Below are 144,179 nucleotides of genomic sequence, written 5' to 3'. Positions count from 1 at the left end.
GAGACTTTGACTTTCACTTCACGCATAATTTGTGAATGAACACACTTACGTGTACTAGTTGCAGTCGCGATCATGAAGCTGTTTTTGCACCGTAATAAAGTAATCAATCAGAGAACAGGAGAAAGTGCATTACCTCCATCATTTTAATATAGCATATTAGTAAAATAATAAAATTATAGTATAATATTGAGAGTAAATTTTAAGCTATTTCGCGGCCCACCGGTTGAGAATCCCTGCCTTTCATAATGCATCATAGCAGACTAATAATGTACATGCAAAAACATATCCACATAATCTTACCTTCCATTTAGCTTTTGCAAAGTTTTTCTCGATTTGAGCACAAACGCCATCTTTGATGTTCTTGTCTGAGGCAGCATTTCCAGATATCCTAAAAAGTACAAAAATATAAACACATTTTGTAAATAAAACAGCCAATGCTTCTATTTATTGTACTTGAAAAGTCTCCTTACCACTCATGATTGATGGCTTCCTGTGCGGTCAGTCGTTGGTCCTGGTCCACGTCCATTAAACAAGCGACTAAGCTTTTTGCTGCAAAGCAAATGGTTACAGATTTGATAAGAATCTCATAGATATATTCCACCACAGAGATTTTATTATATCTTACCTGAATCTGAAATGTCGTCCCAGTAGGGTGAATCAAACTCATAGTCTCCAGACAGAATTTTCCGGAACAAGTTCTTATCATGATTGTCATAATCATCATCATCCGTCTCATCATAAAAAGGTGGGTTTCCAGACAGTCTGTCAAAAATTATAATATTTCCAAAAGTCTTGCAGGCTTACTTAGACTAATACATTATATAGTAAATAAATGTTTGTATTTAGGGAGAGAATTAGAAACAGGAAATTATATGAACTTACAAATTGATGATGATCTAAGACAGGAAATGAATTGTACATGTAACTCCCACGATGACTTCAAAACACATGGGTTCTACATCTCAACAAAATGTCTTTTGACAGACAATGAAATGAACACGTTGAGCCACATTATGCAATGAATCAAGTGTACAGATGACGATGATATGAACTCACAGGATGTACATGATCACCCCGATGGCCCAGCAGTCCACCGGTCTGCCATATCTCTGCCTGCCGACCACCTCTGGAGCTGTAACATACAGAAAGAAAAAGCCTGAATCATGATAATTCTTTCAACATGATAATAGGTCAAGAATGAATAAAAAGGTTGAAAAAATATAGTATAAAACTTATTTTTGTTTATCTGAAAAACTCAAGTTGAGTAGCATGGCTATAAAGGTAACTAAAACTTTAAAAATAAAACTATTTTTTGTAAGCTGAAATCAAACAAATGTTAAAGAGTCACAAAACACCAAAACACATTTTCTGAGAAATGAACAGTCAAATATGTGTCCCACATTGCTAAAAACACTATTAGGACACATACATTTAGCTAACAAGTGGAAATTGGTTGTTTAGGGCAAATTTGTTCTTCAGGTTAAAAAAGATATTTTGAAGCTCCGTCACGTTGATGAGGTCACTGTGTAAATTCCAGCATGGAATGGTACAGACATTAGCTGTCTGTACCGGCCAATACAAAGTGATGTTTTATGCACATCTGTTCATTAATTCATGAGAAAGACTTGTTTTAAAGTACTGGCACTCTTGCTCCTTATATTAATATAATCACTGAAGGGTTCATAATTATGTTTCAGTGTATTACGGTACTGTAGTGATGACGTCATGTTGTTTACGTGCTTAACTTTACCACGTTATACTGTTGTTGTACGGAAGTGTTACCGTCTCGTGTTCATGCTGTACAAAGAGAGCATGTGAAAGTGAGTAATGAAAAGACGCTGATAAAACGATTCGTTCTGTCTAGTGCTTGAGCTACGCACTCCAAGTCCAACAACTTGGTTCAAACCAATCAGTGCGCTTTATTGTGAATGAGGTGCATTTTCATTAATATGCATGACATAGCTTCAAAGACTCTTTTACTTATTACAGTGTTGTGAGAGACGCCATGTTGTGTTACCATCCATAATTTAAACAAGTAGTAGAAGAATTGTTCAGAGACATGGCTCATCAGTGTTGTGTTTATAAATGTGCCGCAACAAAGGTTTTGTTTCCATTTCCCCCGATGACAATACAGCTCGCGTGTGGACCTATGCTGTTAGATTACAGTGGTCTGCTAACACACGACAAAAATATTTGTAAGGAACATTATTTTACCCAAGAGCATTGCAAATCTGGAAATGGTGAAATCTGCATTTGCCACCAAACCTGCCGAGATTTGTCTCTCATAATTCGAAAGACTGGGGGTGGGGGTGTCTAGGTGTCAGGCGCGTGGTGTCTGAATAACATAACTAAGTAACTTTGCTATGCCCTGGGTTGCGATCAGATACTATACCAAAGTCTGCGATCCGGGGGTGTTATAGACTGTACCAAAAAGCTGAGGAAGAGAGGGGTGGGGGAGTAAAATTACACGAGTTCTCTAAGAGAAATAACAAAAGGGGAGGGTGGCGGGAGATGGGTCTGAAATAGGGGAAACTTTCGGGAAAAATTAGATTGTTTGCAGGTCTGTTTGTCTTATTTTAAAAAAGATGTGGTTCCAGTTTAAGTTGATTGTCCCATCTCTACGAATTTGGTGAGTGTTTGATCAATGTTCTTTGTTCATGTTTATTCAGAGACTTAGTTAGTTAGTTAGTTAGTATCGTCTATCAGAAATAAAATGATTTAGTAAGTAAGATTACAAGAATATCACTGCAACATTATGGACTGAAAATCCTCCACTTTCACACAGCTCTCAGATCTGCTGTAAATGCTCCTCTCCGAATCATTGTCTATCTTCCCTGCGTCTGTGTTTGTGTTGCCACTGTAAAACTCGGCTGTAGTGCACGTAATGAAACTCTCCTTTTCATGCAAACTCTTCCATCTTTTGCCACTCAACATTCCCACCTAAATATAGCTGGACTCACCCACTTTCCTGACTTCTTTCAAACTAGAAGTGTAAAAACAGCCTACTGAGACAGGGGGGTTTCATGGTCCTTTAACTGAATATTCCATACAAGACTAAATTAAAACTCTTTTTCAACATTTTAATTCAGAAATAAAATCTATGAAAAATTATAACTATAAAAACTTATTTAAAAGAAATAGTTTAAAAACTACATCATTTCCACATCACTTACCCTTAAATATTATAATGATAGTATTATATGTATATGATTAATCATAATTCATAACATAGGGTTGTGAATCAATACATCTAAGTAGCACCTTATGTACTTTTGCTTACCAAGGTACTCGGGTGTGCCACATGGTTCTTTGATGAGACCGTTTTCCAGTTTGGCCAAATGAAAATCGCTGATTACAATTTTGGAGTTCTTCAGACGGTTGTAGTAGACCAGATTTTCCAGCTGAGAAGATAAAGTCATCAAAAAAGTGAACTTCAAAATATTAAAAACTCCAAAATATTCTGAACAGTAAAAAATAAATGATGTTATATTTCATCATATGAAGAGAAGCAACAACATTCTGCTTAACTTCTCATTTAATGTTCCACTAAATAATGGAATGATCATGACTTAGAAGATAAAGATGAGAGAATCTTTCTTTTGTCATGAAATAAGCAGCCTGTGTCTGAAAAAATTTCCAGTGCAATACATAGTGGTGGCCATTAGATGGAAGTAACGTCACCTTCAAGTTTCTGTGAACGATGCGGAGAGAGTGCAGGTACGCCACAGCCTCAAGAACCTGCCGGATAACATTACTAGTATCACGCTCTGAGTAGTAGCCCTGGTCCAGGATCCAGTCGAACACCTCCCTTCCTGTAGCCCTAAAGCAAAACAAACATTCAGGTCAGTTGGCATTTCTGTGTGGAGTTTGCATGTTCTCCCCGTGTTTGCGTGGTTTTCCTCCAGGTGCTTTGGTTTCCCTCACCAGTCCAAAGGCATGTTCTATAGGTGAATTGGCTAAGCTAAATTGTCCGTAGTGTATGTGTGTGAATGAGAGTGTATGAGTGATTCCCATTGACGGGCAGCAGCTCTAAGGGCATTCGCTGCTTAAAACAAATGGTGGATAAGTTGGCAGTTCATTTCGCTGTGGCAACCCCTGATTAATAAAAGAACTAAGCTGAAAAGAAAATGAATGAATGAATAAATATAAACATGAGGTTAAATAAAAATAAGGCATGAAGTTTTACCAATGTCTTCTCATTTATTCTAAATAAGTACCTTCTTGACATTTAACAGTGTAGTTTTGTGTTTAGTCAACAAAGAATACAGCATCCCAGTTGACTCCACCTACCCCATCTTCCCCCTCCCTTTGTGAATGACCAAGTGACCGATATTGTCTTTCTACGTAAGCCTCCACCATGATCATGTGACACAATTAACCACACTGTAAAAAGTACACACAAGTACTCCTTCATGTTGTCTTAACACAAATCAATTAAGTTAACTTGCTTTGAATTGTTTTTTTTTATTACAAATTAAGTTGATGGAACATAAAACAAGTAATTTATCCAACAAAAACCCTCAAAAATTGTGTTGATTCAAATCATTACAAATAATTAGTTTGACCAAGCAGCAAAAATATATTTTGGAGTGCATGTCTACTACACATATGTAGTTTAGCAGAGAAATTAAAAATCTGTCAATGTTTTATGCACTTTTAAAGTCCATGTTTGCGAGCGCACATTGTTATTATTATTGTTAAACCTCAACAACTTCTGGTTCACGCTGACTTTAAACCACAGTTTTTTTTATTATAGAGAAAATAAAGTTCCCTCAACTAATATTGGCACACTTGTTAAATAGGAGCAAAGAAGCCTATAAAAGTCTTAATTGTTTAATCTGTTGATATTTTCTTCAAAATATTAACAGAAATAACGGAAGACAGTTCAAGACAATTAAGTTGTTTTTGGGATAAGAGTAAAGGCCTTTTTCTTGTTATTTCAAGGATGAAACAACTCTGGTCTCCAAAACTGGTTGTGAGAATGGAGATATCTGCTTATTTATGATGAAATTGTTTAAAACACTTTGAATGGTAGCCATTCCATGCGAGAAGGCCGCGCAGCTGCTGAATCTAATCTGTCTGATGAAAGAGACAGTTTCCCCGGCTCAGGTGCTGATGATGAGACTGCTGTCTCCACCTCATGTGGGGAATCAGTATTTGTCTCATTAGCTTTAGGTCTTTTGGCAAATGTCTCTATTAAGTTTTCTGTTTTAAAGAGCGTTTACTCATTTTGAACCTTGGTTTAAACAATAGCTATTTGAATGTTTTTTAAGTGCGGAAAAACCGCCAGCCAAACTAAAGACAATAGATTTCTTTACCCATCTCCCATCATGTAAGTACATACACACTTTAAAACACACAAACACACAGCTTTATTTGTTGTCATTTTTTCTTGCTTTGCCAATATATCATAGTGTATACTGTTTATTAATCAATATAAATTATGTAATAAATAAATAAATAAATATATAAAAAGCAGCATTAATTCGCACCCTCTCGTGGTAGGTATGCACAGTGCATACAGCCATATGGCTGCAGCCGCCACTGCTCAAGGGTGCCAATATTAGTATTGGATATGCTAGTAAATTCTTTATTCTACATCTAAAAAAAGCTCCAAACCTACTACAATGAAAGCAAATAGTATGCATCCGCACACTTGTATTTTCATTTTTACTCTCACAGACAAAAACCCACAGCACTTACAGCTCCAGAAAGAGGAAGTACTCTTTTCTCGTCTCAAAGACATCTACCAGCTGGAGGATGTTATGATGCTTCACCCTGTGGGGAGAGACAGAGAGAGAAACTGTGACACTGTGAAAGGAAGCAGAGTAGAAAGTGAAAAGAAATCATAACTATCTGCAAAAATAAAATCATTTGCATGGTAAAGAGTCCACCGCATTCTGCAAATCTTGTTAAACAAATTTCAGCACCGAGCGCCATCTGCGAGTACCTTTCTTCTCTAAAATGTGGATCTTATAAATAACCTGCATGGGAAAACATACATTTTCAAGATGAGGATCTCGTTTTTGGCTGCTTTCCGTACTTTCCTCCCGTCTTTCTTCAGGAACTTTTTACAGGTGTACATTTTCAGTGTGTTCTTGTCCTTCGCCCTGAAGATTTCACAAAACTCCTCCCTGTTGATGGACAATAAATCATGATTTAAGTAAGATAATTAAATAATTTTGGAAATGTCATGGATTTTTAACAGTTCAGTTAATATGCATTATAGAAATAGTTCAATAAACAATATAAAAAGAAAAGATACTACTAATCAGAGATGTCCAGATCCGATCACGTGAGAATTGGACGTTACCTCCCGATCAGGACTCAAATATATTGCATATGTATTTGTTCTCATTATTTTGTAAAACATCTATAGCTATGCAGTGGGACAGAGTTAGACCTCTTTCTTGACTTCACATAGAAAGCGCGAGTATTTCTTGCGCCTTGTCTGGAGGTATTATAAGTTGATGACGACAAAATTGCCATAGCAAACTGTGAGATTGCCTGCTGGGTATTTAAGTTGAGGGTCTCTTTGTTACTATTTATTTTGGCTTTTTATTGTAGTTACTGTTGCACTAAAGTCCAAAAGTTTAGAATCTATGTTATTAAACACTTGATCATTTAAACTACCAACAGAAGTGCTCTGATTGTTAACAGAGCTTTCTCTTCACTCTTCTTTTATGTATTATAGAAGTACCAGATCGGGTTTTGGTATCGGTAGATACTCAAAATCAAATGACTCGGACTCAAGAGCAAAAAAACCTGATCGGGACATCCCTTCTACTAATACAGAACCATAGAGTTGTACTCACGATTTTACTACCTGTCCCAGGTCATACTTATCAGTGACCTCTGAAGGACTGTTGTAGTCCTTCTTCTCTCCCAGAGTCAAACAGCCAAATGGCATGGCTGCTCCTGCCCTGAAATCAAACATTAAAAGTTCTGTAAAGGAGTGTAAAGAAGGATTGTGTGTGCAATAAGGACATGAAATATATCTAAAACCAGTGAGTCAATAGAAGAGAAATTCTGTATGCAATTTCTTCAACATGTATAATAGAGCTTAAGATTTTCATTTGATTGAGTGAGATTTATATTTGGAGATACCCAAGCTAGTTAGGAAACAGGGAGCACATCATAGAAAAATCCTAACATTAATAACTTATACTGTACTATCTGTTTGCTAACATGGTCATTTAAATCTTAACTGCAAACAGGAATGTTGTATTACAAAACATCCTAACAAAAAAAAAAAAACTTCAAAGCAACCTGACAGCCCACCTAACTTCAAAATATACATTCAGTCATTTATTTTATTTTCGGCTTAGTCACTTTATTAATCCGCCACCGCAGAATGAACCACCAACTTATTCAGCAGATGTTTTATACAGCGGATGCCTTTCCAGCTGCAACCCATAACTGGAAAACACACATACACTACTGTCAATTTAGCTTACTCATTCCACATAAAGCGCATGTATTTGGACTGTGGGGGAAACCGGAGCACCCGGAGGAAACCCACGTGAACACTGGAAGAACATGCAAACTCCACACAAAAATGCCAACTGACCCAGCCAAGGCTCGAACCAGCGATCTTCTTGCTGTGTGGCGACAGCGCTACCCACTGCACCACCGCGCCACATTGTCAGATGTGTCACATACAAATAAACAACAATTCAAGCAAAAACAGCCATGAGCCCTTGTCGAGCTCTAAATCTGCACTGTACTGCATTAGTCTAATCATCCTGTAACCTACGTCTGCACATTACCAAGCACATTACCAGCCTCTCAATGCACAATACGGTTGATGACTAGAGAATTTCTGTCTTCTATCTACCCTCTGAGTGCATATTTTAATTGTGCCTGTTTTGAAAAGCCGCTGATGTGCTTGTTGATGATGGTGTGAATTTAATAAATTATGGAGAAAGTTTTTTGCTGTGAAGCCTTGAGATGCCGCTCCGCATTCATTCATTGACAATTAAAATGTACGCAGTTGTTTTTTCTTTTTTTTTTCTTCCATTGAGCTTGGAGTTAGCTCCGCGACCCTGTGCTTTTCTCTAAGTCTAAGCCAGAACTCAAAGAGGAGGAATAAATTCTCATTTATCTGTGAGCGAGAAAAAAAGGGGGGGGGAGAGAGAGATTTGGCAGACAGCACACTCATAACCACACATGAGTAATGCCTACAATTTATTCCAAAAGTGACAATTTCCACTTGTGGCAGGAAGTCGCTCTGAAAAATTCTGATTCTCTGAACATTCAGTAATCATGGTTATGGATGACAGATCTGAGAGCAAACAACAGGAAAAGACTGCAGAAACTTCTGCCAGATAATTGACATTCATCGGACAGTCTTAAATTGTTTGTATTAGGATACAAAATGATAAAAATTATGCTTTAAAGCAGGGTTTTTCAAAGTCTTAGACAGTGGGGCTCCCTTTTAACACAATCCATCTTATCTATTGGCGCCCCCCTCCTCCCAAACACGCACACGCCGCGCGCACACGCGCACACACACACACACACACACACACACACACACACACACACACACACACACACACACACACACACACACAATTCTGGAGGTTTTTCTGCTACCTCATCATGTTTGGTTTCAAGATGTCGCCGAAGTTTAGCGGGTCTCATGCTGTCATTAGCCAAAATATCTTGACAAACCACACATAAAGGTCGTGGTTCATCATCTGGTCCTGTCCACGTAAATCCTAAACTCAAATACTGATCATCATATCGTCGTCTTTTGGGTTTAAGCCCTGAACTTAAAGGCTTTGAATCGGGGGGACTCAGAAACCGATCCATTGTATTAGCAGCATGATTAGCAGGCATATACCTGTATTGGCGGGCTTGCCAAACAGAAGCGAATTCACAGCTATGGCCTTCTGGGTAAAAAAGGTTTTCTTATTTTTGACATATTATTTTTTTTAGTTTTGTTTAATTAAAACATTTAAAAATAATAAAAAATACATGTAATAATTAAACTTAATAATTATATTTTTATTACATAATATTTTTCCCGCGCCTCCCCTGACATGCTCTGGCGCCCCCCAGGGGAGGCGCGCCTCACACTTTGAAAACCCCTGCTTTAAAGGATCGTTCACTAAAACAATTCTCTCTTTATTTACTCACACTCATGTCATTTTTAACCTGAATAATAGTAATAGTAATAGTAATAGTGCTGTTGTGGAAAAACTAAATATTTTTTTCATAAATGAAAGGTAACAGCGACCTTAATGACATGGACAAAATTACTCAAACATTAGAAGTCATACTGTTTTTAATCAAAATGAGAGTGAGTGAATGATGTTTACATGGACATCAGTAATCAAATTATTTGCCTTAATCTTAATAAGATAATAATATGAGGTAAGTGTGTTAAAAGTGTGAGTTGCTTTTTGAATGTTCCTTTCATGATCCCGTTTTACGTTACAGCACATAATTCGATCAACATCATTGCGTCACCACGCTATCCACAATTCCACTAGAGTTTAATGTAATTTCAGGTTTCATTTTTCAACTGCAGTTTGGCACTTTTACTTTCATTTAGGAACATTTCATGCATGCCCTCGTGACAAACAAGATATTGGATGCGAGTATGAACTGCTGGAAGATTGCTTCAATGTAATTTGATACCACATGCTGTATATTACTCTTTGTTTGATAGACTGTGCGCTACTTTTCTGAAGAGCGAGGAGGGATTCGGGGATGAGAAGGGTGCGCAACTTATTTGAGGATCGGAAGATTTCCTTGAGATTATCGCTCATTTGTGGCCATTATGAGTCCCGCAAATGCACAGAGACTCCCGGAACATCGGTTGTCTGAATATCATGTTTAACAACTATAGTGAGACGCGATCCAGCGGTACATCCTTGAGCTAAGAGGAGCACATGACAGTGTGTGCCTGTGTGTGTGTGTGTGGTCACGTAATGTGCGTTTTCAATGGATGGAGGGCTGTTCAGAAATGCTAGGTAAAACACGATGTGGAGGTGGATCATTTTCATTATAAAATGCCATTTTAACACTAAGATGTATTAGTGTAAACAGGGTCAAAGTGTGCATTTTTCACGAGCGGGTTTGCGACAGGGGCAGGGTGGAGGATCGGCGATGCTGGCTCAGCATCGTGTTGTCTATTGGCCATCGGCAATGGACGATGACATCGTCTATCGGCCCAACCCTAATTGCAACGGTATAAAAATAAAAAATCGGCATACTCCACTTGTCTTAATTCAATGTTTAGTTCAATTAAGACTTTAATTGGAATAAATTTATCAAAAAACTGCTGTTTACATGGAGGACTCTTAATCAGAGTATTGTCTTAATTATATTAAAATTGGATCATTGATCTTCATGTAAACATACTCAATAAATAGGCTACATTTAAATGGACACCATTAATGCGATTTGAATAGTATTAAGAGAATACTCTGATTAAGATTCTACCATGTGAACAATGATTTTTGACTACCTTAAGTCAAAAAACTACCTGACTACCTAAAGTCATAATCGAAATAAACAGAAATCGAATGAAGGCATGTTTAGTAGGCCAATTTTTTATTTTTATACCATCACATAATTGAAGTGCAGTCCAAACATGTAAATACCTTAATCAAACTATTACCGTCTTGTTTCTTGACACAATTCTTTGCACCTACCAAATCAGTCAAGAACCACAGACAAACGCATTATGAAATACAGAGTACAGTTTTTTTTTTCCCCCATAGCGTGTGGGAAAAAATTCCATTAAAACAACCAGCAGTTCATACTCACATCCAATATCTCATTTGTCATGGGGGGCATGCATGAAATATTTCTGAATGAAAATGAAAGTGCCAAACTGCAGGTAAAGTCAATTAATTAAAAATGAAACACCTGAAAATTACATGAAACTCCAGAGGAAACGTGGAAAGTGTAGTGACGCAATGACGTAATCAAATGATGAGCTGTAACATGTAAACCAGGATCATGAAAGGAACATTCAAAAAGCAACTCATGTAAACACCATAATCATATTATTGTATTTTTCAGATTAAGGGTACTGATAAAAGTCCACATGGCTAAAGATCTGACATGGACTGCTCACACAGACGCAGTGCTGAGGAAGGCACAACAACGCCTCTTCTTCTTCAGGCGTTTCAGGAGGTTTGGAATGAGCCTCCGCTCATTCTACATCTGCACTGTGGACAGCATCCTGTCTGGCTGTATCACCACCTGGTATGGAAATAGCACCAGCAGCAATTGCAAAGGTCTACAAAGGATTGTGCGAAATCTGGACGCGTAGTAGGAGGTGAGCTTCGGTCTCTCCAGGACGTCTACACCAGTCGGTGCAAGAGGAAAGCCAAGAGAATTATCAGCGACTTCAGCCACCCAAGCCATAGACTTTTCTCTCTGCTACCCTGAGGCAGACGGTTCCGCAGCATCCGGTCACGCACTAGCTGACTGAAGGAAAGCTTCTACCCTCAGACTATCAGGCTGATGAACACTTAACACACCCCGCACAGACTCTTCTATACCCTCACTGCACACCATCAATATGTAGCACGCACTGCACTTTAACCTATCCATACTTGAAACAATACTGCCTACAACTATGGGTACACCAATTCATTTGCACATACCGTTGTCAATTTTACATTGTCCTGTTTTTTTTTTTGTTTTTGTTTTTTAGGAGTGTGCTGTTGTATTTTGCACTATCTTTGTATTTGCACTGTCTGTTTATTTGACTGTCTGGAGCCAGCACCTAAGCTTTTCACTCATCATAGCACACGTGCTGCTGATGATGTGACAATAAAAGTGATTTGATTTGAACCATGTAAACATAGTCACAAGCCCCAACCCTAAAAAGGAGTTTGGTATTTTGATAACAACCTTTCCACAGGTTAGTGGTAAGCTAATGTAATTTCATGTAAACATAGTCAATGATGGGGTAAACCATGTCTTTAAATGAATTCACAGCTGGCAAGATGACTCATGCGAAAGAATGCCTGCTTTTGCTGAACTCTATAGAGAACAGGAGAAAATGCCTGTTGATTGCCTTTTTGCCAAAAAATTCAATAGCAAGAATGCAATTTTGAATAACACCATTTCTCTGTCCAAATAACTGTCCATACAAAATTAGGATGTTTGATCTTTAGCTATAACAAAAGTAGATGTCCCTGAGTTGTCAAACATTTGCCAAATATTGCAAAGTGATGCTTTTTGGCTCATTCAACTGATGTTTAAATGGGAACAAATAAATGGGAATACCTGAGTACGGGAAACAGGGAGAAAATGTACAGACTGAGCATTGACACTGTAAAAATACAAATCTGGTTTAAAACCAATAAACTGTCATTCGTTTATGAAAGTTCCTATTAAAGTCATGCTAACCACTTCTGGAATAGCCACTCAACCCATTTTACTTCTGTAATAAAATATATGGCCAATCACTGGCCACTTCATTTACAACCACATTCACGCTGCCTTCTGGTTAGACCAACTTTTGCTTACAGAGCTGTCCTAATTCTTTGAGGCAGAGATGGAAGATGCTGGAAAAAACCCTCAGAGATTTTGTCCCATAAATTGATTTACTGACTGCAGTGTGTCAGCAAAACATTCATGATGCAAGGCATCATTTTTTAAAGGTGCTCTAGAGGTCATCTGTTATTGTTATGTTTAAGAAACTAGTCTAGTCTATTTGTATCTGAGCTTGGTGGCATGGCAAGTTATTGTGCTAAAACAAGCCTTTACAAGATTGGCACACTATAATCATAGACATAGTCAGCAATGATAATCAGGCTAATTATGCTCAGTTGGTACTAAACCATATGAATTGTGTCAAGAAAACACAAAATTACACCACATGCAGCAGGTTGAACTTATCATACAAGGCGGGAAAGATCCATACTTTCATGTTGCTTGGGCCAAATTCTGACCTTTGCTTTCAAATGCTCCAAATTTGCATTCAAAATCACATTTTCTAAATATGTAGTACTACAGTTTATTAAACATTATATATTAGACATATTACATTCACCATGTCATGTTTATCACATACCAGTGCAGGGTTCATAAAAATCTTTTACTACTAAAATTCGATGACTTTTCCAGATATTTCAAGTACATTTTCATGATGTAATTTTCCATGTAATGCCTACATATACATAGTAAATAATAAATAAAACAATGACGTTCAAATTTATTACAGCATATCATAGAACATGCAACAATTTATTTTGTTTAAATTTGTTTTTATATCTATGTAAAAATGGACTTTGATAATGCTTACACAGCATTAACAATGTAAGAGCAAGTTTTGGGCCAAGGACAGAAAAGAAGCAAAGACAACTAACCTATATTCAAGTTAGGGCTGCATAATATATCGTTTCAGCATCGATTCTGCAATGTGTGCATCCGCAATAGTCACATCGCAGGTTATGCAAAGTTGGGATAGCTTAATATAGAGTTTAATCATAAAGGAGTAAACGTTTCATTTTCATTACACCCTTCACTTGTTTCAAACATTTATGAGTTTTCTTTTTTTTTAATGAACACAAAAATAATATAATTTAATAACTCTAATAACTATACAATTGAAACAAGTGAAGTGTGAGTAAATAGTGAGTACATTTTAATCTTTGAGTGAACTGTCCCATTAAGGCCTGTGACTGTGTGAATATTTCAATATTTCAAATTTTAAAACATCCGGCCACAAGAAATTTTTTGTAACCTATTAAGGTTAAATAATATTCAATGAAGACTCTGTAGTGTCGATTATTCAATATCTGTACCTAAATAGTGAATACCTTAAATTATAATTCACTTTCATTTTTACTATATTTTATTTATCTATGCTTGTATTCACATCGCAATATACAGTTGAAGTCAGAATTATTAGCCCCCTGTTTATTTTTTTTCCCAATTTCTGTTTAACAGCGAGAAGATTTTTTTTAAACACACATTTCTAAACATAATAGTTTTAATAACTCTTTTTTAATAACTAATTTATTTTATCTTTGCCATGATGGCAGTCAATAATATTTGACTAGATATTTTTCTAGACACTTTTATACAGCTTAAAGTGACATTTAAAGGCTTAATTAGGTTAATTAGGTTAACTAGGCAAGTTATTGTATAATGATGGTTCCCCTTCGGGGGGAACTTCAGCACTATAAGTGGATTTGATTGTAAAATCCACGCATTGGGAGGTTCGGTTCAGAAGCTACTCGTCTGAAAGAGTATTGAACGGGCCAATTAAGAATGAATTGGCAGCGCAAGCCTGCGCAGGTGAGCGGCATAAGCAATCAACTGAGTATATAAGCTCACCTGGCGCCAGCAGACGCTATCCTTTTCGCTTCAGAGACTTTCTGATCGAGTCGATGAGGGTTCCTCCTGCTGTGACCAGCGATTCTGAGCGAACGAGAGCATTCTCCCGGTCCAGAGTGTGTACACGCAGTGGCAGACGGTCGAGCTGGGTTTCTCCCTTGCCTGGCGTTCTTTGGGTCCGGTCCTCCAGAGCGGTGCGTATAAAGTTGCAAACTTCACAGAAAGAGCAACACAGTCGTGCAGCACGTCCTTATCAGGACGGCGCTCCGACTGTGCGTTTCTGGATGCGGTGGTTTCCTGTCCTCGGATGATGGGCGCGGGCACTGCGTTGCATGTCTGGGGGTCCAGCATGTTAATGCGCTGCTCGCGGGCAGTTCATGTCGTCATTGCGATGCCATGACTGTTGCGCAAGATCGCGGTTAGCCTTTGCAAAAGGGTGAACCACCCCAGTTGTCCCCTGCTCTGCAGCGGGCACTCGGGCAGATCTGAGGGTTTCAGCGAGAGATAATCCGTCGCCCACTGGCCCGCGGACCTCCCGCTCCTCTAAGCGCTCTATCCAAGCTTCGGGCGGGGGAAGCGATCCGTCTAACAGATGGTAGCCCTTACGCCCGATGACACCGGAGACCAGATGTCCACCGCGGCATCGGAGGGTGGGCTTTCATTGTCCGATGATGATCCAGACCCGCTCGCCCCCTTCGGGCTGGTGAGCGCTGTCACTACGGATCCTGAAACGGACATGTTAGCCGTGCTTTCCCGGGCTGCTTCGGCCGTGGGTTGGAGATGGTTTATCCCCCAGCTCCGCGGCCGGACCGACTAGAGGGGCGTTCCCTTCTTCCCGGAGGTGCACAGTAGGCTCACGCGGTCTTGTAAAGCACTTTTTTCTGCTCGTGCTGCGTGTTCCTCCACCCTAACCACTCTTGACGGTGAAACAGCCAGGGGGTATGTGGCGATTCCTCAGGTTGAGTGCGCGATGGCGGTAAATCCGCGCGGCGCCTCTTCTTGGCGGGGTCCGCCTCATCTCCCATCCAAAGCCTGTAAGTTATCTACCTCCCTCGGAGCTAGAGCTTACATAGCTGCGGGCCAGGCTGCTTCCGCCTTGCATGCGATAGCCACCTACCAGCGCTACCAAGCGCAGGCGCTGGCCGAGCTGCACGAGGGTGGGTCCAACCCAGGCTTACGAGCTTCGCACCGCCGCCGACTTAGCTCTTCGGACTACTGAGTCCGCTGCGTGTGCGTTGGGGAGGACGATGTCCACATTAGTGGTCCAGGAGCGCCACCCCTGGCTGATATGCGCAAAGTCGACAAAGTCCGCTTTCTTGACTTCCCCATATCCCCAGCCAGGTTCGGCGACACTGTCTGTGAATTCACCCAGGAATTCAAGGCGGTGAGAGAGCAGTTGGTGGGTGATGTCTTATCGGCGGTCCGTAGCCCGCTCCGCCCGCCGTGCCATTCATACCTGCTCCTCGCCGAAGGCGCCCGCCTACGAGAGCTGCTCCGCCCCCGCACACGCCTCCGGCGAAGCGAGCGCGTCGGGCACCTCGGAAGCAGGCAGCCCCCCTGCCCAGAACGCCGCTAAGTCCGGCAACGGACCGCGAAGCGCCCCTGGGACAGGCCATCTGGAGAAGAGGGAACTTGCTCTTTCCCCGCTGGAGGGCGGGGCCCCATTTCCAACGGCACTTTTTACTGCCATGAAAACATTATGAAAGGGCACTTTTCACTTCCCCAGATGTGACAGCCCGAAATCTGCCAGTCTGGGACGCTATGCTTTCTAGCTTGCAGATTCGGTGCGTTTCGACAGTGGCTCACGAGCGCTGGGAGGACGGTCTCCTTTCTCCCACCCCTCGAGCCTCCCCTCCGGAGCTCGGGTTGGAGTGAGAGCAAATATCTCACCTCCAGCTTTTCCGTGGGACCCGCGAGCTTCCCGGATCAGCACACCCACTCCGCGCTGCCCCACTGCTGGTACGTCAGCGATTGTAGCGATGAGTCCATTAGCGAGAGCTCTGCCTGCCTGGTTAGCGCGGGCCAGCTCTTCGCGGTGGCTCATACGCACAATCAGACTCGGCTATGCGATTCAGTCCACGAAACGGCCCCCCAAGTCACGGGTGTGTATTCACCAGGGTCAGCCCCCTGTCCGCCCCTGTCTTGCGAGAGGAGATTGCTGTCCTCCTGGCGAAGGATGCAATCGAGCCGCTCCCTCCAGCCGAGATGGAGAGCGGGTTTTACAGCCCACGCTTCATCGTGCCCAAAAAGAGCGGTGGGTCACGGCCAATCCTAGATCTGCGCGTTTTGAACCGCTGTCTGCACAAGCTGCCGTTCAGAATGCTCACGCAGAAGCGCATCCTCCGGTGCGTTCGTCCTCTGGGTTGGTCTGCAGCATTAGACCTGATGGACGCGTATTTCCATGTCTCCACTCTTCCTCGCCACCGACAGTTTCTGCGATTTGCGTTTGAAGGTCGAGCTTGGCAATACAAAGCCCTCCCCTTCGGGCTCTCTCTGTCTCCGCGGGTCCTCACCAAGCCCGCGGAGGGTGCCTCAGCGCCCCTTCGGCTCGCGGGCATCTGCATACTCAATTTCTTTACGACTGGCTGATTTTGCCCTCTCTCGGAGCAGTTGATTATGCACAGAGACAAAGTGCTCTGGCACTTCCACCTGTGGGGGTTTCAGGTCAACCGAGAAAAGAGCAAACTCGCCCCCGTGCAGAGGATCTCTTCTCTCGGGCTGGAGCTGGACTCGGTCACCATGGCAGCGCGCCTCTCCGGAGAGCGCGCTCAGCTGATGCTGTACTGTCTGAGAGAGCTCGACAGTAAAATAGTGGTCCCACTGAAACTATTTCAGAGGCTCCTGGGGCATATGGCATCCGCAGCCGCTTCATGCCGCTCGGATTATTCTATATGAGACCACTTCAGCACTGGCTTCACGATCGAGTCCCCAGACGCGCATGGCACGCGCGCGCACACCGAGTCTCTGTTACTGCGCTGTGTCGCCGCGCCCTCAGCCCTTGGAGCGACCCCTCGTTCCTACAGGCCTGGGTGTCTCTAGAACAGGCGTCCAGTCTTGTTGTCGTTTCAGCAGACACTTCCAACACGGGCTGGGGGGCTGTGTGTTGCGGGCATGCGGCTGCGGACCTGTGGAAAGGTACCCAGTTGCATTGGCATATCGCCTGGAGCTGTTGGCAGTGTTCCTCGCTCTCCACCGTTTTTTTCCGGTGCTGGAGCGGCAACACGTGCTGGTCAGGACGGACAGTACGGCGGCGGTGGCGTATATCAGCCGTATAGGGGGTATGCGCTCTCGCCGCATGTCTCAGCTCGCCCGCCGTCTGCTCCTCTGGAGTCATCCGCGGCTGAAATCGCTGCACGCCATTCATATTCAGGCAAGCTCAACCGTGCAGCCGATGCGCTCTCACGGCAGCCTTGCGTCCTGGAGAATGGAGACTCCACCCCGAGTCTGTTCAGCTGATATGGGCGCGATTCGGGGAAGCCCAGATCGATCTGTTGCTTCCCCCGAGATCGCTCATTGCCAGTTGTTCTTTCCCTGACCGAGTGCTCTCGGCACGGATGCACTGGCTTACAGCTGGCCTCGGGGCACGCGCAAATACGCGTTTCCCCCAGTGAGCCTGCTCGCGCAGTTACTGTGCAAGGTCAGGGAGGACGAGAAACAGGTTGCTGGTTGCGCCCCTCTGGCTCAACCGGACCTGGATGTCAGAGCTCTCCCTCGCGATAGCCCTCCCCTGGCAGTCCCTTCGAGAGAGCACCTACTCTCTCAGGGACAGGGCACCACCTGGCACCCTCGCCGATCTTTGAAGAGATTTTTAGACGCGAGGAAGACTTAGGTAACCTCCGATTGCGGTGGCTAATACCGTCACTCGGGCTAGAGCCCCCTCCCCGAGCGCGCCTATGCCCTGACGTGGAGTCTATTCACTGAATGGTGTGTCTCTCGCTGAGAAGACCCCCGTAATTTGCCAGATCAGCGCTCTTAGGATCTCGCCCTCGCTACACAAGCCGCGTCAGATCCCTTCGATCCTCGACTCAGTATCTTTCTGTCCCTGAAGACAGCTCTGCTGGTCGCGTTGATATCGATTAGAGGGTCGGGGACCCGGAGGCATTTTTCGGTCAGTGACTCGTGCCTGTAATTGGGCTGGCTTCTCTCACGTCCTGAGACCCCGCCCGCGATATGTGCCCAAGGTTCCTACCACTCCGTTTTAATACGAGGTAGTGAGCCTGCAAGCGCTGCCCTCGGAGGAGGCAGACCCAGCCCTTCTTTATTGTCCAGTTCGCGTTTTGCATATTATCCGGACCGCACTCAGAGTTTAGATCATCTGAGCAGCTCTTCGTCTGTTATAGCGGTCGGCAGCAGGGAAGTGCCGTACCGAAATAAGTTCCCACTAGATTGTGGATGCCTTTCTTTCACTATCAGAGCCGAGATGAGCCGCGTCCCCCGAGAGCGCGTGCGCACTCCACTCGGAGCTTCGCTTCCTCTCGAGCGCGCGCACGCGGCGCCCCTCTAACAGACATCTGTAGAGCTGCGGGCTGGGTGACACCCAACACATTTGCAAGGTTTTACAATCTGCGAGTGGAGCCGGTTTCCTCAAGGGTATTAGGTAACCCTTGGTGATTGAGGAAACAATTCGGTAGGGTGTTGAAACACGCTTGCTGCGCCATTTTCCCTAACACGGAGATACGTGCGCCTTTTTATCTGTCAGTAAAGTTCCCCGTCAGGTGAGCCCTGCAGATTCCTCCGTGGCCCCCAGCACTGACTCAGCGGAGGAGTCACTTGCTGGCCCACTACGTTGTAGGTCTGCCCGCTGGTCAGCCCGCGTTTTGGGTAAAGGTGCCTGCTATGCGTGGTCCCCACTAGGCGATCCCATATGCTTATTCAGCCACGGTTAAGTCCCCCCCCCCTGGGCGGACCCGTGTCTTCCCTCCCCGCTAACCACTCTTTTGCTATGCGTACTCCCCCTTTTTAGGGCTAGTCCATATGTAAATTCTGCCATCTATCCCCCCTTGGGTAACGGATGGCCTCCGCAGCGTCCTCCCTATCGGGATTGCACGCTTCCCAACGTACTGTCGTTTTTCCTAGAATTATCTAGATGCTCACGACTTCCCAAAAAATATATATAAATCCGTAAAACTTCTGTTGAAGTAGGATAAATTAGGGCCAGGGACACGTTGGAGGACCGCGCCCCCCATGATGTGGGTGCGTCACGCTTGCTTGACTATCTCCTCATCGGGGGTGTTGGTAAGGTGCAGTCATTATGGCGCTTTCAATGGGCTCCCAATGCGTGGATTTTACAATCAAATCCACTTATAGTGCTGAAGTTCCCCCCGAAGGGGAACGTTCGAGGTTACTAAAGTAACCCTTCGTTCCCCGAGGAGGGGAACGGAAGCACTATACTCCGTCGCCATAATGACTGTCCCTTAGCTGTTGAAAGTCTCTTCAGCTTAAAAAGGATAGCGTCTGCTGGCGCCAGGTGAGCTTATATACTCAGTTGATTGCTTATGCCGCTCACCTGCGCAGGCTTGCGCTGCCAATTCATTCTTAATTGGCCCGTTCAATACTCTTTCAGACGAGTAGCTTCTGAACCGAACCTCCCAATGCGTGGATTTTACAATCAAATCCACTTATAGTGCTTCCGTTCCCCTCCTCGGGGAACGAAGGGTTACTTTAGTAACCTCGAACGTTTTGTTTTGTAGACTATTGAAAAAAATTTAGCTTAAAGGGGCAAATAATGTTTTTTTTAAATGTATAAAACTGCTTTTATTCTATCTGAAATAAAATGAATAACACTTTCTCCAGAAGAAAAAATATTATCAGACATACTGTGAAAATTTCCTTGCTCTGTTAAACATAATTTGGGATATATTTAAAAAAAAAAAAAAACAATATGTAAAGGGTAGGGGCTAATAACTTTGACTTTAACTGTATATAACAGAAATACAAAACTCCATAATGTCAGATTTTTCCAATATCGCGCAGGCCTAATTCAAGTATACAGATACAGAACTAATTTCCATGACTTTCCCAAAACTTTCTGTTTTTCAGTTTTTCCAAAAGTTTTCCATTCCTGGAAAATGCCATGTCAAAATTCCCTGGGTTTTCCATGACCGTATAAACCCTGCCCTGTCAGCTGTTTTGCTTCCATTGTATTTATTAATCCTTCCCTATGCCCTTATGGGAAATAAACTGTGCAGAGCTGCCTGAGTTTGACAACCCCTGCCTTATGGGACAGTAAAACGTCTGTCAAATAAGCACAATTTTAGTCTTGGTGTAAATACTAGTTCATTGAGGTATTTTTCGCCCATTTTTTTTTAAATATGAGTTCTAGCATGCTAATTGGCTCACACACTGTTTTCATTAATCTATTAATTTCTTTCGGATAATTTATCAAGGTGAATAAACCGGCAACTAATCTGGCATATGTTTTACACAGCGGATGACCTTCCAGCCACAACCCAGCACTGTGCTGAGAAACACCCAAGTACTCTCTCATTTACACACACTCATATCACACTTATTCAATGTAGTTAATCCAATCCACTTACACCACATGTGTTTGGACTGTGGAGGAAGGACACCAATGCAAAGGGGAGAACATGCAACCTCCACAAAGAAATGTCAGCTGGCCCAGCCATCGTGCCACCCCATACATTCATTCATTCATTTTCTTTTCGGCTTAGTCCCTTTAATAATCCAGGGTTGCCACAGCAGAATGATCCGCCAATTTTTCCAGTACTTGTTTTACGCAGCAGATGCCCTTCCAGCCACAACCAATTCACACTCATGCACACACATACACTACGGACAATTTAGCCAACCCAATTCACCTATACCACATGTCTTTGAACGTATGGGGGAAACCGGAGCACCTGGAGAAATCCCACGCGAACACGGGAAGAACATACAAACTTCACACAGAAACGCCAACTGACCCAGACGAGGCTCGAACCAGCGACCTTCTTGCTGTGAGGCGAACATTCTCCCCACTGTTCCACTGCATCGCGCCCACCATATACAGTTTTTAACTATTGGTGAGTTATTTTACTCCATATTTAACTATTAAGCAAATTATATTTTGAAGAGGAAATGCAAAGTTTTTATTACCCCGTACCAGTAAAATGAGTCTTTCTTTTGGATTGATTTGAGACCATTTTTTCTATCCAGTGGTCACTCGTTAATTGCGGAGTTACGTTCTAAAAATAGGTGAAATCCGCAAAGTAGTCAGATTTATTTTTTACAATTATTATAGATGTTTAAAGGCTGTAAAACTCTTCACAACACTCTTTATACACTTTTCTCAGACAGGCATTAACATTTTCACACTTTTCTATCTTGTTTAAACACTTGCGGAACTTCTACCTTCCTTTGGCATGTCCAGAAGTATAACTTTTTGTGTGATGGTTAGAATCTTCCTCTGCCTTTTAGGTGCTATCGTGGATGCCTTTGACATTGCAGAATGTTTTGTCAACATTATGGGGTTTGCTGGGGAGAAAACTTGCAAACACACAGTACATAACTTCAGTCGTTCTGCTAACGATCGAAATGTAATGCGAATTTGGCAAGCTGAACACATTCTGTACTGTACAGGAGACACACCACAGTGATTGACTGACAATGGTCTACAGCCAATCAGGACGCAGAACATAATGCACTAATTAAGATGTAGAACACAATGTGTTTGTAAAAAAAATGTAGCTAAAAATATCGGTGAAACTGCGAGACAGCGATAAGTGAACCGCGTTATGGCGAGAGACCACTGTATATCTATTTTTATTTTCATCATAATAAGCAATAGAAAGCTTGATGGCTTAGCATTTTCTTTGTGCTAGCACTTGCTCTAATGTGCACTTATTTTGGAGATATCCTGGTGTTTTATTCCTTAGGCAATAAACCCTACAGCGTTTTGCATTAAAATTAACTAGTGAGGTATTGAAACGACCAAAGAAGAACAAACTGCTCAAATCTAAATGCACCACACGCGGAGCTCACTAAAGTCCCCTACTAGTGTTAATAGCCTCTTATGCACCACATCATGTAATTCTCTGTTATCCTCTCAGAAGAGCCTATAGATTCAGAAAGCTGTGGTGAATCTTCCAAAACTGTCACTTTACTGTTTTGAGAGCTGGGAGGACAGCTATTATCCATCACAGCATAACGTACTGAAACAAACAACAAAAGGACCTCACACAAACACGCAATTACACGTCAGGCTGGCAGTACAATTGCACCGCTACTCGGGTCTGACCCGACAATTTGCCGAACACCATGACAGTTCTCAATCACACTGAAGCTCCGCCGGATAATGTGACAGGATTTTGTCTCTAAAGGCTTCGGGCTTTGAAAATTAACAAAGGAGCCAGACAAAAACCAGCACAATAGTTCACATGCACTGCATGCCTCTGAACTTTGCCAGGCTTGAACTTACTCTGAAACACTTTGTTTGATGTTACAGTACAAAAACATCCTATTTTCCCTTCTCTACTCTCCCAGAATAGTGCAGAAAAGGCAGGAGAGCAGACTGAAGCATCATTACCACCAGGCACCGGAGTAAAGACCAAAAAAGGCCAGTCCTGATATCCACAGTAAAGGAGGCATTACATAAATTACAGGCTGAGAGAGTGGCTGTTTGCTTTGCCCGTCACAGGAGCACCAAGGTCTCTAATTAATCTCCCCTTGGCCCCTATGATTGCAAGAGACACTGGCTTTGCAAGACCAATACATGCATGGTAATGAGGGGAGAAAAGCACTTTAAAGACAGTTTGGAGAACAGCAGTAGAGATGATTTAAAAACGAAACACGTAGAGTAAGTGCACATACTAACATTTTTAATATTTCAAAAATAAAATAACAAGTGCCCAGATTAAGTATTTGAGATGGGATGTTTTCTCACTGTAAAAACATCTCATCATATACATTTCTGGAGAGCACGACGGCCAATGGCTTCTGTTTCCTTTTGCGCTACCAGTTGACAGCTTCTCTCTCTCTTCTCTCTCTCTCTTACCTCCATGTTGACAGCTTTCCTGCTGTTACCAATTTGCCCAGTAGCTCCAATAGTATCTTTATGCAACCTTGATGATGCAAGCTGAGGCTGCATATCTCAGTGTTGCAATGTCAGACACAATGCACTCAATGGAGCTAGTGATGTCACTATGTGGGGTAGGGTTAGGTGTGCACATTAAGGCCCAATCCCAATTCTACCCCTTAGCCCTTCCCCTTACCCCTTATTTTCCGCTTTCCCATGAAGAGACAGGGTGTCCCAATTCTCTTTTTCTTGAAGGCGTAGGGCTAAGGGGAAGGGGTAGATAGCCCTTCGAATGAAGATTTTTCAGGACCACACTCCAAACCAAGGAAAGAAAAGAAAGAAAGGAAAATTTCCCAGAATACACCAGCCATAACAGCTGGATTGCAGCACCCAGAAGTAAGGAGATCCATAAATTAGTATTTTTTGTCATTATTACAATTTTTTTACATCAAAAAAGCATGTTTTAATATATTCATAACCGCGTTCTTGTCTTACCGTCATGCTTTAAAAAAACCTCAGCTAAAATAAAACACGCCATATTTTTTTGCGATCTATAATCCATAATAATAACTCCTGTATAGCTGTTCCACTTCAGTAATGTCTCGTGGCTGCAAGGACCTTTTTACATTGTCTGCTATAATGATAATGTTGGTTTTTATGTGTTTATATAAATGAAGATGGCCAAGGCCTCCCTGGATTGGCGTGGGTTTCCTCTGGGTGCTCCGGTTTACCCCACAGTCCAAAGACATGCGGTACAGGTGAATTGGATAAGCTAAATTGTCCATAGTGTATGAGTGTGAATGAGTGTGTATGGATGTTTCCCAGAGATGGGTTGCAGCTAAAAGGGTATCCGCTGCATAAAACATATGCTGGATAAGTTGGCGGTTCATTCCGCTGTGGCGACCCCAGATTAATAAAGGGACTACGCCGAAAAGAAAATGAATGAATGAATATGGCCACTTTGTAATACACAGTATAGTTTCGATCTTATTGCCACAGATCATTTTGATAACAATATATATGCCTTCAATGATTTCCTGAAGATAAATACCAAAAAATAACACAATTGAAATCACAATAATGTGATCTCATATGAAGCAATGACATATGCGATGACATATGATGACGTGTTCAGGTGCTGTAGTGCTATCCCAATTCTTAGGGGTATATTTTGAAGCCCTTCTCCTTGGCCCTTAAAACCGAGAGTAAGGGGTAGGGGTACAAAAATAGAATTGGGATTGGGCCTAAAAGTATTGGATGCAGCTCAGATTGCATTGCACTAGGTCTGCCTCCAGACCCCTCTCAGTAGCTCGCCATGTGTGTCAGCGAACTTGAGACCCAGAGAGAAGTTAACCGCAATCACGGGATTTGGTTCTGGAAAAGAATGGTTCTAGAAAGCAGGCATAACAAAAACAAAAGCCAAAAAAATTTAGTAAATGAATAAATAACATGGTAATTTCTGAAAACAAGGTTAAAATCAGGCGAGGGCTTTTCTTTTTTTGGATTGCTTATGAAAACACTGTTGTTTGGTTTTGGGAAGGGGTGATCGGGGCAATCAGTGCTTTTGAAAACACAATTGGTTGGGTTTAGAGAAGGGGGTGGATGGGGGGATTGGTCGGTCGGTTAGTCAGTAAGACATTTGACAGCAAATTTGAGATCTGAAAAAGTGTATATAGCGGCCTCTGGTGGATTCGCAAAAAACCAAAACTGCAAAAAAAGCTTAGCTCCTAGGACATATTTTGTAACCACCAGAAATTTATGTAGAGGTAATTCAATAATGAGTCTGGGTTGGTTTTCCTAAAAGTTTCTCTCTAATAGCTCATTTTTTTCTTCAACCTGATAATAAATACTTAAATCATTCAACTTAACTAAACAACACTTTCAGAAATAATTATATGCAAAGGGTAGACATTAGTACCCAAATTATGGACCCTTTAGGTACAAATATGTAACTTTGAAAAATCTGCTGCCCCAGTGACAGCTCATCTAGCTTTATTTCTGACAGTGTTATTAATAGGATTGAAGGTTTGTACAGTACACCTTCTTTTTGATTGATAGTGAAAAAAACACTGTAAAAAATAACAAAAAAAAATTGTAACCTGTTTAACAGTAAGGTTTTTTTTTTTCATTTATAAACAATACCCATAAATTCACTTTCCAAAAAATCCCTAACACTTCTCTTTTATGTTTATTGTTGACATTACTATGGATAATTTTAGCTTTTGCTCTTGAGTAATGCACATTTTGCTCAATGTATTTGATACAATCAATCATAATATTCTCCTTGATAGGCTTAAAAAATATGTTGGTATTACAGCAACTAAATTGGCCTGGTTCAGGTCTTATCTATCTGAACATTATCAATTTGTATCAGTTAACAAAGAGGCATCATACAGATCAAAAGTATGATATCATCAAAAGGTGATATCATTAAAAAACATAGAGTTAGCTTCAACTGTTATGCTGATGATAAATAACTTTATATCTCCTCTCAACCTGATCATTTGAATGAGTTTACGAAATTAACAGGTTGTATAGCTGATATAAAAAATTTGATTGACTAATAACTTCTTATTACTAAATTCAGATAAAACTGAGGTCTTGCTTATTGGATCCAAAAACCTCACATGCAAAATCCTAGAATACTGTTTAACCCTTGATGGATTCTTAGTTCAGTCCTAATCTTTAGTCAAAAACAAAAAAAACTGGGTGTGATTTTTGATAGCAACCTGTCATTTGAAAGCCAGATTTCAAGCATCTGTAAAACTGCATTTTTTCATCTTAAAAATGTTGCCAAACTTTGACATATGCTATTAATGTTTGATGCGGAAAAGCTTATCCATGCTTTCATGACCTCTCGATTAGACTATTGTAATATGTTACTAGGTGGTTGCCCTGTTGGCTTAATTAACTTCAGCTAGTTCAAAATGCAGCTGCTAGAGTGCTTTCTAGAATTAAGAAATCTGATCATATTACTCCTGGACTTTCACCATTGCATTGGCTCCCTATTAAATATTGTATAATTTTAAAAAATTGACTACCTATAAAGCCCTGAACGGCTTGGCTCCCCAGTATTTGAGGGAGCTCCTGGTGTATTATAGCCCCTCACGTCCACTACGCTCAAATAATTCTGGACAACTGATTATTCCTAGAATATCAAAATCAACTGTAGGCAGTAGATGTTTCTCATATCTGGCACCTAAACTCTGGAACAGCCTTCCTAGCACACTTCGGGAAGCAGACACACTTTGTCAGTTTAAAACTAGATTAAAGACACTTCTCTTTGCATTAGCATACACATAAAACACAAATGCTTTTGAAATCCAAATCCTCTAAAGGATTGTTAATCTGCATTATTTAGGGCAACCGGAGCCAGGAACACCTCCTTACAGACATTATATTTGGAACAGCATCTACACTTATGTTAGTCTTTTTTTATTATTCCCGAGGTCTCCATAATCCTGTACCAGGTCGTATTGTGAGCAGCCTATGTGGTGGTCATGGAAGAATGGAGAGCATGAGACTGATTCCTGTAAGACGAGTCATAGCATTGATCCCGAATGGCCACCAGCCTGTGACCTCCCCCACCTGCAGCTTCTCCACGATGGACGTCCAGCGCACTCCAGCCTTCGGCGCCTAGACTGCAGCTCTGCACAAGAAGTTTGGCCAGAGAAGAAATTGTTGTGCCCTACTGAGCCTGGATTCTCTCGAGATTTTTTCCTTCACTTTTCGTTGAAGTTTGTTCCTCGCTGCTGTCACCACTGGCTTTCATGGTTCAGCACTTGTGGATTTGCTCTTCAGTGTTTGGACTCTCAGCAGTGAAAATTAAACCACACTGAACTTAACTAAACTGAAATTCAACTCTGAAAACTGAACTGACACAGTTTCAATTTACTAGAACAATTATGTTAAGCTGCTTTGACGCAATCTACATTGTAAAAGCGCTATATAGAAATAAACATGAATTGAATTGAATGCAGTTTTGTGCATTACTCTTGAGCTTTATGTTACATCTAATGTTGATAAATGATGTTTATTGCATTATTTAAATTGTATGTGTATTACCATGATGGTGTTTAATAGCTGTCCATATATATGTATGTTTCTCATCTTGTGGGAAAAGTAATTTTTGATGAACATTGGTTCATCATATGACTCTCAATTCACACATGCTTATTGTTGTGTATCTGTGTAACGGAGTGTACATGTTTGTACTTACAAAACATCGATGTATGAACAAAAAATTTATTTTTTTTACGTTTCTGTTGTATTTTTAATGGTTAGATTTGGTAACCGCAGCTGTCATTTTTTAACCATAATTTTTTACATTTTTTGTATATAGTTTAATTATAAAATCATACCACTTCAGGTTGTGATTTATTTGTTTTTCACTAGGATTTTATAAACTAAACATCAGACATGCTTTTATATTGTTAGTAATATTTCAAATGAACAATAACAGGACTGGATTGGCCATAATACTATTAGCAATTTCAACCTACCGCATATTTTTCTCAGTTTGCATATCTGAATAAAACCTTTACAAATGTACCCGTTTTGTAATAAAACAGTCATAAAACTGAATGAAGTCCATTAGGTAACACAATAAACATAAAAGAATAATTTGGGCTGTAGCGTCTCAGTGTCAGTGACTCTTTGTCTTTGACAGAAGAAGTCAGAAAAGGGGCAGCTGCAAAAGGACATCAGGGAAATTGTTTCCTATTGTGAAGCACATTAGCGAGGAACACATTTCTAAATGAAAACTCTTCTGAATGTCTCTTGCTGAAGAGTTCAGCAGGGAGATTTAACACATATGCTCGTCTAAATCTTCTAGAGGATTAGGGGATTATTGCGTCCAAAAGCAATAGACACAATATAACCCCTTTACCTTGTTTGTGATAAATTATGCAATCCAGCTTCAGCATTTGTTTGTGCACATGTGTCTGTTCGCCGTGGAAGCTGTCTGTGCTCTGTAAAGCTTAACATTCAGTTTGAAGCCTTGGGCATTGTTTGGCTCTTTCTCTCTCTCTGCAGAGCTGCCAGCCGTGTCTACATTTGCTGTCATTCAGCCTTTTCTATAAGACATGCTGCGAAGCCATATAGAGTTCCTATCCTGAAGCAGCCCATGAGCTCAACATTAAATAACATTCTGGAATTGGACCAGCACTGCTCCAACAAATCAGGAATGTTGGATGTTATGAGTTTACCTGGAGTCTATAACTAGCCCAAAGCACTCATCAGAATGATGGGAACTGGTAAAATCTGCCACGACAGCAATGAGATAAGAGCAAATTGAGAATTTGTTTCCTGTTTTTCAGATATTTGTCTTGACAAAAAGATCTCAACAACACAAGATCGCAACAAAGGCCATATTTTGACAAGGGGTTTCTAACCAGTGCTAAATGTACTGTTCTTGACGTCTATGATTTTATACTAATTTGGCTGGGAACATATTTGTTTTTATGTATATGTGTTTAAGTGTTTTTTAAACATGGGCATTAAAGTACATTATGACCATACATGTTTTATGCAAAAATTTAGGCACTCCTATGTGGCTGCATAGTAATGTGCTCTTTCTTTATAAGAGAAGATCACTGTGATATGCCATTCGGTTTCTAGAGAAAGCTAGATAAAGTCATGTTTTTCAGACCGAAATACGCACTGAAGCAGTATTGAGATGTGTGAAATTAAATTAAAACTGAAAAATAAAATCTTTTGTGTGGATTTCAAAACCTGTAGTCACTTAATACTGATAGATTACAACACAAAATTGATTTGAGTGACTCAGTGAACCTTAACAATTATGAAAAGGGATATTTAAGGTGGCTGATTGCTAGTTGTGTTTCTCCTTATTATGAACCAGAAATTGGCAACATGGGAACCTCAAAAGTTCCTGATGACCTAAAAACTAGAATAATTCACCAACATGAAATTAGGAGAGAATGCAAAAAGCTATCACAAAGGTTTAAAGTCTCTATCTTCACAGTCACAAATATAGTAAGAAAATGGAAGGCCACAGGAACCGTTCTGGTTAAGGAAAGATGTGGTCGGCTAAGAAAAATATCTGAAAAGCAAAGGCGAAGAACGAGTAGAATAGTCACAGATGAATCACAGACCACTCCCAAAGAGCTCCAGGAACATCTTGCAATTATGGTACAATCCACAAAGAACAGTTCAATGGAAGGTGATGCAGTAGCAGACATTACTGCATTCTGGACAATGCAACAAAAAGAGTCGTTTAAGGTATGCAAAGGCTCATCTGAACAAGCTTGAATCATTTTGGAAAAATATAATGTGGACAGGCGAAGATATTTCGGCGGTCACTCATAGGCTACACTGCGTGTTACAGTAGAGTGCTAAACAGCAATGTATGTTTAGCAAGCTGACAGGGAAGATGACGAGGTCACTCGCTACATTGAAACTGCTGTCATGGGAAATTAAATGGATGTTCTTGGCTGGTAGAAGATGAACAAACAATCCTACCCAAAACTTGCAAAATTAGCCAGATCAGAACTATGCATCTCGGCCTGTTGCAGCAGAGAAAGGGTGTTTGGTGCTGCTGGATGCACCATCGCAGGACAGTGTTAAAGCCATTTACAGTGGATTCATGTTTCTCCACAAACACAAGTAGCCTGTTCTCGGTGAGTAAAGCGTTTTTAAACTATAAATGAATATTAAATAAACCAAAAAATCATAATGTTGACAAAGTATACAGGCTAATGTTGGCATTATTCTTTTAATATTCAGCTTCAACATCGCCTTAAGGCCAGACTGTGAAGAGAAGTGGCGAAACAAATCCCTCAGAGCCATACCTGTCATAATTTAGAATTTATTTTAATTTAATTTGTTAAGAATAATTTAATAATTTAATAAGAAATTTTTTATTGGTGTGTTGGCCAATTAAGGCCTATTTAGAGTGCTTACGTGTTAGGATGTTAAAGAGGACTTATTATATTTCTTTGTTCGAACTTCCAAGTGGCCTATAGCCTATGTTTGTTATGAATAAATTATGTAAACATGTATAAATAGCTCATTCTTGAAAGAAGGCAAAAGGGCTGTGTGCATGTGCACTTTTGAATATTGTCGGGCTATAAACGGGTTCGGGCTTTATAAAGCTGTCAATCAAAATGTGCCTTTTGGGCTCACGCCTAATTCTGTCGGGCTCGGGCCCTTTGGGGCCTAATTTTTATGGCCCGATTACAGCACTAGTGCCCACATTTTTGCCCCTGTCTGTTTTTGAGCTAAATTGCATTGCATCTGTTAATTAAATAAATGTTATGTTAGAACTGAAATGTTGCTTTTTTCCCTGGGTTACAAAATATAAATAAATAAACACAAGTAAACAAATGTGACAAAATCAATTAAACTAATTTAATCACACTCTTTGATCCTTGATTTGCATGACTTGTTTTGTTCTTCATTCAGAAAAATAAATAATTTTAAGTCAAAGTTACTATTCTTGGATGATTCATAAAATGCAAGTCTACATCAACCAGCACTTTGTGAGTCAAAAAAGCTTCCTGCTGTATAATGATATGCGAGCACCAACTATTGACTTGCACTACAGCATATGAATCACCAGGAGCCCTGGTTAAAGTAATAATAATAATCATCATCATCATTATTTATTGAAAGATTTAACCTACATCCTGAATGCCTCGAGTACATTAACAGCCAATTTCTATTTTTGGGGTGAACTTTACAATGAACATGGAGCTCCTAAAGAGAAATGATCAATTTTGCGCTCTTTTTTTAAAACTTTTGCACTTTCATCAGACATTTTCAATTCCTTTACAAACTTTTGTGATGGGAAAAACTTTCACAGTACATCATTGAGCAAACACACACAAACGTTTCATGCCACAATAATTATTTAGGAAAATGCAAAAAAAAAAATAAATGCAAAAAAAAAAAAAACTGAAGGCAAGTTTCTTGAGTGAACAACATTTTTTCAGAAGTAAAATAAAAATTTTCAAATATTTTTTTCATCATAGTTTTTATCCTTAGGGAAAACATGCAGTTAACTGATGCTGATTTTAGAAATGGTAGATTTCTGTATTTGGCTATTTTCCTTAATTACTTTCATTATTTTGCTCTACTTTGCTCTGCATTTTATTACAATACTTGTTTCTTAGATAAGCAGTAGTATTGCTATAGCCATTGGTATAGCCCTGGCAAGTCAAAACATACACAAAGAGATGCATGGTGAATCATTAAATATCAATAATCACACATACACATTTGTACAGGATTAGATTTCTCAGAAGGCCATTGAGTTTGCTGAAAAACACTAGGTAATTTGCTCTTTCACTATTACAATGGTACGTCTTTAAAATAATTGTAAAAGCAGGAAAAGCAGGATGAATAGTTATTGCATGCGGATGATTTATTAATTCATAAGATGAAAAAAAGCCTTGAAAATGTTTTCAATGATATTGTCCCCCTCGTGATATCATAGCTACAGTTGCACTGTATTATTTCATATCTCAAACTATATTTTTATCATTATCAATCTAGTTACAGTATCTTCTTTGTTGCATATATTTAGATATGAAACAGAGACATTCTAGTAATAAAAATGTCCTCTGAGCAGTTTAGATGGTAAAACAGCAATGAAAACAAAAATGATATATTTACAAACAGAGAGAAATGGAAGTCAACGGTTTATAATGACCCTGTTGCAATTTGTCTTGTAATTCTATTATGCGTCTGTCGATGTTCAATTAGCAAAGTGCCATTTGAGCATTTACTACTCAAAAATTGTCCATCAAGGTTCCATGGGCCATAATAAGTGTGTTTTACTCTCCTCTTAACAGAGAAAAACAATCTCTCTTGCTGCAATCAAACAAATGAAGAGACGTAACATCAATTAGCTGTGAGTCAGACGTTATTTATCAAAACACATTCATATGGATGAGTTTATTTTTAGAAATGGGTACTTAGTGATCTAATTGATGGTGCATCATGTTGTTGTGTCTTTCATTTGGCACAATCATAGAGTTAGGACTGTGTGTTGTAAATGTGCTCTGGCCATGAAAGCAAAAGCTTGATTAAAAACAGAAGCATTGCCCCCAATCACATGACAATGAGAGTAACTATGCGCAATCATGGACATTATGAGTACTTTTTACCCAGCTTCTCTAAAATACCAGATTCTGATTAGTCAATCACAGAATTAAACAGTCATCTATTTTCCATCTTGCTTCTCATTTATCTATTGTGGAAAAAAAAAAATTACCACAAAAATAAACTAGTTATTACAGGTCTAGTGTAGTAAGCAAACTACAGTTTGCATTTCATAAAATCCTATAATGTGAAAAATGTGGAAAATTCAGATGGAATTGTTGAATCCATAATCCAGCCATAAATACAGGATTAGCTGTAAAATGAATGAATAAACAAATAAATGAAATTTGCCAAATCTTGGATGGACAGATAGATAAATAAATAAAAAGGTGCTGTACACCCAAACATTTTGCACTATACAGACAACCTTTGGGAACATTTAACTAAAAATTCAAAGCAAATATTGCCAAAGTAAACATCAACAAATATACATATTTTAGAATAAAATTTACTTCTCAGAATGTAATAGTAGTGATGATGATGATGATAATATTATTAATAATATAAATCATCAGCATCATCAACAATTGTTTGTATTTTTAAGGAATACAACAGAATTTGAGCAAAAGTTACTAAGATAAATTTCAATGTAGGGTTGTCGCAATACCATTAATTATTCTGATGATACTATATCAGCTTAAGTATCACGATACAGTATTGCGATACTGTAAATCATAACTCAAATAATAAAGAAAATGGTCAGAAATGCTATATTTTACATGTTATAATAGGTCTTAAATTTAATTAATAATTTCCTTTTTATGGAAAAAAAAGTATTATTTGCACGTCACTTCACCTAGAACTTATTCATTCTTTTTGTTTATTTTGTAGATAACTGAACATCAAAAAATACAATAAAATAAAGATACAAATTATATCAAATTTGATTTGTTACAAAAATAGCATTTTTCCGAAAGAAATGAGGCTATATGAAGTGGTCAAAAATTTAGTCAATAGCCCCTTTCACACAGTGATACCGGTAAATATCTGGAAAATTTCCGGAAAGAGTTTACCGGTATATTGAAAAAATCGCTGTTCACACAGGCGAGGACGTTACGGAAATTTTCCGGAAAAGAGCATTCACACATCCATTCCAAAATACCGGTAAATTCTGACATCATTCACCACAAATGAGCTTTAAACGGCTGCGCTTGTATTTGTAAACATTTGACTAAATTACAAACTCTGTGGATGATCAATATTGTGAACAACTTTCGCAGGATCACTTTCGCATGTCGAGATGTTCATAAAATGTGCGTGTGCAGGCGCTCATAGGCTGTATCACAGGCACACGCAAAGCTTGAAGGTAAACAAACAACGGCTTATCATAAGCATCTCATCGATGATTATTTACACAGTTGGCATTAAGAAGAACATATAAACGTGATCTGACTAACTTCTAGCAGCTAAATGTGTCTGGAAAAATATTCAAAGGCTTTTATTCTCACAAACCGCGCGGACGTGAATGCGTCTGACTGTTGTGATTGGCTATAGCAGACGTCTCACGTCAGCACGTTCTAGAAGTGCACGCGCTTATTACGGGAATCTTCCTTCTGCATTCACACAGCGCAGCATTCCGGCAAATTGCCGGTAATGTTACAACTTCTCTTTCCGGAAAATAGCCAGAACGAAGCAACAGGAAACAATAGCCCCTTTCACACATACAACCTTTCTGGAAAATTGCCGGCAATTTTCCGGAAAGGTCTGTATGTGTGAAAGGGGCTATTGTTTCCTGTTGCTTTTTTTTTTTCATCTATTGTGTTTTTCAGTCTTATCAAGTTACAATCCAAAAGTAATTCAAAATTTCACTGCGAGTCATTATTTAAAAAAGATTGTATCTTAATTTGAATTGTCTTTTCTACTAAAATAAAATGGTCTATTGTTGCACAAATGTGTGAGCGTTTCAGTGACTTTTCACATCCAACATTATCTATTGTAGCTAGACCGTTAATGACGATAGTACAGTTTGCAAACTAAAGTGGCACCACCAGTATTTTGGAGCTATAGTATCGCGATACTACTATAGTATCGGTAAATCATGCAACCCTATTTCAGTGTTCCAAAAATTCATAATATTTTAATATTTATGCTAAGTTTAGACTGCATGATTTTCAAAGTAGTGGTGTCACAGATGTTTTCCACACTGCATGACTGAGGTAGCGTTCTGTCGGTGTTGTGTTCACACTGTAGGATGGATTATAGGTCAATGTGGTTTCACATTGCATGTTTTTAAAGGGCACATAAGATGAAAATCATCTTTTGTAAGCTGTTTGGACAGAACTGTGTGTATGTATAGTGTGTCCACAGTCATACTGGGGTGATAGGAACACAATTAGTCTCTTTTTTTATTTTCTGATATTAAAATCCAAATCCCTCCCATTTTGACACTCACTAGCATTAAAGACACAGACAACAAAAACAGCTACATAGTGTTCAGAGCAGAAAATTGGAGAGGGGTCTGGATGCAGACCTGGTACAGTGCAATCTAAAATGCATTCAAAGCTTTTTAATGGGCTTACCTAACCCCGTCCCCTAAAATGGAAAAATTCCAGCAAGTATAATAAATAATCAGATGGGTATTTTGAGCTGAAACTTTACGGACACATTCTGAACACAAAAGAGTTATCTTAAATCTTGAAAAAGGGGTAAATTAGGTGCCCTTCAAGAATCACTAACAACATTGTCTTAGTTCACAAAATCTAACAACCAAACACCCATGAGAAGAGACCTAGAAACAATGCGAGGGGACGTAATATATCTTTTGCAACTAACTACATAATAAGAAAGAGTGGGGTAGATAGTAGTTATTTTGCTCACCTGTCTTTGTAGAGAATTAGCAATTTCTCCTCAACTTTATTTCTTTTTTGACCCAGTTTTAGATATTGCTCAGATGACATGTCAAACAGACACGGGTGCTCCTGGTAAATTTTCACTAGTTTTTCCTCCATTTCTTGAGTCTAAATAGACCGAAAATTAAGCGCTTTTAACTTCTTCCCCAACCCCCAACTGGCCTGCAGATACCCATACTAGTGGATGGTGCTCTCTCAATGGTTGTAGGTGATCGCCGATGTTATTTTTAATCAGAACACATCTCAGACGGCAAGATTTTGTATCACCGACAGCTCAAGATATTTAGCCTGCCAATATCTCACGGGTGTCGACGACTCATCTGCGATTTTCTCAGATGGCATCTATGATAGTTCACACAGTGTGATTGTTACTCACATAAACGAGCATCAATTTGCCTGTGATTTCAGCCATTTGTCTGCGATTTCTTAAAACCTGTCGGCGAGTCAAAATCAGGGCTAAAATCATGCAGTCTGAACTCGGCATTAGATGCTAAATTGAAAACATTTTCAGATTTAACTGAGTTAGTCATGTTTGTTTATTACTAAAATCTAAAATTTCTAATAAAATATCCCAGAACAAAAAATAAATACAGTTCAGAAAAAACTAACTAACTAATCTCATTTGACTCTACTTACATGCACTGCACAACAACATACAGTGCACATAACTGTCAGGTGACTATATATGTATTACATTTTTAATCAAGGCCGAATTTGACATGTTTACAGCCTGAGGCGTCCAGAGGCATCTAGAAAGATAAAATGCATTCTAAATGCAGCTTTAATGCCGTCTAAAATAAAATTATTTTTCATTTTCCTTCAGCTTAGTCCCTTTATCTCATTAGTCCCTTTAATCTCATTTGACTCTACTTACATGCACTGCACAACAACATACAGTGCACATAACTGTCAGGTGACTATATATGTATTACATTTTTAATCAAGGCCGAATTTGACATGTTTACAGCCTGAGGCGTCCAGAGGCATCTAGAAAGATAAAATGCATTCTAAATGCAGCTTTAATGCCGTCTAAAATAAAATTATTTTTCATTTTCCTTCAGCTTAGTCCCTTTATTCATAAGGGGTTGCCACAGTAGAATGAACCACCAACTTATCCAGCATATGTTTTACGCGGCAGATGCCCTTCCAGCTGCAGCCCAGTTCTGGGAAACACACATACACTCTCATTTACACACATACACTACGGCCAATTTAGTTTATTCAATTCACCTATAGCGCATGTCTTTGGACTTTGGGCGAAACCGGAGCACCTGGAGACACCCACTCCAAACGAGGCAAAGATTTAATAAGTCATTTTTTATAACTGATTTATTTTATCTTTGTCATGATGACAGTGCAAACCACTGAGCCATCGTGTCAACTCAAAATGAAATGATTAATTATCAACTGGAATCATCTAGAAAGCTATGCTAACCATGTTTTATCAGTTCAAACATTTTCAGAAATGTTTATCCTCAATTTGCAACCAAGCATAGATGAATCATGAAAAGCACTTAATATCAGATCAACAATGAGTCAGATGTGCTGATGCTACAGTGAAACACCTGACCCTCCCAGAGAGATATGAACTAATGATGGACATTTGAAGATTTGACATTTTCAGTCTTTGCGAGATCTGATTCTCAGCTATGGTAATACATTAGATAAAGACACCGCTAATTTACATAAAGCAGAAAGAGGACTGAAATTTGCATAAACCCTATATAACCCCAGCTAATCTATATTCATTTACAGTGAGCTCGCAACCCATTTACTTGTTATTCACTTTCAACACAGCCCTTTTATTTACCACACATCATTCTCAATATTATTTACAATGATGTGAAATTAATATACAGCAGCTTGTCTGGATTCATGATGTTGAGTAAAAACAATGTGAGCTATTCACAACATGACTCAAACATGGAAAAATATACCTCGAATCGGCAATATGATTTATTTTTTCAGATTAATCATACGATCCTCTCAGTCTTTTTTGTTCAGTGCAGAGAGGGTGTCAAAAGATTTTTTTTTTTTTTTATTGTAATGCATTAAACATTTTAACTGTGTAAAAAAAGCAATGGGAATAACCTTAGAGGTGAACTCTTTTCACAAATACAAAGCAAGAGTGCAGTTCATGTCTTTCATCCATCACTCCACAGTTAACAATCAGCTCAGTCAAAAGGAAAGTTTCACTTTGAAGAATATGAGCTATTCTAGTTTATTCATATCCTATTATTTTTTTTTTTCACATATTTTTTCTCAAATTAAAACTGCTAAAATGAAGCTCCATCTCTGCATTTCTATCAATCAAAACAATTGACATATATCAATTTTAATATACACCATATATATATATATGGTATATATATATATATATGTAATGTCAATTGTATGTGTGTGTGTGTGTGTGTGTGTGTGTGTGTGTGTGTGTGTGTGTGTGTGTGTGTGTGTGTGTGTGTRTATATATATATATATATATATATATATATATATACATACACACACACACACACACACACACACACACACACACACACACACACACACACACAGTTGAAGTCAAAATTAATAGTCCCCATTGAATTCTTTTTCTTTTTTAAACATTTACCAAATTATGTTTAACAGAGCAAGGAAACTTTCACAGTATTTTTAATAATATTTTTTCTTCTAGAGAAACTCTAATTTGTTTTATTTTGGCTTTAACTAATTTAATGGAGTGATAAAACAGTAGAATAACATGCTTAATATTTCCCCCTTTCTGTGGACAAAAAAAAAACACTTGTTCAATCAACCAAAAACTGTGCTATTTTCTGTTAAATCACTAAGGAAGAAATAAAAAAAAAGCTGAGCACTTTAAACTTTTTGTCACCAAAAAAAAAAAATGTGTGTTGGCTACTCTCTCTGTTAAAATTTCATATGATTTTTGACCTTATTATGTAATTATGTAAAATGTTGATTGATCGATTGATTAGTTTTATTAATTTTGTTGCTTCTGCTAAATTACATTTTATGTTCAAAAGCACCTTCACACTTTTTTTATCATGTTGTTAGAAGGAATAGTAAAAAAAGGCTATATATATATATATATATATATATATATATATATATATATATATATATATATATATATATATATACAGATAAGAATCCCTCACATTCAGGTCAAAAACACATCATATTTCATGTCCAACTATTAAATATTGCAGTGTACCATATTTCTGGTGAAATGGGTCTATAGATGGACACCACAGGCCTAGCAGACAGCAGGAATCTTAGGTCTCTTCAAAGGGTGAATCTTATCAAGCTGTGGTGAAACAGTAGGTGCCAGATGGCTCAGTACAGCACCAACACACACACACACACACACACACACACACACACACACCACACACACACACACACACACACACACACACACACACACACACACACACACACACACACACACACACACACACACACACACACACACACACACACAAACACACATACAAATCTCCCTCTGATGTTCACCAAAATGAAATCTGACACAAGCTCTAAAGCTGACCGCTCAATAAACATACAGTACACGTCATTCACACCGCATATTCAAATGCTCAACTGTACTTTTGGACACAAAAAGTGTGAGTGGAAACATTCCTAAGACCCAACGGACAACATGAAAGCGCACAATACAACCTTCAAAGAGGGCAGTGTATCTTATCTTACCTGTCAAACACCTCCACAAAGACACAAGCCGGAGAAGTCAGAAGCTTCCCAAAAAGACCTGTGTAGTGTTCCCTCTGTAGAACAGCTAATTGGAAGATTTATGTGCGTATTAAGAAGCCTGGATTTGATTCACACCCAGTCGACTAATCTGTCCATTCTGTTCCTTATGTTGTTTGTTGCCTTGGTTACAGTCATACATAAATGCAGTGGTACAGTACAATGCGGCTGCTTTAGAGTACAGACAACAGTAGTTGGGCTGGTGGATTCGAGACATTGCGCAGACCTCTACAAGTCTACATGTACTGTAAGGGCTCATCTCAAACAGAGGTGAATAACAAATCCTACTCTACCGTGAGAAGTTACTATATGCTTTGAAAAAATAGAGATCAAAGTCAGGGGTCAGATTAACAAAACTGGGTAAATTAGCATGGGAGAGCTATCCCATTAAAAGGTGGAGAGCTACTTAAAGTTCTGATGTACTGATGATGCAAAAATGAGAGAACACAGACACAGCAGCTCATTTGACCAGCGCAGTGCAAATCAGGTCACAGACAAGCAGAATCGATGAGGATGATAAGATGTGGGTAAAATGAGATAAAACATGATTTGGGGCATTAAAAAACGGTGCAACATTGTACGTTTCTGACGTGGAATGTGTAAAAGATGCTAGGGTATGCACAGTGATTAATTTGTAAATTTACAGGTCCTGGAACAGATAGGGGTAACGGATCCAGAATGTTACCAGAGGAGGGAGAGGTAACGAAACTTTTGCGGAACAATCAAATTGGTGGGCCTATTTAGGTTAATTGCAGCTTGCATTAGTAGCTTTTATGGTGTGCATGTCAATACCGGTGCAAGTGTAACTGGCGCTCATGGCCAGAGTTTGGGAGATTACTTTGGAAATGTAATGGATTACAGATAAAAAATTGCCCTATTTGAAATGTAATAAGTAGTGTACCTTTTCGATTACTTTATAAAAGTAAAGTAACTGATTAAATCTGATTACTTTTTAATTACTTTTAAGTTTCTAATGCACATTTTTAACTAAATCATTTTTAAGCATTTATACCAAGCAGGTGTGACCTTACGGTAGCTCTGTACTGTTAGAATTTCAAAATCTTTCATTCCTTGAATTAAGATTATATTCATTTAATTTTAAAGTAAAGCCACCACAAAACCAGACCTTAACAAAAATTGTTTACTGTTGTTACTAAATCAAAGATTTTGTGCAGGGTGTAACTATCATGAACAAATAGTAATTACCATAGTATACCTCAGCCTTTACTACAGTAAACTATAGATAAATCTCCTCTCCCTTAGTCATCTTTCCATCAAGGAAATTTCTCATGTTAGCCTAATTTGTTGGCGACGTCACCAATCAGAGCGAAAGGTGGCAGTAACGCACTAAAAAGTTTGTTGTTGACCACCGAAAAACAGGAAGAAGAAATCCTCATTCTCACCATCATATGGATTTACCTTAATCGGCTAGACACCAGCCTCACAGCTTTGTGAATGTCGGTGCTGTCACATATTGATCCGTGATCAGTAAATGTAGCTTGTGTTGACGCTACTGCACTGCTTGACTAAAAAAATAGCTTTACTACTGAAAAGCTTTATTAATTTATAAAGTAGCAATGCTACTGCCATGCTACTGAGAAATTAGCTAGTAGCGTCACTACTTAAATCGATGCTACTACCCAACACTGTTAATGTGATAAAATCGCTTAGGCCAGAGGAGTCTGTTGGTGCCCTGAATTTCACAAATGCATAACTTTGTGTGTGATACTATATCATTGGAAATGAAAGGGTGTGTTTTTAGTTCTGTACACTCACAATAATGACAAAAGCCATTTGCTATTATAAAATAAAGACAACACAGGCTCATTCTGAAAACCAGTTTGTCCAGTTAGCTCATCGTGTACATCACCGGATAAAGAGAGAAGTTGACCACGACGATCGGGTTCGAGTCCGGGGAAGAGCGATTCCAAAAATCATGTAAGAAAAAAACAGAATCCAAAAAATAAAATGAACGGGAGAACAACAGGGTGAGAATGTGGTAAAATCCGAAAAGGTGGTAAAAATCAGATGAGGGCTTTTCTTTTTCTTGCCGGCTTTTGTAAATTGTTGGTTGGGTTTAGGGAAGTAAGCGGGTGGGCGGGTCAATCTGTAAAATTGGTTGGGTTTAGAGAAGGAGGAGGGTGGGTCAGTCAATTGGCCGGTCGCCCAGTAAATCATTCAGTCATTCAGTCGGTTGACAGCGACCTCTGGTGGGTTCACGGGAGAACAGCGCAGGCGCGAACGGCACATTTAAGATGTGAAAAAGCGTACACAGCGGCCTCTTGCAGATTTGCAAAAACAAAAACTCCAGAAAAGTCAGAGGGACTACGTTTTCAGAATAAGCATGGGTTGAATAAAGAAAGGCTAGAAAAACAAATTTTGCACTGAACTGTTATATTTGCACCCTTCTCGGATTTCAGGGTGAAATAATTTTTAAATTTCCAGCAATGAAATGCATTTTCATCACTTGCTATGGTGGCAGCTCTTAGACTGATTGTAGTAGCCTAATGCTTTAGCGGCAGAGAGGATTAACGTAACTGGTAGACGTGGTGCGCCGCAATCAAACCGGAAAATCAAAAGCATCAGAATAGCACCACTTTAATAAATGGCCTTAGCAGAAGGCATCGTGCATATCAAAAACAGACAAAGCAACAGATTATTATTATTCAACATATTTAGATGTAACCCCATTTAAAATCTTTAACATTTTCATAAGTAACTAACTTAATTACACATTTTTTATATGATATTTTGTTTTTCTGCGATATATATTGCGATATGATTTTCATGAAATTATTTGAATAGCTCTATTTGGAATGATTACATTCATCTAGATAGATTGGGAAGATCAAGTCTTTTTCTATGCAGTGTGTGCATAAATTATAATAAATTAAAAGCATATAAGGCCACTGAACCTAACATCTAAAAATATTTTAATTTCACCTTTAAGATGCTTTGTACAGTGAGTAATATTATTTTTTAATTTCGCAAAGTTCCGTGTATAACTTTCACAGACTGCAGTGATATGCACCGAACAAAGACTGCTGCTCAGTTAACTTCATTTCCTGGCTGTTCTGGGCATGATTCCACTGAACAACATTGAGGGTGGATCACTTAACAACAAGCACCCGCCTCATGATAACACCGTTTCCCAGGCAACCAAAAAAAGGAGGGAAAAGCAATAGCTTCTGGATTCCAACAGACTATAAAAGCAAAGATGTTGCTCTATTTTATTCCATGGCTGCTTTTCAAATATTAGCTTGCAGTGAGAGAACCACAACAACGCTTCTCCAGAGAAGTCTCAAATGCTCAAGCTTTAACTTGGAAGTCTTACATCAGACTGCTCTCTTGCTGGGTTAGTGCTAGTTTGGGGAATTGGTGATGGGTATGTTATAGCAGCAAGCAATTTCTCCTAAATGCTGTAATACGATAAAACACATCCCTCTGAGCTTTCCATGTTAAGACACTTGGCTTCCATATTCAAACTACTAACCCAAGCCATCGAATGACTGTGAAATTTAAACCTAAAAAACAATTATATTAAAACCCTAATTAAAAACCATGATCACAAAGTCAGAAACCCTCGTTATTTTCATCCGAATAAAGACCAGATCAATGATATTCTGTTGCACATCTAATTAAGCTGCATTCAGGCTAATGTTTTTAATAAATATAAACTGACTTCCTAAGAGAACTTTTATCTACAGTTACTGGAAAAAATAACGCAGTTGTGGTGCTTTAACATCCCTTGAACTTGTGTGAAACTAATGACTCCAACAAATCCACTAACCGTGTTCATAAGTCCAGCTCCATTAGACCTGCACGGACTAATGCATCTCCAGATGGTGATGGAAATGTTGCCTATATGAGTGGGTGGGTGAAATATTAATTAACATTTCCATTTTACAATCCCCTTTAGGTCTGACACCGGACAGAGAGTCAAATCCAAGTCAGTCTCTGACATATAAAGTCCTGAATCAGTTAAACCAGTGAAAGTTTTAGCATTTTTTTCCATTCAGAATTATATTTAAATGAAAAAAATACATTCAAACACATTTGTTTGCATCTAAAATTCACATTTAATAAAGTTATTATTAGTCCTTATTTAAATAAGTGTATTCTATGTCAGGAGACAGGACAGATTGAGAGACTCTTGGGGGCATGATCCATGAATCTAGGTCATGAGGGCATGTGTTGTCATAAACAAGGTCCCCCATAGAAACTGTAGATTATTATTTATCTTTTACTCTTTTTTTCTACTCCAGTCTCTCTCTATTTCTCTCCCTGCTTTTCTCATTCACACTTAAGCACAGACGCACTGATGCTCGTCCTCTTATTTTATATCCTCAGAAGCCGCTCCAGGGAATTTGGTGTCAACTGGAGGTTTCCATTTAGGCAGAAATAAAACAGAGGATCTCAGCATTTCAAACATGCACAGACTGCATCTCAGTGACTCTTCTCCCATGAGAAAGCTGTCTCTCCCGGCTATGGCAAGAGTGTCACAGTGATTGTGTTAAGCACTTATTTTATAGATTATGTTCATGTGTCGGGCAGATGATTCAGACTAAATCATGTTATAACAGCACTGATTTTGAGGTCATTAAATCTTCTATTCATTCTCAATAAATGCTTTTGGATATTTTACATATTTATTAGTTTTAAAATGTGCATACTGAAGCTAGTAGAAATTATGCTGTTTTAACCAGTTGTAAAATATCAACGCAAACTGTCTGATGAATGTTCATATACATATGTTTCTGACAAATCGTTTCACCCAATTTAAACAGAAACAACTCAATTAGACATTTTGTAGAGTGAAACTGCTAAATTAATAATTTCCCCCTTTAGAAAATTTCTGAAAAAAGAATTTCTGTGATTTTTCAATTACTGTGATTTGTTGACGATTTCAAAATGGCCCTTAATTTAATTATTATATTCACTTTTCCTCAGACAATCCATCTCATGAACACTTTATGATAGTAATTGTGAAACGAACATCACATCTGTTTATACACGTATACACTTATTTATTTAACAACATACCTTACTGGCCAATTTGCACATATAGCTGCACATGTAATTTTGTATAGTAATTTACCTGTACATACACTTGTCAATTTGTATATTTGAGCAATTCCAGCATTATGGATGTGACATTTGCAATAAAAACTCAAAACATAAATTCACATGGAAAGTATACGTTAATATTATATTGAAGCATGCTTATATTTTCCAAAACAACTAACCACAAAGTTAAGGGAGCAGAAATACATTAATCAGTAAACATTTTTTATATATTATATGAGGAAACGTGTGAAGGATGTGACAAAATAAGTTTTTAAAAAATTAAAATCATTAAAATCATTGATTTTATTTTATTTGACATTTTTGCATTTATGAGGGAAAAGCTTTGTCATGGATGTGACACTTTTCCGTTATGGATGTGACCGATGTGAAATTGACACTTGTGTGACTTTGGTAAATTAAATATAATAGTTTGAAAACACTGACAGATACTTTTTTGAGCATTTTTAAGTACTGTAAAACACTTGCTTATAGGGCTGGTTGATTAATCGAAAAATAATCAAAATTGACATTAAGAACCTATAATCGATCAAATTTTTCCAGGTACATTTTTTCAATTGCTGGTGTCATGTGACCCCGCTCTGTTAAGGCTGATTTATACTTCTACAGTATGTCAAATGCACAGGTATGGTCTGGCACAGCCTTCATGCTGCATGCCTACAAACTCCTCAAAAAAGATTTGACTACACGTCGCACGTTTGTACTACATTGACGATGATTGGAAGCTGCGCCAAAAAAGCAATTACAATAATATAATTATTTACATTAAAATATTTGTTTACAGAAGATGCAAAAACTGCAATGTTTAAAATATTATTTACACAATATACACAAGCTATTTTATATAGAAGAGATACAGCTTATTTTCTACAATTAATATGTAAAACTTTGAAAATAATTAATCTTGTTTCCAAAAGTGCAAGTTATTTATTTTCACTTTATAAGAAAAAAGTGACTTTTGGTTTTAGGCAATAGTGTGTGTTTCCTTCAATTATTTTAAAATCAACTAACACAAACTTCGCATACAAACTAATATGTGAGCACATTTACTGTACAAAACCTGTCAGTGAACTATGAGGGCAAAAAATGATAATAATATTAAAATAATCATTAATTATTCGTAATCGAGTTAAAATGTTAAATTAATGAGATTTTGATTTTAGGCCACATTGCCCAGCCCTACCTGCTTACACAAAAAAAAAATGTAGAAACGGTTTCTCTATTTTGGTGAAAACCTTAATTTTTCATGGAAAGGTTGGCATTTGCATGGAATTGCTCATTTGCATTCACTATTTACTTTTAAATGTAAAATATATTCAATATCTTTTTTTTTTTTTTTTTTTGTCGTGTCTGTCATTCTGTTGCACTGTAGAAGCTCTGTCAAAAAAACAAAACAAATTCTTTGTATGTGTGAACATACCTGGCACACTCTTTCTGATTCTGATTTTAAAATTACACTTGCATTTCAGAAATATATCAGTAATTATTTTTATTATACATACTTGGAGCTCATTTCTTCTTATCAATGTTGATAAAAACAGTTGTAATGCTTACAAAGTAAAAAAAGGCAAGACAGTTTCTCAGGATGAATACAAATTTTAAAAGAAATGGGTTTATTTTAAATAGGTATCTTTTTGTAGCTTTATAAAGGCGTTTCCTGTCACTTTTTATCAACTTAATGCATTGTTGCTGAATGAAGGTATTGATTTAATAAAAAAATCCATCAGTCAGAATTAGACAACCTCTAGTATTTCCGCAACATGCACTTCAATGGTGGAAAAGAGCGCACTAAAAGGACCTCTTAGCAGCTAATCACTAAATTATATTTTGGCACAGTTCTATTTTTGGCAACCTCTATGTGAATCAACAGGTTGTTGAGTAAAGATAGCTTTCTGGCTTTAAAAACACCTCCGGCTATTATAGAAGTGTAGCGTTTTTAGCATGCCTGCAGTGGGGAGAGGAGGGTGGTGCTCTTGTTTATCACCTCTGCAGTGCGGGTGTAGTCTGGGGGTGGAGGTGGACCAGGTGTTATCTTATATAAAGGGATGACGGGCCCTATGAAGAGCTCTGGAGAACAGGACGGTGTTTTGAACAGAGGTGGTGGGTGGTGTTTTAGCCCGTGGGTTGCATTCACACACACATACAGTACAGACACTGACACAAACACAGTGTCCGGGCTTCTTTGTACTCATCTTCCATGGGAGCCAAAGAGAGCAAGGTCAGTTCTACTTTTCTAACCAATGCCGTAACATCATCAACATCAATTCTATCAAACGTTTAAAAAAATGATATGATATGTGGGCTCTTTTGAACAATATGGGGTTGATAGAGACAGACAAAATTAGTAAGTGAACAAACACAATACAAACTGACAACAAAAACAAAGCTTCATGCATTTTTCAACCTCCTTCATGAATACAAAAAAAAACATTTAAAAAGACATATGGACAAAAAAAGCTTCATAGAGTTTCCCCATTTTTCTTAAGAGTAAAAAAATCCAACTAAACAACTTAGTCTTTGAAAATTAGTAGAACAATCATTGACTGTTACATAAGAAATAACAGCCTTTCAAACTAAGCCACGACCACTAAATTACAGGCTGAGAGCCTTTAAAGGGATGCCCTAGGTTAAATACAAGTTAAGCTCCATCACAACAGAAAAAAAATTTCACCCATTGTTGACTCACAAAGAGGATATTTTGAAAAAGTGCACAGCAGAAATAAACTTTAAGGACAATATCATGCATGACTATTCACCTTATTCTTCGCCGACGAGCGGGCACAGCCATATGAATCTTTTTGGCTCGAGACTTCCGGTCTCATTCACTTCCATTCATTTTTAGACATTAAAAACTGCTCATTTCGCTGTTTGGTGTTGCATACTGATATTTCCTTATTATATTATTCTACTTGGTCTATATAGTCATGCAAACATTTGTTTGTAGAGCAAGTAGTTTGACCGTTTTCTGCCATTTTTTATTCCTAGTCATTTCTCCCATAGGCGACTGAATCGGAAGTTCTAAAACAATCAAGAAAACAGGCGCACTTCCGCATTTTAGAATAAGGTCAATAAATAAAATATAAGGGACAAAATAAGGAAAAGTCTTTAAGCACGTCATCATTTTACCAGGTATGATGCGATCCTGGAACATTATTTTTGTTGGAAAATGTAATCCATACCTATTCCCTACCCCTAAACCCATAACTATGAATTATTCCCAAAATAATAGTTGGATAGCAATCATGTCGAAGTGCATAAACCTAAAAGTAAGCCTAACCTTAACACAGACGGTAAACATATACCTTAAATTTGATTGGCTGATTGGAATGTTAATCCAGCATCATTCACCTATTTGGTGAAATCAGGTTAGGGAATCTTTAAGGTAAAATATAGGCTGTATATGAGCAATTTCAGCATTATGGATGTGATATTTGCAGTAAAAACTCAAAACATAAATTCACATAGAAAGTATACATTAACATTATATTGAAGCATGCTTATATTTTCCAAAACAACTAACCACAGAGTTAAGGGAGCAGAAAATACTGGCTTACAGAAAATACTGGCTTACACAAAAATGTAGAAACGGCAAGGTTGACATTTGCATGGATATGTGTGTGTGTGTGTGTGTGTGTGTTTTAGTTTTAGAAATTGATTTTAGAACAATTTATATCTTCTAAAGTACATAATTCATATTTTATGAGTAACCTTTTTTTTCTATAGAACAAACACACACTGTCTGCTCCCTTAATCAGTTTGCTGTAACAGCAGTCTTTATGCTTGACAACTGTGTCTAAGTATAGTTTATAACTCCTTTATTCCGAGCTATTCCGACTATTAAAAGCACTGCAACAAAACAGTCAAGATGTGCGTTGGGCTACAGGTGGTACATGATGTCAAAGCATAATAAAACACAAAACACATTTCAAATTTTAAGCGTTAACCAATGTGTTAACCACTCACAGGTCACATGCTGACCTTCAACAAAATTAGCAATTTCACTTAATAGGATATCAAACAAAAAAGACAGGTCAAACTCACTTAAGAGTCTATTACCACGTATCCACTGAAATGAACTTGCCAGAAAGAGGCAGGTTTTGCTGAGAAAAAAGAAACTGCAGTCTCCATTTACGCGCAACATACGCAATGATTTGGGTTTGACGTAAACGTATTTGACGTCCTTTTCAGACTAAACTGACTAAATACAACAGACAGAACTTAAAACCTGCAAAATAAATACAAACATACAAGTCAAGCACCACGACTGAGCGCGGAACCTCTTAAAGTTCTAGAGATAGTTGTGCCAGTCTGGGTTACAGGTGAAGACACAGGTGAATTTGCAACAAACACAAAAAGGCGTTCTGTAAAAACATTAACAACAACAGATAAAGCGCGTTCAGGCACAACAGTTGCGCTCGATTAAAGTACCCACGAAGACTTACCGAATAATTTGAGTGTTTCTGAGAAATACGTGTATGAAGGGCGTCGTTGGCGACCGTTTTCTTCTGTGTGTTTCCAGATGTTTGAGCTCGCGGTAATTTTGGTCAATATTCCGCCGCGTGCCACGCTTGATTCTCGCGCACTGCTGCCAACCCAGAAACCTGCACTTGGAGCGCGCGCTCGCCTGATCTCTCTCTCTCTCTCTCTCTCTCTCTCTCTCTCTCTCTCTCTCTCAGGTAGAGATGCAGTGTCTATTAAGTTAGTACTGCAGCTGAAACTGCGCTATATGATGATCAGCCAGTTTAACAAAAACAAACGTGTCTCGGATTATATGGCTTATATCTTTTTGTATCCAATAATAGAAAGGTTTGAACGTTCACGTTGATATGTGATGATGTGATTATAAGTATACGCACAAGTCCTCCTGTACTGGAGGTCAAAAGATAAGAGAATCAATAGGTACGATTAATGAGATATGCTCTTTTATTTTCATATGTGGATGAAATATTGCACATCTAAAGAAACAGTTAACTCCTAAATATTGTTCATCACATAAGTTACTTGGATAAAGTTGGGAAATATTGGATAAAAAAATATTTCTATTTTATTTCTATTTATTTCAAACAATTAAGCAACAACCTCAAGATTGCACCTTAATCTCTATACCGAAGTGTTTTTATTTTTTATTTACATTTTTTTACAGTGACAGACGAGTCCACTGATCCTATGGGCCAGCCTGAACACAAAATGGTCGTGCCCAACTGAGCCTGCATGGTTTCTCTCAAGGTTTTTTTTTTTTTCCTTCACTTTCGCCAATTGGTAAAGTTGTCGCCACGGTCACCACTGACTTGCTTGGTTTGGGACTTGTGGAGCTGCACATTGATGGATTTGTTCTTCAGTGTTTGGACTTTAAGATTGAAATTAAAACCATACTGAACTGAACTAAACTTTAACTCTTCTTTTGCGCAGACTGTTTTTCTCCAGCACGGAGAAACGGAGAAAGCAGCAGTCGCAGTCGCACTTTTTAAATATTTATTTATTTATTTGACCATATCCTCACTCTTTTTATCCATTATTTTGCCGCAGCTCCGCTCTTCTAATTTATTGTCTCGCAGCCCCATGAGTAAAATTTAGCCTAAAGGGTAATGTTAAAGATTAAGTATCATTCCGGCCACACTAGCACTGCAGTGCTGTTGTGGTACAGTGGTCAGCATGTTCAGATAGCGGGCATTTAGATCCGGGTTTGATCCCCACTTGAGTTATCTTTTTTTATTTTTTTTTTTTATTGTCAAGACATATAAAACTGTAAGGTTGTTAAACATTTGAAGTTCTAAAGCAGCTGTTTTCTTGAAAAAGACGTGATAGTGTCATTAGAAACTGAATGAAACTGAAAAAAAAAATCACTTTTAAAGATTCAAAACTTTTTGTACACTCGTATACATTTGCAACTGGTGTTTTGCATTTGTGAAACGTATTTTATGAAAATGTATTTTTATTTTGTGCACGTGAAATTTTTTTGTGAATATAAATAAATGTTTTACGCACGTGAATTTGGTTTCATGCACGTGAATTTGGCTACGCATGTGTACATTGTGTCTTTTGCGTGAATTTCTTTTGAGACTTATCTGATTCCATACAGAAATCGTTGAATGTGCACATTGTGTACTAAGGCTAGGCAAGTTTGTTTATCTAGCCCATTTAATGCACAATGGTAATTCAAAGTGCTTTACAAAATAAAAATAAAAGTGATTAAAAAAATTAAGTTGTTTAAAACAGGTAAAAACAGATAAAATGTTTTAAAACAGGTGATAAAAGAATGAAAAAGAAAAGAAAAGCAATTCTAAAACAGAACATGATTAAAAATCATGTAGCCTATACAAAAAGTGAGCTAAGAAAAAATTACCTTGATTTACATGTGCACTCTTCTTGGCCTTATAAGATGACTTTTGTTCTTTGTTGCAGTATTACAGAGGGATTTTAGCTGATATCTTGTTTGTTGGCGATTTATAAACTCATAAAACGGATAATAGCATTTTAACAGTCAAAAACATGTACATACAAACTAAATTGTGGCTCCTGACAATACACAGAGGGCTTATGAAGCAAATAATTGGTCTGTGAAAGAAACTAAACATTATTTACAGAATTATTTACCTTAAATACAAAGCCTTAACTAACAATTCTGAAAATCTTAGGTCCACACTTTATGTCAGATGATGCGTGGATACAAACTCATGCGTGAGATGCCACTATTTCACCATGGTTTCAGCTAAAGTATAAATCTTTAATGTTCTACAGTAAAAAAAATAAATAAATAAATAAAGTCACCTATCTCTTGGATATGCCTTGAGGGTGAATAAATGAAGTATATATTTGGATGAAATATACTTTTAAGCATTAAAACTTTGCAAATGTACACAAACCAAAAAAAAAACCCTCATTAAAAATGTAAAACGTGCACAAATTTTTCATCATTTGAGTACTTTGGTTGGAGCCGACTCACAGTTCATAATACTATAATATTACATTACTAATTAAATATAATTCCAGTGTTATTATAATTTAATTAGCTATTCCATTTCCTTAATGGCTTCATCTTTCAGAAAGTGACATTTAAGGAAACCAGCAGCACAGCTAGCAATAAGTCATCTCTTAAAAATACTATGATATTATAAATGTCCCAAAATCTTTTTGAAGTAACCGAGAGGTCAGCTCTGTGGTAGTTGGCTGCGTGTATATATTCTGGGCATGTATAAGAGCTGTTGGCTTATGGGGACTCAGGTTTGAGTCCAAATAATCACCCTTATCTCTCACCTCCACTGTCCTCCAAAATAAAACCATTGCCATGAAAATTCAAATCAACTCCAAGAACTTTACAACCTCCTGAGGTAATTTTTTTTACTGTCCATTTTATTGCCACTGTATAGATAAATAAAGATGAGTCTGACCACAGCATACTTCTGAAAGTCTTTTCTTTAATCCAACCCATGTATAATCACATTCTTTTAAGAATCTGAGCAGCAAAGATGCAATCCTAACAGGAATGACCCAAGTGTACAAAAGAGCAGCTGCAATATACTTTTTTACGACTCCTGCAATTACAGTTATTTCAGCATAAAGGCATGTACTATTTAAAATTAAGCTTTGTAACTGTTCTGCATGGGTGTAATTGTGGCTTGTGTGGCATTTATTTCTATTTCTGCTCTTTTGGCTCAGTGTGATTGTAGCTCTCCTTGCACATACCTTTTTATAAACTATGTGTTAATCTTGGCCATTGCTCTATAGTTGTTACACAATTTAAAACTCAAACCTTCAGTTATACATTCAGTTATGTTATGGTGAAATATTAATTAGTGTTTTAATTTCTTTTCATAATGATTGTATTTTAGTGTTGGAATCGTTTTCATGGGCGACACAGTGGCTCAGTGGGTAGCACTTTCACCTCACATCAAAAAGGTTGCTGGTTCAAGCCCTAGCTGGGCCAGTTGGCATTTCTATGTGCATGTTCTTCCTTTGTTTGCGTGGGTTTCCTCCGGGTGCACCGTTTCCCCCCACAAGTCCAAAGACATGCGCTATAGGCAAATTGAATAAGCTAAATTGTCTATAGCAGTGGTCACCAAACTTGTTCCTAGAGGGCCGGTGTACTGCAGATTTTAGCTCCAACCCTAATCAAACACACCTGAACAATCTAATCAAGGTCTTACTAGGTATACTTGAAACACCCAGGCAGGTGTGTTGAGGCAAGTTGGAGCTAAACCCTGCAGGTACACGGCCCTCCAGGACCAAGATTGTTGACCCCTGGTCTATAGTGTATGTGTGTAAATGCAAAAGTGTGTTTCCCATACAACTAGAAGGGCATTTACTGCGCAAAACATACGCTGGATGAGTTCATTCTGCGAAGCCGAAAAAAAAATGAATGAATGAAATTGCTTTCATAAGTTTAAATAATGCTGTGTAATAATAACACCTTCCATAGAATTTGCGAATATTGCATATAGGTCAAAGATGAGAAGTCTCATTTTAGTGTCCTTATCAACTGGAATTAAAAAAAAGTTATGTATTTTCTGTAAAAGTAAGGTAAGCTTAAGTAAACTGTTAGTTTAAGGTCTCAAATAACTTTTGTGAAGATGTGCTTGTCAAAATGTGTAAAATACCAAAAAACTTAATTTAAGTCGTTGCCAAAACCAATATATTTTTTATGTTTCTTAGTAACGGAGGTTAATGTATACAACCTTGGTTATAAAAGTAAGTGACAGATTTTAAATGTTTTTGAAATAATTCTTCTCAAGACATTTATTTGATCAAAAAAAATTCAGTAAAATGGTAAAATAGTGTCGTGTTGTTACAATTTAAAATTGATGTTTTGAAATATTATTTAGAATTAATTTTTAATACTTATTAAATACATTTTTTTAATTATTTGAAGAAGGAAATGTTCAGAAGAACAGCTTTTATTTACAATATTTGTTTTTGACAACACAGAACAGTACTTACTGCCCTTTAACTGTTTAATGCTTTCTTGCTAAAAACCTGTCGAATGCTTCATTCTCATTGGCTGACGAGCATGCTAAAGTGAGCAAATACTTTCCAGGAAACGCAAAACTAAATGGACGTTAACCAAAAAGTGTAAATTCTGCATAATTGTCTTGTTTACATCATTCACTTATTTAGGTGATGTAATGTAGTGTGTGTATTTACATAGCACATTTATTGTGTATGGCCATACACCCAAAGCACTTCACAATCATGAGCAGACATCCTGTTTACGAATGATAATCTCCACCTCATCCCTCCCAGCTCTTCAGGTACGTTGCACACAACTCACCCCCACCGATTTTCAGGCACGTCTCGCGCGCACACGCCCCAACTCAGATACCACCCACTCCCCCGCAACCTACCGCAGATCAACTATGTATACCCCCGAAAAGGACTTTTCCCAACTTGGGATGTCTGCATGAGGGGGATTGAATCCACACCACCACAAGTGTGCAGCATCTATTTGGATGATGTGACAGTGCCGTGTCCACGCCACACACCAGCTATTAGTGGAGTGGAGAGAGTTATAGATTGAGATTGAGGATGATTGGGAGGCCATGATGGGTAAGGGGCGATAGAGGGAATTTGGCCAGGACACTGTGATTACACCCCTACACTTTACGAGAAGTGTCATGGGACTTTTAATGACCACACAGAGTCAGGACTTCGGTTTAACATCTCATGCGAAAGATGAAAGAAAGGAGCTCACAGACAGTATAGTGTCCCCTTCACACAGATCTCACACAGACCACAGGTTGAGGGCACCCTGTTGGTCTCACTAATACAACTTGCAACAGCAACTTAGTTTTCCCATGTGGTCTGCCATCCAGGTACTGACCACCAGGCTCAGCCCTGCTTAGCTTCAGTGAGTAACCAGTCTTGGGCTGTAGGGTAATATGACTGTGGCTGTTTCAAGAGTTCCCACTTAGATATGCTTGGCACTTATAGCAGGTTTGGCATGCTGTCCCGGGAGAGAACCCTGAGCTCGGAGATATTTGAGCCCAGGGCTCCCGCCCGGTCTAGAAGCATATCAGGAGAACCGAGATCAGGTAGGTCTCGATCGCTCCCCCTTTAGAAGGGGAGAAAAAGGAGGAGATGGGGTGGAAGGGGGGATTCTTCCAAAATGAAGATAGTGCAATGAGGAGAAAGTGATCCATTTATACTAAGCTAGGATCATTCTGATTGGATTATTACTGATTACGGATGAGTGGCCAGCGGTGCACAATCATATCACATGCTCCTCTCGAAATTAGTTTATGAAACTTCACTTATGACCTATTTGAGTTTCTTTCGTGTGTTAAACACAAAAGAAGACATTTTGCAGAATGTTGGTGGCTGGGACTCATTTACATCCAAATAATAAAAGCAACCCAGGATCATCCCGAAAATGTACCTCTATATACATTTCTGGAGACTGTCAAAAATGTCCCAGTAGCTACGTTTTTTGCAGTTTTTGTGAATCCACAAGAGGCTGCTCTGTACGTTTTTTGAAATCTTAAATTTCTCTTGCGAGTGCCATTCACATCTGCTGTTCTGTTAAATACACCAGAGGCTGCTGTCGACTGACTGTTTGACTGATTGAATGACTGACTGATTGACAGATCAACTGACCCATCCTCCCCCTTACCTAAACCCAATCAATAGTATTTTCAAAACCACAGATTTACCCACAAATTTGAAAAGCAATCCACACAAAGAAAAGATTTTTTCCACATTCTCACCCTGTTGTTTACTTGTTTATTTTATTTTTTTGAATTCTGTGTTTGTCTTACCAGCTTTCTGGAACTGTTCTTCACCAGACTCCAACCCCGTCAAACTGGTCAGCTCCTCTCTACGTCTCGAGGCCACTGATGTAGATAGTGAGCTAACTGGACAAGCTGGTAACAGCTGGAAACCATACAAGGTAAGTGGTCAGCTGGTAAGTGCAAAAAGAAACAGCGGCATACCACCCTGTAGCGTTCATTAAAAAATTAAATGCAGCCATACGTACTTCTGGTTACATAATTCACAATCTCCAGAAATGTATATAGGGCTACGTTTTAAGTGTGTAACATTACTGATTACGTGTGTAACATAACTGCAAAAACTCTATTTTAGAAACTATTAAGAGTGCATACCTGCATTCAGCAATGATCCATCAAATTTGTTTACAACTTTGTACTTCAAGACAATAGCTGGAAGTCTGTGAAGACAGGTGAATGCTCAAGTTTGATATAACTTCAAAGTTTGTATGCTACATATTTATAACCCTTTTACCCCTGAGTATAACTGATTATGGGAGACATGGAGCCAGTGAGATAGTGTTTGTGAGTCAGCTAGTTGGTAAAGTGTGTTGAGGACTTGCCACCTGTGCCATATTTCATGCAGCATCGTGGGTGGACTCTGATGTGGCGCACCAAAGTTGCTTCATTAGTGACGCCATCCTCACTGGCAGCCATGTCTGTGAATGAGAAAAACATAGACACATTCAGCAGTTGAACTCGACAAAACATGAATGCTGCGTTTAAGGGTCATTTATCATAGTAGTTTTCTCCAAAACAACTTGAAGGCAGTGTTAGTAGATTGACAGCAATATATCACTTCAAATATTTGCTGCTTGATGACATTATTGATAGAAGCTGGCTGACAGTGATAGCATAATATGTTATGTTAAACTATATGTCATGTTACATGTTGGTGACTGTAGATGATACAACCCTTCCACCATGAGGATGAAATTATAATAAGTTATTACAATCAGCAGGAAAAGTTTTCCATGGTATGCCCATATTGCTAATAGATTTCTGCATATATGTTAATGTTATTGTTTCTACAATAATTTCTATTGCTATCATATTGTTATATCATTGTTATTAATAACTAAGCGTGTATAAATAGCATAACATGTCAGAAAACCCCCACACAAAATTCCATATTGTCAGGGGTGGCTTTATGTCCATTGCATCTTTTTTGCATGGTGTCTACATAGAGTTGAAGTCAGAATTATTAGCCCTCCTGAATTATTTGCCCCCTTTATATTTATTTCCTCGATTTCTGTTTAACAGAAATAAGATTTTTTTTAACACATTTCTCAAACAGAATAGTTTTAATAACTCATTTCTAATCACTAATTTCCTTTTTCTTTTGACATGATGACAGTACATGATATTTTCTTGGATATTTACTGAATCAAGATACTAGTATTTAGCCTAAAGAACAATTAAGGGAGATAATAACCCTAATTATAAAATCTGTTGGCTTCATTAAATATATTTCCCTTCAGCATGCACTGAGAATCAGCACATCGATGTCTGAGGCCATGGTGCTCCACCGGAAAAAGGTGGTTTGCCATCTTCAGGTTGGAGGAAATAGGAGCTGGAGGAAGTGTCTAGGGAGGGGGAAGTCTGGCGTTCTCCAAGCCCTGGAAAAGCGGATGAAAATGAATTAATGAATGAATGAAGTGGGCTAATAATATTGACCTTAAAATGTTTTTTAAAAAATTAAAAACTGCTTTTATTCTAGCCGAAATAAAACAAAAAAGACTTTCTCCAGAAGAAAAAAATAATATAGGAAATACTGTGAAAAACTCCTTGCTCTCTGAAACATCATAATCTCTTTAAAAAAGTTTATCCATGATGCCTAATAAAATTTAATTTGGACTTTCATAGCCTGTTTGATCTGATAGTCTGCTGTTCTCTCTCTCTCTCTCTCTCTCTCTCTCTCTCTCACACTTACTCACTCTCTGTGTCCCGCTTTGCTAATTATGAAATTTGTTTAATTCAATCATCTGGACTGTCACTTAACACAGCGACAGTGCAAAAAAGTGGATGCCAGCTTGTAGACATGACTATTAACTAGAGGACAAAATGTAAGGGATGTTAGTTCGGAGGAAGGATGTTTGGGCTTATATTTGAATTTGTAGTAAGTTTGAATGAACATTTGAAGTTTGAAGGAATGTGGGCCTAAATGTGGGTTTAGAGCAGTTACTAAGCAGATGGAAAGGTGCTCTTGATGTTTGTTAGAGCATTGCTAAGTGGTTGCTAAGGTGTTCTGAGCAGCTGCTAGAGAGATAATTCCTTTCTCAAGTCTATGAAATATAACATGAAAACTCTCATTACACAACAACTGCATCGTGTACTGCAAATACAACAGCAAATTAGGCTGAAATAATGGTCTATTATGAAACAACATATTGACTAAGAAATATATTAAATACTATCAAAATTAGAGAAATATCTACAACTTCCCAAATTTTAAGACTATCCCTTAGTTCTGTGTAAAGTTATTGGAGCAGTTTTTAAGCATATTTCAAGATATATGTAATATATATATATTCTGAAGTAATAAATAATATACAGTACAGTAATATTAAGTTTAAAATAACACTAAGAGAACACTTTCAAATTGTTTGTATTGATATGTTACTTGTTAAATTTACTAATTTTCACTGACTTTGTGAGACGGTGAGCCACTGAAATGCTCATACAGCAAGTTGTCCAGATAAAGACCAAATAGACGACTCTTTCAGTCATAGCAAGAGAAGTAGGTCATTCCAAATCTGTGATTTTTAAAATAACAGACCTCTCTCCTTTGCTGCCGAATATATTGTGTGGACAGAAAACTTGCTTGCTTAAGTCAGGAGTGTCCAAACCTGGTCCTGGAGGGCCGGTGTACTGGAGAATTTAGCTCCAACTATAATCAAACACACCTGAACCAGCTAATCAAGCTCTTAAGCTGCGGTCACACTGGGCTTTTCCTCCCATAGACTTCCATTCATACGCAAGCGAATGCGTCAGACCGGAAACGCAGGGTCATGCATCAAGTTTCGCAGGTTGCTGCGGTGCAAAGTTCAAGCTTGGTGAACTCTGACCTGCGAAATCGCATCACTTGACTGCGTGAGACCAATCAAGGATCAAAACATGACCTCTCTGGACAGAAATTTAAAACATGAAGCAATAGCTCATTTATAAAAGCTTATCGTTTAATACGCTTGTTTAATCCCGCCCCTCTTCGCAGCGCCTCACGACAGAATATCGCATGCTCAAACTCTAATGTGACCGCAGCTTTACCAGATATACCAGAAACTTCCTGGCAGGTGCGTTGAAGCAAATTGGAGCTAAACTCAGCAGCCCTCCAGGACCGAGTTTGGACACCCTTGGCTTAAGGGATAAAAGTGTGGTTATCTTATTTGGCTCTGAGGAAAAAAACATTGTGTTTATGATCAAACTTTCCAATTTACATAAATGTAAAAGCTTATCAAAAGCTTCTTCACCAATGTGCGGTCTTTCTCTGTACTCATCATTCAATCAGTCAACAATTTACATGCAAGACAATGAGCCTGCCACACAGAAAATATGTGAAGCAGTTCACTGAAGTTAAAAACAGTGAAATAATAAAATGGCCAGACCAGAGTCCTGACATAAGCCTGAATGAAAATCTCAAACAAGTTCTGGCCAAGTGTCTGTGAGAGACTAGTGATGTTTGTATGAGAGCCTAGAGATGTCCTTAAGAGACTAGCCATGTGCTATTAGTGAACAATGACGTCCTGTGAACTGCAACATAAGCTCATTTTAAAAAAGTAGCCCTATATACATTGCTGGAGATCACAAATTATGTACCCAGAAGTACGTATGGCTGCGTTTTGTCTTTAAAACGAGCACTTAGGGGTGGTATGACACTGTTCCTTTTCGCGTTTACCAGCATGACCGCTTACCTCCGTATGGACAGCTTTTACCAGTTTATCCGGTAGCTCGCTATGTATGACGGCGGACTTGAGATGCACCACAACGATGGGTTCGAGTCTGTTAAAGAACAGTTCCAGAAAACAGATAAGACAAAAACAGAAGCCAAAAGATAAAATAATAAAGTAAATAACAAGGTAAGTATGTGGTAAAAACTGAAAACATGGTAAAAATCAGGCGAGGGCTGTTCTTTTTCTGGATTGCTGGATTGGTGGGCAGGTCAATCGGTGCTTTTGAAAACACTATTGGTTGGGTTTAGGGTAGGAGGAGGGTGGGTCAGTCAATCAGTGATTCAGTCAGTCGACAGCAGCCTCTGGTGGATTTACGTGAGAACAGCAGGCGCAAATGGCACTCACGAAAGAAATTTGAGATCTGAATAAGCACACAGTGGACTCTAATGGGTTCGCGGAAACAAAAACTTACCTTCCTGAATGATTTGGCACTTTCCAGAAATGTATATAGCAGTACGTTTTCAGAATGAGCCTGGGATGTAGAATTGTGATGTCCTGTGAGAGAATAGTGATGCCCAGTGACAGACTAGGGATTGCCTGAAAAGCGATGTCTGTGAAAGACGAGTGATGTGCTGTGGTTGCAGATGTGCTGAAGGGTCTCTACACCTTCTAATAACTTTTATATAATGACTGCTGTAACCTTTAAATTTCTTCTTTCTTCATACTCATTGCTGTTCTCTGGTTCTCTACTAGTCACTTTATTTCTGGATTCCTTGGCTCTTTTATTTACAGATGATGTTGAGTGACAAATTCTTGCTATTTTCCCCCCACAAAATCACTTTATTATGTACAAAGCAAATAATCCAAATCTACAATAAATGTAAAAAACTTCCTTAATTATGTACAGTTGCACAATGTGATTTTTGATTTTGTATTTGGAACCTGAAATTGTGATAATACCAATGATTTTGTAAAATCTATCTGCTTATTTAGTTAAAATATTTACAACAAGGGTTGTAAATAAATTTAATGGCTAGTTTCTGCTAGCTGTTTCTTCTGGCGAGATCTAAAAACACTAAATAGTCAAAGCTTTCTTGAACATATAAAGAATGTACATCTTTTATAAACACTGAAACCTGGGATGGGCAAAAATATATTGAAATGTATTTCAAAATAAAATACCAAATACCTCAATTTTGAGTGTATCAAATATAAACTACTAAATACTACAAAATAATTTAGTATAGATTTTGTACAAATTTTATACTGAAAGTACCGTCTTGAAGATGATCTCTTTAATTACTGTAAAAACCATTTAGTTCAGATTGGAATGAGTTAGAATAAAGTACTATATCTCTAAATGTGATAATTGATAACATCTCTAATTATTAATTATTATACCATAATTAACATAAAAAAGTTGTATGTTTCAAAATTTGTGTAGTTGAAATCTTAATCTTCAATACTCAATGTAAAATCACGATTTCTGAAAAATACTAAAGTCTCCAGTTTTAGTAATTTCCATAAATATCATACTCTTTAATACAAAATATAAAAAATTATATTTTAAAAAATTGCTATCTATTTTTGCTGCCTTAAACCCGAGTTGGGAGTTTTTGACCAGTCTGTAGACAGGGGTGTAAATAAACATTTTTTTCTCATACTGATTAACAATGTCAAAGTTTGTAATTAACTATAAAGAGCACTTGCAGATCAGCTACTGCCATTTGAAAAGCCAATAGAGTTTTGTAGGCATCGCCACAGTGTTACTTTATGTTGTTTGTCTTATTTTCCTCTCTTATTGCTCCCGAATCTACCCCTGCTATTTGTCTGTTACTTTCTTTATTGTACATGTGAGGCATAATTTCCATCCATACTCCAAGCATTGATTAACTCCTTCAATGTTAATCAATTTCGTAATCTGATCTTAAGCCTTGGCAAATAACTAAGAAAGCACCAATCAAAGGCCACATTTTTATGATGTCATCAGACTTCTTTTAAAATATTTGACAGTATTTTAAAAATGCAAAAATCCAAGACACTAAAGTATTTTGATACAAAATATTGAGCCATTTTCATCAAACCTCACAAATACAAATTACAAAATTATATTTTGTATTTAAAATAGGTTGTCGCGATACCATTAATTAATTTTACGATACTATACCAGCTGAAGTTTCACGATACCAAGCAGTGTGAAACTGTAATTCATAACTCAAACTGTAAAGAAAATGGTCAGTAATACTATATTTTATGTTATAATACTTGAATTTAACTCATATTTCCCGTAAGGCCAAAAAGTACTGTATTATTTGCTCCTTACTTCACCCAAATGTATTACTTATTTTTGTTTATTTTGTAGATAACTGAACAACAAATAATAGATTAAAATAAAGATATAAATTATACCAAATGAAGTTTGTTACACAAGAGCATGTAGCCTGATCTCACAAGAAAACGTAAGTATTTTACGTTTTGCCAGTTTAGTGGCTAATTCGTACGAGTTCAGTCGTATGAAATGGTACGATTTTAAAAAGGAGGCGTGGCACCTGACCCCACCCCTAACCCCAACCGTCATTGGGGGATAAGCAAATCGTACTAAATTGTACGAATTAGATCGTACGAATTCATACGAATTACTAAATGAAAAAGTTACGAATTGCCGTGAGATTGTGTTGTTTCTTCAACAAAATGAGGCCATAAAGTGCTCAAAAATTGTTTCAATGTTTCCTGTTACTATTTTGGGTTTTTCATGGCTTTTTTTTTCAGTCTTATCAGGTAACAATACTAAGTAATTCAAAATTACACTTTGTGAGTTGTTCTTTTAAAGCAGTTGTAGCCACTGAATCCTATTAATAGGAGCAGAAATGAACCAATTCAGAAGTGCATTCGAACTGAAACGTTAGAAAACATGCAATACGGTACCATAAAACCATAAAATATTTGCAACCGTACAGGGCTCCACAGACTATTCAAATAAAATGGTCTATTGTTGCACATAGGTGTGAGTATTTTAGTGACTTTTGCACATGAAACATTATCTATTGTAGATAAACCATTAATGATGATACGTTTACAAACTACAGTGGCACTGCTTGTATTTTGGAGCCATAGGATTGCAATACTACCATAGTACCGGTAAACCGTGTGTAACAAAGGCCAGCTAGTAAGTGCTGTGCAGGTAAACCTTACTCTGACCTCCTAACGTGCTCTAGCGACAAATGCTAGAGGCCATGGTCTTTAGCCTCCTTGTTAGAGCAACCAACTCCAATGCGGAAGGTTGACAGTTCGATTCCAGCTCAGAGCGGGTTGGGTGGTGTAGGACTGGGGGGGTTACTTGTGTAACCCTAATTTAAAATACAAATTTGAAACACATGTATCATAAATACTGCCCATCCATGATTGAAACATGTACAATATAACATATTATACTTTTTAATACTAACATTTACTTTACTCACCCTCACGTTGTTCAAAACAATGAGTGTTTCTGTTTGTTGGACACACACACACACATTTTGAAGAATGTTAGTAACTGATATTCATTGGCATTCACAGTATAAAAATGTACAATAAAAGTCAATGATTACCATTTATTAACATTCTTCAAAATATCTTATTTTATGTTCAACAGTAGAGAGTAAATCAAATAAGTTTAAACTAATTCTGGAAGAAAGATTGTTCATTTTCGGGTCCTCTATCCCTTTAATAGTAATAGTAATAATAGCAGATTCCAGTTCTCCCTCCTATAAATGACTGAATTTTACTCTGAACTTGATGAATCACCTGAAAGTGAACTGACAACTGATTTTAGCTCAAGTGTGCACATGGCAGAGTCAAACAAGTAGTTATTTAGCCGACAAATAGCCGAAAGTGACCTTTATTTCAGACAAAGTCCTTCCTCGAGGGCACAGTGGTGTCACCAGACCCTGCAAGCTGTCTAAATCCTCCATAGCAATCATATGCTTTATCTGTGGCTTAAAGCAGTGTAGTATGTAGCATGTGCACATACGTGTGTTTGTGTGGGTGTGTGTGCTACAGATTCGGCATCATGAGCTCAATCCCCTCAGAGCTTCGCCACTGTAGATGACAAACTCACAGGTTGTCATGGTTACCACAACACAGATGCCCCAGTTACGTCCAGTGCCATGAAGAGTGGCACATTCTCCATCACAGCACAAACACGCATCTTTCACTAACTCAGTGCTAATGTTGCATAAATGCCTTGATGCACATCAGACTCTTAAGAAGTGTGAAGTATCTGCTTCTAGAATGTGCAAACAGCTTCTGATGGTCTGGATAAATGCTAATAATTCAAATGTTTATAGACCGAATGTCAACAGTAACATTGCAAAATGTTTAGATTTGTTTCTGACTTTAAGGGTGATACGAATTGGTCATATGCTCTCAGAAATGAAGATACAAAACCTGCCACTTGGAAGGTACCTTTTGGAAAAAGGTACACCTTTGTACATTACTGAGTCATGTGTACCTTAAAGGTCCCATGAAATTAATATAAACAAAATTTTAGATGTTAGGTTTAAGGACATCTATGTAAATATCGGTGTGCTACAAGACAATGACAAAAATCATGTTTAGAAGATATAAAACCAATACAAACATGTAAAGCTTGCAGTTTGTCACTTCCGTCTAAATCAGAGATGCCCAAACTAGGGCCAGTATCAGAACCAGTATGCAAATCAAAGCAAAGGCAGGTTCAGCATGACTAGTGTATTCTGCGATGAACTCCATTGTTTTACAAATGCATTTTTTTCAATGGTTTTATTGTAAATTTGTTAAAATAATATACATTTTCAAAAAATTATAATGCATTAGTAAATGCGGCTGAAATAATTTTTACCATAAATTTATAACTATTATGAAATAATTGAGGAAATTACCTATACAACTTCCTACAGTTTGCTGAATTTACTTTTGGCTCACAGCTCTCGTTTAAGCTTGGATTTTGGCCCTTCATTATAAAAAGAATAATAAAATCAACGCCTGACAAATCAAATGCTCTCTAGAATCTGATGTATGATGAATAACTCTAATAGATCTAACCTCAAAATTCAAGGTCCTTATAAAATTTCAGTTTTTACACTTTTTTGCGGTAGAAATTTTGTCAAGTAGTAATTAAACAATTTAAGTCACAAAGAAAATTCTGCAACTTTGGTAATGGTGAAGAAAATGTACATTTGTGAATGTAATATTTACCCAATAAATAAAACAATGCCTATAAAATCTGTTATGTTTGTCATGAAAAAAAGTAACAAATTATTTCACATATGGAAAAATCAATGTTAAACTTACATTTTGATATAAAAAAGACAGATAAATCAGTCCAAAACACTTTTACATGTGGCCTTTTGACAAAAACATGATCAATCGATTCGATACTTGAGTTACAGAAGACACAACTTGAATCAGGATTACCAAATTAAGATACAATCTCATTTGTGTGGTCGATATTGTGTAACACTATTAAATGTAATTCTTAACTTTATTGGGAACACAAAATTTGTAAAAAGAATTCCAAAGAAAATTTTCCCCTTGGAGTGATTCTTTCCTTTGACTGAAACACATGTTTCTAGTTTTACTACATTTTAGGCCTCAATGCCTTTCAGAGTAGAGATGTGCAAATCAGCTGAAATGACACCCGAATCTGTGGCTTTGTACTAACCACCCGCCCGCACATATAGTTTTATCTGATATGTATCCGCACCCGATCGTCACTTTAATGATTTGATTCTTTGTTTTAGGCATGATGATAGGTCAGTGGATGTTAACAACAGATTCAGTAGTCTAATCTGCACATCTCTGATAGTAAAATAATACGTTAATCGTAAACGTTTTTAAATAAACATATATTTATAAAAACAAAAGTTTGTCTTTTAGATAACAGTTTTTAATTTTTAATTAGATACAGAAAGTAAAAATAAGACATTTTAGCTTTTACAGATACAGGAACAAGATAACAAAAAGGGTGCCACTTCAGCCTAAACGGCAGCTATGTTATGTTTACTTGGCCTTTTTCTTTGAACTATGCAAAAACAGAATAGCATCTACTGTGCCTGGATTCAGGAGATTCCGCCCCACCTTCAAAACGCAGCCAGCTGCTCTGAATGTCCGTTTGATCGCACCGCGTGTAGGAATGAACAAAATTCTCCTCGCAAGGCGCCGTAGTCGTGAAAATAAGCGAATTTGTTTCTCCCAGAACGATAGCAGATTTTCCTCTGAGGACTCCTCTAACTAAAACTTTAAACAGTAGTCTACTCTTGCACTTCTTCTATTATTGGGCGTCTCATCCCATTCTACAAAGCCCTCTGTCTGTTGGTCCACTGCCATGTCCCGCTACATCTACCCACAACCAACCCGCAATTAATCATAATGTATTTTTTTATTACCTGACCCATCCGATGACCCACGGATATAACCACCATCCACGCATCACTATTTCAGTGTTTATCTTCAGAGGAAGTGACTTAACAAAGAGGAAGTCGCTTCTTTTTTACTTTTTTGTGTCTTTTTATACTGAATGTAACAGAGTTGACTGTAGAGACATTTTTTACTAAAACTAAAAATAGTAATGAAATTAGAGTAAATTATTTCATGATAGTTGAAGCTAAATGGCTCAATCGTTAGCACTCACAGCAAGAAGGTCGCTGGTTCGAGTCCCGGCTGGGTCAATTGGCATTTCTGTGTGGAGTTTGCATGTTCTCCCCGTGTTTGCGTGGGTTTCCTACGGGTGCTCCAGTTTCCCCACAGTCTAAAAAAACATGCACTACAGGTGAATTGGATGAACCAAACTGGCTGATAAATTAGTGTATGAGTATGTGTGCGTGTGTGAATGTGTATGTTTTCCAATACTGGGTTGCAGCTGGAAGGGCATACATTGTGTAAAACATATACCAAAATAGTTGGCTATTCATTTCGCTGCGGCGTCCCCAGATAAATAAAGGGAATAAGCCAAAAAAAAAAAAAATGAATGAAGCTAATGGTATGTGTGAGCCAGTGACAGTCAAAAATAGGTGCAGTGGGAGTGTTTAAGTTAATTTTTGCAAGACAAAATGTCCTTTAAAACACATGCACACGGTATTTTTAAATAAAACTTGATTAATCTAGTTTCATTAAAGTTTATATAAAAAAAGGGTTTATCTTAAAGATGGTAAGTGTAAACACAATTCTAGAATCACCCAAATGCAGCATCACATTGGTCAGACATAAAACTTTACTGATGCATTTTCAGCATAGCTTTTTGACTATGGAGAGCCATTCAGAAAGCCTTGCTGAATCGCTGTGTCAGGGGAAGAAATGAATAGAGGCTTATTTCATGAGAGAAAGCAACATTTGAAGGACACTGAGAACAGGTCTGTGCACTGAATTCAGGGTTTCAAGTGCTTCTGTCCTGTCTGTGAAATGCAGCGGGTCTCTCTGCAGACTGTAAATCTTTAATAATGTTGTTTCCTCCAGCGCCATACCTCTCACATCAGACCTTCAAATCTCATCAAAAGGCCACCCGAAGAGCTTCATTTCTTACCAGCTAAATGCTAACGTGACATATTCCGCTTTAAATGTGTTTGGGCTCATCTAGAAGACGGTTACCTTACGATTTGTCAGTTCCAGTTAGCGTTGAGCGTTAGCTGGCATTTTGATTCCCATCGGTGACGGTTCACTGCTTCTCCTCGGCACAAACTCACATCAGAGCGAATATATGTTTTTCTGCACAAATTTGAAATCAATTGATACAGCGACGTGATTTTCTAAAGAATTCTGTTGGCTATCCAACATGTTCAGCGTCAATGCTTGGTTGCCATGGTGATAAGCACAGAAACCAAATCAAGGTCCTTGGAAGATGAGTGTTTTGTGTGTGTGTGTGTGTACATCTCTAAAAGTGCAGATACAGAGCATAAGTAATTAACCATTTGCTCTGTCCAGATCATTCACTGGTACTGCAGGTCTTCTAAGTTAAACCATGACTCAAGCTGCAAACTTCATTTGTATAATCGATTTATAGTACAAAGTATGAATGAAACCAATGATTGAACTTCATTTTATGGTATATGTGTACTTAACATGTAGCTACAGTGTACTTAAAGGTGCTGTAAGTAAGTTTTTGACTCTTCTAAATCATAAAAATACCATATGTTTGCAGATATTGAAGAAACATGCCAAGTGAACTTGTTATCTAAAAAACAATGCTGACGTCAGAAATTCTGATTTGAAAACATCTGTTATGTGCTGGAACGCTGTCTATGTTTTAGTTCTTTTAACCCGCCCACTGCCAGTTAACTGCCACTGCCAGCACCCCAGGTTGCCTTCTTGGAAAACAGCGCATTTCATTCATAAATTCAGAAAGGCTCTCAAAGCATGCGCCCGTGACTGAAATGCGACCTCCAGTGGACAGTAGCAGACTCCAAAATGAGACGCAGATTCAGAGTTCCATATGAGGTTATTAATTTGCAAATAATATAAATATTAGGAATGTAAACACTAGGTTTCATTGTAACCCCGTTCTCTAACAACACGCTACGTGACGAGATTTGCAGTGATAAGCAATTTGACAGTTTGGATTTGACAAAACACAACAGAAATTTAAATACAGCCATTCAGAAGCACAGAATATAGTGCACTTACTGCACTCCAACAAAATGGTAAGGTTTATGATCTAATTAATACAAAAATACAAATATTTAACATTATTAAATGTACATGCTGAATCACTGATATGTGTTGGTTTTGAGGTTTTCTAAAGTTCAATTTGAAACAGTTTATTTTATTTTCAACATCTGAGGTGAACTATCTGCTGCTGCTTAGTATGGCAATAAATGTCATGTAAAATGACATTCAAACTCACATTATTATAGCATTTAACACTGAATAAATTACATGAGGTTTACCTGAGACGATCACTGTCAGCTTTCTGTTGTTCAGCTGCAAGAAATAAAAGTATTATCTATGTATTAATTCGAGGTGTTGGTTAAAACAAAAACTCCTTTTATTATGGAAAATATTGCTTCTATCGTGTGCTGTTGCCTTTAACATGATTTTAATCAGCCATATGCTCGATAGTCAGACTCGATCGCTCCTGTTGGTCAATCTGGCAACCTGCGCTTGCGCTTGTTTTGATCCAGGATTGCAATACCTAGTTCAACCACTGGGTTCACCCACACTCAAAAAATGTTGTATGCTGTTTGTTCAAATTATTTCTTTAAATTGAGCTGACACAACACAAGAGTTTTATGTTCAATCTACTTAATTAAAATAAAAAATTAAGTTAACTTTATTTCTTCATGTTGTCCCAACACAACTCAATTGTGTGGAAACCAGGACTTTTAACAGCACAAAAAAATGAATAAAAAATAAATTTACTTGCTATTAACTTACCTTTGAGTGGCTCCAAAACTTGTTTCTTTTTTCTGTTGAACACAGAAAAAGTGATCATATTGTAATAGCATTTGATTATTTTGATGAAATGAAGACAGAGACAAAGTTTGGAGCCACTCGGAGGCGAGTTAGTAATGAGTGAATTTATGAAGAAATTTAACTTACAAGTTTTTACAAATTTAAGTGGATTGAACATAAAACATTTAAGTTGTCCCCTAAAAACTCAAGGATTGTGTTAATTCAGCTCATTTTAAATAAGTAATTTGAACAAACAGCAAACAAACCCTTTATGAGTGTGGGAGAACTATTCCTTTAAGTACACTGTAGTACACATTAACCATAAAATGAAGTTCAATCATTGTTTTCATTCGTATTTTGTACTGTAAATTGATATACAATGTAATAAATAATAAACAATATAATATCATAAAGGGTGACACAGTGATAGTGGGATTGGTCCCCCCTGATTCAACCTAGGAGTGAAGAGAGGTTATAGGATTGTTATTGGGAAGCAAGGAAATAGAGGAAGGGTGAGTGGGTTCGAGACAACAAGAAGAACAGTGCTAGAGGGCTGATATCCTCCGGGTGCTCCAGTTTCCCCCAAAGTCCAAAGACGTGCTGTATGCGAATCGGGTAAGCTAAATTGTCCGTACTGTATGTGTGTATGTCCGGGTCCTCCAGGTAGGGGGTTGAGCGTTGGGCTAACATCCCACCTTATAAAAACTAGATGTTACAAACACCAATGTGGTGCAGCTACTGTAAATATCAACTTCGATATAAATAGCCCTGGGAGTAAGTGATGAAATAATCCAAATTGTATAGAAATAGAGGTTCTGCACATGCAGAGTCCTGTATTAGTACATCTCTTCACAATTCATTCAAAACTGCAAGACTCAAAGTATTTGGTACCACTACACCCCCATTATCTGAATCTAATGATGAAATAAAAACATCTTAAATCCTTTACTCAGCGAAAGTGTTGATAATGTAAACACTGGAGTCAAGGCGAGTGAATAACAAAGACAGTGTTTTAACCTAACTTTAAAGGGACAGTTCACTCCAAAAACATTTTTAGAAGGAAAACATGGCCCTCAGATCATTCCCATGCATGGTTCACATTAGTGAAACCATTAAGACTGCTTGCTGGGGCTGTGGACCAAATGTTTCATGTTTCATTTACTAAAATTGTGTAAAATGTATAAATGAATCAGTTTAATATGGCAAAAGTTAAATGCAAAATATGCAAATTAAATAATAATACAATATGGCAACACACTACAATAAGGATGCATTAGTTATAGTTAGTGCATGTACGTATTAACATGAACAAACTATGAACAATACATTTATTTACAGTATTTGTTCATCTTTGCTAATGTTGGTTTGTTATGTTAGTTGTACAAGTATGGTTCAGTATTAGTTTGTGTTAGTGAATGCATTAAATACTGAAACTTTATTGTAAAGTGTGACAAAATGATTAATAACTTTTCATTCATTCATTAATTTTCCTTAGGCTTAGTCTATTTAATCATCAGGAGTCGCCACAGTTGAATGAACCGCCAACTTATCCAGCATATGTTTTACCCTCCCAGCTGCAAGCCAGTATTGGGAAACATCCATACACACTCATTTACGCACATACACTACGGCCAATTTAGTTTATCCAATTAACCTATAGTGCGTGTCTTTGATCTGTGCATGGGGGAAACCGGAGCAACCGAAGGAAACCCACACGAACATGAGGAGAACATGCAAACTTCACAAAGAAATGCCAACTGACCAAGACAGGACTCAAACCAGTCACCTTCTTGCTGTAAGACGACCACCGAGCCACCGTGTCGACCCTATTATTAACTAATAATAATATTTTAAAGAAAATCTTCCTGAAAAATATGGGCTTGCAAACTTTGCGTGGTAATTCTGTCAAACAGATTTCTCAGCATCTGTTTATGTGCTTAGCCAGCTATCTATTATTTAGTACACGGAGCAATACAAACTGATTCATTTCAAACATGTTGGGTCTTGCTGTGTGTTATTTGTTGAGCTGTTTGTCTCATTTTGTTTTCATGCAGATTATGACATTAGAAATAAAAAAAAAACTGCCAGACTGATGAAAACATTACAGCATAAAATGAAGAAAAACCTGTTCTATTAAAAAAAAAAAAAAAAAACATTTGGTGGAACTAATCAAAGTCTTAAAGGGATAGTCATCCGAAAATGAGTATTTTGTTATCATTTACTCACCCTTTACTTGTCATGAGCTTCTTTCTTTTGTTAAACACAAAATAAGATATTTTGAAGAAAGCTGAAAAAACCAGCAGCTTGTGAAATGTGCCTCGTTATTATGTAATAGTGTGGTTAAACTCCATGTTCAAGATCAAGACCTGCTTCTACATTTTTGCCGGTTTAGCTCAGCCCAATAGATCGCACTGCAGTAAATAACAAGAGGCAAAAACAGGTCTAAATAGCAACTAATAGATTAAGATACTCAGAAGACAGCAAGATGTAAAAACATCTGCAAAAGAAATAAGAATGAACTTTATTAAGAATTATTTTGTTCAAGTTTCAGTCCACATCAGTAAGAAATTGGTCCTCTGTTTATTTTACCTCATGTTACCATTGATTTCTTGTTTTTTCTAGTTTGGAAGTACTGTATATCCGCTTGTTAAGTCGTGATGTATAAAATACTTTCCTGGTCCAAGCCGCTACTCATTTGACCTGAGAAAATATTAGTTTAAGACCAATTTTTATTCATAGTACTCTATAAAGTAAATTTCATAAATATATAAAATCTTGGTGTATACAACAGTCAGACATTAATATTTTAACAATTTATAAAAAATGAATGACTTTCTTGTCATCTGATATTAGGCATGAACATATACAGATGAAGTCAGAATTATTACCCCCCTTTGATTTTTTTTCTTTTTAAAATATTTTCTAATTAATGATTAACAGAGCAAGGACATTTTCACAGTATGTCTGATAATATTTTTTCTTCTGAAGAAAGTCTTATTATTAATTTTTTACTAGGATAAAAGCAGTTTTTAATTTTTTAAAACCCATTTTAAGGTCAATAATATTAGCCCCTTTAAGCTGTTTTTTTCCGATAGTCTACAGAACAAACCATCGATATACAATAACTTGCCTAATTACCCTAACCTGCCTAGTTACCCTAATTAACCTAGTTAAGCTTTTAAATGTCACTTTAAGCTGTATAGAAGTGTCTTGACAAATATCTAGTAAAATATTATTTACTGTCATCATGGCAAATAAAAAATAAATCAGTTATTAGAAATGAGCTACTAAAACTATTATGTTTAGAAATGTGTGGAAAAAAATCTCTGGGTTAAACAAATTTGGGGAAAATAAATTGGGGATAATAATTCAAGTGGGTTAACAATTATGACTACAACTGTATATTGCGATCGTGATTTTCAAAAGTATTACAGTGCTCTGTAAACCTTTATTATTACCATTTGATGATACAGTTGCATGTAGCGCTTGGACCCGAAAGCCACTTTATGTGACGTCACACTTAACATGCGAATGGTTACAGGTTTCCAGCTTTCTTCACAATATCGTCGATATCATTCAACAGAGGAAAGAAACTCATAAATGTTTAAAACAAGTAAAGGCTGAGTAAAAATGACAATTTCAACTTTTGGGTGAACTATCCATTTTACTCTAAGGCTTTTTAAAGCACGCTTTTCTTACATTTTAAAGTCAAGCATATACACTCTGTTATTTAAACCGATGATATGCTTTCATTGAAATATTTTAGAGGCAGGTTGACCTTTTATGAGATGAAATCTAAAAACATTTTTGCATAATTGCAATTTTTGGTTTACATTTAACCTTTGCCTTCAACCCTCAAGAAGATCATCGCCAACTTTTTTTTCTCATTCTCTGTCACACACACACACACACACACACACACACACACACACTAAAAATAGCACAGTTCACATACTCTTCTCATCCAAAACGCATCCTTGAAGCCACCATTTTGTCTTTAAACTAACAAAATAATAGATGCCTGTATAATAATACACAAATCTCACCACAAGATCCTGTATATACACAAAGAAATGCAAACATATTGACAATAGAGCACAATGAAGTGCTGCAGAACGAGCTCAGCACAATCAAGCTGATTCTCTGGCAAATAAACAACCATAATAATAATAATAAACAGGTAATGTATGAATGCTTGAGAGCCCACCCTAATCAAAAGAATGAGTGCACTTCTGTGGGCTGAACAAAACAAATACACAGACGAATCTACAATGATGCCGGATGCTTCGTTATGTCGTATTAGGATTTGCAGTTTAGAAGTCGAGTTGCATTAATAATGAAGATTTGCGTATAGTTTTCACAGCTGGTGGTAAGAGTAAGAAGTAAAAGGTTTCTATGACTACCTCCTCCGTCAAGACGAAAGAGAAAAGCGCAGCTGTCTCCTGTGCTTATCTCAGGTGTATTGCGTAGAGCTCTGCAATGTACCAGCTCTGAGCAAAAAAATAAAATGAAAAAATAAAAAGCTCCGCAAGACAAAAATGGAGACAGTCAAAGAAAGATTGAGGCAGAAGAGAGTGAGAAAAGACTGACGGGGGTCACTGAAGTCTTAACATTTAATACTGCTGGAATAGCTGCAACAGCAGGGAGATTCCGTAGAATAAATAAAACACTTTGCCTTTACTTTTATCCTTTTCAAGCTGTCAAGAATATTTATAAATATCAACTAAAAATAACTGTCCGGATAATGCTTTGTTTTACTCCAAAATAAAAACTTGCTGTTAATTATTTCACACAGACAAAAATGTAGGCAATTTTTTTCTTTCAGTTGAACATTAAAGAAGGTTTTAAGCTGAAACTGGTGATTCAAAACAAAGCAAGTCAGTAGCTTGTGGCAATTTAAGAGTAATGAATTGCATTGCATTGATTCCACTCATTTTAAACGAGCAGCAAAAATATGTGTTTTGAGTGAATGCAAGTAATATACACTGTAAAAATGCCAGGTTCCACACAAATCCTTCATGTTGTTCCAACTCACATCAATTAAGCTAATTGTTTTTAGAAACTTAAATAGATTCAACATAAAACAACACTGTAAAAAATCCAACTACTTGAAAAAAGTTTATATATATATATATATATATATATATATATATATATATATATATATATATATATATATATATATATATATTTTTTTTTTTTTTTTTTTTTTGGTTTTGCAAAAATCAGTAAACATGTACAACTACATTTAACACAATTCCTTAACCTAAAGCAAAATTCTATTGATTAAGTTAAAAAGATTAGTTTTGTGACTTTGCAAGTTTACCCCAAAAAGCTTGTACCAACTTGTTACTTTAGCTCACATTTACCTAGTTCGCTCAACACAAAGAAACCCTTAGGGCATGTGGACTGTTAATTTGTGTTTAACTGTAATGTGCATATTTATATATGGAAGTTTACTTCCTAACAAAAACTAAATGAAAGTTCAAATGCCTAAAAAGATCAAATAATAAATAGAACTTTTAAAACAACTACCCATAATAAATCAAAATGCATTTTCAAATGAGAAATCAAATGTATTTGATATTTAATTTTCATGATCAAATTTATAAAATCCTGTAATAATTAAATGACAAAATAAATACTCAAACTATAATTCAAATGGAGAAATTCAAAACTGGAAGCTCATGATGGACTGATTACTAGGACTATAAAGACACTTCATTCACACAAACTCTTTGCTGAGTCTTGTTTTTCACTGTGAAGAATTACAAAGCATTTTCCCCTGTTTGTCCTGCCATGTTTTGATCTTTGTCTTGTATACTATTATTGTAGTGTTACCTCCTGCCCTGTTTTCTAATTCAGTCGAATAAATGTTTTGTAAACATTTGTCTTCGTTTTAGTTTTTTTTCTTCAATTGAACTATGTTTGCTTATTCTGATAATGTATTATTTCTTAGTAACAATTTCCACAAGAGTTTTTTTGTTTAATCGACTTCAGACATTTAAGGTCAGTGCACGTGATGTTTTCAAAAGTTGAGTAAACAAGAATGGAAATAAAGATGATGTTTTCTGACTTGTTCACTCAACTTCAGGCATTCCATTTTTGCAGACTAAAAAAAAAAAAAAAGTTCAGTTGGCACTACTTAAAAAGATTTGTTACAGAGTAGTTCACCTCTCCAGAACCCTGTCTAGAACTAAATGTTTATTGTATTACAGACAAATAATTTTAGCTCAGTGCAGCTGATGTTTTCAAAAATTGAGTGAACAGGAAAAAGCCAAAGGAAATAAGGACTGTGCTTGATTGTTTTTGTGGCTTAAAATTTATTACATTGTGTTTCAGTTTATTTTAAATATCTTGAACTTTAAGGGTAGTAATGCTTCAAATATGTTTTGTGAGAATAAAATATCAAAACATGAATGAAATAATGTTCTGTTGCTATTCAGATTTGTTCTATATGTTCAATAAGATTATTTTTATGTATGTATTGCTTCACTGAATAGCATTTTAGTGGGTATCTTCTGTAAACATGGTAAAAAAAGATAATTGTTATTTTTGGTCAGAAAAAAATCCACAGGACACATTTTAATATGCAAAAATGTTCAAAATGCAGCAAAAATTCAGCATTAAAAACAACAATAATAATAATAATAATAATAATAATAATAATAATAATAATAATAATACTTGTCTACAGAGCACCAAAGCATTTCTAATGATTTATTTAAAAAAAGAAAATAATAATAATCACATGATGTTTAAAATGTAACTCAATTATATGAAAATCACAGGGGGGGAAAATGTCATAATAAAAAGTGATAATATTTCACTATGTATATTTCATTCATCAATTAAATGCTCAAATGAACCCTAAAGAAATACTCCAGTATTTGATGTGAAAAGGCTTTTGATAGTTCTCAGTGCTTTGCAGACTGTGGATCAGAGAAACGAAGAGGAATGAAGCTGTAAAATGAGCAATGAGGCATCCAAACACACAGGGAACACTGTTGCGTAATTTGTCAAACAAATTTGGTTTATCAAAGACTTTGCTGCACATTTTTCATGAGACGCATCTGCTGACCGATCATTGGTGTGTAGTTTATGTACATCAGCAACCTTTATATGCTAAGTACTTTATATATACTATATGCTAAGAACATACATATAGTGCATACATATGTGCTGATATTTATTATAGATGAAGCAGGCTGATGCATATTTCATACTCGGGAATGTTAATTGAGCTGTGCATGCAATATAAGGCAAAAAATGCAGGTTGTGCCAAACTTGTCAAACCCAAAGGTCAGCAGACATTTCTGTCAGAATGATGAGAGACTGAATTTTTAAGTGAAGTTTTAAAAGGGTCGCATCATACTGTATAGGCATACTTCATGAATATTTTCCATGAAATTAAATTCTTATGCAACTAAAAATATACAGGTGCTGCTCCTGTCTCTGTGAAATGGTGAATGATAGAAATCTCCTCAAAACATTATTAAATAAAAAGAAATATTCAGATTTTGTTTAACCCCAAAATTAAAACTCTGCATTAATTAACTCACACAGACCAAAACATAGGCGACTTTTGTCTTCCAGTAGAACATTAAAGAAGATTTTAAGTTAAAACTGGTACTTGGTGATTCAAACAAATGCAATTCTGGCACTTTGAGAATGTAAAATATATATATAGGCACTACTCAATTAATATCCATGGCTCCTATTTCAAGTCTTAGTTCAGTCTGATAACAACAGGCTCATATATTGCCTTATCTCCTCGGTGTCAGTAAAATGTGAGCATTTATAAGCTCTGTGCTGTCACAGATGTAAATTAGCTTTATAGCTAACTCTGGCACAACATGTCAGGTTGTACATTGTCCCTGTATAAATAAATAAAGTAAATAAATAAACCTCCAGGTACCTCCAGGGCTGGGGGCAAGGGTGACATATGAATGTGGTCTGTTTTGAAACCATAATTTTTTTTTGTTTTTTTTTTTAAGTTTTTTTAGGTACTCTTTGCCAGCCTTACTGTCTAAAGAGGATCAGGGAGATCTTCACCTCAAATATCTTATTTTATGTTCAAAAGACGAACAGGTATCTGGCAATTGGAACAACATGAGGGTGAGTAATTAATTTTTTTTTCATTTTTGGGTGAACTAACATTTTAAATATGGTGTCTTTTTTAAATCATAGTTAAAATGTAAAATCTATTGTACGACGTAGAAAATTCTAAATTCTAATATACGATGGAGAAAAAATGAAAGCTGCTTTACTATTATCATTTTGATACCTGAAAACTCCCTTTTTCCATTTTTAACCTAGTATTTCCATGCTTATTAAAAACATGCAATGATATTAGTCACATGATCGTTGTAAATCTTCATCCATCAAAAACCATCCATCGAATTGACACTTTTCTGTTGCTTTACCAAAAACAAACAAAATAAAAATGTTACAAATACAATACGCTCTGCTTCAAACTGAGCATCAGAATAGGGAAGAAAGGTTACTTAAGTGACTTTGAGCATTGCATGGTTGCTGGTGCCAGACGGGCTGATGTATTTCAGAAACTAATGATCTACTAGGATTTTCATGCACAACCATCTCTAGGGTTTACAGAGAATGCTCCGAAAAAGAGAAAATATCAGGGGGCAGTTGTGTGGGCACAAATGCCTTGTTGATGCCAGAGGTCAGAGGAGAATACAACAGTAACTCAAATAACACTCGTTACAACCGAGGTATGCAGAAGAGCATCTCTGAGCCTACAATTTGCACATGCTTGTCAAAATTGGACAATAGAAAATTGGAAAAACCTTGCCTTTTCTGATGAGTCTTGATTTCTGCTGTGACATTTAGATGGTAGGGTCAGAATTTGGCATCAACAACATGAAAGCATAGATCCATCCTGCCTTGTATCAACGATTCAGGCTGGTAATGGTGGTGTAAAGGTGTGGGGGATATTTTCTTGGCACACTTTGGGCCCATTAGTATCAAATGAGTGTTGTGTCAACGCCACAGCCTACCTGAGTATTGTTGCTCACCATGTCCATCCCTTTATGACCACAGTACACTCATCTTCTGGCGGCTACTTCCAGGAGGATAGCGCACCAAGTCACAATGCGGAAATCATTTCAGACTGGTTTCTTATACATGGCAATGAGTTCGCTGTACTCAAATGGCCTCCACAGTCACCAAGCTCAATCCAATAGAGCACCTTTGGGATGTGGTGGAACGGGAGATTCGCATCATGGATGTGCAGCTGACAAATCTGCAAAAATTGTGTGATGCTATCAGGTCAATATGGACCAAAAGCTCTAAGGAATATTTCCAGTACCTTGTTGAATCTATGCCATGAAGAATTAGGGCAGTTTTGAAGGCAAAAGTGGGTCCAACCCGTACTGGTAAGGTGTACAGTAGCTAATAAAGTGGCCAGTGAGTGTATATCCATCATTTAGTCAAACATTAAAATCTCCTTCTGGTTTAACGTTCAGCAGCAATAGACTGTCAGATATCAAGCTTTACCTATAAAATGTAGAAAATAAAAATTAAAAATAAAAAAACAACTAACATACCTATACAATCCTTTCAGAAGAAATATTTCTTTGTAAATATGCTACAGTAAAGTCATTTCTTACTTTGTCTCTTTGCGAAAGGTGAAACATTTGTGACACTTGTAACGTTTCAAACGAATCTAAGTGCTGATTAAGAAAGGTTTTGACCCGAAGACCTCTTGCTTTCTTTCATAACAGAACATTCAGTGGTTTTCAATGTGATCTGCACAGATCCAATCGACTTACCCAAACAATCGCTCCAATGCTGTATGTGGCCTTGAGTCTGTGAAAAAAATAAATAAAGATATGCTTTTCATGGCATGGTAACCATTTTTCAATTAATTCCCCTCCACAGACATATTCAACCCAACAGCATTCATGTGAATACCAATCCGTACCCTTGTGGCCTCAGAGAGACTTTTACATAATCCTTCTAGATGCTTTGCGACAATGTAGAGGATGGAAGAATGCGATGCGATCCTGTTTGCTGAAACTCACAGGCTCAAGGCTAAGCTTCACACTGAATACACAAAATAAAACATTGAGTGAAAAAGCACGAATGCAGGAAATCGTGACTTCTGGGTTCATGGTAAAGCTTGGAGAGTCAATATACTGAATGCTGAAATCAGAACTCTGTAGACTTGGGAACTCATATTCACTAATAACTAGTTGCTTATTATATATTAATATTAATAGATGATTCTAAACCAACGATAAGCAAAAGTAGGAGATTATTTAGTGGAAAACTCTTATCATTAGTGAATGCTTTCCCTAGTCTAAAGTTAGCAATACATAAAAGTCACTATAAATTTCCCATAAAATCAAATGTAATATAAAAAGTCACTGTAAAACAAAAATGCTGGGTTCAACACAATCTCTTCATGTCATTAGAACACAAATCGATTAAGTTAACTTGATGTTTTTTTCACAATTTTAAGTTGATTGAACATAAAACAATTAAGGTGTCCTAGAAAAACCCTCAAGATGTGTATTGTTTCAGATCATTTCAAACAATTTTAAATTTAAATAATAGATGAAAAATAGAATTATACTGCAGAATATATTTGTAAACTTCTCTGCATTGATTTATACAGAACTGTTACATTTATTTACTGTATTTAAGGCAAGTACATAATTACCTAGAACAAACAGGATCGCCTCGCTTAACGGTAAAGCCTTTTTTTAAAGTTACTTTGTAATTCATTTCACCCAACGGTACATGTGGTAGAGGTAGAGCTAAGGCTGAAAGCTGAGGATGAACACAGTGTGCAGAAGATGACAGGTGCTGCTGCTGCGGCTCTGACGTCTGAAACATTCCTACCATCCTCACAGCACCAGCAGGTGAAAAAAAATGGAACCAACACTCTGGCCTCAAGACCGATTGAAAACAGTCCACAAATAGAGCACACATCAAGACAAACGGGTTTCACAGCTCACTGGTCAGCTTGGTTTTCATAGAATCTTCAGAAATGTATGTTTTCATCCAATCACATCTATGCGCAAAACTGGAATATCAAATAAAACATTTGCAAATAAAGTGCAGTTTCCATACAATGAGTCAGTGAGAATGAAATTGACTCTTACTGATAAACAGACAGCAAATATTTAAAAGAAAAATGTAATTCGCTGTGGTAGGAGAAGCCACTGTTAATAATAATAATAATACATTCATTCATTTTCTAGTCGGCTTAGTCCCTTTATTAATCCGGGGTCGCCACAGCGGAATGAACCGCCAACTTATCCAGCAAGTTTTTACGCAGTGGATGCCCTTCCAGCCGCAACCAATCTATGGGAAACATCCACACACACATTCACACACACACACTATTTAGCCTACCTAATTCTCCTGTACCGCATATCTTTGGACTGTGGGGGAAACCGGAGCACCCGGAGGAAACCCACGCGAAGGCAGGAAGAACATGCAAACTCCACACAGAAACGCCAACTGAGCCGAGGTTCGAATCAGCGACCTTCTTGCTGTGAGGCGACAGCACTACCTACTGCGCCACTGCCTCGCCCATATATAATTATAATAATAATAATAATAATAATAATAATACCATTTTTTATGTGAAGGCGCCTTTCAATGCACTCAAGGACATCTTACAGTATGTCACAGGCACATTATAAAAACAAGACAAAAGAGTAATAAAACATAGTATTAATCTAGAAAATCATTTAAAGCAATCCTGAACAGAAAGGTTTTAACCTAAGATTTAAAACTGGAGATAGAGTCCACCTGAAGAATATCTAATGGCAGGGAATTCCATAACTGTAGTGCTATGCAGCTAAAAGCACTGCCTCCAAATGTTGGCCTTTTTTCTATAGCAAATTACTTGCGCTTAAGATGAAGATAAACAAGATGAACTGTTCGAGTCCCGACGTGATCTGCAAGGTAATAATACTGAACCACTTTAATGATGGACTTTGGCTAAAGCATTTTAGAATGACTAAAACAACATTTCAGATATTTTATGATGTGGATGCTCTGCTGGTTCATCAATTGATGTTATCCAATCACGCCTATTTTTGCTTTCACATGATCTGTTAAAACTAAATCACATGGCTTTTTTTGGTACTGGAATTTATTCAGTAAATTTGCTTCCATCATAGTTCATGGACGTTTTTTCGGGGAAACAGCCACACACTTTCACGAATTCACATTCACACAATACGGCCAGTCTAGTTTATCCAATTCACTTATACCACTTGTCATGTCATGACTGTGGGGGAAACCCATGCCATCACAGGGAGAACATGCAAACTTCACACAAAAATGCCAACTGACCCAGCCGAGACTTGACTTCTAGTTGCCCACACATTGTTTTCTCTTCAAATAAAATCAGATGTTGCATATGCACACATATCAAAATGTATGCGCATATCGGCGTTTCCATTAAGCATTTTATTTCCAAAATGTGTATGTTTCTTGTCAATGATTACAGTGTCTACAGTTAGTGTAGTCATCCTACTCTTCACGGGAGTAGATGATTAAAGATCATTCAAGTTATATTATGCTGAGTGAGTTTATGTGTTTGTGCCTTGGGTGCATAGTTTAAGATGGTCACGGATAAAATATGACACTAAAACCACCAGAAGATTGCAGAAAGTCCCTGTCTTAACAAGTGATTCATTGAATCATTCATTCAAGCGATTCGCTCAAAATGGCAGACTCTTTTAGGAATCTGAAATCACATATGTAATACGTAAAAAACAGTATGTACAGTATATGCATTTAAATTGGTATTTTATTCATAACCACATTCATTCAATAGAACAGGGGTGGCCAACCCTGTCCCTGGAGAGCCACCTTCTTGCAGATTTCAGTTGCAACCCATATCAAACACACCTGAACCAATTAATTAGGACCTGAACACCACGTGATAATTACTGGCAGGTGTGTTTGACATGGGTTGCAACTGAAATCTGCAGGAAGGTGGCTCTCCAGGAACAGGGTTGGCCACCCCTGCAATAGAACATACTTTTAAAGTATTACAGATGTAACAGTTTAAAGGGAGGACAATGCTGTCATGATTTGCTTTTTCCAAATCTGTTTTCTTTCTTCAGCTGAACACAACTAAAGATAAAGTCATCCATTGACATTCGTCTGAGTATCTTGTTTCACGTTAAACAGAAGAAAGAAATTATTAACAATTTAGAAAAACTTGAGTATAAAGAAGTGAGGAAATGTTCATTTATTGGTGAACTATCCCATTAAACTAAGTTCAAATTTAAATGTAGTACGCTGCAAAAATAATAAGTTGACTCAACTTAAAATTGATAGGCAACTAGCTGCAGAGCTTTTTTATCTGACTCAACTTAAACCAAGTCAAGTGCAATCCTTGGATTAAAAGTTCAGTCAACTCAAAACAGCTGTACAGCAAGTTGACTTACGATTTTAAATTGAGCTAACTTTTTTTTTTACATTGTACTTACTCAGATGAACCAACGGTCTTTACGAATGGCTCACTGAATCAACAATTCACTCTATTCATCCATTAACATAGTCTTTTATGAATGAATCATTCATAAAGTCTGAGATACACAGATATTGTGTTTTTGTCTTGTTTAGATCATTTTACGCTTAAAAAAATAAAATAAAAAATAAGCATATTTCTTGGTAGTAGAAAAAACATGTAGTAAACAAAACAGTTGATATATCACCGGCCACTTTATTAGGTACACCTGTCCAACTACTCGTTAATGCAAATTTCTAATCAGCCAATCACATGGAAGCAAACATTCTGCTGCAGTTCAAACTGAGCATCAGTATGGGGAAAATAGGTGTTTTAAGTGACTTTGAACGTGGCATGGTTGTTGGTGACAGACAGGTTGGTCTGAGTATTTTCAACCTGATCGTTTAGTCAGTTTAGTGGCTAATTTGTACGAGTTCAGTCATTCAAAAATGAACGATTTTAAAAGCGAGGTGTGACACCCAACCCTGCCCCTAAACCCAACCATCATTGGGTGATGAGTAAATCGTAGTAAACTGTACGAATTAGATCGTAAGAATTCATATGAATTAGCCACTAAATCAAAAAATTACAAATTCTTGTAAGATAGCATTGGTATTTCAGAAACTGCTGATCTACTGGGATTTTCACGTACAACCACCCCTCGGGTTTACAGAAAATGTCCTGTGAGTGGCATTTCTGTGGGCGCAAATGCCATGTTGATGCCAGAGGTCAGAGGAGAATGGCCAGACTGGTTTAAACTGATAAATAACTCAAATAACCACTCGTTACAACAGAAGTATGCAGAAGAGCATCTCTGAAAGCACAACACTTCCAATCTTGAGGCAGATGGGCTACAGCAGCAGAAGACCACACTGGGTGCCACTCCTGTCAGCTAAGAAAAGGAAACCGAGGCTACAATTCGCACAGGCTCACCAAAATTAGACAATAGAAGATTGCAAATAGAATGTTGCCTGGTTTGATGAGTCTCGATTTCTGCTGCAACATTCAGATGGTAGGGTCAGAGTTTGGCATCAACAACATGAAAGCATGAATCCATCCTGCCTTGTATCAACGGTTCAGGCTGGTGGTGTAATGGTGTGGGGGATATTTTTTTGGCACACTTCGGGCCCATTAGTACCAATTGAGCATCGTGTCAACATCCAAGCCTACCCGAGTATCGTTGCTCACCATGTCCATCCCTTTATGACCACAGTGTATCTATCTTCTGAAGGCTACTTTGAGCAAGACAAAGCGCCATGTCATAAAGTGCAAATCATCTCAGGACATGACAGTGAGTTCAATGTGCTCAAAAGGCCTCCACAGTCACTAGATCTCAATCCAATAGAGCACGTTCTGGATGTGGTAGAGTAGGAGACTCTGTGAGTCACTACCTTTTTGAATCTATGCCATGAAAGATTAAGGCAGTTCTGAAGGCAAAAGGGGGTCCAACCAGGTACTAATAAGGTGTACCTAATAAAGTGGTGTAATAATAGTAATAATAAGTATCTTAGGAATTTCAGAGTGAAATTTGTTTCGACATAATATACTTTTCAGCATAGAACAAACAATACAGAAAACATCAGGTAATTGGGGAGAAAAAACAGGCATGCTTATGAAAAGTGAAATTACCCATAAAATCTCTGCAGATTTTACTTTACTCTCTCATAAGCCTCTTTCAGAGTAGACCAACCAAATGAACAGGATTCCTGTTCAAACAGAAGTCTGTGTGTGAGGGATGAAGAGCTGACGGTACATGCATCTCCGTCATGTCTGACTGCTCCACAATCCCTCCACTAACAAGCTCAATGAACAGCAGCATCCCTCCATCATTCATCTCTCGCTCTCTTTCTGCCAGTGTTTCTGAGAAGCTCTGTCTCTAACAAAGACTGAGCGCTATGGAAACAGTGAGAGTTAAATACACAGTGTGTCTTTAAGGTGAGCGGAGATGAAGGACGGTGTCGCCAGCAATGCAATCAAAGGCTTTCTGCAGAAGTTCTAGAGGTATATATAGAGTTATGGGTGTATTTTCCAGTACCTGCATCATGTAATTTTCCTCTTAGGGAAGATTGATATAATGCCTTTTAGTTTGTTGGAACAAGGAAAGGCATTTGGAACCGGTTTTACTTTGTAATCATGCATTTATGTACAACCCCAGTTCTGAAATAGTTGAGACATTTGCTACAATGCAGCGATATCAAGAATCAGTTATTTCCTAATTCCCTATAAACTTTATTACATTCTTATCAAAAAAAAAAAAAAAAGGAAAAGACTTCCAGTGTTTTCACTTCCAAAATTAAATGTATTTAGTAAATGAAAACTAATTTTGATTAATTTTGATAGCTGCAACACACAGAAGCTAAATAAAAATGGAGCAAAAATAAATAAAAGACATGGAATATAGAAATGTAAAAAAAAAAAAAGAGTTCACAATAAGCAGGTAAATTGGTCATACATGAAGGATTTGTGTCTAAAAGGAGCATTTGAGTCTTTGTAAACGACTCAGCAATCACATTTCTCAATGCAAAATCATGAAGAATGTGTCCTTTTACTACCATTTTTAAAGTTTGTGTGAAGTCTAAATTTAAAAACAAAGTTTATTTTGCTTGTGCACTTTGTTTGAACTTAGGTTAACAATCAATTCATGCAAGTCAATCCACTGAAAAAAATGCTTTGGTAAACTTCAAAGTCTGACCATTTGCTTCCACATTTGGAGTAGTGGTTCTTCTCTGTTGACTTCAGTTTGACGGCATCAGCCACAATATTCTTAACCACGCCCCACTTACTGTTAATTTGTTACAAAGAAATGATGTGTGATAAAGAAAGCCCCATCCCCTACTCAATATTGCCAGACTCAGTGATAAAAAAAGCTGCATCTGCTCAGCAGTACTACAGAAAAACACTCAGTATAGACTGCTGCTGCATCAAAAATAATACTAATAATAATAATAATAATAAATAAAATAAAGTAACTGAAGAAGAAAACTATTTGTCAATTCTCTGCAGTGGTTTCAAATTCTCAGGGCCAGAGCTCATCTCAGGCTGTTTCACTAGTGCATTCTCATTTTAAAATGCTGTTTGGATTGGTAGGATTGGTAGAGCTACGCATCGATGAATTTGCTCTTCAGTGTTTGAACTCTCAGTAATGATTAAATCACACTGAACAGAGCTAAACTGAACTGAACTGAACTTAAACACTAAAACCTGAACCACACTGTTCCAGTTACTATGACCATTTATGTGAAGCTGCTTTGACACAATCTACATTGTAAAAGCGCTATACAAATAAAGCTGAATTGAATTGAATTGAATTGAAAACACCCCTTGTTTATACTTCTCTTTTTACACTATAGGCTACAGGATAAAACTCATCATATGTGACCATTTCGTCATGTACAACTTGTGGCTTAACAATTAAAGAATTGTAAAGGTCGCAGGTTTGAGTCCTGGCACTGGTAGGGATTGTAGGTGTTGGATGTGAATTGTCAATACTCAATACCATGGCTGACCTTGAGCAAGACAACATACCGCAATACTCCGGGTGCACATGGGCTACAGTATACTGGTGGTATATATCTAATATATATATATATATATATATATATATGTACCACCCAGAGGAAACCCATGCGAACGCAGGGAGAACATGCAAACTCCACACAGAAACGCCAACTGACCCAGCCGAAGCTCGAACCAGCAAACTTTTTGCTGTGAGGTGACAGAACTACCTACTGCGCCACTGCATCGCCCTATATATATATATATATATATATATATATATATATATATATATATATATATATATATATATATATATATATATATACATACATTCATTCATTTTCTTGTCGGCTTAGTCCCTTTATTTATCTGGGGTTGCCATAGCGGAATGAACCGCCAACTAATCCAGCAAGTTTTTACGAAGTAGATGCCCTATATATACACACACACACACACACACACACACACACACACACACACACACACACACACACACACACACACACACACAAATATACATTTGGGAATTGTTTAGCATTTTTCAAAACTTTTTAGAGCTGTATGCATGAAAAAAAAAAGTAGGATAGAACGTCATTTTACCTGTCAAAATTTGTCTGGATCTTGAAAAGGTGACGTTTCATACCATCAGAATGTGCCAGACAGGAAGCTTTTTGACAAGACGTGGAGACTGAAGGTCAACTTTAGTCTTGAGAGATGTTGAGAGATTTTTTTTTTTTAAATGTTTCATTCATTTAATCGCAGTGCTAAATCACTGCACTTTCATGAAAGCATATAGCCTACAACACGATGCTAAAACAGTACACTTGTGGGTTGTGACCAAGTGTGCCGCAAGCCTACGTTTGAGTGAAGGTTTCGGCCGTTAGATCGCCCCCTGGGGGCTGGCTGCAGTACAAGTCATAAAGCCCGCCTCCTCCGTGTTAATGAAGGAGACTTGAGCCCAAATAAAAAAAAATATTACACTTGCAATAAAATGTCCCGAAAGATAGTTCTGGTCGATTAAGGCACTGGTTATTGTGCTGAAATAGGTGCAGATCTTCATTTTTGTAAACAGTTTGTTTTTAGCAGTAATTTAATGCTGGGCGTGTCATCGTGATTGACAGCTGTGATTGACAGTTTCTCAAAGCGCGGCGTCTGAGCTTCGGCAGGAGACTGAAGTAGACTGAAATGTTATTATTCGATTTCTGTGTTATTTTACCATGACAAAATGAGTTCAGCAGTAAACTATAGTTTCTGACATACATGATCCTGGTGGAACACTGTTTATTCGCTAAGTTCAGGGCTTTTTTCGGGCTTTATTAGTTTGCTGATACACGCCTAGCCACCCAGATAGCAAAACACAGTTCCGGCTAGATTCTCGCCTGCCGGAGACTTATCTCTTAGAGCTCAGACTGACTAATGTTACCTCTGCTGGACCTACTCCGGATGCCTGGACTCACTGCCCGATTCCAGTCCGAGTCAATCGAGCCAGATGCGGCGGCCGAGCGAGCAGGCGCTGCCGCATGCGAGCCGGAATCAGCCCGCGACGCCGCGAGTAAGTTGTGCGCTGCGGCCTGGAGCTGGCGCGATTGAATATATAAAACCCTCATATTTGTTAACGTTATTACATCCATTTGTGTTGATATGACAGCAAACGCATGCTGAGAAGTTCGGGGGGCGTAGTTGATTTTACATAAAGCGTTTGATTGGAAGCTCGACTCTGCTCATTTTCGCGGCTCCTCCTCTGGCTCCATCAGACAGTCCTTCTGCGCATGTCTGGCTCCAATTTCAGCAGTCTTTTGCGACAGTTTGTGCCCGTCAAGCAGGCGTTTTGCCCTCAAGGCGTTCAATGGGAAAAAGGGCTGTCGCGTCGTCCATATTTTTTACAGTCATTGGTTGTGACTGTATGTGATTTAAATTGAAAAGATTTAAATGACATCAATCTAAGCAGTCAGAATGATATACAGGACTGACTCAGAATTTCATGATTATGGCATTTAGGTGTTGCGTTCCTTCCTAATGTGTCAACTCTGTGAGTCACTGCAGTTTAGGACAAATCCTCAACACAACGGAAGCAGCGATAATGCTACGTGTGGCGTTATAAATCCTGGGGTATAGCGACCTCTAGTGACTGGGAACGAGAATACCTACAAATAGCATAATTAAACTGGACAATGAGGCAAAACGTTGTTAATTTGTGGTTAGTTGCCATTTTTACTGTGCTTACTTTTCTTTTATTAAGGAATATTAACTTGCAGTAGAATTTAATTTTGGGGAACATAAAACCAACAGGCCTATAATAATTCTGCAAGAATGATAAAATGACATTTATTCTGTGAAGCATCATAATTTTTTATAAAATAACAATGATAAAACAAAAATGTTGACTTTATTTAACAGATTCTTCTTTAATTGTTAATGGAGCTTAAATGTGCCTGCGTTCTGTTCCAAACAGTGAGTCATGCTGTTGAATAAAGGAATACTTTTTGTTTTATGTGCACAAAAGTATTCTCATAGCTTGATATTCTGATTGATTTACTAAAGACAAATGGTCTGTTTCAAGTTTTTTGGGGGGCTTTGGTATTTTTAAAGATGTCAGATTGCACCTAAATATGTTCATTTGAGCTTTTTTAATGTTTTCTATGACATTAGGGTGAATAATTATTCATTCATTCATTTTCTTTTCGGCCTAATCCCTTTATTAAAGAGGGGTCACCACAGCGGAATGAACCACCAACTTATCCAGCATATGTTTTTCCCAGCGGATGCCCTTCCAGCTGCAACCCATCACTGGGAAACACCCATACACTACAGACAATTTAGCTTACCCAATTCACCTGTACCGCATGACTTTGGGCTGTGGGGGAAACCGGAGCCCCCGGAGGAAACCCACACGAACGCAGGAAGAACATTTAAACTCCACACAGAAACGCCAACTGACCCAGCCGAGGCTCGAACCAGCAACGTTCTTGCTGTAAGGCAACAGCACTACCTACTGTGGAACTGTATCGCTGGTGAGGAATTAATAACAAAATTTTTATTTTGGGGTGAACTAACACTTTCAGTTCAAAAAAGTAAAACCATTCCAGATGCACACAAATAATGTGGATTGTCTTGTGATTTTCTATTAAATACAGAAGGTCATTTTTCATTTGATTCTGACATGATAATAAATACACTATAACTCCAAAATTCTTCAAAAGCGATGAAAAACAACCAATATCAGTCAGGTATTTTTTTTTTTACAAATTCTTTTTATTTATTTCCATAAATGTTTGTTATCTCTTAAAAATAATTTAAACAAAACTGAAAAAAAGTCCTGAAGTACTTACCAAATTCTTCTGTTTTTACAATATTTGATTGAAAATGTCCCTCTTCTTGTTTAAAACAGACCTGAACATGTTGAGTTGAAACAGCTGTAATTTAATTTAAACATCTTATTGCTGTTTTATTTCTTTATGTACACTTAAAAATATATATCACAAACAAGTCAAATAAATCTATGAAATCTATATTTCAAGTAATCTTTCTGCTCGTATCATTTTCACAAGCACACTTTAAACATTCTTACTGCCTTCATTTTTTTGTTGAATCAAATGAACTTCTTTAGTCATCTAGACTTAAAACATATTTCAAAATAAACTTTGCATAACTTAAAAAAAGCTAGAATCTGATTACCTCTGACGCCTCACAGCAAGAAGGTCGCTAGTTTGAATTCCAGCTATGTCAGTTGGCATTTCTGCGTGGAGTTTGCATGTTCTCTCTGTGTTTGTGTTGGTTTCCTTGCTCCGGTTTCCCCCACAGACCAAAGAGGTAGAGGTGAATTAAATAAGCTAAATTTACCGTAGTGCATGTGTGTTTGAGTGTGTATGGATGTTTCCCGGTACTGGGTTGCAGCTGAAAGCGCATCCGCTGTGTAAAACATATGCTAGATAAGTTGGTGGTTCATTTCGCGGTGGTGACCCCAGATTAATAAAGGGACTAAGCCAAAAAGAAAATGAATGAATGAATGGTCGTAGTGTATGTGTGTGAATAAGTGTGTATGGACGTTTCTCTGTACTGGGTTGCAGCTGAAAGCGCATTCCCTGCGTTAAAAAAATATGCTGGATAAGTTGGCGGTTCATTCCGCTGTGGTGACCTTAGATGAATAAAGGAACTAAGCCGAAGGACAATACATGAATATACAATAAAACATTTTGTAGCTATGTCTTTTTGCACTGTAAACAATGCTATGACAAAAAGTCATGGCTACAAATGTTTTTATGTTACTTGAACTTATTTTAAAAAGTCAATCAGACTTTAACTCCATTTTTTAAGTTATGCAAAGTTAAACATATTTTAGTCAGTTTGATTTATTTAAGTTAATTTAAGAAAAAGTTCATTTGATTCAACTTAAAAAAATAAAGGCAACAAGAATTTCTTTACAATGTGGCATTTCATTTTTAACAGTGCAGTTGGACGTAAAAATTGCTTGTTTCTGAGAAATCCTATTGGATTGTGTCTGGACAGTGTTAAAAACTGTAAGCATGAGCAATTTCCATTATCTAGAGTAAGAAACAATTCCACGTGTTTAAAAACGTATAAAAACCTGATCAAAGACATTCATTTAAGGAGTGCACTTCCCCAAACGCTTAAAATCCCAAAAGACCTGAGTTCACAAAATGCACACACAGAATAGTGGATCGTCTTTTGGGATTCTTCATTAAATCCAGCAGCTGATGTTCAGTGCATGCTCCTCGTCAGGTGGAGGACTGGTCTGAGTGTGCGGGTGTAGCAGGACACAGTGACGGGTACGGTCGAGGCTGGTCTAGATTCACATAGGTGATCTGGAGGTTGATGTAATGCTCCCCGTCCAGGCTGGAATGGATGTCCTGAACGGCCTGCACGAGTGTAGTGAAACCCGGCCTCTTCTCGGGCTCAGGATGCCAGCACTGCATCAGAACTGACCAGCTGCAATACACAATCCATAACCATTTTTCCTCTCTTCCATTTATTGCTTTAGTTTGTAGATGCTACCTGTAAAGCTGGGTATTTCTACTCAGTTTTCAATTTTATTTGCTAACTAATGATTTTAGTCACATATAAATACACTAGCAGTCGTTTTAAAATACTTAAAGTCCGCATGAAATCAGAATTTGTTTATTTTGCTAGCTCACATTTTTATTCTTAAGGTCAATTATAAATCCGCGCAAGTTTATCCACTCAAAAAAATTTGTTTGTTTTGGTAATCTTCAATGAAAGTCTGACCATTTGCTAATGCCTTTGTGAAGGCAGGGCTGGGTGATGTGGCAAAAATGCAATCTCGATAATTTTCTTCCATATTGAAAATATTAGATAACAATATATTTCGATATAAGTTGTTATTGCTTCCAGATTTTAAAGAGTACCCCATCAGTGACTGAAGCCACAAAAATTAGAGGGTCCATTAAATGGCATATCATATTTTTCAGCCGATAAATTTTCATCGGGGTGTGATGGGGTGGTGTCGCGGACGAAAGTGAAGAGGGTTGGGGAGTCACGGAAGTGAAAGTGAACAGAGGATGAGGGAGGAGGGCGGGTGAGTAGGGGGATTGGTAAAATGAGGTGCTGGATCAGATTTAGAGGTGCCAGATCCGGCATGCTCCGGCACAAATTAAGCCCTGCTCTCACCATTAGTTTTCTATGAGCGAATGAAAAGAAAGCCTACTCAATATTCTGTTCCAGTTGCAAGTACATCAACATGCTGAAATAATAGTCTCTGCATCCAGTTCACATGGACTTTATGATTTACTTTATTTTTTATTTTTTGTGAAACAGTAATTTTATAGCATTTAAATATATTTCTCTATTTTATTTATTTCTGTGATGGCAAAACTTAGTTTTCAGCATCATTACTCTTTTTTTTTCTAAGTCACATGATCCTTCAGAAAACATTTTAATATGTTGATCTGGTGCCTAAATATTTAAGATGGTTATTGGTCTTTAAGTTTAATAGTTTTGTGAAAACCGTTATATTTGTTTTTAGAATTATTTAATGATTAGAAAGTGTGTATTGGAAATGATAATTCCTTGTCTTTCTAAAGTCTTTATAATCACATTCAATCATTGAACGTTACCTCTATATACGTTAATGTGTTACCTCTCCTATTAAATTGATAAATAAATGTATTGAAATCTCTCTTTTTAAGTTCTTAATTCTAAACTTTTGCATGGTCGTTTATTAAGAGTTCCACAAACAAAAACTCTTCAAAATTGGTAATAAAAAGGAATGTTTTTGATGATTAAATCAGCAGATTAAAATGATGTCTGAAGGATCATTTGACACTAAAGAAAGTCACAAAAAAATTCAAACAGTCCCCTTCACATTCGAACATATCAATCAAATAGAACACTGTTATTTTATATTGTAGTAATATTTTACGATGACAATATTACAGCTTGTGTTTAAATTTATACAGCCGTAGTGTATCTTTCAGTATGGACATTTTTTGATTGGTTAAGCTAATATACAGTATTTTAATGATAGATAATGTTCCATCAAGATATTTTATAAATTTCCTACAGTAAAGATGTCAACATTTTATTTTTGATCAGTAAAATGCATTGCTAATAACTTAATATGGACAACTCTAACGGCTAATCTCTTATTCTTTAGTATTTAATATTTACAATCAGATTTCAGATTACATAGTTGTTTATCTAGCAAATTTTGTCCAATCCTAGCAAACTATACATCAATGGAATGCATATTTATTCAGCTTTCATATTTGTATTAATTTTAAATCCATAACTGAAATATCAGTGGTTGTTGAAATATGTCAGTAAAAACCGTAAAAATCCAAAGACATTCTGAGCCTGACATGATTTATCCTCTTTAAAAAAAAAGGCAACTCAAAAAAAGACTTACAGGGAATCAAAGCAATACTGCGGTTGTGGTAGTCGACGGCCTTGCATCAAATAAGGCGTGATGTCATAAGGGTCCACATCAGGATATGGACTGGCTCCTCTCGTCAACAACTCCCACATCAACACTCCATAAGACCACTACAGGGAAGAAGAGCATCTGTTTGTATGCATGTATGTTGTATAAAAGAGTAGCATCATATTAAGTGTTGAAAACTGATCAAAAACATTTTGGTGTTGAGCAGCAGAATACGCCATAAACCCTATCCTCTGCAGGTAAACAAATACAAATGATACTTTTATATAAAATTATACTTAATATATAATATTTAAACAATCATTTGCAGTCTTTGCTTCATTCCTACTTACTAGGTAATATGAATAGACTGCCCATTATACAGAGGGAATGGAAATTTCTCCATTTGAAACATTTACTTAAAATTATTTTGCATCATAGGTAGAAGCTGTTTGAGTAGAACTTTGTGTAGGTATAGTGTGTCCACAGTCATATTACAGTGATATATACAAACAACAAATCTTCTTTTTAAAAAATTCTTGACGTTCAAATAGAATCCAAATCCCAGCGTTTTTAATGTCCATTGCAACCTGACAGAGTGGAGTTTTTTTCAGTCCCCCAAATTGATTGACGACAGCGTATTAACATGTCTCTTTAGTAACGCATATAAACATGTCTACAGAACAGGATTTGCAAAGAAACTTGGATTAAAAGATCAGTTCCAACTCACTGTGAACAGCTGCACCTCAAGAATGAGTTTCACAAGATTAAAACGTTTTTAAAACAGAGCATGTTTGTAAAAAAAAAAAAAAGACAGTACAATCGAAACGAATGTAAGTACCAGCTCATTTGGATTTAAAGGGCACCTAGGTTACCCCTTTTTCCAGATTTAATAGAAGTCTTTTGTATCTCCAGAATGTGTCTGTAAAGTTTCAGCTCAAAACGCCCAACAGATAATTTATTATAGATTTCAAAAGTTTCTGTTTTATAGCTCTAACCATCAGGTTTTTGTGAACTGTGCCTTTAAGGCTAGTCCTTCATGCCCACCCTTTCCACGTGCCAGTTAGTGTGCCTTAATTTCCTCCCTCGGCTGCTTCAGACTACAGACAGACACGAAGGAAGCTGATCTCACCTAACGTTTGTGAGAAATACTACAGTAAGAACTTTACCAATAGTATTTGATGCATTTGTTGTGGAGTTGCAACGATGAGTCACACACAATATCATTACAAAGTTAACGTGCACACACACACAGAGACAGTGCACAAGCTTTTAGCTTTTTTAGCTTTGCAAGCTTTTTGCATGCAAATGTGAAAGGATACAGGTTCATATCCACGGCTTTGTGGATAACTGTTATCTTAAAGTACAAAATAAACCTCATTTAATGTCCACAAACCGGGATTGAAGCATCTTCTTTTATACTTGTACTGACATAATTTAGCTGTCAATCAATTTGGTGGGCGGTGTGTCTGCACTCCTATGTCAAGTTGCAGTCGGTCTCAAAACCACTCCAATTGGTCCACCATTTTTATGTTGTTAAATTGAAAAAATAAGAACTGGGTGTGTTTATATCCCCCAAATATGACAGTCTATACACTATACCTACACATATGTCTGTCCAAACATAGATGTTTTTCAGCATAGGTGCCCTTTAAAGGCACATGCATCAAAACAGCTGCAATGTAATCTTCATCCAAAATTGACATATTCAGCAGGGTTAAATAAATGATCTGATAGGTATTTTGAGCTGAAACAGGCACATTCTGGGGACACTTGTAAAAGGGGTAAAATATGAGCCCTTTAAACATTTTCTCGTTGTGTAACAAACAAAATCACATGAAAAAAAATCTATTGAGTTCTAAACTGTGTTCTTGAAAAGATTGTCCAAATTGAAATGTACCACATCTGATTTGGTGGTGAATTTCTGTGTCTGCAGGCTTTCTAAAGCCATCCATTTGACTGGCAGCTTCGCTTTCTTGCTGTCCTGGATGCTGTAGTATTCCTTATCATAGACATCACGTGCCATGCCAAAGTCAGCCACCTTCACTGTAAATGACTCGTCCAGCCTACCAGAAGAGGATTATTAAAGTTTTAAGGGATTTATTTATCTATAAACATTGTAAAGCCAAAAAAACATTAATTTGTTTAGTTTGGCGTTTACATACTTTATCTGTTACTTACATGCAGTTGCGTGCAGCAAGATCTCTGTGCACAAACTTCTTGTTTGCAAGATACTCCATTCCTTTGGCTACTTGAAGCCCGAAGCCAATCAGATCCTTCACTGTGGGACTCTAAACATGAATGATACATTTTTAGTAAAAGCCCTTGATTTAAGTGTTATTTAATGTATTGATGTGGTTTCCACTAAGAAAGGAAGACGTGACATGGCATTCCTAAAAGCCTATCCCCTTTAAAAAAAACTGACAATAAGAGTGTTATCACAAATCAGTTAAAGTTGCTTATGACAAACACAGACAGATACTGTAGTAATGAACAGTCTGCCCATCCTTTTCACTAGTTAATCTTCTCCATATTGCTTTATAATACAGAATTTAGCATAGCCAATATGTTGTGTGGTCTGCTTCAAATTGTGCATATGATCTGCTCATGACCCGAGCAGTTTGTGCGCTACAGTGGTTTGTATGACATAAATGCAAAACCACACTTCTTTTACCCCAATGGAAAGCATACATGTACAGTATTTATTTAGTATTGAATAATTTATCCCCTATATAGTGCACTATGTGCCCTTCACCAGATAGAGTATGCTGTATAAACAAGTAACTCAGCTTTAGCTTCTATTAATAGTGTAAGAGCTAGGATGCTTCAGATTCTAGACAGCATTTGATTGAACATGATATCTGAAGAGAAGCTAAAGTGCAGTATGATATCATTCATACCGGTGTAAATGAGACATGGTAAGTTTTGAATGTATATATTATGCAGTATCTTCTAAATGCAAGTTTTGTCTTTTTATTTTTTCAAAAATCATTTTTGTCAAAAAAATATTTTTGGTGTCATGGGACTAGTAGAAATAAAAAAATGTTAAATTAAAATTAACAATGAAACTAAATTCAAACTAATAAAAAGTACTGCAGTATTTCAATGACACTGTCACACGTTCCCTGTTTTGTATGTGGACTTTTACTTTGTGAGCCTGTTTACTTCCTTTTCCTGTAGACATTTTGTAAAGTCACTGATGCTAATTGCTTTTCCATAATTTGTGTTTCCAGATGTCCTTCAATTCTTTGTTATTCTTTGTATTTTACCCCCTCTTTCCTATGTTTCATTAGCTTTGTTTACAGCCACAAACTTTTATGCATATTTTGGGATATTACACACAAAATGGCTAGTTGCAAATGCCAAGAAATGTAGATTTTACATGTATCTTGGCTTTCCATCCAGCCCTTTTTTGTGTGATGTCCTTAAACGTGTATGAACATAAAAAAAATGCATAAAATAATGTACGTGGTCTAATAATGCAGATTTTTTTATCTTAAAATAAACCATGTACATTAACTGTATTACAGTATTTACAAAGTTTTATTACAATATTCTAATTTTCCACTTTTCGTTTTATCCAATTCAAACTTTATTATCATTTTATTTGATTTTTTTCCAATTTATTGCATTGGTTTAAAAATAGCTACTGTCAGTTGTTTGTGTTTTCTATCATAAAAGCGGAGTCATTTAACTCCTATCACTTCAGATGAATTTTATGTTGTTTTCCAGCCTCATGTTTACACATTAACTGGTAGTAAGATACAAAATTAATGTGCTTGCTTACCCTTTCTGGAGAGCGGATGAAATGCCGGAGATCACCGTGTTTCATATACGGCAGGATAACCAGAGGAAGTCCATCGCTGGGAAGCACAATGCCCAAAAGTGACAGGACGTGAGAATGGTGGAAGGCCTTCATAAAGAGTCCCTCTCTTAAAAACTGCTCCACCTCCTCCAGATCGGTGATCCCTTTCAAGAAATATACGAGAAGCATCTTTCATGTTGCATTGGTAAAGAATGACTAAGAAAGAACTAATATTTTTTTCAATATTTTCAAATGGTCTGATACCTAAATTCACTTGTAAAATTTCAGTTTTTAATGCTTTATTTGTATTTTTTAGATTATTTAGCTACTGAATATAATATAATATAATATAATATAATATAATATAAAATAATATAATATAATATAATATAATATAATATAATATAATATAATATAATATAATAGGTCACACTTTACAATAAGGTTCATTAGCTAATGTTAATTAATGCATTTACTAATATGAACAAACAATGAACAATACATTTACTACTGTATTTGTTCATGTTAGTTAACGTTAGTAAATGAAAATACAGTAGTTTATTGTTAGTTTATGTTAACTCATGGTGCATTAACTAATGTTAACAAGCATGGACTTAGATGTTAATAATGCATTAGTAAATGTTCAATTATGATTTATAAATGCTGTACATGTGTTGTTCATGATTAGTTCGTGTTATTAAAAGCATTAACTAATGAACCTTATTGTAAAGTGTTACCATATAAAATAATATAATATAATATAATATAATATAATATAATATAATATAATATAATATAATATAATATAATATAATATAATATAATATAATATTCATTCATTTTCTTTTCATCTTAGTCCCTTTAATAATATGGGGTCGCCACAGCAGAATGAACCGCCAACATATCCAGCATATGTTTTACTCAGCGGATGCCCTTCCAGCTGCAACCCATCACTGGAAAAAAATCTAAACACAATCACACACTACGGCCAATTTAGCTTATTAAATTCACCTATACTGCATGTCTTTGGACTTGTGGGGGAAACCAGAGGAAACCCACGTGGACACGGGGACTGACCCAGCTGTTGCTTGAACCATCGACCTTCTTGCTCTGAGGCGATCGTGCTACCCACTGCGCAACCGTGACACCCATAATATAACGTAATGTAAAAACAACAATTATTAAAACAAGTGCTAAATTACTTACTATTCAGTGATTTGACTGCACAGTGGGTCTCTTTGTTATCACTATCAGTAAGATATCCATGATACACTGTCCCAAAATGACCTGAGAAAGATTTAAGATTAGAATGTGGAACAGAAAGATGACATGCTGCTCAACATATTACCCAGATGACTTGTCACCTTTGCCAATGATTTGTTCATGCTGGATTTTGATCTTATCGGGTGAGATTAAAACATTCTTGACCTCCTCCAGCAGATCTGGCCGGAGAGCAGACATGGAGACCTGACGGCGCATCAGAGGAGCTGCTGCAGAGTCCATAGAGCCGGCATACGGCAGACTGGTGAATGTGGTGCCCGAGCCATGAAATGGAGAAACTGACAGACCTGCAGGACGAACAGTTTCTGTAGGTTGAAAAATGGACGAGTAGTACCAAGCTGAACAACATTATCTTTAAATGATATATATTGCCAGGGTCAATATTTTCACAAAAAATAATCGATGTTAGCTTGTCTCACCCCTTCTGTAGTCGCCATCAGGTGATCTGTCGTAATTCTCTGCTGTGGTGCGATTTGAATGCATGGACAGTCGAACCTCAACAAGTGCAGCTGCCAGTCAAACATGAGGTATTTTTAAAACATTCAAAATTACATAATTTTGCCAAGTTTTATTTTAATAAAAAAACATAATTATGATATTTGATTTTTATTTCTAAAATATTTAACTAAAGTTGTCAATGTGATCAAAAGCTAACAATTTCATGTAATATTTCAAGAGTTCACACTTAGCTGATGATTTATAAAAGCTTGTTTGGCATGCTGTCCCGGGAGAGAGCCCCGAGCTCAAGGGCTCCTCGAGCCCGGGGCTTCCTCCCGTTGGCAGAGCGAGAGGGGAGCCTGAGCTCGGTGGATCTCAGAACTCCCCTGCTGCGGTAGCTAAGGGAACACAAGGGGTTAAACAAAAGCTTGATTGTTATGCATGTTGAATGTCTTTGGATGGTGGGAGGAAACCGGAGAACCCGGGGAAAATCCATGCGGACACGGGGAGAACATACAAACTCCTCACAGAAACACCCACCGGTCCTGTGGAACCAGGCCTGGCAGTGTTCTTGCTGTGGGGCTCACAGTGCTAACCACTGGGCCGCCGTGCCGCCCAATCAGAGGTAAAGGAGGAGGATAGGGGAGGAGGGGGGTTTCTTCCAAACGAAGATAAAGTGAACGGAAAACTGTGGCTATTTATAGTAGCTTAGGGCTCATATGATTGGAAGATAGTGATTAGCAAATGCGAGACCGGCCGTGATAAATCATAAGCACGTGATCCTCTCGAAATTAGTTTATGAATAAACTTCACTTTAACATTTGCTTAACCCCTTGTGTATGTACAGTTGTGTCTTTTTTTCTACACTAAAAATTGCTGTAAAATTTACAGTATTACTGGTCATTTTTACAGTATAAATGCCAAAAGTGCACTGTAAATTAACAAAATAAAACTGTGCTGTAGTTTTACAACACAATAGTCATTGTTAACTTACAGAGCACCTGTAAATTTTACATTATTACTGGCAACCAAACTTGCTAGTACTGTATACAGTATAATATGTACTGTAAAATGTATGATACTGTAAAATTTACAACAATTTTACAGTGAAGCTAGCACAATTGTAAACACAATGTTACAATTTTAGTGCCATTTTCTCGAGTTTGATCAAATACTTGGTTTGGAGCAATGTAATTCTATGTATATAATGATGTAAAATGTAATGTGGGTGTATGAGAGTTTGATTTGTATGCATATACCGAGACATTTCTATGTGTTTTAGTGACCCTGCACAATAATTATAGTATACCAACATTATTGTAATTCGTAATCACAAATTTATCCAATACTGTAATAATAATAGAAAGTGGTTTAGAATTTAATATATGCAAGATTTAATTGTGCTTATTCCATCAATAACAATAGTGGCACCATGTAAACTAAAGAATTAAAATCCTAAAATGGTACAGAATGAATGTGGAGTAATTTGTTTGATTTTTGAAAATATTTACACAGGAACAGATCATCATCTGTTTGTCCTTGGCACAAAAATGTATTAAGGGAAAAACAGACATACCTTTCTTTTTCTTTCGCTCTTGAGCCATCGCAACATAGACAATAGCTGCTCCTACACCAACTGCAGCTAAGATGCCCAGCACCACGCCCACAATTAAGTTGCTGTTCTTCATTACAACCATACCGATGTCATGCTCTTCTCTATTCACTAACACCTGAGAACAACAAAGTGACAGAGCAATGCATCACCAGTGAAATGCAGAGTCATCTTGAACATTTTAAAGCTGAGTTTAATAGTTTGCAGAATCTAAACCTTGACTGGTGCCCCTTGGCGGGGGATAGTCAGATTTTTGGGGATCCTGCAAGTGATCTCATTGTCCAGAACTTTAGCATTGCAATCCACGCCATTAACTGTCATGATGATTTCCATGCAGCCCGACACCAGAGCCAGTTTCTTGTGCTGAAATCAAAATAAAAGATGATATTTAGTATATTTTACAGAGTATTCACTTTATTCTAATCATCCACTTAAGACATTTTATGCAGGGCTTAATTTGTGCCGTAACACACCAGATCCGGATCCAGCACCTCTGAAATCTGATCCGGCACCTCATTTTACCGATCCCCCTCCTCAACCGCCTTTCTCCCCGTCCGCTGTTAACTTTCGATTTCTTCCGCGACACCCCCGCCCTGCTCACTTTCGTCTGCGACACCGCTCCGCCATCCCCACACACACACTTTCATGCGCGACACCTCTCCATTCTCGGGTACCCTGCCGTATCTGTTACCCTGATCTGTTCCGGGACCTCGCAATTCACAAATTAAGCACTGATTCTATGTATTATAACTAGTATTGGCAGACTTATATGCTAAAAATGTAATGCTAACTATATATATATATATATTGACTCTAACACTTGACTCTGACTGTCCCTCAAACATTTTTTGATACCACATAACCAATATTTAACTGAAGACGCACGTGCAGAGAGACTTCATCCTGGCCTGGGCTGAGCTCCAGCACTCGGTCCTCTGTTTCAAATGGGATGGGTTCTCCATTAGCATGGCATGTAAAAGTCTGAGACTGGAGATCTTTGGCTCCATCCAGATCTACAGAGAGGATTCCTGTTGACTCCTCACATACAGGGCTCATACACTCCATCTGCGTGGGGTTTCCTTGACCAGAACACACCTAAAATAATCAATAAGTCAATAAGCGACAGCATATTAACTGCTTTTAATAAAGCAAAAATAAAAATAAACTAAAAAATCCTATCATAAAATTATTCTTCAAGTGGTTCCAAAAATTTGTGAGTTTCTTTTTTACAGGTAGCCATTGACATCCATAGTAGGAAAAAAAGCATTGGTAAAATCAATGTCTACCAGTTTTCAACATTCTTCAAAATGTCTTCCTTTCTGTCCAAAATAAAAAAAAAGAATCTCAGAATAGAGGCTGCACAGCTGTAGGTCGCAAGAGCAAGAAGGTCGCTGGTTCGAGCCTCGGCTGGGTCAGTTGGCTTTTCTGTATGGAGTTTGCATGTTCTCCCTGTGTTCGCGTGGGTTTCCTCTGGGTACCCCCACAATTCCAAAGACATGCGGTACATATGAATTGGGTGAGCTAAATTGGCTGCAGTGTATGTGTGTGAATGAGTGTGTATGGATGTTTCCCAGAGATGGGTTGCAGCTGGAAGGGCATCTGCTGCGTAAAACATATGCTGGATAAGTTGGCGGTTCATTCCACTGTGGCAGGCCCCTAGATTAATAAAGGGACTAAGCCAAAAACAGAATGATTTATTGAATAAATGAATCTCACAAATGTTTGGAACTAGTAGAGGGTGAGTAAATGACAGAATTATCATTTTTGGGTAAACCATCCCTTTAAAATGCCCCATCAAAATACAAATGTGTCTTACGGTTTCCACAGGGTCTTTGTAGCCGCCTTTGTATTTAATGACGGCTTGGGAAACAGAGTCCAAATTCTGCCCGGTGATGATAATTTTTGATCCTCTTCATTATAGCGGGACCATAAAATACACAGTGAACAATTCAATCACTCTTTCACACTACTTTTATAAATATATTTACATATAAAAATATTAATTATTGACATACCTTCTAAAACCACAGTTGGGGTTTACACCCGTCACCTCGGGATTCACCCTGTAGCTGAATGTTTTTGTGGAGGAAATAGTCGATCCATCAATTACAACCTTCACATCCACTTCTAAAGTATCCTTCACACCTTCAGACCGGCAAACAATAGAAGTCCCATCACTGGAGACGCTATGGAGAAATAAGAGGAAAAAACTCAGGGACATGTGCTTAATAATGAAATACTACACTTATAACATTTCTAAACCATGGCTGGTAACTTTTAAACAGTGCATTTCATAACCTGGCACAATAACCTTTCAACAGGGCAATTTCTGTCTCCAAGGCTGATCGTTCTGGATCCACCTGCATCCAGATGCTTTCCAGACAGGGTGATCAGGGTTCCTCCAATCTTGGGTCCAAAGCTTGGACTGATATCTGTGATTTCTGGAGTCTGACGGGAGATACAATATCAACTTATGACTTATCGAATTAATTATCAGAAGTACTTTTAATAATAACACTAAAATTTACTAAAGAAAGTAGCATATTCGGCACAAAATTGGCTTTAGAATTTATTAAAGAGCCCATATTATGGGTTTTTGAAAATTCCCCTCCATGTAGTGTGTAACACAGCTCTAAGTGAAGTGGAGTATCCAGCTAAGGCTTAAATCTGTTAGTGTACAGTGTTAAAAACGGTTGATTCATCTAAAAAAGAGTCGACTCATAGTGCTTCAAACGAGTCGCCTTGATACAGATTCATTAGGTGTTTCGCCATGACGTACGAACGAAACCAAGTTATTCACGTGCACGCGCAAACCCGGGAGATTTCAAACCTGAGGCCCCGCCCTCTGACGCAGAAACCGAGACACACACACACACACACACACACAACCACAAACACACACACACACACACAAACATGCCGGTCGATTGAAGTCACACTGCAGATGGATATATTGAGTCTCTACCCAAAGATGAAACCTCAGCATTATAGCCAAGCAGTTGGAAACTTCTGGAAACTTCTGGAAGCTACATGCTACAAAGAATACTTCATCAGCGTTTGTTAAAGGAAGGATCAGTAACTTACTGATAGACGTCAGGATGGGTTTCTTCCTCCATTTCTCAAGTGTAAGTACGTGCGATTAAAGTTGCCTCGTTGACTCTAGCTTGCAAATGTATTTAGTTGTGATTTGTTACTTGTAACCGCGTGTACTGTATCAGGTTAACTGGCTATATTCTCTTATCGTGTGCAAAGTCACGTTAAAAACGCGACGCGTGCTGCGTTAACGGAGCTCCGTGGACGGGGAGTAACGTTAGTGTGTGTGTCTGTGTGTGCGTGCGCGCGCTGTCGTCCGGAGGTGTGTGTGTTTGTGTGTGTGTGTGTGTGTGTGTGCGCGCGCGCGTTGTCGTCCGGAGCAGGGTTAAGTGCGTATGTGTGTGTGTGTGTGTGTGTGAGTGTGTGTGTGTGTGTGTGTGTGTCTGTGTGTGTGTGTGTGTCTGTGAAAAGAGCAGAGTGAGAAGCTAGGAGATCTCCTCAACTGTTTTTGGAGTTTTTGCTCAATAAAATAGTTAGTCGTCTGTATTTTCAAGTCCATAGTCTGTATTTACATTGACCCACTGGCAGCTAAAATCCACGCCTACACTATCGAGCGTGTATGAACTGTGATTACTTTTATATTGCTGATTAGCTGTTTGGCATTTCACTCTCTGACTGAAGGCAGTCGACCAATCGCAACAGACTGTCATCGGTCCAATCAGCGCAGATTAGCTTCGCGCTAAGGAGGGGTTTGGGAACAAATGAATCACTGGACGATTCATACAGGAGTCGCTGGGATAATTAGGTAAAAATAAATGCAGATTATAAGACCATGAAAGTGTTTTTTGACCTTGCATGCATATTAAACTGTTGTTGGAGACCCTTACAACCAAGATATGACCCTATTTCATGTATAATATGGGCTCTTTAAGAAGACTGTTTTCTTATAAATGTTATATCAGATAACAAAACTCATACTGTATGCAAAAGTTTTAACCAAAATAAAATGACAAAAATTTGCTAATTTGGTTGTGCGTTTTCCTGAAAGTAGTTTTTAAAATCTAAAAAGGGGATTGGCATTAGTGTAAGCTGTTAGTAAGTCTGGCCCCAAATCTGTATTAAATACATAATCAAGTGGACATTTTAAGGTTGAAAATGGTTTGGTAATTACCACAAAGCTGAAGCCTTGAATGCCAGCCTTCCCAGAGATGAAGTATCCACTTCCCGCTTTTTTTTCATTAACTTGGATTGTTATGTTAACACTTTGATGCAGGCCTGATTCCTCTCCAACAATCCTACAAACCAGCCTGAGAAAGGAATTAAAAATAATGTGCATAACAAAACACGAATGTTGTTAATATTAAATAAACCTGAAATACTGAAAGCTGAAATAAAATAGAAATAACAGAGAAAAAAACAACAACTGAAATGAAGTGCTACTGTCAAACTAACTTTAAGATAAGATAAAGGTAAAAGACTGAAATTAAATAAATTACCACAAAATATCAAATAGACAATAAAATATGAACAAAAACTGAACAATTTCTACTATCAAAATATTACTGATAAGTGCATATTATTGTACAGTTGAAGTCAGAATTATTAGCCCCCCTGAATTATTAGACTCCTTGTTTATTTTTCCCAAATTTCTGTTTAAGAGAGAGAAGATTTTTTCAACACATAATAGCATAATAGTTTTAATAACTCATTTCTAATAAATGATTTACTTTATCTTTGCCATGATGACAGTAAATAATATTGGTCTAGATTTTTAAGACACTTCTATACAGCTTAAAGTGACATTTAAAGGCTTAACTATGGTTATTTAGGTTAACTGGGCAGGTTAAGGTAATTAGACAAGTTATTGCTTTTATTGTAGCCAAAATAAAACAAATAAAACTTTCTCCCGAAGATATTATCTGACATACTGTGAAAAATGCCATGCTCTGTTAAATATCATTTGTGAAATATTTAAAAAATAATAATAATAATTCTACCTAGGTTTGTCACCAAACATATTTAGAAATTGAAAGATAATACAATTAAATTCAAGCAAAATATTGCAAAAATAAATTACAACCTGCAAAATTTAAATTTGTAAAAAATTTTAATTATTAGTATTTTTTTTTCTCGAATTTTTCTCTTTTTTAAATTTGTATTTATTATTTTTCTGTTCATTCATTCATTCATTTTCTTGTCGGCTTAGTCCCTTTATTAATACAGGGTCGCCACAGCGGAATAACCCGCCAACTTCCAGCAAGTTTTTACGCAGCGGATGCTCTTCCAGCCGCAACCCATCTCTGGGAAACATACACACATACACACACACACTACAGTCAATTTAGCCAACCCAATTCACCTGTACTGCATGTCTTTGGACTGTGGGGGAAACCGCAGTACCTGGAGGAAACCCACGCGAACGCAGGGAGAACATGCAAACTCTACACAGAAACGCCAACTGAGCCGAGGATCGAACCAGCGACCCAGCGATCTTCTTGCTGTGAGGCGAACGTGCTACCCACTGGGGCACTTAAGGCATGTTCAAATCCACTTTAATATTAAAAAATAGCCAACAATGCCCTTAAACACAGCTTATTTTCAGACCAGAACACCATTGGGTGCACAAATGGACACACATGCATTTGCTATTTAAAAGGGTGATGATGAGACCCAAATTGTGTTACTTACAGAGAGCTACTTGTTTTCTCTGGTACAACTGTACAGTCGCTGTTTCCCACTCTGACCTGATGAGACTCTTGAGTGATAGCAGGACGGGAAGCTGACTGGAAATTCCAGCCGCAAAGAATAAGTTCACTCGTCCCATTTGAAGGCACCGTCCTGGGGAAAAACTATTAAAAAAAAGGAGCAAAATTAGTTTGTTACAAATGAAACATTAATTAATCTTCATTTCAGTATTTTGAGAGAAAACTAACCACCAAGAAATGCCTAGCACATTATTATTTTACTCTTAATTAACTTAAGTGAACATTTTCTCTATTTTTTACCAGTTTTGTTGACTTTTTATACTAAAAAGCACAAAAAGCAACTTTCCATTTGGTGTGAGACAGAGGTGAGAGTCCAACTGATAATGCAGTTGTGAACACAGTCCTGCCCTTATATGACTACAATGAGTTTGAAGCGGCCCTAACATTATTATATACTCACCATATATTAAGAAAAATGCTAACTTAATAGACAGACAGAGTTTACTATCACCTTTATTGCCCAATTGTCATCATACCCCACTGTCAAGGCATTACCTGGGTGATAACAGGAGGGCAGGAGTCGCCGCTCCACTGATCTTCACACTGATGCTGTTGGGAACAGACTTCACCACACCAGCCACATCCCATAAACCTCGGGGCTGCTAAACACGCTGAGCAGTTTAGGAAATGGCTACAGCCTGGGCCTCTGGGAGACACGTTTATTAGCTGTAAACACAAGTTTAAACGACACATATTGGACGGATGCAAATGGAAAGTGGCTGAATGGTTTTTAAACCTATACTTATACTTTTTTTTATTGTGAAGATTTTTACAGAGAAATGTTTACACAAGAGAGTGATTTGTCTTTTTCTTGTTGTTCACAGTATTTTTTTTAACTGTCGAGTGATTAAATGTAAACAAAGAGAAGTCAGAATTCCTAACTCTGACTTATTTTTGTGCAAGAAATATTTGCAAATGGATAATTCATTAAAAACACCTCATTATATAAACATTACACTTTACATTACATTACATTACACTCGTAATACAAAAATATATATCTGCAATTCCTAATGTAATCAAGCTTGGAAGTATGGTGATGACTGCTAGTTTGTTTTTTACTCATTGACCTGCAGTGTCTTGCCCTAAACCTTCAGTTCACTGCTGACAGAATTGAAAGTAAATACCTTGTTTCCGACAACAAAGAGCAGTGATTCTAATGATGAATGAATGGCGGCTATCCGTGACACTTTCTGTGCATCTTCAACAAGAGAGTAGTTGGCAAACACTACAGGGATTGATCTGCTCAGAATGATCTGAAAAGTAAATGACTTTTTGTCAGCCAAGTGTCAGAAATACTCATACAATTTAATGACAGGATCACAGTAAAACAATTATGATATACAGTTGAAGTCCGAATTATTAGCCCCCTTTCAATTTTTTTTTTCTTTTTTAATTATTTCCCAAATTGTTTAACAGAGCAAGGAAATTTTCACAGTATATCTGATAATATTTTTTCTTCTGGAGAAAGTCTTATTTGTTTTATTTCAGCAACAATAAAAGCCGTTTTGAATTTTTTTAAAAGCCATTTTAAAGTCAAAATTATAAGCCCCTTTAAGCTATATATTTTTTTCTAAAATAATTAATGACTTGCCTAATTAACCTGCCTAGTTAACCTAATCAAATATCTAGTCAAATATTATTTACTGTCCTAATGGCAAAGATAAAATTAATTATAAAACTATAAAACTATTATGTTTAGAAATGTGTTGAAAAAATCTTCGTTCTGTTAAGCAGAAATTGAGGGAAAAAAATAAACAGGAGGGCGAATAATTCAGGGGCCTAATAATTCTGACTTCAACTGTATATATAAATTTTCCCTTAAAAAGGCAATATTCATTTATAGTAGACCATCAAAATAAAGAGCCAACAAAAATTCAGACAATGACTAAATTTGGGAAATGACTTGAGGAAAAAATGCAACTTTATACACACTTTTTAACATCTGGAAAAGAGATTATGCAAATCGGAGTAACCAAAAATATGTGGTTGCAGATGTTTAGATCGACTGGAATGAATGATTGGCCTCTGAAACATCTCTAAAAATACTTTTGCATCATGGACTTATATTCTGATGCATCAAAACTCTGCATCCCAATATAATTACAAATGAATTGAGTAGTTCATTTTCTGAAGAGACATGATCACTTTATATAATAAACTGATGTAATTTGTTTTTATATTCATTTCCTTTCTCGTTACTTCATAATGTAAAAATTTTCATATTTTTTAGCATGAAACTTTCTAGATGGACCATATTAAAGCTCTATCCAATGATGCCTAATTTATGTTTATAGCTCACTGGGGTCAAGAACTGTTACTATTTAAAGTTAGGTATACAGTAGGTGTAAATCCCCAAAAGTGAGTGTTCTATAACAGGTTAAAACACTTATGATTGAACAGTGTTCACTATATGCATATTTGGTCATGGAAGTGTAAGCATGCTTGCTTCACATGCAGGAACCAATTAAGTTTATTATTGGGTGTCACATGGCACATTTAAGCTTCTGAAAGAATCATGTCTCTTGAGAAAACAAAGATAAAACTGCTTGGATTTATTGTTGCGTGTTTGTTTATTTAAATCTTTTTACAAACTTTTTTAAGCACTAGATTACTAAGTGAATTGACATTGATTCCAGGTAGAATAATCTATCAGATTCCAATAATCATCTTCATTTTTGATCCAAAGATGAACAAAGAGTTTTACTGATTTAAAATAAAATAAAGGTCAGTAAATAGAGTAAATGTGAATTTTCAAATCAGGGTGAAACATTACCCTATTAGAAAACAAACTTGTTTCTACATGAATGAGTGATGCTATAATAACCTGCAGAAGTCTTCCGTGATCTGTGCCGATGTGGGCCACAGTTTTGGTCTCAATGGTGGTGACCAGAATAGAGGTGAAGAGCACATTGCTCATCTGCCCATTGAAGAAGTCCACTCTGTAGTAAGGCTTTGATACCATGGTGGGAGTAGTTTTGCAAGTCAAACTGTCTGAATTCTAAACAAATGAAACAAAACATTAAACTGAAGGTATTTAATGAATCAATCACTTATGTGTTGTTTTGTGCTGTTTGAAAGTACAAACATAATAAATTAATTCCACACAATATAACTGGCAACATCAGCTATTACATCAATATACACTTTATATCATTGTCTATAACTAAATGTAGCATTTGATCATTTTAAAAACAAACATTTTTACTTGTCACCATTTTTATTTACTTTTTTGCAGATTCAAATTTAAAGAAGGACACATAAAACCTCTACCTAGGCAGTAATTTCAAAGAAAAGGAAGCAACAACTTGTAAACAGAAGACTCCAGACATCATCTGGCAGTGATAAATGAATTCCTGCTAAAGCTTGAACCCTTGTACCAAATTAGTATTTGTGAGATGTGTGCAGTCTTTCAAGATTTACTCTACATTGCATTAGATATCAATGAAGTAAGGTTGTCATATTTTAAAGACTTTAAAAAGTTTTTGAAAAAAATCATAAATTAATTAACTTATTTGTTTTTGCAAATTTAAGTGGATTGAACATGAAGCAATTAAGTTGGCCCAGCCAAAAAAACACTCAAACTTACTTACTCAAAATTGTGTAGTTTGAACAAACAACAGATGTTGCTGTCTAGAGTGCAAGCTTTACAATGTGTGCGATTTTCCAATTTCTTGGAAGTTGCATGATAACTTTTGTAAAATCTTGACCTCCATCTTGGAGCCACCTTCATAAAAGCAATCATGTGCTGGCTTGTTTATCAGCTTATTTATCAGAATCTGTCCTTGGAATGAAACAAGGAAAGTATTTTTTAATATTAAAACTAATTATTAATACAAGTATAATTATTTTTTACATGGGTCAAATACAAAATGTCTCATTTGCATAGTGATTAGCCGACATAAAAGCATATTAAATGTATGTGCTTTAAAATGCGTCAGTGAACATTCTTTTAAAAATTCTGACAAAAATTATACATCAGATTATGCACTGAAAAAAGAATACTTTTAACCAACTTTTTAAAAATTCTTAATTTGTTACAGCTAAAATGTTTAGACTTAAAAAATTAGATTTTTTTAAATCAAAAATATTTATTGTGGCCAAGAAAAAAAAATAAAGTACCAAAGAACCAAAGTAAAAATACTGTTTACTATAAACACACTAACTTTTTTTTAACTTTGGTACAACATAGATTTTTAATATTTTTATTAGCTTTTTTACCTCATCTTTGCTTTGAACCAACCTAAAAAAACAGCCAATTTGATAAATTTCCCTCAAATTATGCAGAAGTTTTGACTTGGATGGACTAAAGAAAAAATACAACTTTGAGGAAAAAACTAATGCTTTCATTTTTCCCAGGGGGTTTGTTTTTTCCTTTTTTTTTTTTTTTTTGCAAATGAAATAAAACAGGTAAAAATCCAAAACCGCTTATTCACTTAATCCAATATAAAAATGTTATAAAAAAGACACATTAGTTCAACTTTTTTTAGTGAGGGTTCAGTCATTCTTTGTAATTGTAATATTTGAATGGCAGGGCGATTAATCAAAAAGTAATATAAAATCGACATTCAAAACCTATAATCGAGAGTTGCCTTTAGACGACATATAAAACTTGTCAGTGAACTATGAGGGCAAATTTTTTTTATAAATAAATAAAATAATAGTTTATTAATCGTAATCGAGTTAAAATGTTCAAATAATTGAGATTTTGATTTTAGGGCAAATCGCCCAGCCCTATTTAAATACAAATGAAACAACATAATTTTGCTGACCTTTAGTTTTTAAAATACATTAAAAATAAGTGATCATACTAAATTATTAAAATTATCAAAACTGACAAATGAGGGAACAATGTTTTAAAAAATAAAACTTACATTCCATTAGTATTTTGGTACAGAAAAAAAATGATCTTTATTTACAGTTATTTAGTATGCAGGGTTTAGAAAATCTGCAGTCAGACATCCCATGGCTATTGTTTTTTCAGTCTGGCTACCAAAATCTATCTCTGCCCGGTGGTAGCCCAACTGAAAAAAACAATAGCCCCAGGACATCAGGCTACTAGATTTTGCAAGCCCTGTAATTAAAAGATTCTTAATCTAAACATGCCTGACCAGATTTTATCCTATTAAAAGGAAAACCACAAAAAGAATATATGCAAGTAAACCCTCCAGACATCATTTACAACGGACATATTTTATAACATATAAAAACTTAAACTACAGGACATCTGCACCATAAATCATGTTTTATTTTAGCCACCCTTCTCGTTATCTCCATTCCTATTGGTTAAAAGCAAACAGCTGACGTCACTATTAAATATCCTGCCAGTGCATACTTTCTTGAATTCATCAGCTTTGACTCATTGCCTATTTAAGATCCCGAGAGATAAGGCCAAGCTCAGCACAAACGTCTACCATACAAAGTTTTCAGTCTACCAGTAAGGTATCGAGTGATGTATTACAGGTCATGTTTGAGCTTGTATTGGCTGGTATCTACAAAACAAAAAGTGACTTCACAAATCCAACAACAAAATAGAGACTACTCTGAGCAAGTCCAGGTCCACGGTCAAGTTTAAACGAAAATCAAATGTTTGTATGAGTCATTTCCTGAAGCAAGCTTCACTTAGCATGAATTATTTTATGGTCCACTCCTTTTAAGGTACAGGTTGTGTAATATAAACTAGACCAAGTCCATAAAACCCTCTGACTAAAAATGAGATGAGGACAAGTCTTACAGGTGCAAACATAAAATGGCAGTAGACCATTACAGAGGATTTCATTCAGGCTTGTTTGTAAATCAAAACTGTCTTTCATATTGAAAATCATTTTACATAAATGTAATGTAGCAGTAAGGTTGATGTGCATGACATTTACATTTTCATTTGTCAGATGCTTACAAAGCAACTTATATTTGAGGAGACATTCAGCAAATCAAAATGAAGAGGACATGAAGAGCTAAATATATAAGGAACTGTTAGTGCTCAGTGAATTAAAAGCTAGAGAGTTTTTTTTTTTTGAGAGAGAGACAGAGGGAAGTGAAGTGTGTTTCTACAGGTGGTTTGTCAAACCCACTCACGTGTGATGCACATTTAATAAATTGCTAGAATTGACACAAGACTGATGCATATAAATAAAGTATCTGTACAATATGTAAAAATTTAATGTTTTATTGTAAATAAAATATAAACTAATTTCATCTGATGTTGTGGTTTGTACAAAACAGTGAATAATTTTATTTTGTGTGTGTGATGGTTTGATCAGTGTGGAATGTGCCTGATGGTAGAAAAATCATTTGCAATATTCATGAAAATATTTCAGTAAGTTACTTGTGTTGACTGACACACAGCCAAAGCACATGCAGAGACAGATGACTGCCAGACAGCACTAGATCCTGAAGATAATCAGTACCCGCAGTTCTCTTTAGTAGGATATTGTATTTGAACAATCAGATTTGTTACATTATTTCTAAATTGACGTTAACATGGTTGATTATGTTTTAAATGATAAAAAATTAATCACAACAAAAATGAGAAAATCCTTCATTGCTCTTCACAGCATAACTATGGATATATACAGTCCTCAGCATGAATAAGTACATGCCTTTTGAAAATGAATTCATTTGGGGGTTTTTTAAAACCTTTTTAGTGATTTTCACATTTATTGTGATAGGACAGTGGAGATTTACAGACAGGAAAGTGTGGGGAGCAGAGATAGGGAAGGATCAACAAAGAATCTCGAGCCGAAATCAAACTCACCGTCAATGTGAGCACCTCGATGCTACAGTATGTATCAATGCACAAATCCTTATTAGGCTATCGGCGCAGAGTAAATGTATTTTTAAAAAGACTTAAGATCACAGTACAAAAACGATTGGACCAAAGTAATGTGTTAAAAATAAAATATAAATATAAAATAAAATATAGATAAAATAAATATAGATACAATTTTAAATATATTTTTTACAAAACAGGAACAATCTAGAGAAATATAACAAATTTAGAAATAACTTGAAATAACTTGCTTGTATATATTATCTTTCTATTTCTAAAAATGTTAGGTGACCAAACTCTTATTTGAATGAATATAACTGTACAATAAATGCAGTAAATGCACAATAAATGTGGTTAGTGCGTTGACATATGGTGTGGCAGCACTCTGGGTATCACAAGTTCAAATCTTGGCTCATGGACCTTTCCTGATCTTACCCCCACTCTCTCCCACTTCACTTCCTGTCAACCAACTGTCCTTAAATAAAATAATAAATATAAAATAAAAGCAAAAATGGCAAAAACAAATAAAAAAATAAGGATATTCCTTGTTGTACAATAAAATCATTTAATGAAGTTTAACGTCTGCCTGTGACTGATTCAAAGTAGGGACTAGGATATCGAATGTGTCATAACTGATGAAAATTTTATCAGATATTGCACTGCAAAGAGCAAAACTAGTTTTAACTTAAGTCCGTAACTTGGAAAATGACCCCAAAATAAGCTGGATATATAGATTTCAGTATCTGTTTATAATTTGGTGGAAGTGACTCTTCAAATTGGACAGAAAATCTGATATGTAGAGCAATGTCATACAAATCAGTGATCAATATTAATAAAAGTGATAGACTCAATGTTTTGAATGCAAGCATATATTTAATGAACTGTTAGGGAGCTCTCACGTTCACCAAGTACAGACACTGGAGACAATGGACGACACTGTACACACATCTGCCACTGAACTGCACTACAAATCCCTTTATGCCCTGCAGTCACACACCAGTTCCAGGTCACACCTTCATAACACACCCAGCTGAAGCTCATCACGACTGCTTGCATAGACTATATGCACACCTCTCACACACACATCTTGGCTGAGTCTTGTTACTGTAGTGTGCATTATGTATGCGTTTATTGTTTGTTTCACTGTTTATGTTTGTTTTGCCACCTGCCTTGACCATTCCTGTTAAATCGACCACTCTATGGATTATCTCAACCCAGGCTCATTCTGAAAATGTACCTCTATATACATTTGCCTTATATGTCCCAGAAGTTACTTTTTTGCTGTTTTTGTTTTAGCGAATCCACCAGAGGCCGTTGTGCAGGCTTTTTGAGATGTCAAATTTCTCTCATGAAAACCAATTGCCCGTGCTGTTCTCGTGTAAATCCACCAGAGGCCGCTTTAAGCCTGATTTATACTTCTGCGTCAGGTGACCGGCATAACCCACGGCGCAGGCAACGCGTGTGGCTGTGCATTCATACTTCTGCGCGCTGTCTCTGTCGGTCTGCATTAACACTTCCGAAACGCTAGTTGGCAGTGAGGTGTAAATGTTCCTCTGTGTCGAGTTTCTTCGCTACTTTTTTGCATTTCCTGAACACTTCCGGGATCTACAAGTGGCTCAAACTCGCTCATTTTGAGGCAGGAACCGGCGGACGTGCAACAACTTTAACTATGAGGTAAACACAAAACAAAACTTCCATCCGGAGCTCCTTCACGGTACTCCACACTTGTAAACAATCGCTCGCGCGGCGTCGCGCCATTCGCGCGGCTCACGGTCCCGCCTAGACTCGTCAGCGATACCAAGCCGACCAATCACAGAGCTTACGCTACGCGTCGTTGCGACATGTAGTTACATTTTTTGAGAGGTGCACGTCAGCGACGGCGATGGCCACGGCGAAGGGCTATGCGTCAGCGCCGTAGCATACGCCGGTGTTTGACGCAGAAGTATAAATCAGCCTTTAGACTGACAGACTGACTGACTGACTAACTGACTGACCAATCGACCTACTGATTTTCTTCCCTAAACCCAACCTATAGTGTTTTTAAAAAACACAGATTGACTCGTCCACCCACTTCCCTAAAACTAACCGACAGTTTTAAACAGCAATCCAGTAAAAAAAAGCCCTTGTCTGGTTTTTACCATGTTTTCAGATTTTACCACATTCTCATCCTGTTATTTACTTGTTTATTATATTTTTTGGCTTCTGTTTTTGTCTTACCCATTTTCTGGATTCATTCTTTGTCAGACCCTGTCGTCGTGGTCAACTCCTCTCTGTGTCTCAAGTCCGCCAATGTACACGTTGAGCTAACTGGACAAACTGGTACTGCTTGAAAGCCGTCCATATGGAGATAAGCAGTCAGCTGGTAAGTGTGAAAAGGTGCGTTTGTTTTAAAGACGAAATGCAGCCATACGTACTTCTGGCTACATAATTTGCGATATCCAGAAATATATATTGAGCTGTTTTCAAAATGAGCCTGTGTTGGATTATCTACATGCTACTGTCTGTCCCTGTTTGAACCCTGCCTGCCTGACGATTATAATAAAAGCTGCATTTGGATCTGACCCTTGTTGTGAACCTCCCTCATTACAGAAGAGTTTCATGGGAACTTTAAAAATGTTTTCAAACTGTCATAAAGAAGCAGTGAAAAATGCAAACTTACCTCAACTGGACACATTTCACAGGGCTGGAAATGGCACAATCCCCTTGAGATCTGCTCTGTCAAACTTGAACAGCAGGCGTCTACCCCCTTTTCAATGGCACTGTTCACATAGTCCAATGGAAAAGCGCACAAGGCAGACTGTCTCATTGGATTGCCCTTTTGATCCGTCACAGCGAACACTCCATACAGTATCGGGCTGTCTATCCTCACTCCCAGATCATCAGCAAGCTCTTTGCCAGCTGTACTGAAGTGAGCAGCTTGAACCGAATTATAAACAACATCCCTGAAGCTCCTTCTCCTGCGTTTGGGCTCGAAGCGGCACTCAAGAATAATTTCCCTGTACATCCAAAGCTCGCTGTCCTTAATCGGCAGACGCCCAAGATGAGTCTGCAACTTCGCATTTGGTTTCATTAGACTCTCCCATTGCACAGATAAGAAATAAACATATTCCGTTGTGGAAAATGTATAGATGTAGTCAATTGTAAATACATCCTGGAATTTGGGAAGAACGGTCAGATTCTTCACATCATGGAAACCATTTTCTGTGTTAAGCAAGCGACGGATAGAAAGTGAGTGTTTGCCGAAAGACCCAGCAATGGTGCTGTTGACGGTGGCTGCTGTGAAGAAGTATGTTGAATAACCCTCGTCTACCACAGTGACCTTCGTTCCCAGAGGACTGGCAACGCAGTCTGGACAATCAGAGGGTGAGTTGGCTTTTTTATTAAATAAACATTCGGGGCTAGAGGCTATGTTGCCTTTATCAAGTTCAAGCATGTTACAGACTCCATACTGGGTGCTCCCACAGATGTACAGGAAGTCCAGATGCTGCTGAGGCTCCAAAACAAGAACTTGGTTATCAGTGTCCAATGATGTTCCCGGTTCGTTCTCAATATCACAGTTACACGTCTGACAATCTGGACTGCCAACTGGTCCCGTTTTTAATTCCCATAGTTTGGTAAGATTTTTGTCCAAGGCTTCAACTACATTTTGAGAGGCCACATAAACTTCATCAAAATATTCATTAAAAACTATGTTCTGTATGGCATTGGTGGTTTGGAAAAAGTAGACTGGGTAGGTCACAGAAAAGTTTACATTCATTTGTTGGATGGTAGGGCATGTTTTTTGGGCACAGGTCAGATGTATCTGCAACCAGAAACATGTTAACAAGGTCTTTGGGCTGATGAACATCTCCACTGTCCTGCTGTCACTGCTTTACTGCTAACACATGATGACGATAACCAGAACCTTTGAATGGAAAAAAGACAGTGAATGTGAGATGAGCATGTACACTGTAAAAATGCTTTCAGCTTTATGTGAGAACAACATGCATTCCATCTCTTTACAGTCTCTTGGCTGAAGGGCGGCTAAAGATAAATAAAACAAAAATGAGGGTTTAGGTACAGTTAAAATCCCTAAAAGTGTGTATTATACTGTAGGTTCTCCCTATAGGCATGGGACAGTAACCATTTTCAAGGTATATCGTGGTTTTGAAAAGTTTTGAAAAGCACCAAATGTTTTTGCTATACTGTTCCTAAAGTATATGTAAGATTGTTTTTTCATTATTTTTTAGGCAAACAGTATCTCCAGCAGAAACGATGTCATTTGTAATTGTAAAGAAATCTGTTTTTGAAACTAATGAAGACAGCAGAAGTCAATGATTTCACATGTTTACTGGTCCAAAATATTTTAAGTGTTTCTGAAAATAAAATATATTGTGTACAACGGGAAAAAACTTTTTCGTTTTTTACCCAGACATTAAAAATATATATATTTTAGAGTAGTAATCACGATACTGTGAAACAGTGATGTTTTACCCATGGTTATCATACCGTCAGAATCATATACTGGCCATGCCTACTCCCTATCTCTAGCTTGCATATATTATACACTTACAGTACATTATAACACTTTACAAAGTTGATGAGTGCTTTACAGTGTTTTAAATATTAATCTAGTATTGCTATTAATTTATAATATAACTAATACTATAATAAGAATAATTATTTATATAACAAAATTCTTATGAAAGATGTTTCAAACAAAAATCATTTAATGACATACTAGTGTAAAATACTCTTTTTAATGAAAACTGCACAGGGCAAAAATACTAAGTATAATTTGAAAACTTTTCCCAGTGTACTTTAAAACCACAGGGTTTTACCCATTATCAGCAAGATGCAATCACTAAAAATAAGTTGGCCCATAGTAATCTTTGATTTGGCCCACCATCCCATCTGAGAATGGTTTAGAGATTGTCTTTTCAAATTTAATATACCCTTTTATTTGTTTGTTTTATTGTTAAGCTACAAAAAAAAGCTATTTAAAATTAAATGTTTCAATTTAAAAGGTGTAAATTAATCTGATTTTGTTTGAAATGTACATGCGACAACAATACAGAGACTTTGGTAAGTAAATTATGGCAAAGGCAGATTCTGCTTAACTAGTGTATACAGCACTGAATTCCACTGTGTTATAACTATGATTGCTCATGTTTTTATTGGAATAGGTTATTATTTAAATAGTTTTACTGCATTAGTTAATACGATTCTAAGTAACGTTTTGTATTTATTTTTTTAATATTATGAAAAAAATCATATGAATTAGGACATTACCCTTGGCAACTTTAATGTAAAATAATTTGGTATATTTATCTTCAGCCCACGGCTATCAGTGAGATTTGTTTTTTGGCCCTTCATACGAAAATGATGGGCACCCTTGAATTATACAAAAAAATATATATATTGCTCTGAATGACAATGGGACATTTTACTTTCAAAAAATGGAATTTGAAATATTAAAGTAGACACTTTGTTTGCATTTTATATGCTTTCTATGCATAACACAATCACTTTTGTAAAAGTAATTTAATTTGATTTAGACACCAAAGATTTGTCTATCTTTGACCCCACATTTTATTTGCATAATAAATTGGTCATGGTATTGCTTTAATTTGTGGACTCAATTTTATGTTACAACAGCAAAACCCATGGAAGTATTTCCATTGGTGTAAAGTAACAAATTTCAAATACTCAGACTAATGTACTTGAGTAGTTTTTCTCAGAAAAAAAGTAATTTACTGAGTAGTTTTAAAATGTGTACTTTCACTTTCCCTTGAGTACATTTTTTGTGTAGTATTGGTATTTTTACTCCACTATTTTCCTTCAGCCTGCAGTCATTACTTAATTTTTTTCAATGTGGATTGGCTAAAGTAGAAAAATCAGTCCTGCGATTTCTGTCCAATCAAATTTTAATAATAATTTTGCACCCTTATGAACAATTTAAAGACATTTTTAGAAAGTGTTTAAGTAGATGTCCAAAATCTTTACAATCACCCAGAGACTGCATGCCACTGATAAGATGACAGATGCCTACTCTATGCTCTCTGAAAGAATCAAATGGCTCTAAAAGTCACTAAGTGCACTACAGAAGGTTTACACACACATACATGCACAAACTGCATGTAAACGCATCAACATTTCACAGTGTAACTCCTCACTACTCATGAGCACTTTTAAAAGAACTACTTTACTAATACTTTGAGTAATATTTACAACAGATACTCTACTTGCACTACATTTTACATTCTTTTACTTTTACTTCAGTATGATTTTTCAGTACTCTTTCTACCATTGAGTATTTTGGTAGGCTGCATTTAAATGTATACTTTCTGCAGCTTTACTCCAAAGAATATTCAATGCTTACATTTGATCAGTTACACTGTAACTTTATGAACATTGGTATTTATCCACACCTTTTATGAAAAAAAAATACTTGAAGGTTTTCCAAAAATGTGATATTTGCTTAATATTTATGCGGAAACTATGGTCACTAGGTGGAATTCTGCGAGCTAATGAATGACTAAATTACGCAATATATTACTTAAGGAATATATTTGTAATTCAGGCTTTAAGAGAAAAAACAACATGTAACCTCGTTGGTGTCAAACAAATAGTTGATATGCATGTGCAATGTGTAACGATAAACAAACATTAAAGTGAGTAACCCGATTTGATTTTCACATTTTGTCACGGAATACCAATACATTTAGAAGTACATGCTTAAATATTGGATAAAATGTGACGTGTGTCGCTGACATGTTACCGTAAATGAATAAAATTATCAAACGTGTGCGTGCGTGAATTTACCTGAGGCTCACCTGTGGCCTTTTACCTCTATCTCCAATGAAGTCCAATGAACAGTCAGCGAGAGTCCTCAAACGTCAGTTACAGAAACTCCACAGAAAACGGTAACAGAGATTATAAACAAATTTAGCCAACCTGTTGTTGGAACTCGCCAAATTTGCTAGTTTCCTCGTACGGGACGGTTTCGACTTCACGCATTAGCATGCATGAGAAAAAACACGGTCAAACCCCCATTCACAGAACACGCCTAAGCACCTCATAAGGAAGTGATGTTGCACAATCTTTCCCCAACCTAAACATCTCCTCAGGGATGGGAATCAAAAGGCTTTCCCTTTTCTTATCTAAACAGCATTTAAGTGTATATTACATGAATGTCCACCAACAGTGCCTAGCTTGTGTCTTTCTATATATAAAAAAATGTATTTAATATTGTTTACGGAGTGTATGTGTGTATTCTGTATTCTGGGGTGAGGGGGAAACTATGACGTCAACCTTTATTGTGACGTATAATGCTTCCATCACTCACACCAGACACTGTGGGTAGATGTCATGAGGATATATGGAAATAAGCAGCTGTCGCCCACTTGTAAAACAGCTGTGTGAGCGGGAGGGAAAGAACATGAGTCATTTGCTGTAGCGTGTTTTGGGTGTATCATCTCCACCTGATGTTGTTACATAGTGAGTGACATGTAGACAGAAATAACAAGTGATGTAATTATGGAGTTACAGAATAAGCTTTCTACAGAAGACAAAACTATAAGTAATTGTTTATTCCAAAATATTTTGACCAAAAACGAATTTAGCTTCAAATGTGTTTTATTAATATGTAATACATACATTGCTCAGCATAAACGAATACACCTAATTTTATACATTTATTTTTATCAATTTCTTAGTGAATATAAGCAATATATTGTGATGCATGTAAACAAAACAGATTAATTAAACAGATACATGTATTAAAATAATACTTTAGTAGCCGAACATATTTAGAAATGCAAATATAATGCATTTTAATTCAAGGGAAATATTGCACTAAAAAATTACAAACTACAAATTTTCTACTAAATTATATATATATATATATATATATATATATATATATATATATATATATATATATATATATATATATATATATATATATATATATATATATATATATATATATATATTTCCTTTCTTTATTTCTCCTGTCTTTATTTAAATTTTTATTTAACATTTTTTCTAACATATAAATTTGGCTGTACTCATTTTTGGACTGTGATTGTCCATTATTTTCATAGATTAGCTCTACATTTGGTTTAAGTGACTAATCTAATGTATATGCACAAATATAATGGTAAAGCCTCCTATAGAAAATGTTGATTAAAAATAGATTTGTCAAAAATACTGAGCACTGTATTTAGTAATTGTTTTATGTGTTTATTTACTTTATTTATTTATTTTTGCCACATTTACATCTTGATGAGTTGCATTTTAGTATTTTCAATCTTCCTTTTTTTACTTTTATTTTTCTCATTTAACCAGGAAGGTCCAATTAAGAGACAATATCTGTAGTCAAGACTGTCAGCACAGGACAAAGTTACAGAAAAACACATATCATAACACATTGACAAAAAAATACTCCATAGACACAAAAATATGCTTAAAAATATAAACCATAATCAATTGTTAAAGCTATATTCTATTTTATTATTGATATTATATTATACAATATCTATATTTTATTTTAATAACTATGTTATTTAAAAAAAAGTAAGAATATATTAAAATTAGGTTTTGAAATACAGAATCCACATGGTGGCGCCACAACTGTACATTTAAACTGTAAACTTTACAAGCCCGTTGCCAGCCTGCTGAAAGGTGTGCTTCTATTTTTCTCTAAAAAGTAGACTTTTTTTGCAATTATTCGTCACATTTTTTTCTATTTAATTATGAGATTTAAATACTGTATTTTAGTGTAATTTAAGCACAATTTTTTCTTTAGCTGGATTAGCTATATTGTTGAATGGTCACCATAACCACAATTTTTGAGATTTAGAATAAAAAATATGAATATATATATATATATATATATATATATATATATATATATATATATATATATATATATATATATATATATATATATATTCATATTTTTTCATGTAAATGAAAATGTCAATAAAAAGAAAGGATCAAATTGTGTCAGAACCACAAAAAAATCTGAAACATCAACTCCATTAAGTTATGATGACATATTCACAACTCAATTTCTTTTTTTTAATCAACTTAATTTTTTGTAAATCAATCGAATGCGTGGAACGTGCAATATTGCAATGGGTTAGCTAGCTAGCATGGTCAGCTGTGAACTTTTAAGTTGTAACAATAACAGCATGAAAGCTGGTAATATAATGTTGATTTCTTGTATGTTAATGACATTTGCATCATAGATAAAATCTAGTTTTAATGGCAATACTACTTTTGAATAGATATCATCAATACAGGGAACAGTGTATTAGCGAGCACCACCATGTTCTATGGTAAGTGAAACAAGAAAAGGACAGAACTGGCTCTTACTGCAGATGAAAGTGAAAGTGAAATGGGTTTTAGTGACCATGAGAATGATGCACACTAGATATTTGATAGAGACAATTCAAGTTTGCTTAGAGGGAGATAAGTAAGGTGAAGTGTAGTGTAGTGTAGTATATATATATATATATATATATATATATATATATATATATATATATATATATATATATATATATATATACAGCAAAAAAGAATGAAATAAATGAAAGCTGTTGGAATATGAGTTGTTATAAGTTCTGTGTTAATAAAATTATTATAATAAAATTATTAATTATAAGGAAAATTCTAAATTTGAAATGTCTAAGTTAGTTCCACTGTTGGACGTTGTTGCCATACGACAACATTTCATAACGTACCTTAAAAAAATAAATTTTTCCATTTTTTTTACAGCACTTTAAGTTAAGCCATTTTAAGAAAAGAAAAACAGTCAAATATATATTTTTAATAGATCTATCTTAATGCGTGCGGTAGAGTGTTAATAATAATAACATTTTCTAACCTCTCTTGTAAAAAAGTACTTTAGAAAACTTATGGATAACGTCAGTTTGTATGTTTTCTTGCACAGCTGGATGTTGGACTCATGAAAAAATGTTGTTAGCATAGGGCAAAACTGATTAGCTGGATTCGGCTTGTTCTTAAAGCCTTTTTGGATGAGTTGTTTTCACTATTTTCACTGTTTATGCAAACTCCACACAGAAATGCCAACTGACCCAGCTGAGACTCGAACCACCAACCATCTTGCTGTAAGGTGACAGTGCTAACCACTGCGCCACCGCACCACCCCTGACATTATCGACTTTAATTTAAAATGTTTTTTTTATTTAGAGTATTTTATATGCATACAATAACAACAACAAAAAAAGTTGAAACATGTTTTCAGAACGGTTTATATTCACTTGTAGACAACAAAATACTAAAAATTCAATTTCAGAAGAGTTACAAAATCAATATTTGGGGAATAACATGATTTCCAATCACAGTAAATGAAAACATTTGTTGGAATTGTAGAAATTTGGAAGAAATGTTATCAGTCCCTTAATGTAATGCTACTTTAGATGCTGTTGTAAATATTTATAGTGTAATAAACGTGTAATACAATAAAGTTGGACATTTACTTTTGTAGAGAAATCTGTGAAGTTACAAAGCAACTTACTTCTATTCAGTCCAGCAGTTGACAACAACCCAGCCTGTTATTAAACAGTCCATTTCGGACAGCCAATTGAGGCACAAAGGTCATCCAGACTTCCTTTTGTCAGTCCAAGCGCTGTTTGGGGTCTGTTCCGACCTCTTCAATGTGTGTCTGTTTGCCAGAACGGGTGGAAATAGAGTTGTTGTTAAACTGAGTACTCAGTAAACTACATTGGTCAGGAATTTGCGTCATAGCCATTCAAACTGGAGTGAATGCTGTTCCCCCTGTCTCTGAATGTCCAAAGGTGAAGCTCAGGCCCATGCTGAGAAAGAGAGCGATGCACAAACTCTTTCCAAAACAAGAGAAGGAGAAGAGGCGAGTGACTGGATTATTGTAAGCAAGAAAAAAACGAAAGCATTAAAATTAGTACATTGAAACTTTTGGTTCATGCATATTAACACCAAGGTCACTCATTATTTGTTGAGCTGTTGTTAGTGATTTTTTTTTTTTTACAATATTTGTCTCCCTATAACTAATTTCACAAACAATTCTTGATTTTTTTGAGGTGACCACTTAATTTTTTATGATCAATCCACTTAAATGTATAAAAGCAGTTGAGTTACAATCGATTTGTTTTGGGACAACATGAAGGAATTGTGTAGAACCCAGCATTTTTTAACAGTGCACAATAGAAAAAGTCATAACTAAATATTTAATTGGCATTTGTTTGAGGTTTAAAAATAGACAAAAAATTCATATTTTAACCTTTTTCATTGAAACAAAACATACATTTCATATATAATAAATAAATTGCAAGTAATATTGAAAATTGTGGAGGGAAAACTGCCTCAATTTACAGTGCATCAATAGAGCCAACAGGGGGCAGCATATTTCTGCTTTTAACGCTGTCAGACTGACATTGTCAACTTATTATAAAGTCTTTATGATGCTTTTCCACCACAAACCACTAATTTAATTTGCTAATTGGGTGAATTAGCTGTGAATCATGTTGTTCTATTCGAGTTTGGTCAGCAGTGATTTATTTCACAGGGCTCTACATGGTGTGCAAGTTTGATGTTTTACTTCTGGCTTGTATAACTGTGCAAGTCCCACAAATGCACACAATGTTCCTCTCTCCTTCTTTCTATTAGTGTGCTTTATTTACATGACAAATAACACTGCTGTTTTATTGTCAGCACAGCTTCTGCTTTGGTGCAAACAATGCAAAATAAATAATAGAAAGAACTAGATCTGTACACTTTCTGAGCAAAACATGAATGCTGGTGGAATTAAAAAGTACAAGTGTGTTGTGCATCCATTGAATTTCTTTAATGGATAGTGGGGCAATTTTGGGGGAATATATATAATATTTTATTGAATATTTGTATTTTAGGAGATACAGCTCAGTTACTTATGCAGGCACATCTTTCTGTTTCTCTTTCCCATCTGACCCTTTGTATATCCTGACTCCCTCTCTCTCTTTGTACTTGGCTGGATTTGTGCGCCTGGCAAAAACTAAGAAAAAAGATGCATGGAGGGAAGAAAGAAAGACAGACAGAAAGAAAGAAAGAAAGACAAAAAAGAAAGAAAGGAAGAAAGAAAGAAAGAAAGAAAGAAAGAAAAACCTAAAGAAAGATCAAACAAAACTGATGCGTGTTTTTAAAATTCCTTTGAAAAAATTTATTTTATCTTACCGTAAATCTAAATTAAATAATTGCTATAAAGTATTCAATTATCTTTTTTGCTTTAAGAAATCAGTGTAAATGTCTTATTTGCAAATGGAATTCTAAAATTTACTAACAGGTTATTTTAGATATGCTTTTGGTTTCAGTCTAATTAGGATCTTATACTCCGTGAGCCTGGCAATAACTAAGAATTATGACTTTAAAAAAAGTAAGACAACCAATACAATTCCAACGCAAACAAGCTATGTGTGAAAAGTTTAAAGTTAACTTGTTACAACTCACAAATGTTTTTTTTGTTTTTTTGTTAACTTGTTGCTTTTAAGGCAACAGGTGCAACACAGGTTTGCTAAGCAGCAACATGAGGTAAACCACCAAGCCAGCATCACCATTTCCCCCTTTTCACTTCTGTGAACTCATGCTGTGAAGTCTCATATACTTGAAAAACATGTCTGAATAATGGGCCTAGTACATTTAGGCCTAGAAAAACATGTGGGGAATAGAATAGATGGGGGGAATATAGGGGGCTAGAGGCAGACAACAATGACAAGATGCTAAACAAATGAGTAAAAAAAATAATGGTTTGATTTTTGTTATGGCATTTAATGTATATGATATTCAAAAATGTAAGATTGCACAACTAAAGCTTCTTAGCTTCTTAGCTTATCAGTGCAACAAAATTCAGAATTGTGGCATTCAAGAGATTTTTTTCTCATTACCCAAAAATAAAAAAGACAAGAATCTTTGACCAGATAAAATTAGACCAGAAAAAGAATGCGGAGCTTTACTTTAGACTCCCATTTAGTACAACTCAACACATTCATATACACACACTGACCACATTATTAAGTTTATTAGGTTCACCTTAAGGCAAATTTCTAATTGGCCAATCACATGGCAGCAACTCAATGCATTTAGGCATGTAGACATGGTTAAGATGATCTACTGCAGTTTAAACTGAGCATCAGAATGGGGAAGAAAGGTGATTAGAGTGACTTTGAACGTGGCATGGTTGTTGGTGCCAGATGGGCTGGTGTCAGTATTTCAGAAACTGCTGATCTACTGAGATTTTCACGCACAACCATCTCTAGGGGTTTATAGAGAATGGTCCGGAAAAAAAAAGAAAATATCCAGTGAGCGGCAGTTCTTTGGGCGCAAATGCCTTGTTGATGTCAGAGGTCAGAGGAGAATAGCCAGACTGGTTTGAGCTGATAGAAAGGTCACAGTAATTCAAATAACCACTCATTACAACTGAGGTATACAGAAGAGCATCTCACGTCAAACCTTGAGGCAGATGGGCTACAGCCGCAGAAGACCACACCAAGTGCCACTCCTGTCAGCTAAGAACAGGAAACTGAGGCTACAATTCACACAGGCTCACCAAAATTAGACAATATAAGATTGGAAAAATGTTGCCTGGTCTGATGAGTCTCAATTTCTGCTGCGACATTCAGATTGTAGGGTCAGAATTTAGCGTCAACAACATGAAAGCATGGATCTATTTTGCCTTGTATTAATGGTTCAGGCTGGTGGAGGTGTAATTGTATGGGCAATATTTTTTGGCACACTTTGGGCCCATTAGTATTGAGCATAACACAACCTACCTGAGTATTGTTGCTGACCATGTACTTCCCTTTATGACCACAGTGTACAAATCTTCTGGCTACTTCCAGCAGGATAACGCACCATGTCATAGAGCAGCTTTGGGGAGATTTGCATCATGGATATGCAGCTGACAAATCTGCAGGAACTGCATAATGCTGTCATTACAATATGAACCAAAATCTCTGAGGAACATTTCTAGAACCTTGTTGAATCTGTGCCAGGATTGAGGCAGTTCTGAAGGCAAAAGGGGGTCCAACCCAGTACTAATAAGGTGTACCTAATAACGTCGCCAGTGATTGTATAAAATTTAGTGATACACTGATCTTGATTTTTCATGGCCGACATTATTTTTATTACTAAATTTGCTCATTCCAATACCAATTTAGAAATTTGGTAACCAAAAAAATTGATAAAATATGCACGATCACCTCACAGCAAGAAGGTCGCTGGTTCGAATCTTGACTGGGTCACTTGGCGTTTCTGTGTGGAGTTTGCATGTTCTCCCCGTGTTCGCGTGTGTTTTCTCCGAGTGCTCTGATTTCCCCAACAAGTTCAAAGACATGTTTTATAGGTGAATCAGGTGGGCTGAATTGTCCGGAGTGTATGAGTGTGAATGAGTGTGTGTGTGGATGTTTCCCAGTGATAGACTGCGCCTGGAATGGCATCCGCTGCGTAAAACATGTGCTGGATAAGTTGGCGGTTCATTCCACTGAGGTAAACCCGAATTAATAATAGGACTAAGCCGAAAGGAAAATGGTTGTATGAATGAATGAATATGTGATCTGTTTTATCACAGGCTGAAATATCTGAAATGAAATAAAATTAGAGGCAAAAATTGCACTTTCATCATGATCCACAAAAATGTGCGACACATTAATGTGGGCTGTTACTTTTGCAGACAACTATACATTGTATAATCAAAGATGATGCAAAGTGTAATACCTTGTAGCTGTTAAAACCTTTTAAATACTTTTAAGGGCCTTAAATTTCTCTGAATTGATTTATCAACTTTTGAAGATCCTGCAATGGAAATTTTTCTGTTTTATCAATCTAATCATTTTTAATTAAGTCAACATTGCTGCCATAATTTAAAAGAAAATGAACAGCGAACAGATCAAATGGGTGAAACGGTCAAATGCCCAGCACGAGCTGATTCAATTTCATTACATTATATTACATTATTAGTATTCATTTTCTCTCCATCCGAAGATGTAGGAGGACAAGAGTCAAGAGTTTGAGAACACAATGTGAATGATCCTCCATTGTATGATGAGCAAAAGACTCTTTGTCTTGAGAAAGACAGAGTGAAAAATACACTACCCACACACACAGACTCTCCGCGGACTGCTATCGTCACAATTATTGGATATTCTGGGGAGATATGCTCAGCTCATGCCCTGTTACATGACCTTTACATTAGCCTGCGTCATCGATCTCTATAAAAACACCAAAGAACTTGCTTGAAGGCGCACATCACATAAATGAACGCAGTTTATAACTATGGGCTTAATTTGCGCTGTAGGTCACCTATAGGGGTCGTTTTGCATGATTGCTGAATTTAATTCTTATTTTTGAGGATTTGTACTTAACTGCAATTCAAACTGACAGTGTACTTTCATTGAAGAAGAAATTATAGGCCTGTTTTAATTGCTCATACTGCATTTAAACAAAAAAGAAGAACTTTTTTTTTTTACATTTCATTTTCTTAGGCATATTAAATTTGGGAAACAGACAATCAACGAGGCTGGAATCAGTGATATGTGTAGCACTTTTGAGATGGAGAATATATAGCTATGGGTATAAGTAAAATATAATGTTTGTTTTATTCTGTGTATTATTGAAAACAGTAATTGTCCACCAAAAAAAATCTAAAGTTGTTGGTTTAATTTTAAATAAATAGTTTGAACAAGCAACAAATGTAATTTTTTGAGTGAATGAAGACAGACATTTTTGGATTTCATTTAGGATATTTTTAATTGAGCAAATGTTTCATTTTGTACCTCTACTTTCACATGAAAATCATTTTTACAAGTCCATCTGGATCCAGTAAAGCCACTGTTATGTAAACTCATTAACACACTGCTTAAACCAGTCATTCCAACAGTGTAGATAAGACAGGTTTTAAAACAAAGATATTTATCTTGAGCAGGCAAATTAATGCCCAATGGCTAGTGTCTACTTTCCCTTGACCCTATAGGTGTCACTGGAAATGAATTTTTTATGTATCCATTCACTTTTTGGGATTTTAACGTTTACAGCTCTGCTTTACTATCCTGAATAAGTGTTTGGATATACCTTAATCTGACTGCATTGTACAGCTGAAGTCAGAACTATTAGCCCTCCTGAATTATTAGCCCCTTTTTTATTTTCCCCCAATTTCTGTTTAAGGGACGGAAGATTTTTTAAACACATTTCTAAACACTATAGTTTCAATAGCTTACTTTATTTACTTTTATTTTATCTTTGCCATGATGACAGTAAATAGTATTTGACTAGATATTTTTAGGATACTAGTATTCTGCTTAAAGTGCTATTTAAAGGTTTAACTAGGGTAATTAGGTAAGTTAGGGTAATTAGGCAAATCATTGTATAACAGTGGTTTGGTCTGTAGACAATGTAAAAAATATTGCTTAAGGGGGCTAATAATTTTGACCTTAAAATGCGTTACAAAAATAAATCTGCTTTTATTCTAGCCAAAATAAAACAAATAAGACTTTCTCCAAAAGAAAAAATATTATTGGAAATACTGTGAAAAAATATTGCTCTGTTACACATCATTTTGGAAAAAAAGGTAATAATTTTGACTTTGTTTTGATTTTCAACTGTTTATATATTTTAGTAACAGTGACTGTTTTCAGTAGGATGCAGATTCATAGCCACCACAGTGTAGAGATATTTAGATTCCCAATAAACTTTAACTAAAATACATAACTTGCTTTTTTATTTCTCTTCTTATATCTTTTCTTTCTTACACTGTAAAAAATGTATGACAAAACTTCATGACAACAAATGTTTTTGTTACTTTAACTTAATGTAATAATCAATCACGTTTAATCAAAAGGTTTTAGCTATGCTATTTGTTACTTGAATCAGGTTTGAACTAACATTTTTATCTATACAATGTTAAACATAATAATTTTTATCAGTTTGACTGATTTAAGTTGAGATGAATAGAAAAGTTCATTGATTCAACTACAACATTTAAGGCAGGAAGAATTTTTTCACAGAGTATTTTTCTTCTTTATTTTACTTTTAAAAAGCCATTTAAAAATTACAACTGTATCCCAATTGCTGCAAATTATTATTTATGGGAACATTATTTTGACAGTACACTAGTGGTATTTTTCACAGTGCTATTTCTTCTTTAAAAAACATTTGCACGTGTAAAAATCTTTTTTTCAACTTTAAAATACTTTCACTTTCTAATGTTTATTAATAAATGTAAAGCTATAAAGGCTTAAACTTTTAAAAAATAAATAACTATTTTTAATTTTGTAAAAAAAAAGAAAGAAGGTTTATCGTACTTCATTATTATTTTAATAGTAACAGGCGACGCAATGGCACAGTAGGTACTGCTGTTGCCTCACAGCAAGAAGGTCACTGGTTCGAGCCTCGGCTGGGTCACTTGGCCTTTCTGTTTGGTGTTTGCATGTTTTCCTTGCACTCGCGTGGGTTTCCAGTCATAAGAAATGTGGTACAGGTGAATTGAGTAGGCTAAAAAAATTGTCTGTAGTGTATGAGTGTGAATGAGTGTTTGTGGATGTTTCCCAGAGATGGGTTGCAGCTGGATGGGCATCCGCTGCGTAAAAACCTGTTGGCGGTTCATTCCGCTGTGGCAACCCCGGATTAATAAAGGGACTAAGACCAAAAGAAAATGAATGAATGAGTGAATGAATAGTAACAGTATAGTGGTATTATTTTGTTGTTATTATTATTATTTTTAACTGAGAGCATTTTTGCATATGGAAACAAATATGAATTTTATGCAAATTGATGTTTAATGCTGTAAACATATATTTGTATCAATGTATATACTCTACCAGTCAAAAGTTTGGGGTAGTAGGATTTTTAAATTAAGTTTTTTTATTAAGGTCACCACAGCGGAATGAACCACTAACTTATCCAGCATATGTTTTACGCAGCGGATGCCCTTCCAGCTGTAACCCATCACTGGGAAACATCCATATACACCCATTCATACACATTCACCATGGACAATTTAGCTTACCCAATTCACCTATACCACATGACTTTGGACTTGTGGGGGAAACCGGAGCAACCGGAGAAAACCAACACAAGCACGGGGAGAACATGCAAACTCCACACAGAAACAGAATCGCTGTGAGGCGATTGTGCTAGTGCTACCCACTGTGCCACCGTGCTGCCCATATTATTATTATTATTATTATTATTATTATTATTATTATTATTAATGTAAATAGTAATAAAAGCAATCATGACTGGAGTAATAATTTCATTTGAAACTACATACAATAATAAAGCTAGTTTTTTACATATTAATATATATTTAACAATTGATTTTTTTTATATATCTCATAAATGCGGCGTTGATGAACAAGCATTTTCTTTAAAAAAAACAATTAAAAAAACCTGAACCCAAACTTTTTACCGGTAGTGTATGTATTCGTGAAAACCTTTGAGGCAACAAGAGTTGTGTGTAGTAGAGGGAGTGTGAATTATGACTGTAGGAATGTCACAAGAATCAACAGACCCCGTGCTCCCTGCTGTTCCTAGAATCAGTAACACTTAATATCCGTCACCCCAAACCACTTACACACACACTCATATGCACACACTGCTGTCTCACACACAGCTCTATGAATCAACAAACAGCGCTTCACATAATATCAGTGAGTAGCAGGAATGCAGATAGAAAAGTAAAAAAAAGAACTTGTTTTGAATTTGCCCAAAAGTAAAAGTTGAGCAAATATGAAAAATCTCTCATCATTGAACATGTTTGAGTTTCTATCTTCTGTAGAACATAAAAATAGGATAATATTGTGAAGAACAACTGGTAGCCATTGACTTCATTAACTTGAAGGATGTCAATATCTACCAGTACACTGAAAAAATGATTAATTGGATTTAAGTGGTTGCAAACAATTTATATGGGCTGTAATTTAGTAATGTTCAACTTAATTTGTTTGTTTGCAGCCCATATAAATAGTTTGCAAACACTTTCCTTAAAAACGTAGTAAATCCATAAATTAATTATTTTTTCAGTCTGTTCAACATTCTTCAAAATATCTTCTTTTGTGTTCAACACTTAAAAATGTTTTGAGTTCATTTTTAATTTATTGGATGAACTACTCATTTAACAAAGGACTCCATGCCTTAATGCACAAATAAAACCCTTTCGTTCAACATGCTTACTTAACCACTGCTGCCCAATGTTCTTCCATTATCCAGACATGTCTCGCAGAACATCTGGTTTTGTCTTTAGTCTGCTCAGTGTCTCACTCTGAGCACGTGCTGCAGTGTGAATGTGTGTTTGTATGGTAGTGTTATGTAAGTCCACTCCTCCCCTTCCTCCTCCATGTACTACACTGTGTCTGAAAGAGCTAATGTGCATGTTTTCGAGATCTCCATGTGTTCCACACATTGATTCATGGATTTTTGCAGGTGGACTAACAGAAACAAAAATGTTCAGACTAGTGTTCACAGCTCCTAGATCTTCAGCCCTGTAATTAACGCAGCAGATAAGCTTAATTTTGCCATTATGATGCTAATTGTAGAGTCTTAATATACATGTGCATTGATGTGACGTGCATTCAGAGGGGACAGATTTGATTTTCTCATTTTCTTGTGCGATCAGAGGGTATTGTAGTTTAATACAATTAGCATCAAGGTAATTGCAGCACTTTCTCTCTCGCTTTTGTTCAGGTTTTTGAAAAATAAGGCATGTGCCTTTATTATCTTTCTTGGGCCGAGAACTACATGTGTTTAGGTGAATGTCTATGTAGGTACAGTTCATTCCCAAAATGAAAGTCGTCATAAAATGGACGTTAAGATTTTGCATACCTTGATGTACAATGCTTAACATAAATAAGTACACCTTATTTTGAAAATGAACATTTTTACCTGCCGTCACGGAGGTGCAGTGGGTAACACGATCGCTTAAATTGTCAGTGCTAAATTCCCAAAGACAGATGTGCCAAGCTTGAGGCATTGTATTCAAAAAGATTTGAGGCTGTTATTGCTGCCAAACGTGCATCAACAAAGTATTGAGCACTTATGAATTAATGATTATATGTACATGTGATTTTCCAGGTTTTTAATTTTTACAAATTTATTCAACATTTAAAAAAAATATTTTTTCACATTGTCATTATGGAGCATTGTGTATTGAATTTTGAGGAAATAAAGGAATGTAATCCATTTTGGAATAAGACTGTGACATAAAAATGTGGAAAAATTGAAGTGCTATGAACACTTTCCAGATGCACTATATGTGTGTGAATGAGTGTGTATGGCAGTTTCCTAAGACAAAAAGAATGAATGAATATTTTTATAAATTTCTTAGTGAATATAGGTTATAAATGTTGGTGCAGTTGAACAGAACAGAATATTAAACAGATATAATAATCAAAATAATATTTTAGTCACCGAACATCTTTAGAAATAGAAAGATAATAGATTTAAATTCATTAAAAAATTTGGGAAAAAATGACAAACCACGAGGCGAAGCAGTGGCGCAGTAGGTAGTGCTCTCGCCTCACAGCATGCTGGGTCGCTGGTTCGAGCCTCGGCTCAGTTGGCGTTTCTGTGTGGAGTTTGTATGTTCTCGCTGCGTTCGCGTGGGTTTCCTCCGGGTGCTCTGGTTTCCCCCACAGTCCAATGACATGTGGTACAGGTGAATTGGGTAGGCTAAATTGTCTGTAGTGTATGAGTGTGTGTGTGTGTGTGTGTGAATGTGTGTGGACATTTCCCGGGGATGGGTTGCAGCTGGAAGGGCATCTGCTGTGTAAAAACTTGCTGGATAACTTGTCGGTTCATTCCGCTGTGGCAACCCCGGATAAATAAAGGGACTAAGCTGACAAGAAAATTAATAAATGACAAACCACAAAATTTCAACAAAATTTTACATTTTTTTTGTTTCTCTTCAATTTTGCTTATATATGCACAATTTTTTAAATATGTAAATTTGGGTGTACTAATTTTGGACAGTTATCATAAGTTATTTTGTTTGGTTAGCTCCAAATTTGGCTTCAGTGCTGACAAGTCTAATACAGTATAGGCACAAATATAATTTTGAAAAGCTTCCTATAGAGAATATTCATTTAAATGAGAGATTTGTAAGGTGTGTACTCCTTTATGTTGAGCAAAAAATAAATAAAATAACAGAGGAGTGATTTATGATTTTGTCCTTTGGGAACCGTTTAGATCATTGAAAAATGGAAGATTGACGAATAGACAAAAGCAGGGCAGAACAAGACACACCCTGCATAGCCCCGCCCTAAAGGCATTCTATGTGACCAGAAGTAAAGAAAAGTTTTTTTGGATGGGGGTGGGATGGTTATGGCATTTTATATACGATTATGAGGGCAAATGGATTTTTACAAAATAACAAAGTGCACAGATGCACACGTACACTCAAAAACATGCTGCATGGTTAAACTACTTGTTTAAAATGAGTTAAAACAACACACATCATATCGTTTTGGGCGGACAGTTCAATTGTTTTATGTTCAATCCAATTCAATTTATCCATTTCTCAGTGAATATAGGTCATACATTTTAATGCAGTTAAACAAAACAGACTTATTAAACATATTTTTATTAAAATAATATTTTTGTGACCAAACTTACTTAGAAACAGAAAGATAGTACAATTAAATTCATATTAAATTCTGAACTTGAGAAGTATATGGACGGCCTCTGTGTGAAATGATTGTGTTTTATTGATGCTAAGGCCAGTAGTAAGTTTGAACAGTGCACAAGGGATATGTGTAACATTGAGTAGGGGGTGGGGCTTTATTTTTACACTCCTCCTCTCAACTTTTACTCTCAATAAACTAATGATTGAAGAAATGTGGCTATGTATACTTTGCCCAAGCCATCAAACTGACATCATCAGAGAAAGACTGCCATTTCAGAAAGGAAGCAAATGGTCAGACTTTAATTAAGGATTACCAAAACAAATAGTTTTTTATGGTGTATTACCTTGCATTGATTAATTGTTCCACTTTGGTAACACTTTACATCCAGTAAACGTCTTCTTCTGTAATCTAGAAGGAACAAAAGAGTCAATATTAGTTATGAACATTGTAATATTATTGGGAACAATGTGTGTGGGTGAATGTTGACAGTATGTTCAAATCTGGTTGGACTGATCCTTTACTTTCCTACTCAGAGAAAGGTTTCATGGGTAATGTGATCAGCTTTCTCTTTCACGATGTACGGCAAAGTTTATTTCTGTGGACTGAGCTTCCAGCAAACACTAATCTTATCTTTTTCTCTCACGTGTTTAGTGAGGTGGGTGACAAACACAGTGTTTGATATCTAGTTAGAAATCATAAAATCTAAATACGTCTAAGACACTAAATATGTGTCCACAAATCATACAAAATTTCAGTTCTTTCTTCTAAGTGGAGAAATAATTAATATGATTTAAACCAAATTCCCTCTCTTAATGTTTATATAAAGTCAAACTACCACTGACAAGCCACAGTACACTTAAGTAAACAGAAAGTTAAATGTATACTTGTCGGCTGCTCAGTATTTGCATTCAGTTGTGTTTCAGATAAGAGCAACAGAATCTGCTGATAGTTTTTCTTATTTTTGTGCAGAATTTTATAAGAAAAAAAAAATCGACTGGATCTGTGAGAATGATTTTTAGAGTATAGTAACAAAAAACTTTTATTGTTTAATTTATGTCAGGGTTTACAATGCAAATTCAAGCAGACTATTTTGTAAACAAATAGGTCTCTCATGTAATATCTCTGCTAAAATAGATCTACTGAATATTACTTTACAAACTGTATTGTACATAAATCATATAAAGATTTGGATATTATTAATAGTATTATTGAAATAATGTAAAAACTGAATAAATATATATTTACACACATTTACATGAGTAAATAAACAGACTCAATAACTGACTTAAAAATCTGCAGATTTGTGCAAAAGCAGTTTCCGTGTGGGTCGAACATCTATTAATATATTAATATATATATATATATATATATATATATATATATATATATATATATATATATATATATATATATATATATATATATATATATATATATATATATATATATATATATATATTTTTTTTTTTTTTTTTTTGTCATTGTGTCAAAAGCTTGAAATAAAATTAAAGTGATACCTTCCCTGATGTAATATATTGTCTATGATTTCTATATAAGGATTAAGAATGTTTTATATAATCTATAGTAAAATCTATTATATAATCAGTTTAAATATGTGTCATTTTAATGATCTAATTTGTTGACATTATTTTAGAACCACTGAATTATTGTTGAATTATTGTTTTCTGATTATTTTGGATCTGGATGTGTATTATATGGGTATATCTCTGCTAATGTATTTCACGCTTCTTTTTACTTCAAATCAAAGAACAAAAAGAATCTTACATTGATAAGATTAGTTCACCGAACTATGTTTGATCTCTTTTATGTTGTTAATCTGGATTCAGTTTACTTAATGGACATCAGTTTTTAATGTCTCCTAAAACCTTTAAGGCATAGGTCTCAAACTTAATTCCTGGAGAGCCGCAGCTCTGCACAGTTTGCTCCAATCCTAATCAAACACAGCTGATCCAACTAATCAAGCTGTTCAAGACTACTAGACAACACTAGATCAGCTGTGTTTGATCAGGGTTGGAGCAAAACAGTGCAGAGCTGCGGCCCTCTAGGAATTGAGTTTGAGACCTATGCTTCAAGTAAAACAAAACATGTAAAAAATCTTACATTTAACAGTTTTTACCAATTTGTGAGAAAATAAAGAGAAAATCTCATTATGAAATAAATGTTCTTTTTTCCTCTTTTGTATCTTAGGCAGAGAGAAAAAATAAAACAGGGGGAGTACTAACATGAAACTGTGTGGTCATGACTTCCTGTTACAGAAGTATGAGAATGAGGAAACACAAAAGGCTGTTATTCATCCATCACAATGAGTACCAATGAAACCAAAGAATACAGTCATGCGTAGCTAAAGATTGCTAAGGCTCACAAAATGGCAAAAAAAAAATCTAAAGCATTTGAAATTGCTAGTTCCAACATCAAGGCAATAATTACTGGTCTCTAGTAGTCTCAAACAGCTTGATTAGCTAGATCAGCTGTTATTGACAAGTGTTGGAGCAATGTGCAGAGCTGCGGCCCTCCAGGAATCCAGTTTGAGACCTGTGCTATAGAGGATCTATATGTTTTTGATATGCACGGTGATAAGGAAGTTTGGCTGTTACTGTAAAATGATTCTCCACATAATCAAATTTTAGGGTCAGAAAAGGAAAGGAAGTACTCCAGCAACTGATACCATGGGCAAATAATGATGCTAATATTTTATTTATTTTATTTTTTATGGTAAACGTCTCCAATTGCTGGAGAGAAGAACAGATAGAAGGATGAAAAGACAGATAAACAGTGCATGAAAAATGCATAGACAAGATGGATGTACAGACTGATAGATGGACAGACTGATGGATGGATGGATGGATGGATGGATGGATGGATGGATGGATGGATGGACGGACGGACTGACTGACTGACGGACGGATGGATGGATGGATGGATGGATAGATAGACGGAGGGACGGACGGATGGATGGACTGATGGACTGACTGACTGACTGACTGATGGACGGACGAATAGATGGATGGATGGATGGATGGATGGATGGATGGATGGATGGATGGATAAATGGATAGACAAACAAATGGATAGATGGATGGATGGACTAAGCGACGGATGGATGGATGGATGGATGGATGGATGGATGGATGGATAAATGGATGGATGGATGGATGGATGGATGGACTTATGGATGGATGGACTTATGGATGGATGTATGGATAAATGAACTAATGGATGCATTGACGGATGGATAGATAAATGGACAGACAGACAGACAGACAGACAAACAGACAGACAGACAGACAGACAGACAGACAGACAGATATAGATAGATGATAGATAGATAGATAAATAGATAGATAGATAGATAGATAGATAGATAGATAGATAGATAGATAGATAGATAGATAGATAGATAGATAGATAGATAGATAGATAGATAGATAGATAGATAGATAGATAGATAGATAGATAGATAGATGAAAAGTGTCTTATGGGTGTGTGTGTGATCTTGCTGACAGGTATGTGTTTATATCTGTTAAACCAATTAGGATTCAGAGCTTCAGTACAAATGGCTTTTATGGGTGTGTATAATAGTTTGACAGTGTAAATGTGCTCCTGTCAGTGCATGCATTAAGACTGTGTGAGCTCATTTTCTCTCCTCCTGTTGGAGGGTTTGTGTTACTAGGTTTCAGTTTCAAAGAGTGACCTCGTCTCTGGCCCATCCTAACATCTATTATTCAGAGTTGACCGGGCTGGTGCCAGTGATCCAGGTTTTCTGCACTATACCTACTAACTAAAGCCAAACTATTGATTAGAATTGTTGTGTATGGACAAGAGCATTAGTGATGCTATTTTAAGGTCAACGTGGTTTGACTAACCTTTTGCACAGAAGTGTCTGTGTGCAAGTGTGTGACAGATGTGACCATTATTTAAAGGAACACTCAAAATTGTTATTTTAAAACATTTAAACTGACCACAAACTTTTGACCGTAGGTGTAGTGCCCTCTCAGGTGTGCATTTTTAATAATTCAATGAATCAGAGTTAATTATTCCACTTTTATACTTCTTTTGTATGTGTGTGTGTGTGTGTACAGTATGTACAAATACATGAATGAATGGTAAAACAGTTAATAAAAGAGATTCTTAGATAATTCATTTGACTGTAGCTTAACTAAATGTGTTAGTTGCCATTTCTTTGTAATTGTTTATAAATACATTCCTTGCGACAATGGTGTGTACATACTGTAACAACAAGTGTAAATCTGATATAAAAGAACATATCTAAACCAAAAATATATCATTTGTATGTATAATTAAATATAAAATTGCAATATTATGTCTTTAATTTTTTATTCCCTAAATGTAGATTGCCCAACTTTTATCATTATGCATTATGTCTTTAGTTTTTTTTTTCTTTAACACCTGTTTTAACACATTTTAATCTGCTTTTAATTAGTTTTATTCTTTGTTGTTTTTATTTCTTATACTTGTATTTTATGCTTCTTTTCTTCTTGTTTATGTAAAGCCAAAACAGTCTCACGCCAATTCGAAACTTTTTGATTTAATCGCTAATTCGTATGAACTCATACAATCTTGTTTTAATCCAGTCTCATTCTGATTATGTACTCTTGTATACATTTCTGGAGAGCACCAAATACATCCCAGGAGCTATGCAATACACCAGAGGCTGCTGTGTATGCTTTTTGAGATTTCAAATTTTACTTGAGAATGCCATTGCGCCTGCTCTTCTTGTGTAAATCCACCAGAGGCGACTGTCGACTGACAGGCCAACCGACCGATCCCCCACCCTCCTCCTTCCCTAAATCCAACTGATAGTGTTTTCCAGAGGACCAATTGACCAGCGCCCACCCACTTCCCTAAACCCACTGACAGTCAATTTAAAAGCAATCCAGAAAAAGAAAAGCCCTGATATATACAACATTTTCAGATTTTACCACATTCTCACCCTGTTATTGTTTATTTTATTTTTTGACATTTGTTTTTGACTTATCTGCCTTCTGAAACCATTCTTCACCAGACTCGAACTTCATCGTCACAGTCAACTCCGCTCTGCGTCTCAAATCTTCCAACACACATGGCAGGCCACTGGACAAACTCATAGCAATGGAAAAGCCATCCATATGGAGATAAACAGTCAGCTGGTAGGCCCGAAAAGGAACGGTATCATACCGCCCCATAGTGTTCATTTTAAAGATGAAATGCAGCCATACATTCCTACGTAACTTGTGATCTCCAGAAATGTATATACGGCTATACGTTTTCAGAATGAGCCTATGTTGACCTCAATCCTACAATTTAGTACGGTTTGCTCATCCCCCAATGATGATTGAGTTTAGGGGCAGGGTTGGGTGCCACGCCTCCTTTTTAAAATCGTACATTTTGTACGACTAAATTCATACAAACTTGTAAGAATTAACCACTAAACTGACAAAACATAAAATAGTTACGTTTCCTTATGAGATCCTGCTGGTAAAGCACTTTGAATTACCATTGTTTATGAAATGTGCTATATGAATAAGCTTGCCTTGCCTAAATAAATCTTAAAAAACAGCAAAAATGTTTAAGTTAAAACAGCAGTGTTAAAAAAGCAATCCAGACTTCTTACTCCTGCATTTCATAACAGTCGAGGTTTCCCTTCTGTAGGGGAAAATCCTTCACAGCCTCTGCTTTGCTATCTAAACCCTGGCCCAATTCTGCATGTGACGTTCAGACCCTCTATCTTGAATGGCAGTTTGTAATGACATCAATAATGATACCCTGGAGTGTTATGTCAAATTTAGATATGACCTAGTAGCACGGGCATTTAAACATATACGTATGTACTGTACACAAACGTAAATATGATACAAACAGTTTGATTCTCAGTACAACTCATCAGTGGTAACACTAAACTCAAGACATCACTGCCAAGTATGTCAACACCGACATAGAAATACACACTCAATTAACTGCAAACATTAGTGAACTGAACAGGATCGTGATCTCTAACCTCTCGCCATCATCCATCTAGATTCCCTTCGAGTTCAAGGAACATACAATCCCTTGTTTTTTGGCTTCGTATGGGACATGAGGCCTTGGGTTGCTATTATGGAGAAGGTGTGGAAAGCTGATTTTCTTTCACAGTTCATGGAAAGATGATGTGATGTATAGTTTGCCAAATAGCTTGAATTGCAGGGATATTAGAGTTGGTTTTCTTTTAAAGGACGTCACTTCTTTATCACCCGGGTCACTGGGAATGCATTTTATATTATCAGAGGTGACCTACATTTATCTGGAACATTATGATTGACTTTTCTTGTACACAGACTGTTCCACTTCAGTAAGGGATGTGCTCATATCAGCCACTAAAAGCTGCTGGTCTCGAACCAAGAAAATTGTTAACGTCAGAAGCCAGAGAGCTGGATAATATCACGAAGTAAGGTGTGCAGAGCAAGAGTAAGTATTGAAAGACTGCTGGAAAATAAGTGTTTTATTTCAGGTATGTTTTAAAAGTCATGTTTTATTAGATAATATTGTATGATTTTAATAAAAAGTTAAAAAAAAATTTGTAACACTTTACTTACTCACTATTAATATCTCAAGGGTACATATTAGTACCTAGAAAGTACACAAGTGTACCTCTTAAAATGTTTAGATACAAATATAAGCTTCTGAGGTACCAATATGGACCCTTTAAGTACAAATGTGTATATTTTGAAAAGGTACCACCCCAGTGACAGCTCTTGTATCTTTATTTCTGAGAGTGTACAGGCTTATTACCTGCCTATTATTGGGATATAAACTTTTTATGGTAGTTCTAAAGTATGACACATTTCTAATCCCACCCAAAACCTAAACCCAACTTCCACCTTTATTTTAACTTTTAAAAAAGAAGCTAATTAGCAGTTAATTGAGCTAATTGTCTTAGCCAGTGTTGGGGGTAACACATTATGCCTCATTCAAACTAGCAGTGAGTTTGTAGCTTCTCCCACTGAGCGCCCTGACCAACTGCGTCACAGTCTGGTATGGAAGCTGCTCTGTTCCTGAGCCTAAGGCACTGCAGCGGGTGGTGAAAACTGCCCAACGCATCACAGGGACCACACTGCCAGCCATAGTGGACATCCATGCCGAGCACGCAGTATTCTTAGGGACAACTTTCACCCTGCTCACAGATTGTTTTCTCTCATGCCTTCCGGCAGGCGCTTCAGGCTCCTCTAGACAAAAACCAGCAGACTGAGGAACAGCATTTTCTCCAGAGCTGTCTCCCTTTTGAACTCTGCCCCTCACTGACTCTTTTGCCCCTCAAATACTCTCCTCTAACTTATACTTCTCACAATCACTGCACATTTAAAATTTACACATATTCATTGCACTACATTGCACTGATTTACTTATTTATTTATTAGTTAGTTAGTTAGTTAGTTAGTTAGTTAGTTAGTTAGTTAGTTAGTTAGTTAGTTAGTTGGTTAGTTAGTTGCCTATTTATTGTGCAGTCCTCTTTGTCCATTATGGTTAGAAGAATTTAATTATTTAAATTTAGCATTGGTTGCTGGTTTGAGTCCCGGCTGGGTCAGTTAGTATTCCTGTGTAGAGTTTGCATGTTCTCTCCGTGTTGGTGTGGGTTTCCTCTGGGTGCTCCTATTTCCCCCTCAGTCCAAAGACATGTGCTATAGGTAAATTGGGTAAACAAAATTAGCCGTAGTGTGTGTGTGTGAGAATGAGAGTGTATGGGTGTTTCAGAGTATTGGGTTGCATCTAGAAGGGCATCTGCTGTGTAAATCATATGCTAGAATAGTTGATAGTTCATTCCGCTGTGGACTAAGCAGAAAAAAACTCATGAATGAATGAATTTAGCATTGTTTTCAAACTGCACATGCAGTGCAGGCTATATTCAGTCTTTTACAACCCTAACCCTCCCTTTACAGCATTAATAGAACAAATGTTAACATTACAAATCATTATTTGAATGAAAATGTGCACATGTTTTTTCATCAGAACAGGAAAGCATTTTTTTGTGTGTGTGTGAAATCCATCAACAGCTGCTCAGCCATCAAACTCAAAACCACATTTTGTTATTAGCAAGATTAAATGGTTTCTGTTTTGCGAGTTCTCATTTAACACGTCCACTTAGTTAAAAATGATCAGATATAAAAAGAGTTTTGGCAGTGGCTGCAGAAGAAATATTTTGGCCTGTGATTTAAACTACCAGTGTCCATGTCATGCTCCCATTGTGTGTGCATGTGAGTGTGTGTGCGTGAGTAGTGTGTGTATGTGTGTGTGTGTGTGTGGCGCCCATCTGATCTTGTGTTCTCATTGACCGCTATGAGTCACTCATCTCCTGTTAATGTCGGATCTGTCTGAAGATTGAGATCTGATTACACACACACACACACACACACACAGAGAGAGAGAGAGAGAGAGAGAGAGAGAGAGAGAGAGAGAGAGAGAAACCTGGATATGTCGCTGCCAAGAGTGTTAAGAGGATTGGAAACAGGTCCAATGTGTTTAGCCATAGGATAAACAAGATGAAAAGAAATATGACAGAGACGTGCACTAGAAAGAGAGAGAGAGAGAGAGAGAGAGAGAGAGAGAGAGAGAGAGAGTGAAAGTACAGCTCTCACCAAAAGACTGGAATCACTTACACATTTAAAGGGTTGTGAAGGACTTTTCATTTAGTAACACTCTTTGGTAATATAAAATATTTAATAAAATAATAATATTTATAATATGATATATTTAATTCCCTGTTGACATTTTCTGCAAATAAATGCTGTAAATTATCACATATCTAATTTAAAATTTGAAGAGACGTTATTTGTAGTTTATAAACTAAAACTACTATAGCAAATTCAGGGAAACAGTAATCAATAGTTAAGAAATGGTCTCTTACTTTTTCCAGAACTATATGTTTTTACTGGCTACTGGCAATTTGGTGAATAAAAGTTTATTTTATTAGTTTATTTTTAATATATTGTGAAAAATCTTGTATTTAAAAATAAACCGCTCAAATCTTATACAATACTAAAAATACTAAAACAATACTAATACAAAAAAAGTTATGATTGGTAAAGTTATGATTGGTTATTAATAAATGGTCATCATTTAAATTCTGTAACTGTTTTGCCTAAACAAGCCATTTAATGTTTCAAAAATCACTATTTGGTTTGGTAGGTGCCGTTCAAGTGTTGACAGTCCATTTCAAACGCTCTGATTGAATGTCAGTTTCTACAAAGCTCCTCCTCTTTAAATGCTCAGAATGCTCTGATTGGCTAGTTGCCCCAGCATTGTGATTGGCTAAACTCCTTCAAGCATGTGAAACGTAATTTCCAGAGTGCGTTTAGAGCAGAGATGCCCAAACTAGGGCCCTCGGGCTAAGGTTGGCCCATGGTAACCTTTGATTCGACCCACTATCCCATCTAAGAGGAGAGGGAGAATGACAGGTATTTATTTATGTAGATTTAACAGACATTGTTATTACTAAGTAGTTATTTACTTAAACGTTTGTTTGTTTTATTGTTAAGCTACAAAACGGCTTACTAAAATTCAATGTTTCAATTAAATGTTGTAAATAAATCAGATTTTTCGTTTTTTTTTTCTCATGTAAATACTGTCACTTAAAGGCAATGCACAAGACATCGGGAACTTGACTAGTGTATACAACAGTGATCTCCATTCTCTTATAAGAGGAATTACTTGTTTTTATTGCAATAAATTTATTATAAGATGTAAAAAGATTTAGGGTATTCGGTAAATATGATTTCAGTAACTTTTGCTATTTATTTTTTAATATAATGAAATAAATGAGGAAATTACCCATGGCAACTTTAATGAAATGCAGTTTGCTATATTTGCCTTACGGCCCTCAACCCTCAATCAACTTTTGTTTTTGGCCCTTCATAAGAAAATATTTGAGCCCCTCTGATTTAGGGTATAAGCACAATTTGCTGTTTTAATAGATTCAATAGATCCATATAAATTTTCACATCACAACATCTATTTAAAGGCATTTTATGGAACCTATAGTACTTATTTAAAGTGGACAAACGTGTCTGCTCACGGTTTCCAAATTTTTCAACCTATGACCCGCAAAATGACAATAGCAGTGACTCGTGACCCCTAATATCCTCTGAGGTGGTTATAAATATAGAAACCTTGCATGCAATGACACACACACACACACACACACACACACACACACACACACCAATACACCCAAGTATATACATCGTTTAAGTTTTCTAATGTATTTCAGTGCTGTAAATGGGCCAGAAAGTTTAACCTGGTGTTATAAAATCAATCCGCTGCATCTGACGCTATTGCTGTGTCTTTAATATAATGTAATTAACACAGGGGTCGCAATCCAATAGAACTAGTAACTGTAAGCTACTATAGTAACTATATGGTATATAGTAACTCTAAACTACTATTTTTTTTCTCTTCAGTAGGTTGTAGATAAAGTATGGTAATTCTTATATGGTTTAATAAAAATAAATAGATTTTTGGAAATCACCAGACAACCCCACTTCATTGTCACTCGAGAGGTCCCGACCCCCACTTTGAGAACCACTAAATGACTTTTGAAATAACTTTAAAATGTAAGGAGGACAAGCTCAAGAGGATTTAGACCTCATTTATAGCTTTATTTAGCGTAAGCATTCCAAGTTCAAGTCCCTCCTGTCAAAAATACAGGCAAAAATCAATCTTTAAAAAAATAATAATATTAAAA

The 144,179-nt window shown here is 36.7% G+C and overlaps 2 protein-coding genes and 2 long non-coding RNA genes across 31 annotated transcripts in view; all 4 read right to left on the bottom strand.

Moving 5' to 3' along the window:
* Window positions 1–48,769, bottom strand: part of camkva (CaM kinase-like vesicle-associated a) — a 54,240-nt gene extending 5,471 nt beyond the window's left edge. The window contains exons 1-10 of one of the 6 annotated variants that reach the window (XR_012408134.1): window positions 48,603–48,769; window positions 6,816–6,923; window positions 6,003–6,134; window positions 5,704–5,778; window positions 3,682–3,820; window positions 3,281–3,401; window positions 883–1,132; window positions 626–762; window positions 471–549; window positions 301–388 (exon numbers count right to left, since the gene is read on the bottom strand). Coding sequence is in view for 3 of the 6 variants with exons in the window: in XM_073954426.1 (XP_073810527.1) it covers window positions 301–388; window positions 471–549; window positions 626–762; window positions 1,057–1,132; window positions 3,281–3,401; window positions 3,682–3,820; window positions 5,704–5,778; window positions 6,003–6,134; window positions 6,816–6,923; window positions 8,599–8,606 (963 nt within the window). In the remaining 3 variants the exon portion in view is untranslated. Of the gene's footprint in view, window positions 1–300; window positions 389–470; window positions 550–625; window positions 763–882; window positions 1,133–3,280; window positions 3,402–3,681; window positions 3,821–5,703; window positions 5,779–6,002; window positions 6,135–6,815; window positions 6,924–8,598; window positions 8,878–39,018; window positions 39,227–48,602 lie in introns of those variants that run through there. The other 5 variants (XR_012408135.1, XR_012408133.1, XM_690535.7 and 2 more) reach the window with 5 other exon arrangements.
* A 6,119-nt stretch (window positions 48,770–54,888) lies between these two features.
* LOC141386336 (uncharacterized) lies at window positions 54,889–58,916 on the bottom strand. The gene is made up of 4 exons (XR_012408131.1): window positions 58,829–58,916; window positions 55,484–56,536; window positions 55,254–55,318; window positions 54,889–55,023 (listed from the first exon to the last, which is right to left on the bottom strand). It is a non-coding gene; the product is annotated as an uncharacterized lncRNA (long non-coding RNA).
* A 14,514-nt stretch (window positions 58,917–73,430) lies between these two features.
* Window positions 73,431–78,164, bottom strand: LOC141386335 (uncharacterized). Its single transcript, XR_012408130.1, has 3 exons — window positions 78,007–78,164; window positions 76,121–77,477; window positions 73,431–76,024 (listed from the first exon to the last, which is right to left on the bottom strand). It is a non-coding gene; the product is annotated as an uncharacterized lncRNA (long non-coding RNA).
* Window positions 78,165–89,323: 11,159 nt separating this feature from the next.
* mst1ra (macrophage stimulating 1 receptor a) lies at window positions 89,324–133,855 on the bottom strand. Of its 23 annotated transcripts, none has more exons than XR_012408124.1 (22): window positions 122,344–122,647; window positions 114,472–115,716; window positions 107,871–108,044; window positions 106,171–106,299; window positions 105,539–105,709; window positions 104,967–105,127; window positions 103,450–103,585; window positions 101,557–101,693; window positions 101,261–101,431; window positions 101,062–101,155; window positions 100,131–100,340; window positions 99,462–99,608; window positions 99,210–99,363; window positions 97,615–97,704; window positions 97,279–97,482; window positions 97,121–97,201; window positions 95,897–96,078; window positions 94,291–94,400; window positions 94,010–94,175; window positions 92,098–92,234; window positions 89,594–90,161; window positions 89,324–89,527 (listed from the first exon to the last, which is right to left on the bottom strand). XR_012408124.1 is itself a non-coding variant. In XM_073954419.1 (22 exons), exons 3-22 carry the CDS (start codon window positions 115,657–115,659, stop codon window positions 89,951–89,953), a joined length of 4,053 nt encoding a protein of 1,350 aa, XP_073810520.1. In that variant the 5' UTR covers window positions 115,660–115,716; window positions 122,344–122,702; window positions 133,791–133,855; the 3' UTR covers window positions 89,324–89,950. The 23 variants fall into 23 exon arrangements, 15 of the variants coding, with proteins under 15 accessions (XP_073810520.1, XP_073810518.1, XP_073810521.1 ...); XR_012408129.1 differs by lacking the exon at window positions 122,344–122,647 and adding an exon at window positions 118,617–118,837 and having other exon boundaries at window positions 101,544–101,693; XR_012408120.1 differs by lacking the exon at window positions 122,344–122,647 and adding an exon at window positions 118,617–118,837 and having other exon boundaries at window positions 97,279–97,500.
* Between the last annotated feature and the right edge of the window lie 10,324 nt (window positions 133,856–144,179).

The sequence above is a fragment of the Danio rerio genome, chromosome 6, assembly GCF_049306965.1.
Source record: "Danio rerio strain Tuebingen ecotype United States chromosome 6, GRCz12tu, whole genome shotgun sequence".
NCBI classification, from domain to species: Eukaryota; Metazoa; Chordata; class Actinopteri; order Cypriniformes; family Danionidae; genus Danio; species Danio rerio.
Note: the sequence above shows the minus strand (reverse complement) of the source record. Positions and strands in the feature narration are given on the sequence as shown.

What these genes read in the sequence shown, in the direction of transcription:
- mst1ra (XM_073954417.1), bottom strand. Translation starts at nt 115,659, where the DNA reads ATGTTCATCAGCCCAAAGACCTTGTTAACATGTTTCTGGTTGCAGATA. An exon ending in AGAAATTGCCCTGTTGAAAG is followed by an intron (nt 101,432 to 101,556) that starts GTTATTGTGCCA and finishes ATTTCTCCATAG; the next exon opens with CGTCTCCAGTGATGGGACTT. An exon ending in ACAAAGACCCTGTGGAAACC is followed by an intron (nt 100,341 to 101,061) that starts GTAAGACACATT and finishes TGATTATTTTAG; the next exon opens with GTGTGTTCTGGTCAAGGAAA.